Source organism: Bos taurus, chromosome 1 (genome assembly GCF_002263795.3).
Source record: "Bos taurus isolate L1 Dominette 01449 registration number 42190680 breed Hereford chromosome 1, ARS-UCD2.0, whole genome shotgun sequence".
Taxonomy (NCBI): domain Eukaryota; kingdom Metazoa; phylum Chordata; class Mammalia; order Artiodactyla; family Bovidae; genus Bos; species Bos taurus.
In genome coordinates this window covers 97056382-97178277 of record NC_037328.1, presented here as the reverse complement: position 1 = coordinate 97178277, position 121896 = coordinate 97056382, and the positions used below count along the sequence as shown (strand labels likewise).

Sequence of the window (121896 nt, the reverse complement as noted above, 5' to 3'; positions counted from 1 at the left end):
CAGGTCTCCCTCATTGCCAGGCGGATTCTTTACTTACTGAGCCACCAGGGAAGCATTGAGCAACTTCACTTTCACTTTAGGGCTTCCCTGGTGGCTCAGAGGATAAAGCGTCTCCCTGCAATGTGAGAGACTTGGATTTGATGGAGAAGGAAATGGCAACCCATTCCGGTGCTCTTGCCTGGAATATCCCACGGATGGAGAAGCCTGGTAGGCTACAGTCCATTGGGCCGCAAAGTGTCGGACATGACTGAGCAACTTCACTTTTATCAAAATGCTTCCTGAATCAAGCAATTAAAAGAGGAAGTCATGGAATAATCATTAGAAAATCATTTCTGGCAAATAGACCACATCAAGTGCCTCTAAGATATAGACATTGGTTTTACTTAATGAAATTAAAAATCTGTGTCCTTTCCTGAGGTCCCAGAGGTACTATTTTTGTCTCTTCTGAGCCATTCTTCCCTCTGCTTGCATCTTGTCTTCACATTCCTTTTCTCCCTAAAATTTCAGGTGATTTAAGACTAAATCCCAGGGAGGGAGGAGGGTTTGGGATGGGGAACGCATGTATGCCTGTGGCAGATTCATTTCGATATATGGCAAAACCAATACAATATTGTAAAGTTAAAAAATTAAATTAAATTTAAAAAAATAATTAAGTTATGAAAGTGAAAGTAAAAAAAATAATAAAGCATCCAAATAAATAGGTTTTTCTGTAAAAAAAAAAAAAAAGACTAAATCCCAGGACTAAATCCAAAGTACCTTTCTTGGCTTGCAGAATCTTTATTTTCGGACTCTGAAACACCTTCCTCTGCTTCCAACTGCCTTTATATTTAAGCCTCATTAAATTTTCTGACAGTCAGACTCAAGCTAGGCCTTTTCACTGCCCTACCATGACACTCAACATTAATCCACCTAAAAAAGAAATAAGGGGAGGATGAAGAAAGAAAGAGAAGGCTTCACTTGTGTTTTGGGGGATTTTTGGTTTGGTTGGTTGGGGTTTTTTTGTTTTTTGTTTTGTTCTGCCACAATGCGTGGCTTCTGGGATTTTAGCTCCCCAGCCAGGAATTGAACCTGGGTCGTCCACAATAAGAGTGTGGATTCCTAACCACTGGACCACTAGGGAATTCCCTACACTTATTAAATATAGCTGTTGCTCGGTATCCATGGGGGATAGGTTCTAGCACCCTCTTGAATACCAAAACCTGTGGATCCTCATTCTATAAAATGGTGTAATATTTCCATATAACCTATGTGCATCATTCTGTATAGTTTAAATCATGTCTAGATTACTTATAATACCTAATGCAATGTAAATGTTATGTAAATAGTTGTAAAGACAGTGTAAATGCTATGAAATAGCTGCCAGAGCACAGCAAATTCAAGTTTTGGTTTTTGGAACACTCTCTCTCTCTCTCTCTCTCTCTATATATATATATATCGAAGAAGGTAATGGCACCCCACTCCAGTACTCTTGCCTGGAAAATCCCATGGGCAGAGGAGCCTGGTAGGCTGTAGTCCGTGGGGTCGCGAAGAGTCAGACACGACTGAGCGACTTCACTTTCACTTTTCCCTTTCATGCATTGGAGAAGGAAATGGCAACCCACTCCAGTGTTCTTGTCTGGAGAATCCCAGGGATGGGGGAGCCTGGTGGGCTGCCATCTATGGGGTCGCACAGAGTCGGATACAACTGAAGTGACTTAGCTTAGCTTTTATATATATATATATATATATATATAAAAAATATATATAGTTGGTTGAATCTGTGGATTCAGAACCTGAAGATATAGAGGACCAACTTCCCTACTGAGTGCTTACATACAGCAAGCACTGTATATATGGGTTTGCTGTACATACCTAATTTGTACAACAAACCCATGAAGCAGGTATTATACTCCATTTTGCTGATGAGGATACACATTTTAGTGGGATTAAGTACCTGTCTAAGGTCCTACTGCTACTAAGTGGCAGGATTAGCTTTGGAACTGAAGTCCACCTGTGAGATACTTACTCTGGCCTCTTCCGTGCTGACCCTCTCCACCTACTGTAGTCATCAGCATTCTTCTTCAGATTCTGCTCAACCTTTTCTTCCTTTGGGCTTCGAAGCCTCCCCAAGACTCTCACAGTAGTCTATTTATAATCCTCTAACTATACTTGTATGTGCTGTGCTCAGTCGCTTCAGTTGTGTCCAACTCTTTGCAGCACCATGGACTGCAGCCTGCCAAGTTCCTCTGTCCATGGGATTTTCCTGGTAAGAATACTGGAGTGGGTTGCCATGCCTTCCTCCAGGGCATCTTCCTGACCCAGGGATCAAATCCATGTCTCCTGCAATGCAGGTGGATTTTTTATCTGCTGAGCCATTGGGAAAGCCCCTCTAATAATACTTAGCAGGTATTTGCTTTTAATTAAGATATAATTCACATAAAATTCATCTGTTTAAAGCATATAACAAAGTGTATGTTCACAATGTCATGTAATCATCACTAGTCTGTAATTCCAGGACATTTTCATCACCCCAGAAGAAACTCCAAGACCATTAAGCAATCATTGCCCATTTCCCATTTCCTCCAACTTCTAGCAACCATTAATCTCTTCCTGTCTATATAGATTGGTCTGTTTTGGACATTTAACATAAATGGAACCATACAATATGTAGCCTTTTGTGTCTGGCCTCTTTTTGCATAGCTTAGTGTTTTCAAGGTTTATCCACATTGTCAGGTGTCTCAGTACTTCATTCCTTTTTATTGCTGTTGTTTAATTGTAAATTATGTCGGACTCTTTTGCAACTGTTTTAGGGATGTACCACGTTTTGTTTATCCATTCTTCAACTATAATGGACATTTGGTCTGATTTCACAATTTAGCTACTCTGAATAATGCTTATATGAACATTTGTGAACTAGTTTTTGTGTAGACGTATGTTTTTATGGTTATAACCAAGTTCTCTTTGTTATATAACTAGCAAAGGAATTGCCGGATCTTATGGTAACTTTATGTTTAACATCTTGAGAAAATGTCAAACTGTTTTCCAAAGTTGCACTTCTTTGCATTCCCACCAGCAACGTATGAAGGTGCCAATTTCTGCACATTCTCTCCAACACTTGTTATCATCTGTCTTTTGATTACCATCAACCTAGTAAGTATGAAGTGATTGAGCTGCCCTTCCCTAATGACTAATAATAAATATTTTTCATGGTTTTTATGGCCATTTTTATGTCTTCTTTGCAGAAATGTATTTAAATTCTTTGCTCACAAAGAGAAACTGAATTGTATTTTTAGTTATAAGAGTTACTTACATATCTGAATGTGTGTGTGGTCGTATCTGACTCTTTGTAATGGGATGGACCACCAGGTTCCTCTGTTCATGGAATTTTCCAGACAAGAATACTGGAGTGGGTTGTCATTTCCTACTCCAGGAGATCTTCCCCAGCCAGGGGTCAAACCTCTTGAGTCTCCTGCATTAGCAGGCAAATTGTTTACCACTGCACTGCCTTATCAGACATCTGATTTGCAAATATCTCCCATTCTGTGAGAAGACTTTTCACTTTCTGGATGTATCCTTAAGAAATACCAGCATTTTTAATTTTGATGAAGTTCAATTTACCTTTTCTTTTGCTAGTTGTAGTTTTGGTGACAATCTAAGAATCCCTTACCTAATCTAAGGTCACAAAGATTTACTACTGTGTTTCTTTCTAAGAGTTTTATAATTTTAGTTCTTATACTTAAATCTTTGATCTATTTTGAGCTAAGTTTTCTAAATGGTTTAGATACAAGTCCAACTTCATTCTTTCATGTATAGATATTCAATTTTTTCAGCATCATCTGTTAAATTAACTCCAACCCCCTGCCCCTCAAAACTATTATTTTCCCTACTGAGTTGTGGGGAACTCTTTGCTCACAAAGAGAAACTGAATTGTCTTTTTTAGTTATGAGAGTTACTTATACATCTGAATGTGTATGTGGTCATATCCGACTCTTTGCAACGCAATGGACCACCAGGCTCCTCTGTTCATGGAATTTTCCAGGCAAGAATCCTGGAGCAGGTTGTCATGTGTGGAATTTTGTTTGTTTTTTTGGTTTACACTTTCTAAATTTTTATTTTGAAATAAAATAGATTTACAGGAGTGGAAGAGATGACAGAGAATATGTGTTTTTAAGTAAATATTGACACATATTTGTTAAGGTGAGCTCCTTGAGGGCAAGATTTTTTGCATTCCTACCTGCATGTCTCAGAGGGGACCATGACCTAGTAAACCCTAAGCAAACATGTTCAATGAATGAAAAGCTGATTTGAGAATCCTACCGTCAACTTCCAAATACCAAGTCCCATAGACTTTGTTAGGTGCTGGGAAAGTTTTATGTCAATACATGATGTCACAGTCTAGTAAGTTTTTCAGGGGTCCCAGAAGTTTCCAAGGGGTCCCAGAATCTTACAGTCTTAGACTGGAATGGGACTCGGAGATCATGAAGTGAAGTGAAAGTCGCTCAGTCGTGTCGATTCTTTGCGACCCCATGGACTATACAGTCCATGGAATTCTGTACAGAGATCATGAACCCTCTCATTTTCCATTTTCCAGGAAACGCAGAGCTTAAAAGACTAAAAGGCCTGTGGCCTATCTCATGTTAATTTGCCAGAGGATCCCAGATCTCTTTGAAATTACATTATGACTTTACAGCTTAACAAAGGATTTTTTTCAGTTAGTCCTCGATAAAGCATTTTTTCAGTTAGGCCTCGATAAAGTCCTCTCCCAATGAAAGACAACTACCTCTGTTTCATACCAGTCTTATCTTCTCAGATAACTGCTATCAGAGATTTAAAAAAAATTTTTTTCCACCTTAGTTGGGCATAATCACTCCTTTCTCTGAATTCTATAGCTATTATTTGCTCTTCCACAAATTAGCAATTTGTTTTGTACTGCCCTATTGCTTTAGATTTTTATGTAATCTTGAATTGTTATTTGTCACAGGTTTGTGTGTGAACTTCCTAAGGAGAGTACCCTAGCTAGAGCCAGGGGCAAAATTTGCATTTACATTTATTATATGACATTTAGAGCTTTGTACCTAGTGGACATGCAATAGATGTTTCCTGATATTATTTGTGTTTTTATATAATTCATTTTTAAAATAAGAAGCTATTAGGTTTAAAGTTTCATTCTGTTTTCCCCTAGAGGCTCAGGGCGAGAGGCTCAAAGTGATAAGTACCTTCTTTCCTGTGGACAATTGCTAGTGACCCTCTGCTTGTTTTTATAAAGGAATGGAGATACCAGAGAACTAATAATTAGTACACATACATATTTCAGGGCTTCCCTGGTGGCTCAGACAGTAAAGAATCTGCCTGCAACAAGGGAGACCTGGGTTCAATCCCTGGGTCAGGAAGATCCCATGGAGAAAGGAATGGCTACCCACTCCAATGTTCTTGCCTGGAGAACTCTATGGACAGATGAGCCTGGCAGGCTGCAGTCCATGGGATCACAAAGAGTTGGACATGCCTGCGTGACTAGCTTTCACTTTCAAGGTACATATTTAACTATTTCTTAATATTACTATTGAAAGTTTTAAAATCCTGCTAAAAGGATAAAGAAGATTTGTAGAATTCTCCTGAGAACCCAGTAAATTAAGCTATCCCTCAAGGGAACTTTGAGCTGTAGTTTTTAAATCACTGAGTCAGAAAGTAGAGAAAGAGGAACTTCCCTGGAGCTCCAGTGGTTAAGGCTTCCACTGCAGTGGGCACGGGCTTCAATCCTTGGTAGGGGGACGAAGATCCTGTGCCTCATGCGGCATGGCCGAAAATGAAAAGAGGAAGAAAAAAGAAAAAAGAGAGTAGAGAAAGAGATCCTGTTTCTCTTATCGCAAGCTTGCTTTCCAGTTACTAGGTAGAGGAAGAAGATGGAATAATCTAGACTCATGTTGAACAGTGTTGCAGAACATAACCATCTCACCTGGAATTGTTTGACAGAGGTAAAATAGAAAAGGTGGCTGAACAGAATGATAGGATATTCAGAACATGGTCTTGCACCTACTGGGACACAGTGAGCCTGTTAATGGATTATGATAAGAATAGATTATGTGTAGATTATAGTGATTCTCTAATAACAATGAATCCAGACAACATTTTAGCATGTGATTAGATCATGGAAAACAAAGAGAAAAGAAATAAAAACTAAGAATTTTGTGAAGTTAATTTTCTTTTCCTCATCCGCCAGAAACCAGTCCTTGTTTCAAATTCATGTTATGCTTAAGAATGGAAAACATTGGAACAATGATACAAATCATTGCCATTTCCATACTTTGGAGTTCATTTGTAAAACGAGGCTTAGATTTTTTGCTCTTCAAGCTGCTCTCAGGGAGACCAGCAGCATCAGACATTTTAAATCAGAATGTGCATTTTAACAAAACCCCAGGCCTAATTTTTATGTTTATCAGAGTTTGAGAAGCCAAAGTGACTCCCAGCTAGTTAATTCTACCATCCCATGATTCTTGTTGGAAGATTCCATGTTGGTAAAAGGAGACTCACTTTCTTAGGAGTCCTGTTTGACTTGAGTAAACAGATCGCTCAGCAAGTTGAACTAACTTTTCAGGTCATAGCTTTAACAAGGCAAAGCTGAAATAAAGACTTGCTCTGCTTGTTTGGTGTCATCAGCTTCCTTCCTCTGACACTAAGGTTAATCTTGTATCTAAGGGGACATAAACCAACAGAAAATTATTTCAATATAATTTAATGTTTGTGGAATACCAACAATTTTCTCAGTGCCAAAAAGAACTTGGAAGATAAGATTCCTGCTCTTGAGGCACCTAGGCAAGATGGTCACTTTGCTTCAAAAGTCTGTGATCTTATTTTCTTGGGCTCAAAAATCACTGTGGATGGTGATTGCAGCCATGAAATTAAAAGATGCTTGCTCCTTGGAAGAAAAGCTATGACAAACCTAGACAGCATATTAAAAAGTAGAGACATCACTTTGCCAACAAAGGTCTATCTAGTCAAAGCTATGGTTTTTCCAGTAGTCATGTACAGATGTGAGAGTTGGACCATAAAAAAGGCTGAGTGCTGAAGAACTGATGCTTTCGAACTGTGGTGCTGGAGAAGACTCTAGAGAATCCCTTGGACAGCAAGGAGAGAAAACCAGTCAATCCTAAAGGAAATCAACTCTGAATATTCACTGAAAGGACTGATGCTGAAGCTGAAGCTCCGATACTTTGTCCACCTATTGTGAAGAGCCAGCTCATTGGAAAAGACCTTGATGCTGGGAAAGGTTGAGAGCAGGAGGAGACGAGGCTGACAGAGGATGCAATGGTTTGATGGCATCACTGACTCAGTGGACATGAATCTGAGCAAACTGCAGGAGATAGTGAAGGACAGAGAAGCCTGGAGTGCTGCAGTCCATGGGGTCACAAAGAGTCAGACACGACTGAATGACTGAAGAATAACATGGATTGATTCATAATTTGTTATTATCCAGGATGGGGAGCCATACCAATTCAGTAAAATACCTCATGCCTAAGTCTTAGGGTGATAAGCACAGTGTGAAGGTAAGCTAACAGATAGCTTTATCTCTGAAGTGCTGTTCCCTTTGACATTGTACATGTGATTAAGCAGCCCAAAATCATTACAGGCTATGAGCCCTGCTTTTTCCCTTGATTTCTCTGTGGCCCAAAATAGGATGTGGTTTAATTCAAGGTCAGCAGAAATTCGATATGAAAAGATTTGAGTCCAGTGAGAAATAGGTGGAGGTGGTAGAGAAAATGAGCTAGTCCTCCGTGAGAGGGGAGAGGGGTTGGCAACCTTGTAGGGGAGAGGAATTTACTCCAGAGACTGAGACAGAACTCAGTTATTGAAGGAAGCCAGTGCTGGGGTTCTGAGCTGCTGGAGTGGGAAGAATTTATTAGATAAACTTACATTTTCAATTGGAAATGCCATCCTCAAAAACAGGTTTGCCTTTTCAAATTGGAGGGTAGCTTACATTTAATGGTTGATTATTGTTAGGGACAGCATACTTGGTATGCCAACATCATTAAACTGATACTTCTAAAAGAAGGCTGTATATTTTTGTTGTTCTTAAAGTTTTTTTTTCAGTATTTATTTATTTGACTGTGCCAAGTCTTAGTCGAAGCATGTGGGATCTAGTTCCCTGACCAGGGATTGCACCTGGATCCCCTGCATTGGAAACACAGAGTTCTAGCCACTGGACCACGAGGGAAGTCCCAAAAGTTTTTGTTTTTTTTTTTTTTGATGCAGGCTTTTTCAACCTGTCATTTACTAGTCAACTTTGTGCTGTTCAGTCAAGCCAGACAGAAGTGGATTCTTCTGGTTCCTGAAGAAGACGAGGTAGCACTCAAGAGCTGTTATAATCATTCTTTGTCATTTACTGGTGCAGAGTTTCCCATCTGCCTTGTTCTTCTCTTCATTGGTATATGTCCTGATATCCTATCTGGATTGTAACTTTCTTAAAAGAAGGAGAGAGCATAGTGACTGCACCAATAAACCCTATAGGAGTTAATTATGTTGAGATTTCTCAGACCTCTTTGGCTATTCAGTAACTTTCATTAAGTACATGTTTGGGTTTACCTCATTTATTCATTTATTTTGCTGACTCCTCTGCTTCATGGGACTCTCCATTGATAGTTCATTAAAACAAAGCCGTTTTATTTCAGGCAAAACAAATTAAGGCTCAAACTGTTATATGTCATTATCTGTAGTGTGGGAGTGAGACTGGGGAAGGGCAGTGGAAATAAATGTATGTGGCTGGAGTGAAGGGAGTATCCAGATAAAGCGGGTGATGTCAATAGGGCCGTGAAAGGGTATAAGAGAAAGAAGGGCGAAGGGGAGTCATGGGGGTATTGTTTGCTATCTATGCTAACTCAGTAAAGTTAATTAACAGAATACAAACTAAACTCTCTCACTAACTTCAGCTGTCAGGACTCCTATCAGGAGTTTGGGTCATGACTGCTGCTCTTCAAGGTTAAGTAAAACAATTAATGTGATACTGCTGCTGCTGCTAAGTTGCTTCAGTCGTGTCCGACTCTGTGCGACCCCATAGATGGCAGCCCACCAGGCTCCCCTGTCCCTGGGATTCTCCAGGCAAGAACTCTGGAGCGGGTTGCCATTTCCTTCTCCAGTGCAGGAAAGTGAAAAGTGAAAGTGAAGTCGCCCAGTCATGTCCGACTCTTAGACTACCAGGCTCCTCCATCCATGGGATTCTCCAGGCAAGAGTACTGGAGTGGGGTGCCATTGCCTCCTCCGAATGTGATACTATTAGGACACAATTACATAGGACCTGTGTCTGTCATTTATTCCTTCAGCAGGTTATTTCTGGACATATGGACAAGCATTCTGATAATGACAAAATGAGAGAATGTTGGACAAAAATATTTTAAATCCCTTAAGCTGATGGATTTGAGCATTAATTACTTTTTTTTCAATTAAAATAATTGTAGTAAGCCAAAAGTAGGTATCATTCAGGTCATTCAGCCCAATATTTATCTCCACAGGTCATAAAGTCTGTCCAAATGGTCAGGACTTGCAGTTTAAACACTTTTCTCCCCTTTTAGTGACATTATCACATACTTAGTAAAACCACTAAAGAATGGTAAGTTAAGGAAGGCAGGTTTTCAAAACTGCAGGTGTTAATAAGCACCATTTTAAGTATTGGGGTGGCCAAAAAGTTCGTTCCAAACAAACTTTTTGGCCAACTCAATACAACAGAAAGAAAAAGGACTGTCAGAGGCTTTTTCAGAATGTCTACCATTGACTTTCCATTTTTGGATCATATGATTCTCAGTTGAGAAACAGAAATCAAAGATCCAGCAGCAGGATTTATCACCTGACATAAAGAACATGGCACACAAATTTTCATATTTGATTTTGGCTTCAGAGCACACTGGCGGGGCTCGTTAAGATTGAACAGGAGTCTGCTCTCTGTGTCTGCATCTCCACTGCTGCCTTGCAAATAGGTTCATCGGTACCATCTTTCTAGATTCCACACGCATGCGTTAATACACAATATTTGTCTTTCTCCTTATGACTTTCTTCAATCTGTATAGAATAATAGAATACAGTAGAGAATAATGTAATATGGAAACATATACATTACCATGTTTAAAATAGATATCAAGTGGGAATTTGCTGTGTGACACAGGGAGCTCAACCCAGTGCTCTGTGACAACCTAGAGGGGTGGGATGGGGTAGAGGTGGGAGGGGGTTTAGGAGGGAGGGGACATATGTATACCTGTGTTTGATTCATGGCTATATGGCAGAGGCCAACACAATATTGTAAAACAATTATCCTCTAATTAAAAAAAAAATTGAATATAAAGGTCTACCTATTCTGATTAGACGTTTTCTTGCTAGCTCAGTCTGTAGAAAGGAAGCCAAATTTCCCTAAAGATATGATTAATGTGATGCTAGGTTCCTTTTAAACCCTTTTACAGAGTCCCGTTTTCTTTAAACTGAGATAGTGTCTCATGTTCTGTTACTAAAAATGACATAATCTCTACACCCTGATCATCCTATATGTTTAACTGTGTGTGCTTTATCTAATTTTAATTACATCAAATTGACTTTAAAAGTTAATGTCATAGCACTTCCAGAATGGACACATGAGTAGCTCCCTTATATTCTCCCCAATGCAACAACCCTAACTGGTAGAAATTATAAATAAAAAAACAACCACTGGATCAGACTGTGAAACAATTTTATGCCCCAGTTCAGTTCAGTTCAGTCGCTCAGTCGTGTCCGACTCTTTTCGACCCCATGAATCGCAGCACACCAGGCCTCCCTGTCCATCACCAACTCCCAGAGTTCACCCAAATCCACGTCCATCAAGTCAGTGATGCCATCCAGCCATCTCATCCTCTGTTGTCCCCTTCTCCTCCTGCCCCCAATCCCTCCCAGCATCAGAGTCTTTTCCAATGAGTCAACTCTTCGAATGAGGTGGCCAAGGCATTATCAAAAACACTGGAGCAATCAGTTGCCAGTTAGTGGAGGCTAACATCTGGGAGCTAAACCCCAGCCAAAAGCTTGATAGGGAGTTGAGGAGAAGAGACAAAGAGAATCAGACTAAAATCACTGTCATCCCCCAGGGGAGGGACCAGGAGTCGGGGTGACAGTGTGCATGCGAAAGCTACACCCTCTGAGGAGAGATACTAGAGGCTGCACACTGTGGAGGAAACAGACTCTAGTGACCTAGTCTGGTCAACTCAAAAACAAACAAGCAAACAACCACAGCCACCAAGGAGCTGATTTGGACCAGTCTTCAGAGTTGCTGCAGTGTAAAGGTATGGTTTGCAACAACAACAAAAACAACATGAGACACACAAAGAAACAGGCAATGTGACCCATACACACCGAAACTGTCTTTGAAAGGACATGTATGGGAGAAGGCAATGGCACCCCACTCCAGTACTCTTGCCTGGACAATCCCATGGGCGGAGGAGCCTGGTGGGCTGCAGTCCATGGTGTCGCTAAGAGTCAGACATGACTGAGCGACTTCACTTTCACTCTTCACTTTCCTGCATTGGAGAAGGAAATGGCAACCCACTCCAGTGTTCTTGCCTGGAGAATCCCAGGGAAGGGGGAGCCTGGTGGGCTGCTGTCTATGGGGTCACACAGAGTCGGACACGACTGAAGTGACTTAGCAGCAGCAGCAGTATATAAGACATAGCAGACAGAGACTTCAAAGCAGCAGTTATAAATACATTTTAAAAACTAAAAGGGGTCTTCCCTTGTGGCTCAGTAGTAAAGAATCCACCTGCCAAGGCAGGGGACACAGGTTTGATCCCTGGTCTGGGAAGATCCCACATGTCTCAGGACAACTAAGCCCAGGCACCACAGCTAGTGAGCCAGTGCTCTAGAGCCCACGAGCCTACTTGACTACTGAGCTCAGGCACAGCAACTACTGAAGACCATGCACTTAGAGCCTGTGCTTCACAGCAAGAGAAGCCACTGCAGTGTGAAGCCCGTTTGCTGCAACTAGAGAAAGCCTGCATATATTAATAAATACCCAACACAGCCAGAAAAAAATTTAAAAAAAACTGAAGGAAACCAGTTTCTATTCTGCTTATGAGTAGATTCAAAATTCTTCAACAAAATATTAGCAAACTGAATCTAGCAACATACAATACAAAAAGGATATGTCATAACCAAGAGGGATTTTTCCCAGGAATGCAAGATTGACTTACATCCAAAAATTAGTGTAACGTATCACATCAATCGGAGAAGGCAATGGCACCCCACTCCAGTACTTTTGCCTGGACAATCCCATGGGCGGAGGAGCCTGGTGGGCTGCAGTCCATGGTGTCGCTAAGAGTCGGACATGACTGAGCGACTTCACTTTCACTCTTCACTTTCCTGCATTGGAGACGGAAATGGCAACCCACTCCAGTGTTCTTGCCTGGAGAATCCCAGGGAAGGGGGAGCCTGGCGGGCTGCCGTCTATGGGGTCGCACAGAGTCAGACACGACTGAAGTGACTTAGCATAGCATAGCATAGCATCACATCAATAGGATAAAGCACAAAACTACATGATAATCTCAATAGACACAGAATACTACTACTACTACTAAGTCACTTCAGTCGTGTCCGACTCTGTGCGACCCCATAGACGGCAGCCCACCAGGCTCCCCCGTCCCTGGGATTCTCCAGGCAAGAACACTGGAGTGGGTTGCCATTTCCTTCTCCAATGCATGAAGGTGAAAAGTGAAAGTGAAGTTGCTCAGTCGTGTCCGACTCTTAGCAACCCTATGGACTGCAGCCTACCAGGCTCCTCCGTCCATGGGATTTTCCAGGCAAGAGTACTGGAGTGGGGTGCCATTGCCTACTCCGAGACACAGAATAAGCACTAAACAAAACCCAACACTCTTCATAATAAAAATAGGCAAAAAATTAGGAATAGAATGGAACTTCCTTAACCTGATACAAGACATCTACAAAAAAAAATCCAGAGCAATAATCACATCTAATGGTGAAAGACTAAAACTATCCACAGAAGACTGAGAATAAGACAAGAATGTTCACATACTTCTCTATTCAACATAATACAATAGCTTCTAGCTAATGCAATCAGACAAGAAAAATAAAAGATATACAGATTGGAAAGGGAGATGTTAGTCTATTTGTATTCTTAAATGGCATAATCTTGTACAAAGGAAATTCTAATGAATTTATCAAAATACTATTAGAACTAATGAATGAATGCAGTAATCCAACCCAGGATTCAGATATATACCAAATTGATTGTATTTCTATACACTAGCAATGAATAATAAAAAATAGTATTAGGATGGGAATGTAAGTTGGCAAAGCCACTATGAACACCAGTCGATGTTAACAATGTTTTAATGATGTTAAAAAATGCTGATGTAGGCTTCCCTGGTGCTTGGTCTAGTGATTAAGAATCTGCCTACCAATGCAGAGCACACGGTTCAATCCCTGGTCCAGGAAGAGCCCACATACAGAGGGAGCAACTAAGAGCCAGAGCCACTGCTCTGCAGCAAGAGAAGCCACAGCAGTGAAAAGCCATCACACCTCAACGAGGAGTAGCCCCTGCTTGTTGCAACTACAGAAAGTCCCCAAGCAGCAACAAAGACCCAGTGCAGCCATAAATAAATAAATGATGATGCATGGCTAGTTGGATGGCTTGACTGATTGGCTAAATATTCATTGTGCACCTGTTCCATGCAAGGGCAATATACAAGGGCCAAGATATGGGGAAAGCAGAAGGAAGAAAAGTCAAGTCTTCCATCATACCTTCTAACTGAGTTTCTTCATTACATTTATTATTACATTTGTTACATATATTGTACTACATTCTTTCCATAAAAGACGCTATGCTGCTGCTGCTGCTGCTAAGTTGCTTCAGTTGTGTCCGACTCTGTAAGACCCCATAGACGGCAGCCCACCAGACTCCTCCGTCCCTGGGATTCTCCAGGCAAGAACACTGGAGTAGGTTGCCATTTCCCTCTCCAATGCGTGAAAGTGAAAAGTGAAAGTGAAGTCGCTCAGTCGTGTCCGACTCTTCGCGACCCCACGGACTGCAGCCTACCAGGCTCCTCCATCCATGAAATTTTCCAGGCAAGAGTACTGGAGTGGGTTGCCATTGCCTTCTCCGAAAAGACGCTATCAGTTCAGTTCTGTTCAGTCGCTCAGTCGTGTCCGACTCTGCGACCCCATGAATCGCAGCATGCCAGGCCTCCCTGTCCATCACCAACTCCCGGAGTTCACTCAGACTCACGTCCATCGAGTCAGTGATGCCATCCAGCCATCTCATCCTCTGTCGTCCCCTTCTCCTCCTGCTCCCAATCCCTCCCAACATAAGAGTCTTCCAATGAGTCAACTCTTCGCATGCTGAGCCCTTAATCAAATTCTTTCCCAAAAAGGTACTGTATAATTGAGATGATTTATGCAATTGGAAGGGGAATTCAGCAGAGAAGAAAGTCTAGACTGTGACGAATCCCAATCATTTCCAATGTCCTCGGATACCCAAGGTGGATTCAGGATTTGCACGCCAAAGTCTCCTGGGGCACGAGCCGGAGACAGACAGAAGGCGGGGCTCTCTACTCGTAAGGAACCTCAAGTCCCAGAATTCCACCGGGACTCCAAATCCCAGAAACCCGCACTCCAAATCTTCTCCGAGTCCCCAGTCGGCTGACCGCGGACGCGACCAAGTTAGGAAACTGGGGTGAGATGCCGCAGCACTTGTCTCCAACCATATTTGTAGGGAGGGCTTTTTACAGAAGTATAGTATTTGAATCTTCACGTTCTCTCAGTTACAGCTCCCACAAAAGGCCCCCTGCCGGGGAATCTGATATGATGTTCAGCACCACCCCCATCCTCCCTCCCCTTTGCCTTACTCCCGTAAGAATGGTTCAGCCGGACATTGAGGCTCCTTGATTTGGATCAATGGTTGCACCCGCCCTCCCCCGGAATGTGGGCCTTTGGAGCGAGCGAGGTGGGAGGGACGGAGGCGGGAGGCGTGCAGGGCCCGGGCGGTCGTAGAGGCAGAGTCGGCCGCCGGCGGTGGGAGGAGCCGTGCGGTTCCGGCTGCCCAGGCGAGGCGACACTTGGGTCCGCGCCGCGGGCGGGGACGACAGGTAGGCGAAAGGGCAGCCGCGGCTCCGCGGGAGGCTCGAGGTGCGGAGTCCCCTGCGGCGCCCGGCGCGCCCCCCGTACCCTCGGCCTCCGGCGAGGCGGGGGAATAAGGAGATGCCGACCCAGAGAGACAGCAGCACCATGTCTCACCCGATCGCAGGCGGCGGCATTGGGGACCACTCTCACCAGGTCCGGGTGAAAGCCTACTACCGCGGGTGAGTGTCCTGCGGTGGGGGTGGCAGGGGTGGAGAAAGACCAGCTCGGCTTGGCCTGGAGGAGGGGCGAATGTGGGGCTGGAGATGTGGGAGGAATGGTTTGGGCGGGCTAGTCGGGGGGACTCGGGATGGATGACCGAGTGAGTGGTTGGGGGAGGAACACCGGGCACTGGATGGGGACACCACCACCCAGTGGTGGTGCAGGACGCCCTGGAACCGCACGGCTGAGAATCCTGAGTAGGGTCCAGGGGAGGAGCCTTGGAGTAAGTAGGTCCCCCTGGTGGGTTTGAGAGACTCGCCTACTAAGATTTACAAAGAGCTTTACGTCTTTTAAGTCTGGATGTATTGGGAGTTGAGAGTTGATTCTGAGTGATGCCTTAGTTAACTAAGTTTACTATTAGGTTTTAAAGACGGAATTGCTTCCGTTTGCTGACCCTTTTGATTACCAGCAGGCCTATAGCCTCTGGTTTTCTAAGTCAGATTTGTCTTGTTCCCGACATGTATCAGGAATATGATCAGGCTGCCAGTATATTAGACGTAGGGGTTATATTTGAGTAAAGTTGATGTGTTTTCAGGGATATGCATTAGGTACTAGGTCTCGCCTAGGTTAGGTTGTGTATGTGTAAATTAAAATTCGTGAACTCTTCTTTGTCAGTGTTGCTTTAAGTCTTTTCTTTTTTTTAAGTCTTGTCCGATAGGGTGAGATACTGGAAGAAGAGAAGAGGGTGAGAATAAGCAGTTTTAAAATCTGTGATCTTTACTCATATTATCACCTAAGTTACAACTACTGTGGTTACCAAAAATAACCCAGTCCTAAAATCACAGTATTAAATCATATTCCATAATCAGTAATCTGAAGTGTCCCCCTTCCTTTGAGTTCCGTTGAGGTGTGAAATTTTTTTTGAGATAATTACATTTAGGAACATTAGAAAGCTGAACTGTTAGTGTGAACTTAAAGATTTGAAACTGAGGGCTAACAGAAAACCCAACTTCTGTGGCCTGTCGTAACTGCTTGTCCAAGCAGAAGTAAATTGCTTAAAAAAAAAAACAAAAAAACTCAAGCACTAGGAGGTTTGAAACTGCAGTGCATACTTTTACATTCCTGAGAGGATCAGTGAAGATAGCAAACTTTCAAAATGCCTCCCTTGTTTTGATTTCAAAGAAAATATAAGCTCCTATGTGTCTTACTGATTTGATAAAAGGATTTATTATTTTGTTTGCTGCAGTGAAGCCTCGGACTCTGTTTATTAGCTTGACTGTATTCAGGAGTAGTTAAAGGAGTTATTTTGGACAGTAACCGTGGTTTTGCTTAAATTGATCAAGGAAGTCTTGATTTGAAAACAGTAGCTCTGTACTTTGCACTGGAAAAAAATTGCTTTGTTTCCTTTACCTTATCTTTGACAGATGAGATATTTCACTTTAGAATCTGCTCTCTTTTATAAAGTTGACAGCCTGTGAGTTGTTAGGTACAGAGAATGAAATATAGTACATTTTCTTTTTTTATAGTGTCTGATTATTGACAATTTTAAAAAGCTAGATTTACACACACACACACACACACACACACACACACACACAGTAGGAACGGGCAAATTGTTCAAAAATATAAAATGAAAAGTGTTCCCCATCCAGTCTTCCCAACCTCAAGAGTTAACTATTATTGATAGTTCATTTCTTGTTCTTCTGGAGATTGCCTTTATTTCTTATTTTAAAGTTTTATACTTCCGTTGTGTGATTTATCAGCTTTAGATGGTATCTAGCGATTCCTTCCTCTGAAAGATGATAAACTGGGTACACCCTACCCTCTGCTTCCTTGCTCCCCTGTGCCTCTCATATTTATTGTTAAACTATTGTTTTTAGTTCACCGGTTTACTTTTCTGACTCTTGATGTTAAATTTAGGTAGTTTTCAATGATTCCAACTATGAAACATGAAAATAGTGCTTCTTCCTTTTTTCTCCTGTTTTTATTAGTTTGACAACTGCAAATAGGCCTCGTGCTTAATTGCTCAGTTGTATTGGACTCTTTGGATAGTCCAAAGAGCCCATGGATAGTAGCCTACCAGACTCCTCTGTCCATGGAATTTTCCAGGCAAGACTACTGTTTGCCATTTCCCTCTCCAGGGGATCTTTCCTACCCAGGGATCGAACCAGTGACTTCTGCCTTGACAGGCTGATGTTTTACCACTGATACCATACAGGCCCAAACAGGCCTCTGCTGCTGCTGCTGCTAAGTCACTTCAGTCGTGTCCGACTCTGTGTGACCCCATAGACGGCAGCCCACCAGGCTCCCCTGTCCCTGGGATTCTCCAGGCAAGAACACTGGAGTGGGTTGCCATCTCCTTCTCCAGCGCATGAAAGTGAAAAGTGAAAGCAAAGTCACTCAGTTGTGTCCGACTCTTCGCCACCCTGTGGACTGCAGCCTACCAGGCCCCTCCGTCCATGGGATTTTCCAGGCAAGAGTTCTGGAGTGGGGTGCCATTGCCTTCTCCTTGCAAAGAAATCTAAGTCTGCTCTACTTTAGAATGTAGGTACTGCTCTATTTTTTTTTTAAAAAGGAGGATAAGGACTTATAACCCTATTAATGCTTGACTAAAATGTCTCCAAGACACTCAGTGTAAAATTTTTTTTTGCTTATTTTTAAAAACCTATGAATTTTGATTAGTAGTTAATCAACCTCTTGCCGTTTAGTGCCTTTATTCAATGAAAGCTTTCTAATAGTGCCTTCATTTCAAGCCTCATTTGAAGACAACATCAGCACTCCAAATTGTTCCAATTTCTGACCTCTGAAATTAGATCTGTTAAGATTATATGTTTATTAACAATAGCCCAAACTGATGGTTCTTATATTGTGTAGTCAGCTGCTCATTACTACAGATGAAACTAAAATGAGTCACCAATGAGGATAGTTAAATAAACAGGTTGGCTGTCTAGAACACCTGCCTGGTTTTTAAATAGAAAATTCTTCCCTTACCATCAAGAAGTGTGAGGACAATCTGCATATGAAAAAGTTTCTTTTCTTTCACATCATGAGAACAGCTGTTATGGGAGAGTTTTCCCCTTATCCCCTTCTAATAATATTTCTTTCCAGTGAATATTGAAATCTTGGAATAACCAGAATTTTTTAGTGAATGAATTGCTGCCCCTTTCAATGATGTTTAGTGTTCTCATGTTAAATTTGTTCTTAGTGGAACTGTGCTGTCTCCCTAGATATAAAAGATATTTAATTAGCCCTTTTCGAGTTTTTAAGCAGAAGATTAATAGCCCTGAGAATGTGAGTTTATTGGATACCACCTAAGAGTGCCTGTCTCCTGGCCTGTACTCCTCTTCCCATGAGCTTGTCACTGAGTAGCCTGCCTTTCTTCAATCATTACCTACTGTTAGTTTGGAGGAGGAGAAACAGGTTTTGTGGGTTAGTGGTAGATTGCCATTGTGTGTGCTATCCTTATATAAAGTTACTGGATATTACGGGGTAGAATTTAACAAGAAAATATCTGGACTACTCATTTCCTTGCATAATAAACATAAGAGAAATTTTGCGAAAAGCTTTGTAAACCTCCGCTGTTGAGCAGTTACGAATCCAGAGGATTCTTTCAGTGCACAACTATAAACAAAATGGGATGAGCTCCTTACATATTTGGAAAGTATAGCTGGTTCAGTGACGAAGTATGCAGGATTTTCTCACTGTGGACAAGTCTTGGCAAGACGTGTTTTTAAAAGTATTACAAAACAATTTTAGAGATATACTTCCAGTATGGGTTCTAAGGAAATAAGAATGATATATTGAGTTGAAAGTTAGGGGAAGGTCAGTTATTGGTCCTAGACTGTCTGGCCCGGCACCTGAGCAGAGGCAGCAGATCCATAGCTTCACCAGAGAGAGAGAAAGGGCATGGTGGCCTGCTGCCAAACCCAAAACAACCCTCTCAGAAATTTGGATTAGATAATGTGGAGATAAACTGCTTGTCAGCAGCGAGGACTGAAGCTGAAGAGTTACCAGAGAGGCTGGTGAGGCCAGGCTTGCCATATGCAAACTGAAGGGCTGAGGAAACGAGAAGAAAAAGTGATGTTTCTTGATAGCTTTCTAATACAGCTCCTGGACCCTCTTTCCAAGATTACTTGAGTGTTTGTTTCTTTCATGGTTCAAATGAGCCTAATCAAAACACAGATTTTAGAAAACCCAATCTTGTTTAGGATTTCACATTTTACCAAAGTGTGTTTCAACTCAGTTTAATAAATACTGTTGAACAATTACTCTGAGCCAGGTACATGGTACCAGAGTGGTCACAGAGGATGTCGAGGTGGGTATAAGGCTCTGCCCTTGAGGAACCGAGAGACTTATAGGAGGAAAGACTTTAAAAAGTTCATAAAGCGGTGTGTGTGTGTATGCGTATGTGTGTGTTTATATGTATGGATGGCTCTTGAGGAGGAGTTTGGGTTGAGGGAAGCCCTCCTAGAGGATGCGGTGTTTGAGGCTATTAAAGGATAAGTTTGTTTGTCTGGTGGACTACGATGTTGGGTGGGAGGTCATTCCAGGCATTGCACAGCTGCATGATATGCTTGGGGAGTTAAGATGGATTTAGTTGTTAGTCCCATAGTCATTTCTCATTAGGACATAACGTGTGTAGTGGGCACTGATAAGTGAGCTAGTAAGAAGGTTACAGGCACTGGATGAGGAAGACTCGAATATCATACTTTGGACTTCAGACTATTTCTCATTGGTGAAGATTTTAAGTAAGGGATGTAGGATTTAGATTTTTATTTTAGAAAGATCACTCTTAGAACCAGTGTAGTAGATTAATGAGCAATGGATGAAACTTTATCTGGAGGCTTTGGAAGGAGTCCAGGTGAGAGATTCTGAGATGGAAAAGAGGATGTGGATTTGGGGTGATTTCAGGGGGTGGAATCATTATGAATTAGAGAGTGATTGCTTGTGGAAAAGAGAGAGGGTCTGAGTCTGACTTGGATTTTCTCATTTGGAGAGACTAGGAAATAGAGAAAGAAGAGATTTATTAGAGAAGGTAATTAATTCCCTGGAACAAGTAATCAAAATTTGCTTTGGGGGCATCCAGGTGGAAATGTCCAGAAGCAATTGAACAGCTGTTTCTTGTGTGCCTGCTCTGTGTCCCCAGCATTGTACGTGACAGACAGCTAACCTATGTAGGAACATGGCTGAGAAGAATGATAGGAACAAAAATGCCACCAGCAGCCGACTACAGATCATAAAGACGAGGCACCAGAGTTAATTTTTAAAATACAGAAATATATAAAGTAGAAAGTTCCCTCATAACCTCTCACTCTCACTTCCTGGGGGGGGCATTGTTAACAGTTGGGGATATTCTACATCATATCAATGTATTATATGTATACATATACACACACGTTTATTTTTCCTATAAATGTGTTCACATGTTTATATGTGTTTCTGTACCTTGAGTTTTTTCATTCATGATCACTTTTCCATGTCGGGATAGACAGATAAGCAGGCAGATACACATAGAGCAATCTGCCTCTTTCTGTATAATTGGCACATAGTCTTGCATACTATTGTTACACCATAATTTATATAATCTTTTTTTCTGGTTGATGAATTTTCATTAAATTGCTCTATTAAGTCATGTTGAAGGAATATCCTTATATTTAATATATATTCTTGCATGGTTGAAGATATGCCTATTTTAAAACTTGATATTGTCCTCCAAAAATCTCAATTGACGTTCCCAATAACAGTGTACAAATGAAGTATTTTTCCTTATGATTCCATTACATCTTATCGGTCTTTTAAATTCTTGCAAATACAATTGGCAAAAAACGCTAATTTTTTTTAAACAATATTGAGAAGTAGATATCATTTCTATTTTATGGATGATAATACTGAGGCTTAGTAAACCACAATACAAAGTTGAGTCTTACTCTTCAGAGAAGTTTCCCTTTGCCCTGTTAATATATTGATGGGCCTTTTTGAGATTACTTTTTCTTTATATTCAAATTCATATTTCATAGTTCTTTTCTATCTCCTTGACTATTAAAATATAGATGTTGCATTTTGGCTTTCTTATAATTAACAATTAATTTGAGGGATGATACTTTGAGATGGTACAAATATTTCCTCACCACCTTTTACCCAGTGGTATTACATCCATGGATAATCGTGCCTAAATCTATTATATTGGTGAACACAAGTAAAAATTTTTTTCTGATTCTGCTATATTTAATTTAGGAAAAAAGCTTATGTTGAAATAGCGAAAGGACTGAATATGGTTTGTTTTTTTTTTTTCAGGTTTTTTTTTTAAAGCAGTTAGTCCTAAGGAAAAGCTTTAGATTCTTTATTTTAGAACATAGGAACATAATGAATGCTTAAAACTGTTTGACTGGTGAAGCACAGTTAAAAATGCTTTTATTCTTTTCTTTTTTAAATTCAGCTAAAACTATATCTAAATTTACCATTTTGGGCATCTTTGTGGTAAAGCAGACTGTATTGTTGAAGACCAGTGGTAAGCTAATTTATGCCAACACTGAAGTTAAAACCAGGAAAAAAAAATCTTCCATGGATAATTTGTTTTGTACCTTAGAAGTAATATCTTTATTTTGCAGTTTATTTTTAGTTTTGGTACTATAATAAGAATCTGGTGATTGTGGGATAAATGAACATGGTGCTTACCCAATTGCTTAGAGGGGTATTTATAAAAAAAAAGTCCCTTAAAGGTTTTAGTTCCTGGAACTTAAGGAGTGGCAGTTGATGAAGCCTGACTGCTTCACTGAGTCTCTTTAGGATGTATGTACTTATGATTTCTAAAGGATTTTTAAAGCATGTTTTAAAAGTATTTGCACAGTCTGGTAAATATTTTACAGGTCTTGAAAAATAAAGTTTCTGAAAAATCTGTATTATTTACAAATATGCTTCCATAGTGTTAATTGTAACTATGAGTGAACTTTAATAAGAAACTCATATTTTGATGACACCTGATCATACTAATTTCTTCTCTTTGCATTCAAAGAGATAATGTCACACTTGTTCTTTGCCAGGGAAGTTCAGCGAAAGCCTTTTCTTCTCTTCTGATTTAGTTCTAAAATGTATTCTCCCAATCCTCACCCCCTCATAATAGTAACCTGGGGGATAATTTGAAAGAAAGATTGCTTTAAGGTAAACAAGTTGCCTTTTAATGTCACTAGAGGAAGAAACTATTTTCTGCTTTAATTTTCTTTTTGAAATACACACTTTAAAAATAATTAGAACAATAATTTTATTTATGTATAACAGTAATTTAAAATTTGTTTTATATTTTATTTATATTTATTTTATTACAGAGTAACATGTGTCATAAAATCATACCTTTACATGGTAGAAAAATTAATAATAATCTATGCCATTCAGAAGGGTTTCAATATTTACAAAGTACCTCTTCTTTCTATCTCTTGTCTCCTCCTAATCCCCATTTCCACCACCGAGATTTAACTACTATTAAAATTTTGCTTTCTTTTTATTATATCTGTTGATCAGTATGAAAGATAAGAAATTTAGCACTTTTTCATTGCCTCCTCTCCTCACAATTTTTAGTTTTTCTTGTGGTTACATTTAAAGCTTAAATAATATACCTCCTCCTGCTTTTTCTTTTATTTATAATTATAGTAAAATGTTTTAAATTGACTATCTTAACCATTTTTAAGTGTACAGTTGAGTAGTGTTAACTATATTCACATTGTTATGTGACCAATCCCCAGAACTTTTTCATTTTGCAAAACTGAAGTTACATATTAACAACTCTTCCATCTTCCTCCAACCCCCAGCCCCTGGCAACTACTATTCTGTTTTCTGTTTCTATGAATTTGACTCCTTGTAGCTCAGAGGTTAAAGCGTCTGCCTGCAATGTGGGAGACCTGGGTTCGATCCCTGGGTTGGGAAGATCCCCTGGAGAAGGAAATGGCAACCCACCCAGTACTCTTGCCTGGAGAATCCCATGGACGGAGGAGCCTGGTGGGCTACAGTCCATGGGGTTGTAAAGACTTGGACACGACTGAGCGAATCCTTAGTCCTTAGTCCTTAGATACTTCATACACATGGAGTCATATAGTATTTGTCTTTTGGGGACTGGCTTATTTCACCTTCAAGATTCATTCATATTGTAGCATGTATGAGAATTTACTTTTTTTTTTAAGGCTGAATAATACTTCTTTGTGTTTGTATATCCCATTGAGTTTATGTATTCATCTGTCAGTGAACACTTGGGTTGCCTCACCTTTTGGCCATGGTGAATAATGCTGCTGTGAATGTGGGTGTACAAATATCTGTTGGATTCCCTGCTTTCAGTTCTTTTGGATATATGGAGCCAGAAGTGGAACTGCTGGATCATATGGAAATACTTTTTTAAATTTGTTGAGGAACATCCATACTGGTTTCTATAGCTGCTGTGCCTTTTTACATTCCCACCAATAGTACACAGGGCACCAGTTTCTCCACATCTTTGATTACACTTGTTATTCTAGGTTTTTGATAGTAGCCATCCTGATGGATACGAGGTGACATTTTATTGTGATTTTTTCTGTTGGTGTGCAGTTGATTTACAATATAGTTTGTTGTGTTAATTTCTGCCCTATCATTATAGTTTTGGTTTGCATTTTTCTGATAATTAGTGATGATAAACATTTTTTTCTTAAGCTTGTTGGCCATTTCTATATACTCTTTGGAGAAGTGTCTGTTCAAGTCCTTTGACTATTTTTAAATTCAGGTTATTATTTTTTTTCTTGTTTTCTGCTTTTATATTTAGTTATTAGTTTTAGATAAGAGTATTGACTCTCCATTAGGAAAGACATGTTTTTGAATTTATACTTCCTTTTGCTTTCTCACGTCTCGATTTTTCCTGTTAATTTTTACATTGTAAAGGTATATAACATTATTCTGTTCTTTAACTCATATTTTTTAAAGCAGTTTTTTAAAAGCACTTATAATGAATGCTTATGTAAGTGTGATACACTTGAAAAACAAAGAAGTGTGATTAGATGTTTAGAGAAGGAAAAGTAATTTTGTGTCAGTAAAACTTTTCTCTTTAAAGGGTTCCAGTTAACTTTAATTTTGGGGGCTGGTATGTTTTCTCCATCAATTTTATCTCATCTGTTTTCAGTCATCCAGGATTTTTTCATACTTTCTGGTCTGCTGTTGATGCCTTTTTTTGTTTTCTAAGACTTTGATAAACTTGTCATTTCAGTGGGCCCTTAGAATGAAAGGGGCTTCCCTGGTGGCTCAGACAGTAAATAATCTGCCTACAGTGCAGAAGACCTGGGTTCAATCCCTGGGTTGGGAAGATCCCCTGGAGGAGGGGATGGCAAACCACTCCTATATTCTTGCCTGGAGAATTCCATGAAGAGAGAATCCTGGTGGGCCACAGGCCATGGGGTCACAAAGAGTTGGACACGACTGAGAAACTAATACTTTCACTCAGAAAGGATATAGATGTTTGTTCCCTCCACCATATTGAACAATCTGTGTGTTGTCTTTAGAAAGCTGGATTATTTTCATCTAATAAGGTTCCACTTTTATTTAAAGTATTATATGAATACATAAAGTTTTAAAAGTTCTTGAACACATTAAGGGTATGTTGAACACATTAAGCTATATGCTAGGTTGGTCTTCCCTGGTGCGTCAGTGGTAAAGAATCCACCTGCCAGAGCAGGAGACTCAGATTCAGTCTCTGGGTTGGGAGAATCCCTTGGAGAAGGAAATGGCAACCAGTCCAGTATTTTTCCCTGGGAAATCCCAGGACTTGCAGGCTGCAGTCCATGGGATCGCAAAAGAGCCAGACACAGCTTAGCGACTAAAAGACAAACAATATGCTAGGTATTATTCTAAGTATTACAAGTGTGAATTCACTTGACACATTAAATCCTTAAAATACCATAGGAGATAATATTATTCTCATTTTATAGGTGAGGAAATTGAGCCAACAGAGAAGGCAAATAATTCACTTAAGACCATACAGCTGGTAAGTGATAGAGCCTGGATTCAAACCCAAACATACTGGCTTTAGCGCTCATGTCTTAACCATTATACTATGGCTACCTCAAATATGTCATTCCTCCTTTGTGGAATGCTTTTTATCTTACATTTCCTCGTGCTATTTTTAGAGTCCAACATACGACACCTCCATTTACTCAACATATATTAATTGAGCATCCGTTCTGGCCTGATGTTGTGTTAGATATTGGTGATACAGCGATGAGCAAAACAAAATGCTTACTCTCAGAATTTTACATTTAGTTGGGGGAATGTGTATAATTTGTTTGTGCTGGCCATGTATTTTCACTGAAAAATAAAAAAACAAAAATCAGTTTCATATACTAAATTGTACAGGCTCCTCTGTCCATGGGGATTTTCCCGGCAAGAATACTGGAGTGGATTGGCATTCCCTCCTCGAGGGGATTTTCCCAACCAGGGCTCAAACCCAGGGATCGCGCATTGCAGGTGGCTTCTTTACTATCTGAGCCACCTGGGAAGCCCATGTACTAAATTAGACTCATTAAATCTCTGAAACAAGGATTATAGTTTTTATTAGCCAGTCTCTTAAAAGTGAGATTGACTTATTGTACCCATTATGCTTTTGTCACAAAATAACATCTGATGGTAGCTATGCTTTGGGTGGATGCTGTTGTGGGAGGTAGTGCTGCAGATGAGCATTCAGGTGGTTTTTCAGGAGTACTTTTGGGGTTGATAGCTATGGAAGATAAGGGGAGGGAAGGAAGCAAGCTTAGGTAGGAAAATATCAAGATGCTGTGAAGTCTCAACAGAAACTTTAGCTCACCCTCTGGGGAGTTCTAAAGATGAATTGGCACTTCATAGCTTTTGCAAGTCACATGTAGGACCTTTATACTGAATTGCTCATTAGTTGTGGGCTGACCAGGAACGGGCTTTGACTGTAGATGAGGAGTCAAATCTCTGAAAGAGGCTGAAGATTGGGGATGTCTGGTGGTAGCATTCCCGGCAGCTGGTGTGACAGGTGCTCTGTTGCTAATGGGGAATTCTGCAGGCGGAGTGGAGAGAGGAATGGTCAGATCACAGCATCCACAAGTGTCATTAGGAGATGTGGATTTGAATTAATTTTCTATTTCCTGTGAAACTCTGGCAAATATTCCTTTGTGCTTTTGCTTTTTAAATCTGTAAAACAGGATTAGTTTGACAGTTATTATGAAAATCATATAACCTGTTTGTTCAAACACCTGAAACACACTAAAGAATCTGTATATGTTTATAGGCTAAGGAAACATAAACAGTGGTATTTCCTTGTCAGTTCAGTTCAGTTCAGTTGCTCGGTCATGTCCGACTCTGTGACCCCATGGATTGCAGCACGCCAGGCCTCCCTGTCCATCACCAACTCCCAGAGTTTACTTAGACTCATGTCCATTGAGTCGGTGATGCCATCCAACCATCTTATCCTCTGTCGTCCCCTTCTCCTCGTGCCCCCAATCCCTCCAGCATCAGGGTCTTTTCAAATGAGTCAGTTCTTTGCATCAGGTGGCCAAAGTATTGGAGTTTTCAGCTTCAGCATCAGTCCTTCCAATGAATATTCAGGACTCATCTCCTTTAGGATGGACTGGCTGGATCTCCTTGCAGTCCAAGGGACTCTCAAGAGTCTTCTCCAACACCACAGTTCAAAAGCATCAATTCTTCAGCACTCAGCTTTTTTTATAGTCCAACTCTCACATCCACACCTGACCACTGGAAAAACCATAGCCTTGACTAGGAGGATCTGTGTTGCCAAAATAATGTCTCTGCTTTTTAATATGCTGTCTAGGTTGGTCATAACTTTCCTTCCAAGGAGTAAGCGTCTTTTAATTTCATGGCTGCAGTCACCATCTGTAGTGATTTTGGAGCACAAAAGCATAAAGTCAGCCACCGTTTCCACTGTTTCCCCATCTATTTGCCATGAAGTGATGGGATCGGATGCCATGATCTTCGTTTTCTGAATGTTGAGCTTTAAGCCAACTTTTTCACTCTCCTCTTTCACTTTCATCAAGAGGCTCTTTAGTTCCTCTTCACTTTCTGCCATAAGGGTGGTGTCATCTGCATATCTGAGGTTATTGATATTTCTCCTGGCAATCTTCTACATTCAGTTAAGGAATATTTGAGTCCCTATTGTGTACATAAAATAGTTACATGAATGTAGTAAAGAGTCAAGAATTTTTTATCTTCCAGTTTATAATTTAGCTAAGGATGTGTGTATATAATTAATTTAATAACAAAAAATGGGGCATAAGATACAGGTTGGGCAGGTTTAGAAGTGTAGACCATTGGGGCTATGAGGTTAAAAAAGTTTTAATGGAAGTTGATGTTGAAGAAAAAAAGATGATGTTGAAGAAAAATTTCCACCTCCCTCCTTAAACTGAGGAAGTGACAGGATTAAAACTTAGATCATCAAAGTCTTATGTATGGGGATTGTGAGTACAGATGTCTATAATAGAATGTTTGTGCTGGAAATGGTGGGATCACGTTAAGAATAGAAAGTGGAACCAGCTTATCTGGAGTATTAAATACTACAAAGAGAGCTGAAATTACAGATTTAGGAGATACTTACATAGAGTTAATAGATAAAACACTAAAAGTGAATTAGGTTTCAGAAAGAGAAAGACAGAGAAGGAATATGAGAGAAGGAGTGAAGAATGTCTTATGATTGAAGACAGAAGGAGACTTAATAAGTGTTCAGAATGGTAGAAAGGGAGACAGGGAAGCAGACTGTTACGAAAGCCAAGGCGAGAGAGTTCTAAGAGACAGGGGCATGAAACCATGATATGCTTAGGAAGAGACTCGTTTTCAAGAAAAGGCCATTCACTTTCCATGTGTGGCTCTCTGCTAAGCTTCTGTAGAGTCTCTGAAGACTGGAATTTTAACTTTTTTTTGCAGATGACTAACAATTTTAACACCTTACTTCTTACTCCACATTCTGTATTCCAACTACCCATGTCAGTTCACACAGTCCCTAACGCATTTCCTTCCTTTCTTCAACAACTACTTATTGAATACCTGTTCTGTGCTAGACATTGTGTTGGCCACTAGGGATATAATGAACAAAATTCCTGCTTTCATCAAGCTTACATTTGTAGCTGGGGTAGATGGTGGACTCTAAACACTGGTTTATCTGTCCAGTGGTAGAAGAGGTAGGTCAGAGGGGCAGCAAGGGCCAGTTCCTACAGGGCCTTGTAGACCCTGCTGGGGACTTTGGTTTCCCTTTACTTTTGGGAAAGGCATTTGGAGAGTTTAAAGCAAAGGAAAGATGTGAACAACGTTAATTTTGTAAAACCCTTATGACAGAGCCTGGCACATGGAGATCGCTATGTATTTGTTTAATTAGTCATTGGGTCTATTTGACTTTCCCTGAAAAGGATGACTGTGGCTGGCTACTCTGTGGGGATCAGATCACAGGGAGTCTTCTCATGGTTCCTTGGAGGAACACCCAGGCTTTTGTTCTAAAACATTTTGTTGTGTTTTTGAGTCTTGTAGTAAATAGCTGCTCAGTGGATTTATTTAAGTGTTATGATTTATCTAACAGTAATGTGAAAATAAATGCATATTTATGTCTATTCCTTTGTTTTTGGGGTGTCTACCTTATAATATGAATTATATTTTAAAGTCGATTTTGGGAATTGGATTGCTAATCTGGGTGGTTAGTCTGTGGAAGTTAAGGCTGAAGAAGAGGACGTGACAGATCCTTATTAAATTTTTGAAGGGCCATCTCTTTGATGAAGATAGACTTCTAGGGAAGGGGAGATTAGCGATTAGCGATTGTAAGATATTTCAGTTAAGTATAATCCAGAAGCCGACCAATAATAGAGCTACTTGTCTTTGGAGTATAGTACTCACAAAAGAGTGAGCTTCTGATAACTAGCATTAAAACAAAAGTGGACCTCCTATTTGTTAAAGCAGGTAGGGTGGGCTTCTTGAATGAGGAGGGGAGATTAAGATTTCTCACAAAACCACTGTTTTTATTTTTAAGCATTATTAAGTATTGGTGTTTTATTTTTTACAGAGATAGTTTACTGGAAGTGACACGTGTTGATGTCCACACAGAATCTCTGAAGTCCATCAAAACATCAGGCATTATTAGTCACTCTCTAACTTAAAACTCCTTTTTCTTTTTCAGGGATATCATGATAACACATTTTGAACCTTCAATATCCTTCGAGGGTCTTTGTAATGAGGTTCGAGACATGTGTTCTTTTGACAACGAACAACTTTTCACCATGAAATGGATAGATGAGGAAGGTGAGTGGCAAAGAGAGGGCTGCCTGTGTGAGCATTCGATTTCATATGCCATTCTGTTGTCTGTTTTTAAAGTGTAGTAAAAATTCTAATTAATATAAGGAGGGAAAGGTATGTTAGAAATTTGATGCCATTCTTATTTTCCCTCAAGCGTTTAAAAGAGTACCAGAGAGGCGCTTCCCTGGTGGCTCAGTGATAAAGAATCCGAGTGCCAGTGGAGGAGACACAGGTTCTATTCCCAGTCCTGGAAGATCCCCCATGCCACAGAGCAACTAAGCCTGTTCACCCCAACTATTTGAGCCTGTGCTTTAGTGCCCATGAGCTGTAATTGCTGAAGCCCACATACCCTAGAGCCTGTGCTCAGCAACAGGAGAAGCCACTGCAATGAGAAGCCATCACACTACAACCAGAGAGTGTAGCCCCTACTTGCTGCAACTAAAGAAAAGCTAGCACAGTAACATAGACTCAGCACAGCCAAAATTAATTAATTAATTGAAAAAGTGATTGTGACAACCATTATTTCAAAGGTGGTGGCAGAAATTTATTTTTTTAATGTTATTTGGGTGTGCAGAGTCTTAGTTGGGGCACGTGGCATCTTTAGTTGCTGCTTGCGATCTCTTGGGTGCAGCATGTGGGGTGTAGCTCCCTGAGCAGGGATCAAACTTGGGCCCCCTGCACTGGGAGCTGAGTCTTAACCACGGGACCACCAGGAAAGTCCTAGAAACTTAATTCTTTAATAACTTGTACACAGAAAGCATTTATTTTGTATCTGTGTGCTGAGAAGGGATATTTTTTATCCTCAAACTCCACAGGGAGATGGACTTAACAAAAAACAAGTGTGACAGTCAACCCTGAATGCATAGGAGTCTCAGAATAAGAAAGAAACAGCATTCACATATGCCTGAAATATCTGCAAAGTTTGAACTAAACCTCTAACAGAGTAAAAGCTTTTGAAGGGGAGTAGGTGAGGGGAGAACCAGAAAGAAATAGAGAAAAAAGAAAGTATAAGATATAAAAAGGCATGAAGGTATGAAGAACATGGTATGTGGGGAAGGGCAATAATTCACTAAGTTGAAAGAATGGGGAGGCCTCCTCCTCTTGGTCCCATTATTGAACCTGAGTTGGAAGAGGCAAGTCTGATCTCAAACTGAAAGTGAAAACGTTAGTCACACTTAGTCATGTCTGACTCTGCGACCTCATGGACTGTAGCCTGCCAGGATCCTCTGTGCATGGGATTCTCCAGGCAAGAATAGTGGAGTGAGTTGCCATTCCCTTCTCCGAGGGATCTTCCCGATCTGGGGATCGAAGCTGGGTCTCCTGCATTGCAGGTGGATTCTTTACCATTTGAGCCACCAGGGAACAGAGGTAAAACCACTACCAGATCACCCCCAGCTGGCCACCACCAGAAGGAGGGGGGCCATGATCCAGAGGAACCAGCACAGTTGAGAACTCTGCTCTGAAACTACAGACGACATTTTAAGAGAACATTCTGAGAAATGGGGCACACTGACAGATCGAGCAGTGATGAGAGACGCCCAGACAAAACATTCTAGGACTTTTAGTCTTATGACTTACTCAAGTGTTGAAGAGGTGGACGTGGCAATGAGTGCAGAACCACACGAAGTTGCTGGGTGTTTGGTGAAACCAGGGAGCTGTTTCTGGAGGATTCTGTAAAGCCTAATGCTCTTTTGAAAGCAAAGAAAATTTTTGTTGATGGTATTAAAGAAGATACAGAAGAATATGAGCAACTGCTTTGAAAAGTATGGCAAGATTGAAACTATAGAAGTTAAGGAAGACAGGTAGAGTGGAGAAAAGAGAGGATTTGCTTTTGTAACTTTTTAAAAATATTTATTTACTTACTTATTTGACTGCGTCGAGCCTGAGTTGCTGCATGGGGGATCTTTCATTGCGGTGCACAGACTCTGGTTGAGGCGTGTGAGCTTGGTAGTTGCAGGGTGTGGGCTTAGTTGCTTCTCGGCATGTGGGATCTTAGTTCCCTGACCAGGGATCAAACCTGCATCTCCTGTGTTGCAAGGTGGATTCTTAACCACTGGACCACCAGGGAAGTCCCTGCTTTTGTAACTTTTGATGATCATGACACAGTTGATAAAACTGGTGTTCAGAAATACCACTCTATTAATGGATGAGCTGTGACATGAAAAAGGCCCTTCCTAGACAAGAAACGCAATCTGTGGATCACAGAGAGGTTGTGAAGGTGGATGTGGCAACTTTGTGGGTTGTGGTAGAAACTTTGGAGGTGGTAGAGTGTTTTTATATTTAATGTGTTAACCAGAAGCCATGGAGGCCTAATTACACTAATGCTCCTTTTTAAAATATAGCTCCCCCTGCCAGCAAATAATTAAAATACTACTCAATTGCTATTCAGATCAGATGCTGATTATTCATAAGGGCTATTATTGCTGCCCCAAAAGGGCTTTTTAAAAATTGAGATTTTATGTTAATTTACTTAAAAAAAATGACTGCTGAGGGAGAGATGCTTAAGATAAAGCTAGTTTCTAAATAATTTTTTAAATCAGTTAATTTTCAAAATTAAGGATGGGGAGTGCTAAGGAACTTGGGCTAGATCCTTGCTACTTGAAGTACAGTCTGTGGTACTTAGTAGAAAAGGGGGCTCTCCAGCCCCATCACTGAATCAGAATCTACATTTTAACAGGATCTACAGGTGAGCTGCATGAATATTACAGTTTGAGAAGCATAGGACTAGATCCCAGAAGGCTTTGCAAACCACATTAGCCTTTATTTTACATGATGGAATGTCACTGAAGTATAGTTGAAAGATGCCTGAATATGCTAGTTTTGTGTAATGGTTCTCAATTAATTGTAATACCCATGGAATTTGATCTTAAGGAATGGCATTTTAATTCAATATTTGGGGCTGGCTATTTCTGTATTCACTAATATGAAGAGCCCTGAAAAGATATTTTTCTAGCTTCAAGCTATGGATAAACTGAAGCCCATTCTCACTTTTTAAGACATTTTTTAAACTTTCTCTAAAGTAATCCATGTTTACTGTTTGGGGGGGAAAAGTAGTAGAGATGATTATGAAATTTAAAAAATCTTCTGTTTACCCTTTATCCTCTCTCTTCCCTCACCAGTCCTGGTCCTAAGGGAAGAAACCACAGCTTAGTGTATATCATTCTAGATATATCCTATGCATATATAAATATTCTTATTTCTATATATCACTAATAAACAGCTTATTTCACATAAAAAGAAATATATGCAAGCCAGTGAACTTTGATAATGAGTATTGGACATTGTTTCATTTCAGTATGCATCCCTTTATATCATTATCTTTTTTATAACCCTGTGAAATATTCCATATTGTAGATATTTCATGATTTATTTAATCTTTGATTGATGGACATTGGACTGTTTCGAGATTTTGGCTACTATATAATAAACATTTTTATATGTAAATTTCTTCTGTTGTATGGGACTCTCTCAGTAGTAAATGCACACAGTATGCACATTGTAGATTTTGGTAGCTAGTGACAGTTTGCTGTCTAAGAAAGTTAAACCAGTTTAAGGCACAACTACATTGAATGAGAACATCCCTTCACTCTTGCCTTCACCAGCCTCAGGTATTATGTCTTTAACATTTGGGCTCCAAAATCACGGCAGATGGTGACTGCAGCCATGAAATAAAAAGACGCTTGCTCCTTGGAAAGTTATGACCAACCTAGATAGCATATTCAAAAGCAGAGACATTACTTTGCCAACAAAGGTCCATCTAGTCAAGGCTATGGTTTTTCCAGTGGTCATGTATGGATGTGAGAGTTGGAGTATAAAGAAAGCTGAGGGCCAAAGAATGAATGCTTTTGAACTGTGGTGTTGGGGAAGAGTCTTGAGAGTCCCTTGGACTGCAAGGAGATCCAACCAGTCCATCCTAAAGGAAATCAGTCCTGAATATTCATTGGAAGGACTGATGCTGAAGCTGAAAATCCAATACTTTGGGCCACCTGATGTGAAGAACTGACTCATTTGAAAAGACCCTGATGCTGGGAAAGATTGAAGGAGGGAGGAGAAGGGGATGACAGAAGATGAGATGGTTGGATGGCATCATCAACTCAATAGACATGAATTTGAGCAAGCTCCGGGAGTTGGTGATAGACAGGGAAGCCTGGTGTGCTGCAGTCCGTGGAGTCACAAAGAGTCGGACATAACCACGCGACTGAACTGAACGTTTTTTAAATCTAATAAGTGAAATGCTAGCTTTGTATTTTATATTTTGTACTATTTAAGAGTAAGACTGAGTTTTCTCATCTATTCAACTACTTTTTGACCTTCTCTATCTAAAGGTTTGTTTAAATATTGTTAATTATAAATGATGTGGATATTTCATAATATGTCTTCAGCCTGAAAATGAAACTATATAATTTAGCACAGTGCATAGAATATAGCTAGCATAGAGAATTCCCTGGGGGTCCAGTGGTTAGGACTTGGCGCTTTCATTGCATGGCCTGGATTCAATTCCTGGTCAGGGAACTGTGATCACCTCAGCCATACAGCATGGCCAAGAAAAGAGGAAAAGCAAAAGAAAAATATAGTTAGTATCAATATACTGTTTCTTACCCAAGTCAGTGTTATTTTAGTCCTGTTTTGATCATTTCTTTTTATTTATTCGCCATGTAGTGCTTTTGCATTCAGTGATTTTCAAACTGTAGTGCATATAGAAGTCACTATATAATGTGGGCTTTTTGTTTTTTTAAAAGACGTATATTTATTTTATCTGTTTATTTTGGCCATGCTGCACAGCTTGTGGGATCTTAATTCCCCAACCAGGGATTGAACTAGGGCCCTCAGCAATGAACGCAGGGAGTCCTAACCACCGGACCACTGAGGAATTCCCTAGATAATGCGTTTTCTTTAAAAGAAATTGGTTTTAGGACTTCCCTGGCAGTCCAGTGCTTAAGAATCCAAGCTTCCACTGCAGGGGACACAGGTTCAATCCCTGGTCAGAGAACTAGGATCCAGCATGCCAGGTGATGTGCCCCCAAAAATAAATAAAAATACAAATAAATGAATGAAATTGGTTTAGAGCCATCCATTTTAAATTGTCTTGGTACCTTTATACTTTGTTTCATCTTTGCCTGGAGAGTTCTCTTCCAAGATTGTCACATGGTTGTCTCTTTCTTGTCATTCAGGTCTTAATTCAGATGTCATGTTCTTCAAGAACCCCTGTTTTTCTTCTGAACCCTTATTCACTTTGTATCTTGTTTGTGTAGACTATAAGCTCCATGAAAGCAGAGATCCTGGCTTTTCTGTGGAGTTCCAGTGTCTAGAGCAGTACTCAGTAATCAGTTCAGTTTAGTTCAGTCACTCAGTCATGTCCGACTCTTTGCAACCCCATGGACTGCAGCACACCAGGCCTCCCTGTCCATCACCAACTCCCGGAGTTTACTCAAACTCATGTCCATTGAGTCAGTGATGCCATCCAACCATCTTATCCTCTGTCGTCCCCTTCTCCTCCCCCCCTTCAATTTTTCCCAGCATCAGGATCTTTTCAGATGAGTCAGTTCTGCACATCAGGTAGCCAAAGTATTGGAAAGTATTTTCCAAAGTATTTTCAGCTTCAGCATCAGTCCTTCCAATGAATATTCAGGACTGATTTCCTTTAGGATGGACTGGTTGGATCTCCTTGCAGTCCAAGGGATTCTCAAGAGTTTTCTCCAACACCACAGTTCAAAAGCATCAATTCTTCGGTGCTCAGTTTTCTTTATAGTCCAACTCTCACATCCATACGTGACTACTGGAGAAACCATACCCTTGACTAGACGGACCTTTGTTGGCAAAGTAATGTCTCTGCTTTTGAATATGCTATCTAGGTTGGTCATAACTTTCCTTCCAAGGAGCAAGCGTCTTTTAATTTCATGGCTGCAGTTACCATCTGCAGTGACTTTGGAGACCCCCAAAATAAAGTCTCTCACTATTTATAGCATGCTGAAAGAATATTTGTAAATTGTACAAAGGGTGGTAGCAAGCCTTTCCAGGGTTAGTTTTATATCACTTATTAGAGATTTAAGCATTGGGAGTTGCAGTGTATTCTGCTTTTTCTTAACCTAATAGTGTATTTTAATTAAAGGAGTCACATAGTAAATTTAATTAGTTCTTTGATGAAACAGCCTTATTCTTTTATAGTATAACTCATAGTTCTTTCTCCCTAAATAGTTATTAAGTGCCCTAATTTTCCAGTGAAATCTATAAAACCTTATAAAGCCTTTGCCTCATTCAAATAAAAGGTTAAACTTTTCATTAAGGTCTGTTGATTCCCCTATGATCCTTCTTACCCTGGTTAATTCTGATACCTGTCTTTTCTTAATTTAGGCCTACAGAGCCAGTGGTAATTATTCTTAAGTTCCTTGCAATTATTTTTCAGTTGTAATTTTTCCCCTTTATGTTTAATCATGTAGGTATTAGGGCATTCTTACATGGAGAAAAAATTTTCTCTAGGATCAGTGGAAGACAAGACTATAATTTGATTTCTCTGGTTTATGAGAGACATTGTTCTAGAAACTAAACGTTTGATTGTGGGATTTTATATCAGAGCAAATAAGGATCACACGCTTACTTCATTTCTTTAAACAGACTTGTGACAGCTGCTTTTTTTCTTTGTGTTCAAAGCCAGTTTTACTGATTTGTTTTGATGTGCATGTAGAAAAGCTGGTTTGCTTAATCTAACTAAATATTTTAGAACGAATAGTAGTTTGTAATAGTCATATCCTGGTTCTCATATGCAGTGAGAGTGTGGGACAGGAAGTAATAAATGTGGCTTTTAGTTCCTTATGTGTGTGACTGTTTTTCCTTAAGGATGTACTTTATTGCCTTTTTTTGTTTTTTTGGTGGCACGGCCCAGCTTGCGGATCTCAGTTCTCTGACCAGAAACTGAACCCGGATCCATGGCAGTGAAACCCCCAGGTCTTTACCACTGGACTGCCAGGGAATTCCCAAGGATGTACTTTAAAAATATTACAACCTAATATTAAGTATTCTCTAAGTTTCTAGTTCTATAAATTCTAATTTATTCAGGGTCTGATTACCTGATTTAAATTTAACAATGTCACTTCTCTTTTACTGGAAACTAGTTAACTCCTGTCACTAGCTTTTGGGTATTCTGTTTCTTATTAAAGTTTTTATTGAGAGTAATGCATGATTTTTTAACAAAAATATTGACTTATTTGAAGAAAAAAGTATCTCTGGGGATTTTCAGATCTCCAAAAATAGCCGCTATGAACAAATCAATGTCTCTTTTTCTGAGAATATACAACTCGAATGGATAGGGTAACAATTTTTTTCTATCTTACAAATAGACTAATATTATACAAACTGTTATTTCTTTTTAAAAAAATATGTACTTATTTGGCTGTGCCAAGTCTTACTTGTAGCTCTCAGGATCTTTGATCTTCATTGTAGCATGTGGGATTTTTAGTTGCAGCGTGTGAACTCTTAATTATGGTATATGGGATCTAGTTCCCTGACCAGGGATCAATCCCAGGCCCCTTACATTGCAAGTACAGACTCTTAGCCACTGGACCACCAGGGAAGTTCCCTATAAGCTGTTATTTAACCTGCTTTTCACTTAGCATCTTATAAGTGTACCATCTCTTTTCATATAAGTGTAAATAATATATCTTATTCCTCTTAAAGCCTGTATATATAGTATTATATAATAATCCTATTTTGATGAATATTTGGATTGTTTGCAGTTTAATTGTCAAAAATTTTGGTGCAGTAAATACCTTTGTGCCTGTATTTTTGGAACACTTATACTATATTATCTGTAAAGTCCCTAAAATGAAATGTGTCCTTGATGATAAATTGACCTCCAAAGGGGTAAATATTGTACCCCTTGTTATAGTGTCACCAGTAGCATTTGTGAACTTCTTTTCCTCACACCCTGTAATAGACTATGTGAGGGAAAAAGCTGAAATGTAATTGATTTGCAAAGAGTGGGAGAAGGTGTTTTTTGGATATAGTTCTTCAATTCACATCCTGTTGGCTTCAATAGGTGAGATTCACGGAAACTTAAAATGAGAATAATTGTTCTTTGACAAAAGAGTATGGAGTATTTCTGAATTCTGGATTAAACATCTTGCATTATAAAATCTGATGTATTCACAGAGAGAAAATAGAGTGCCAGAGTTTAACAGAACCACACTGAGTATGGGAAGAAACATATTTCTCTTATGTGATATTTTCCAAACATCTCTAGTCTGGTGTAATTTTAGCTGATATGTTAAGAACTAAAATAGTAAATCATTCTTCATACTTTTTCTTTATCAGAAAAAAACAGTGAGTGAAAACTTTTTGACTGAATGTATATTCAGTGTAACTTCAGTTATTTAGATAGCAGTATTGTGATTCCAAACCTGAAAATTAAAAAATGAAAATCAATAAAAATAAGTAAAAATATCCAAGTACCTCTGAGCAGACCTTGTTTTGTAACTGGTATTTTTCCTTCTGCTTGGAGGACTTCCTGTACTGGAGAACATTTCTGTATTGGAGGTTTACTGGTAATGAATTCTTTTAGCTTTTCCATACCTTTGTTTCTTCTTTAAAAATTTCTTCATTGAGGTATAATTAAAATACAATAAACTTTACATATTCTAAGCATACTGTTTGATGAATTTTGTCACCACGGAAACCATCATGGGAAGCAAGGTAGAGAACATGTCTGTTATCTCCAAATGTTCCTTGTGCTCTGCAATTCCTCACTCCTACTCCTCCATTCCAGGCAACTAATGATACTAATGATCTGCTTTCTGTTCCTATAGATTAGTTTCCATTTTCTAGGGTTTTATAGGGACAGAATCATACAACATGGGCCTCTTTTTTTGAGAGCAGGTGTCTGGCTTCTTTCACTCAGCATGATTATTGATTCATGTGTTGTATGTGTCAGTAACTCATTTCTTTTTATTGCCGAGTGGTATTCCAACATGTGGATGTACCACAATTTGTTTTTCTATTCATCTATTGATGGACATTGAGGTTGTCTCTAGTTTGGGGCTATTATAAATAATAGTTTATAATAAGCTATTTATAAATAAAAGTGTTGTGGCAGTCACATACAAGTCTTTGAATGGATATATGTTTCCTTTTCTCTTGGGTAAATACTTAAAAGTGGAATGGCTGGATCATATGGTAGTTTTATATGCTTTTGTAAAAATAAAATAGGAAAAGAAAAACTTGAAAATTTAGTGAGGTAAGGTGCTACATTCCAGGCATGTTCTCAGGCAGATGGTTTCTGGAAAGGGGTTTATATGGGAGTTGAGGAAAAGGATGCCTTTAATAAACTGTCTAGCATGGTAGTCCCTGGAAAGCCTTCCTGTGCTCACAGGGGTAGAGGATCCCATGAGAAGACAGCTAACTTTAAGAAATCCCGAGCAGTTCTCTCAGCTCTAGCGTCTGCCCCAGCTCCATGCTCCAGACATTGTGCCTGGTAAATTCTGGCTGCTTCTGTTTATATACCAGGCTGTGGTGCTGCCTGAGAGGCAAAAGGATCAGGCTGGGACCCACCTCAGAGAAACCCCATGGAGTAGTGGAGTGGAGAGGTGTTGAGAGTTGAACAAGGAAGGACATAGGAGCCCAGTAGGGCACCAGGGTCCCAGACATGCTGTGCTCTCTGAGAGCATGTGTCCTTCTTGTTGGCATCCCCATCTCCAATTGCATTGTCTTCCTTCCCTCTGTAAGAGGCAGCTACTATCATAGGACAAGTTTATAGTCTAAGCTGTTTTCTTACTCCTATCCCGCCATCCCCAAGCAACCACTAATCTTTCATTATTTCTCTCTCTCTCTCTCTCTCTCTATATATATATATATGACAAAGTATAGTGCTTTTATGTACTTTCGTTTTTTAATTTAATTTAATTTTATTTTTCTTGACCAGGCTGCACACTTTGAATGATCTTGGTTTCTTGACCAAGCATTGAACCTGGCCCCCACCCTCCTAACCCTCCACCCCTGGCAGTGAAAGTGCTGAGCCTTAACTACTGGACTGCCAGGGAATTCCCTTTATAGGCTTTTAAATTCGTATCAGTGGTGTTATTCAGCATGTATTTTGAAACTCTCCTCCCCCTCTTTTTTTCCTAGGCCTTATGGCTTGAGGTCTATTCTAGTATATTCCTTTTTTTTTTTAATTGTGCCAAACTGTATATAATATAAAATTTTGCCATTTGACCTTTTTAAAGTGTACAGTTCAGTGACATTTAAGCACATTCAGAATGTCATGCAACCATTCTCACTACTCACTTCCAGAACTTTTTAATCATCACAAACAAAATCTCTATACCCATCAAGCAATTACTCTCCTCCTCCAGTTCCTGGTAATAGCCTCTCTTACACTTCCTCTCTCTATGAATTTGCCTTTTCCAATGAGTCAACTCTTCGCATGAGGTGGCCAAAGTACTGGAGTTTCAGCTTTAGCATCATTCCTTCCAAAGAAATCCCAGGGCTGATCTCCTTCAGAATGGACTGGTTGGATCTCCTTGCAGTCCAAGGGACTCTCAAGAGTCTTCTCCAACACCACACTTCAAAAGCATCAATTCTTTGGTGCTCAGCCTTCTTCACAGTCCAACTCTCACATCCATACATGACCACAGGAAAAATCATAGCCTTGACTAGACAAACCTTTGTTGGCAAAGTAATGTCTCTGCTTTTCAATATGCTGTCTAGGTTGGTCATAACTTTCCTTCCAAGGAGTAAGCGTCTTTTAATTTCATGGCTGCAGTCACCATCTGTAGTGATTTTGGAGCCCCCCAAAAATAAAGTCTGACACTGTTTCCACTGTTTCCCCATCTATTTCCCATGAAGTGGTGGGACCGGATGCCATGATCTTCATTTTCTGAATGTTGAGCTTTAAGCCAACTTTTTCACTCTCCACTTTCACTTTCATCAAGAGGCTTTTGAGTTCCTCTTCACTTTCTGCCATAAGGGTGGTGTCATCTGCATATCTGAGGTTATTGATATTTCTCCCGGCAATCTTGATTCCAGTTTGTGTTTCTTCCAGTCCAGCGTTTTTCATGATGTACTCTGCATATAAGTTAAATAAACAGGGTGACAATATACAGCCTTGACGAAATCCTTTTCCTATTTGGAACCAGTCTGTTGTTTCATGTCCAGTTCTAACTGTTGCTTCCTGACCTGCATACAAATTTCTCAAGAGGCAGATCAGGTGGTCTGGTATTCCCATCGCTTTCAGAATTTTCCACAGTTTATTGTGATCCACACAGTCAAAGGCTTTGGCATAGTCAATAAAGCAGAAATAGATGCTTTTCTGGAACTCTCTTGCTTTTTCCATGATCCAGTGGATGTTGGCAATTTGATCTCTGGTTCCTCTGCCTTTTCTAAAACCAGCTTGAACATCAGGAAGTTCACGGTTCACATATTGCTGAAGCCTGGCTTGGAGAATTTTGAGCCTTACTTTACTAGCGTGTGAGATGAGTGCAATTGTGTGGTAGTTTGGGCATTCTTTGGCATTGCCTTTCTTTGGGATGGGAATGAAAACTGACCTTTTCCAGTTCTGTGGCCACTGCTGAGTTTTCCAAATTTGCTGGCATATTGAGCGCAGCACTTTCACAGCATCATCTTTCAGGATTTGGAATAGTTCAACTGGAATTCCATCAGCTCCACTAGCTTTGTTCGTAGTGATGCTTTCTAAGGCCCACTTGACTTCACATTCCAGGATGTCTGGCTCTAGGTCAGTGATCACACCATTGTGAATATCTGGGTCATGAAGATCTTTTTTGTACAGTTCTTCTGTGTATTCTTGCCATCTCTTCTTAATATCTTCTGCTTCTGTTAGGTCCATACCATTTCTGTCCTTTATCGAGCTCATCTTTGCATGAAATGTTCCTATCTCTGATTTTCCTGAAGAGATCCCTAGTCTTTCCCATTCCGTTGTTTTCCTCTATTTCTTTGCATTGATCACTGAAGAAGGCTTTATTATCTCTTCTTGCTATTCTTTGGAACTCTGCATTCAGATGCTTATATCTTTCCTTTTCTCCTTTGCTTTTCGCTTCTCTTCTTTTCACAGCTATTTGTAAGGCCTCCCCAGACAGCCATTTTGCTTTTTTGCATTTCTTTTCCAGGGGAATGGTCTTGATCCCTGTCTCCTGTACAATGTCACGAACCTCATTCCATAGTTCATCAGGCACTCTATCAGATCTAGGCCCTTAAATCTATTTCTCACTCCCACTGTATAATCATAAGGGGTTTGATTTAGGTCATACTGCTGGGAGGGATTGGGAGCAGGAGGAGAAGGGGACGACAGAGGATGAGATGGCTGGATGGCATCGCTGACTCGATGGACGTGAGTCTGAGTGAACTCCGGGAGTTGGTGATGGACAGGGAGGCCTGGCGTGCTGCGATTCATGGGGTCGCAGAGAGTCAGACACGACTGAGCGACTGATCTGATATGATCTGATGTGATGAATTTGCCTTTCTGTCTCAATAAATTTCTCTATGAATTTGCCTCTAGATCACCTTTGTTTTAAAAATAATTTTGCTGGGTAAATTGTAGGTTGATAATCTTTTTCTACTCAGTACACTGTTTCGTACGCTTGCATTGTTTCTGATGCAGAATGTGCTGTTATCTTTACCTGTGTTTCTCTGTATGTAATGTATCTCTTTGACTGCTTTTAAGATTTTTCTTTTTATTGCTGGATGAAGGAATTTGATAGTTATAGGCCTTAGTTTAGTTTTCTTTATGTTTCTTGTCTCGTACACATTTTGTATAGTTGATCTACTTGGATCCATGGATTTATAGTTTTCATCAAATTTGGAAAAATTTTGGCCAGATTCCTCTTTCAGGGACTCCAGTTACATGTATAGTAGGCTTCTTCAACTTGTCATAAAGCTCACTGATGCTCCGTTCTTTTTTTTTTCCTTTTTCTATCTTTTTTTCTGCATTTCATTTTGTATAGTTCTGTTGCTGTGTTTTCAAGTTCACCAGTCTTTTCTCCTGTGATATCTAATCTGCCACTTATTCCCTCTAAAGCATATTTCATATCAGACATTGTAGCATTATTTCTAGACATTAAATTTGGGTGTTTTAAAAATATCTTCCGTGTGTACTTATCATGCTTTGCTTCTGAACCTTTCAGATATAATAACTTTTAATGTCCTTGTCTTCAAGTTCTTTTATTGGTGTCAGTTTGGGGTCACTTTCAATTGACCTTTCTCCTGTTATGGGTCATATTTTCCTGCTTCTTCACATGTGTGGTTTTAGTTTATCAGATTCTGGACATTGTGACTTTTGCCTTATTGGATGTTGAATATGTTTGTGTTTATATGAAAGTTTCTGGTTTTTGTTCTGAGATGCATTTAAGTTACTTGGAAATAGCTGATCCTTCATTGCTTGATTTCCAATATCTTGAACCACTTTTTTGTCATTAACTTTTTTTTTTCAACACGTGGAGTGGATGGAGCAATCTCCTATTCCAACTCCCTGCTCCAAAAATCCATTTAATATATTGTCCTTGGATAGAGGACATATCAGATATTAAACTGATAAGAACAGATACTACACTTGATCTTAGCCAAAAGCCCGAGAAGCGATTTTGTCATTAATTTTGTCTAATTTTTCTTTTGTTTTAGGTGGAGGGTTAAATCCAGTTCTTTTTAGTTTATCTTCTCCAGAAGTGGAAGTTGAGGGTGTGTAGCCTGATAGGAGAGTACATACTTCTGGAACCACTGATTTCCACCTCCCAGAAAAAGGAAGCAAGAAACCAGAAATCTATTTATATCTGTGACTGGGCCTAATAGTGAAAGGATGACCACCTAAATACCATAGTATTCTTGGAAAATTTTTGCAAGTCTTCATTTTAAGCAGTGTAGCCATTTAGAGTAGGGAGTGCCCTGACTTTCATAAGTGGCATACAGTGTCTTGAACCCAGTATTCAGAAGCGAGGGGTGAGGGGGAGAGTGGTAACATCTTGGTGGGAACACCGAGTGAATCTGTAAATCTATGTCAGGCTCCAAGATCAAGAACAGTGTGGTGGTGCTATCTCAGGCAATATTAAAGGTTGCCAGCTTTGGTTTTAGGCTATGTTGGTTCTTTCCGATGTGTGGCACTGAATTCAGCCATATGCTAAAATATCTAATATAGCTAGTGTTATATTCCTGTGTCATGTTCTATACCTCTTGAAGTTATCTCATAAATAATTGAATCTTGCATATTTACCAAACACTTTGAGTTTCCCTGATCTAATTTCTTTGTTTTTATAGGTGAAAAGGAAATGTAGATGCACTGAAAAAAGAGCAGGCCTGCTGACTAATATATAGATTTTATTACACTGAAATTCATTAAATCAAGCTGATCTCACTCTAGGTATTTGCCTGTTTTAGGATATGAATTTGACTTTAGTAACTGAGTGGGCCTTGGAAAATAGCTTTCTGTCTCATCTTTGTTTCATGATGACTATGCATGGAATGTTTTACTTCTGAGTTACATGTCCTGCTTTATCAGGCATTAAGCAACTGGCCTGAAAAGGTAATGCCTGAACCAAAAACATTCAATCCAATAAAAACAAAGTAGATTTGAGTATACACAGTGTCAGTGACTAACACTTACTTTCACATTTCCTTGTGGTTATTCAAAAGCATCCATCACTAGGTACATACTGAAAGCAGGTACTTGACCTGACTTAGATTTCAACCAACAGCAAGCAGATACTGGCATAGCAAGAAAACTGTCTAGCAGAAGGGAAAGACTGACTTTTAAAAATATGGTTATTTTACCTTTAAAAATGATTAATTCAACTCATGACTTTTAATCAAGGTGCATTAATAAAAGCCACACCTATAATGAACTAAGCATTCTGAGTCACTTTTAATGTAAGATCTTTAGTTTTCCTATTGTCCTTGCAATACAGGTAATAGCCCTTGTTTTAACATAGGAGAAAATGAAAGCTTAAAGAAGTAATTTTGCTGAAATCATGCAAGAATGACGGGATTTGGAGTCTGGGAGAGAATCTGTGTGTGAAGCACTGTAGGACATGTCTTTGGGGGATTTTTGATGCTTTTTAAAGACCTTTCATAAGGACTCAGGCATTTCCTAGGAACATAATTTATTGTATATGATTTATCTCAGTTCCCTCACCTGGAAAATTAGAAATGAAGCATTAATTATGTTTCAGATTCATTCTGTTTCTAGAATTCTTTGACTATTTCATTATTTGGAATTAATTTAGTCAACTGGTTTTTCATTTTTTTAAAACTGGCTTATTTGTCTAACTGGAAGAATAATTTGCATACTTACTGAAATGTGAAGTTTTCTTACTCTCTTTTACGTTGCTTTTCTATTTTTTAAACTTTGACCTGCACTTAAATATACTTCTGTAGAAGCAAGTTATTTCTTTAAACCTATATTTAAAATGGAATATAATTATATGACTTTCAGTTTCATGTGTATGGCAAATTAGGAGAAATTTAAATAACTGAGAAAGTGAGTCTGTATAAAAGAATTACTTTAGTTCTTTGAGACAAGTGAAAACAAACTTTGCTTTTGGACTGGAATATTAAATTGTTATTGGATTCACTTTTATAAAAATGCTACACTAAATTTTTTTAACAGCTTTATTTAGAAATAATTTATCATTTAAAATGTACAATTCAGTGTTTTTTACTGTATTTGTGCAGAAAGTTGTGCAGCCATCACCACAATCAATTTTATAACATTTTAATCACTCAAATAAGAAACTCCATGCTCATGAGCAGTTACTCTTTCCCAAGCTGCTTCCCCTAGAGTTCCCAGACCTAGATAACCACGAATCTACTTCTTGTTTCTACAGATTTGCCTAATCTAGACATGATATATAAAGTATCAATACTTTATCCTTTTTTAATGACTGATTAATAGTTCATTGTATGGATACCACATTTTATTTATCCATTCATCAATTGGTCGACATTTGGGTTATTTCCATTCTTTGGCTATTATGAGTAATGCTGCTATTAATATTTGGTTACAACTTTCTGTGTGGACATATGTTTTCATATCTCTTGGATATACATCTAGGAGTGGAATTGCTGTGTCATATGGTAACTGTGTTCAAGTTTTTGAGGAACTATCAACTGTTTTCCAAAGCAGCAGTACTAGTTTACATTCCTACTGGCAGTGGATAAGGATTCCAGTTTCTCTGCATCCTCACCAACACAGATGAACCTTGAAAACATTCCAAGCAAAAATATCTAGATATAAAAGACCACATATTTTGTGATTCCACTGATACGAAGTGTCCAGAGAAGGCAAAACTATAGAGACTGAAAGTAATCAATCACTGGTTGCCTAGGTCTGACAGCTGGAGGAGAGTTGGGGGGAAATGGGTAGTGATTACTATTTAATTGGAAGTGGGTTTTTTTGAGGTGGAGTTAGGGTTAGTGTTATGATTGTTTGGATATTTTATAGTGAGTTTTTGTCAGTTTTTATGGGTTTATAGTGATATTATGAATATATTAAGAAAATTTTATCTAGAATTATAGGGATTTGCTCAGAATGATATGGTGAAGGGGAATAAGTGAGTGAGTATTGCTGGTGGAACAGGATTTTGTAAAACGTTTGAAAATTTCCAAACTAAAAAGTTAAAAGAAAAGTTGGTAAGCCAGGAGAATGGTGTTTTAGAAACCCAGACACAGAGTTTCTATAATGATCAGTGGGTAACTTTGTTAGATGGTATAGAGAGGTCAACGAGAGTAAAGACAAAACGTGCCATTGATTTCCGCAGCTGCTTTAATGACCTTAGATACGGCCATTTTAGTAGTGTTTGGACTAAAACCTGACAGCAAAATTGGGAGAAATGCTTGGAAGATAGGAACATAGAGAAAGCAAGGTGGGTCACTCTTGATGGTAAGAAATGTTATTACTAGTAAATCTAAAAGATTATAAACCTTTAATTTAAAAAATATAAAAGTATGAAGTCAAAATTCAAAGACCCTGCCCCCCTTCTGTTGCTTTTCACTTACTGCTTCCAGCTCAGTTTGCAGTTTTCTCTTGAGACTACATTGTGGCTGCAGAATGAATGGCAGCCTGGGCGGGAGAGAAATTTTTGAGAAGGAGACTCAAACCTGCCTTTGCCTGAGAAGAGCTAGTGGAAGGAAAGAAAAAATAACAGTGAGACTGGGGAGGACTAGTGGAATAACTCCTAGAAAAGATAAAAGGAAGGAGGGATTCAGTGGCCAAGTTGGAGAAAAGAACAGGGGCACTCGTTTCTTTGAGTCAGAAGGGAAGGAGATCACGTCATTTTTCTCTCTCAAGTAGTAGACCGGTCCCTGCTGTGAGTGACTGAGGTTTGGACTGGGTTGATGGCATCTCTTGGTGTAACCACAGGAATGAGCAAAAGAATGGCAGCATGCAGGACCCAGGTCAGGCCCCACCTATATTCAAAATGACTTTTTCATTGAGGAATGCCATGATGCAGGGGGATGATTCAGTTCATTGGCGGTTGACTAAGGGAGCTGTTTCTTTCTTCCCCTCTCTGTGTGTAAGTTTACTAAACTGTGCATTTATATTTAAAAGCCAGCTTTTTCACTCTCCTCTTTCACTTTCATTAAGAGGCTCTTTAGTTCCTCTTCCCTTTCTGCCATAAGGGTGGTGTCATTTGCATATCTGAGGTTATTGATATTACTCCCAGCAATCTTGATTCCAGTCTTGTAATTCATTATGCATGATGATACAGCATTATGCATGATGTACTCTGCATATAAGTTAAATAAGCAGAGTGACCATATACAGCCTTGACGTACTCCTTTCCCAGTCTGGAACCAGTCCGTTGTTCCATGTCCGGTTCTAACTGTTGCTTCTTGACCTGCATACAGATTCCTCAGGAGGCAGGTAAGGTGGTCTTGTTTTCCCATCTCTTTAAGAATTTTCCACAGTTTGCTGTGACCCACACAGTCAAAGGCTTTGGCGTAGTCAATAAAGCAGAAGTAGATGTTTTTCTGGAACTCTCTTGTTTTTTTGATGATTCAACAGATGTTGGCAGTCTGATCTCTGGTTCCTCTGCCTTTTCTAAATCCAGCTGGAACATCTGGAAGTTCATGGTTCATGTACTGTTGAAGCCTCGCTTGCAGAATTTTCAGCATTATTCTGGTAGCATGTGAGATGAGTGCAATTGTGTGGTAGTTTGAACATTCAATGGCATTGCCTTTCTTTGGGATTGAAATGAAAACTGATTTTTTTCCAGTCCTGTGGCCACTGCTGTTTTCCAAATTTGCTGGCATATTGAGTGCAGCACTTTTAACAGCATTATCTTTTAGGATTTGAAATAGCTCAGCTGGAATTCCATCACCTCCACTAGCTTTGTTTGTGGTGATGCTCCCTAAGGCCCACCTGACTTCACATTCTGGGATGTCTGGCTCTAGGTGATTGATAACACCAGTGAAAAAACTTGCTTAAAACTCAACATTCAAAAAACAAAGATCATGGCATCCAGTCCCATCACTTCATGGCAAATAGATGGGGAAACAATGGAAACAGTGACAGACTTTTTTCTGGTCTCCAAAATTACTGCAGATGCTGACTGCAGCCATGAAATTAAAAGACGCTTGCTCCTTTGAAGAAGAGTTATGACAAACCTAGACAGTATATTAAAAAGCAGAGACATTACTTTGCTGACAAAGGTCCGTCTAGTCAAACCTGTGGTTTTTCCAGTAGTCATGTATGGATGTGAGAGTTGGACTATAAAGAAAGCTGAGCGCCAAAGAATTGATGCTTTTGAACTGTGATGTTGGAGAGGACTCTTGAGAGTCCCTTGGACCTCAAGGAGATGAAACCAGTCAATTCTGAAGGATATCAGTCCTGAATATTCACTGGAAGGACTAATGCTGAAGCTGAAACTCCAATACTTTGGCCACCTTATGTGAAGAACTGACTCATTGGAAAAAACCAATGCTGGAGAAGATTGAAGGCAGGAGGAGAAGGGGATGACAGAGGATGAGATGGTTGGATGGCATCATCAACTCAATGGACATGAGTTTGAGCAAGCTCCAGGAGTTGGTGAAGGACAGGGAAGCCTGGCGTGCTGCAGTCCATAGGATCACAAAGAGTCGGACACAACTGAGCAACTGAACTGAACTGACGTTTAAAAGCAATCAAGCAGGAACGCTCTTCAGTCCGGAGTACTTTAATAGTTGTTCTTCCTTTCTGTGAGCCTCTTGAGAATGCTCTCAAGTAAAAGATAGATTTGACAAAATGACTAGAGACCTCATGTGTCAATAGAATCATTTTCACTTCCTCTTTTAAAGAAACAAGTAAATTATCCCTGGCCATTAATCATATTGCAGTGACAATCTAAAATGTGATTAGGGTAGATTCGATTTGCTATGTTTTGAATATAAATATTGTTAAGAATTAAATGGTTATATATATATAAAGTTTGTATCTATGAGCCTCATTTAATATTTTGTAGAAATTGGAGTGGAAGTTACATTACCTGCTTCAGAGAATAGAATTATCTAAATATCTAAACAGTTGTCCTTGTTAAATATTTCTCTGTGTGTATGTAATTGTTTCTCCTCAAGATTTTATATAGTAGAAATTATTTACTAATCACATTTAGAGGATTTAAAATATGAGCTTTACTTTTCCTTTTTATATTTTTTAGGAGACCCGTGTACAGTATCATCTCAGTTGGAGTTAGAAGAAGCCTTTAGGCTTTATGAGCTAAACAAGGATTCTGAACTGTTGATTCATGGTAAGGAGTAGTCATTTCTTACTCTTCCTATAATCTTGGGAAATTTCTTATTTGCGTATGCCTTCCTGGATATTAAACTGTGATCATATCAGTGTTGCACAGCAAAATTTTAGCATACAATTTAAGAATCGAGTGCCCAGCAGAACCTAAGTCATCTTCTTGCAGTTTTGTAATGTATTCAAATAATAATTTCCAGAAGTAAGATGTCTTAAATGTTCTTTCTTTTGTTTAAGGGTTAACCGTGAAACTGTTTACGTAGTTACCATACACTTTAATGTGTTAAAGGTCAACAAGCCTCAGAGGTGGGCAGGGGTATAGAAGGAGAGGCTGAAACTCAGCCGTCACGTAACTGGTACACTGTAGACCTGGGTTGTATCTCCAGATATTTTCATCCCAAACCTGTTCTTTTCATTCTGCCATCCTGCCCCTCAAATTTTTTATGTCATGTAGAATCCACTTAATATGATTAATATAATTGTAATACATTAGCAGTATTTCATATAACATTTTTGGGAGCCTTAGGAGACCAAACCTAAGGAACTCTTTAAAACTTGAAACAAACACACATCTCCCTTCAGTGTAATGACTCATTTCATTACCTTGTTGTCATTCCTTTGTACTTTCCTTTACAGTGTGTTTTCTTAAAAAACAAGTTTGATTTTTGTCTTCCTTAGGAATTTGACATAGTAACTCCCAAAGTTTTTACACTCTAATTTATTGAGATCCTGGAAGAACTTTAGAAGTCATTCTTTGATCGTCTCTTTCTAGAATAAAACTACAGTGGATGTTTAAAGAAATTATGGATCCATAGTCTTGAGCAGTTTAAGTGTTGTTGCTTTTTATGCTGTATCACAGATCTGTTTTCAGAAGTTAGCTTACATTTCAACTTTTAAAAATATTTCAGAAACTGTGCTTCCCATATTCTGTGTTCTAAACCACGTCCTTTTTGTACATCACAAAGAGTTGACTAAATGTTCATAAATGTGCTGTTTCATTATATTCTCTTTAAGAATGTTTTGAATTAGCATGTTTATGGATGTGTCGTTCCTTAGACAAAGCTTATGTTTTTGTATTTGGGTATGGTTTTCAATGAAGTTTAGTATATACATCTTTTAAAAACTATCGTGGCTTACGTTTATATTTGAATACATCTTGCAATTTTAATTCTTCATCCTAGAAGATTTGTTACTACAATAAAGATTTAAGGAAATAGTTAATGACTTCTCTATGACAAAAAAGTCAGTTGGTGATGTAATAGGGACAGGAATGAGTAATTTGAGCTTCTAATACATTATTTATGGATGGTGCTTTAATAAGAACTTCTTTCATTATAGCCTTGGTAAAATGGATCCCTTCCAAAAATCATGCTGACCATATACTAAAATACCTTATGTCACGAGAGGCTCTTGACATTTTGATCAACTTATATGATTTTTTAATTTAAAATTCTGTATAATTTGTATGTTTTTAAACATGCTGTATTAATTTTAATTTGTTGTCTTTCAGTATTCCCTTGTGTACCAGAACGTCCTGGAATGCCCTGTCCAGGGGAAGATAGTAAGTGTTTATCTACATCATACCTTTGAGTAGAGTTATTTATGATAAAATGGCACAAGTGAAATGAAATCAGAACTAGAACTTTTAATTAATTTCTTTTCTTTTCCATTCTTAAGTCTAATTGAGAATAGATTAGCACACTGCCTAAATTCTCTACTTTTGCTAGATCAAAATCAGGCAGTTAAAAAAAAAAAAGCAGGTAGTTTTTGATTACAACTTACTGATAATCGTCTATTGTGCATTTGAAAGGAAAATTAAGTTCATTATAAGTCATTTCTTGTTTTTTAATTTTGGAAATTTTCAAACCTTAGGAGAAGTTTAAAAAACATAGAAACATTGAAAACAAAGATACCCATATATCCTTTACCTAGATTCACCAGTTATTAACATTTTCTATGTTTGCTTTATCTCTGTATCTGTGCACACATATACATACATGTATATACACAACAAACACTTATTTTTATTTTTTTGCTGTATCATTTTAGAGTAAGTAGTTGACATGACACTTTACCTCTAAATGCTTTATCATGAATCCTTAGGGACTGCTATGGGACTTTCTTTTGAATATCTAATCCACTGCTTAACATTAATGAGATGAGCTGAAAGAGTCAGACAACTCTTCAGTCTGATGGAATTTGAAAATGCAAGCTTACGTATCAGTTCAGTTCAGTCGCTCAGTTGTGTCCAACTCTTTGGGACCCCATGAACCGCAGCACGCCAGGCTTCCCTGTTCATCACCAACTCCCGGAGTTTACCTAAACTCATGTCCATTGAGTCAGTGATGCCATCCAACCATCTCATCCTCTGTCGTCCCCTTCTCCTCCTGCCTTCAATCTTTCCCAACATCAGGGTCTTTTCAAATGAGTCAGGTCTTTGCATCAGATGGCCAAAATATTGGAGTTTCAGCTTCAACATCAGTCCTTCCAATGAACGCCCAGGACCGATTTCCCTTAGGATAGACTGGTCGGATCTCCTTGCAGTCCAAGGGACTCTCAAGAGTATTCTCCAACACCACAGTTCAAAAGCATCAATTCTTCGATGCTCAGCTTTCTTTATAGTCCAACTCTCACATCCATACATGACCACTGGAAAAACCATAACCTTGACTAGACGGACCTTTGTTGACAAAGTAATGTCTCTGCTTTTAAATATGCTATCTAGGTTGGTCATAACTTTCCTTCCAAGGAGTAAGCGTCTTTTAATTTCATGGCTGCAATCACCATCTGCAGTGATTTTTATCACGTTATTACTTTTGATATATGGTATAATTTATAGGTTATAGATATTAAAGAACCCATTTTTATTTGTGGTTTCTGCACATATCCATGACTTTAGAAGGAATAGTGGTAAATGTTTTGTTTTCTATTAAGTGAAATAGCTCTAAACTTTTAATTCTGTAACTCTTTATGCAACTTGGTAAAAAGGAAAAATTAAAGAACTAGGTGTTTCTATATAGAGTTGTGGCTATGTACTTTATAGACTGGAGAAGGAAATGGCAACCCACTCCAGTATTCTTGCCTGGAAAACCCCATGGACAGAGGAGCCTGGTGGGCTACAGTCCATGGGGTTGCAAAGAGTCGCACACGACTTAGTGACTGAACAACAATAACAACTTAATAGGAAGGTGGGGAAATATAAGGAGTAGGTAGGGCTCTGAAGGAATAGTGAAACATTTAGGTTTGGGTTCAGCTAGGAGTATTTTACTGGATTTCCGGTGGCAGATGGGTTACAGCTAGCATGGGCTGCCTTCACAGAGGTGTTGGAAAAGCAGCTGTCCTCTCTTTGTCCAGGTGAGAGTTTTGAAAGTCTTGTCATTGTAGCAAGTCTTGCTTGCACAACCCCATGGGTCCAAATCTATTACGAGTCTGTAGTACACTTCCCAGATAAAATGTCATTTCCTAACTTTTCATTATATTTCATGCTCACATTGCCACTTTAAAATTTGCTGGTGGAGATTTTGATATACTCCTCCTTGGTATAATTAATATTACTAAACTAGAGCATGAAGGAAAATTGATAACCGTTAAGGTGATCTCCTTTTTTAGGTGGCTCTTTTAATTCCTAGACAACATTAACATGTTTAAATCTGAGATATATCAAGTTGTATAGTTCATGAAAGTTTCTTAAATAAGATACTCTTAGTTTAATATAGTAACAAACTTTCTTCTTTGGTTATTCCTAACAAAATAAATAATTAAAAATAAAAGCATACATATTTGAGGTTCTGTATTAGGGTTTCCCTGGTGGCTCAAATGTTAAAGAATCTGCTTGGAATGGTGGGAGGCCCAGGTTTGATCCCTGGGTTGGGAATATCTACTGGAGAAGGAAATGGAAACCCACTCCAGTATTCTTGCCTGGAGAATTCCACGGACAAAGGAGCCTGGCAGGTCCCAGTCCTTGGGGTCCCAGAGAGTCGGACGTGACTAAGCCTGACTAACACACACGCATGTTAGTGGCTCAGAGGTGAAGAATTCGCCTGCCAGTACAGGAGACACAGGAGGTGGGGGTTCAGTCCCTGGGTGGGGAAGATCCCCTGGAGGAGGAGATGGCAACCCATCCAGTATTCTTGCCTGGAATAAGAATACCCAATCCAGTATTCTTGCCTGGAAAGTCCCATAGACCGAAGAGCCTGGTGGACAGCACACACATTATGCTTCTCAGGATTTCTATTTCAGAGCATTTTACCTGTTTTATTCTTTATTAATTTTAAATAATAGACCCAGTGCTATATTTGCTTTAAATGAGTTTAGAAAGCTAATGGACTCTCCACAGTATTTCTATTACTGTGGAATGACTAAATAGGAAATATATGTAATAGTGATTGATTTAACCAAAATTACACTGGTAGAGTTGATTTAATCTCATGGAACCTCTTAGTTTGTTTAGGGAAAGTATTTAGAGTATTTAAAAATATAAAAGCCATTGAATGAAAGATTGTTGTGGAAGAAAATATTCTTGTGGTTACAAAATGTTCGTTATACAGTACTATACTTATAAAACGAAGAAAACTAGCCATCACTGTCTTTAATAGAGTGATTGAATACCTTGTAGGAGTCAACAATCTCACATTTGTATATTCCTTGATGTGATGCAGTAAGAAATACACATCGCCTATGTGTTATTTTTGCCAAAAGTATTTAATATGTGGGAAGTGTTACAGATCTGTATTAGATTTGAGTCTAGTTAGGAAACAGACAAATCCAGAGTGTAGGACTTAAGATAAAACAGCTGCCTAAACTTTTTCAACATGATAAAAAACAAACAACAGTAAATGAGACAGAGTGATTGGTTTAGCATATATTAAAGAGACAGAAAAGGTATAGTAACGAAATGCAATGCCTAAATCTTGACTGGATCCCGGAGACAAAAAGAAAACTGAAAGATACTTTTCAGGCAAATGGGAAATTTGCATATGAACTGTATATTAGATGTTACTGAATTAATGTTAACTTTCTAAGACACCGTAATGGTATTGTGGTCAAATAGAATTAGGGGGAGTGTCTTTAATCTCAGGCCGTGGATACTTGGATATTTAAAGGTGAACTGTTACGATGTCTGCAATTTATTTTTAAATGATTCATTAAAAAAGTGTATGTGTAAATAGAGAAGAAAGCAAATGTGGCAAAGTGATTGTAACTGATAAATGTGGTTGAAAGATGAAGGCATTTATTGTTCTATTCTTTCAACTTCTCTGTGGGCTTACAATTTTTTCAAAATTAAAAGGGAAAAAATAACAGAAAAGCAGTAATAGTTTTTCAAATATTTATACTCCATGGGCTTTATTTTCATCTGATCTCTTGATGAATCTATTTTATTTTTTCACTTTCAGGTTTTTAATCAATATATTTTTTTTGTAGTGAATATCATAAAAAGTCATAGACTTTATTATAAAATGACTTATAATCACACTTGCTCTTTTTTAAAAACTTTTAATCTCTGTTTAGAATCCATTTACAGACGAGGTGCACGCCGCTGGAGAAAGCTTTATTGTGCAAATGGACACACTTTTCAAGCCAAGCGTTTCAACAGGGTAAACCTTAGTTTGCTGAATGTTGATAATTGGAGAAATCTGTTTTTTTCCTCTCTACTGTTACTCCCTTCTAAAGGAGTAAGTAAAGAGTTAGTTGCTCAGTCACGTCCGATTCTTTGCAACTCCATGGACTGTAGCCCGCCAGCCTCCTCTGTCCATGGAATTCTCCAGGCAAGAATACTGGAGTGGGTTGCCATTCCCTTCTCCAGGGGATCTTCCCGACCCAGGAATCTGAGGCTCCTGCACTGCAGGCAGATTCTTTACTGCCTGAGTCACCAGTAGGGTGACCTATAATTCCCAGTTTGCCCAGTGTAGTGCATTTGCTATCTTGAAGTACTTTTTAATAGCATCTCTTGACTCTTAAAAATGTTCCAGATTGAATGATTAGTTATATGATTACCATAGCTGTAAGAAAACTGGATATTTTGAATATAATTCAAGACAGCTAAAAAATAAGCAAGGTTTAGTTTGCAGACCATTTACTATTGGGTTTTTTTCTTTAGTTTTCTCTGTTTTAGAAAATGATCTTTGCAGACACTTACCTAGTTTTTACTATGTACCATGCACTCTTCTGAATGCTTGACATGTACTGCTCCACTCAGCTTAAGGGATCTTAAGTTCTGCAACTAGGGATCAAACCCGTGCCCCCTGCAGTGGAAGCACAGAGTCTTAACCACTGGACCACCAGGGGAGTCCCTATTTTCCATTTTAGAGATGAAGAAACTGAGGTGCAAAATAGTCAAATAACTTGCCCAAGATAACCCAGCTAGTAAGTGACAGAGCCAAGGTTTGAAAGCAGTCTTTCTCCAGAAGTCCATGTTTTTACCTACTCTTGACAACTACAAATATATGGATTCCATTTCCATTCTAACTGTGCTGAGTTCTCAGTTCATTAATGTAATAGAAGCCACCACCTGAGGTTCCCAAATTCCTATTCCCAGTTGCAGAGATATTTTAAAAGTTTTGAAGTGAAAAGTCACTTTAGATGTTGCTGCATAAGACATGTTTGACCTCTGAACAGTCTAGAAGGTTTATGTTTGCTTGAGAGTCCTTGCACAGGTTTTCTGCCATGTTTTTCAAGTTTAATTCACTTTTCCTATTTTCATTACTCTGAACCTAATTAGAAAAAGACTGAAAATCCATGGACTTAGGAAACGTCATGGTTACAAATTTCACTGTCTCTTTAAAACAAGCTCTATTTTCTGTTTATTTCCCATGACCATCATAGCTTTAAGTTGTGTATGATGAAGGAATTTGAGTTAGAGAAGAAAACTACTTATTTCACTGTTCTATGAGCAAACTGTTGGGAAAGTTTATGATGTGTTTTTTGTTAATTAAAAAAAAATACTGTTGAATTAATCTCTCCAGCGTGCGCACTGTGCCATCTGCACTGACCGAATTTGGGGACTTGGACGTCAAGGATATAAGTGTATCAACTGCAAGCTCCTGGTTCATAAGAAGTGCCACAAACTTGTCACAATTGAATGTGGGCGGCATTCGTTGCCACCGGTAAGACACCATTGTCTAATTTTTCTTTGATAGAGGATTTTTTATAACTCTGCTAGAACATAAGACTAAAACAGGGGAACGTTAAGGAATCAAAGCTCAACAGTGTTGTTACAGAATGTGACTAGGAACACTTTAGGAGTACAGTTAACATATTGTGAATTTGGAATTAGATTACTACAAATTTGTTTATAGGATATGGTTAACTTCTTTGTTTGACCTGCTGTAAAATCCTTTGGTCTAAATTAGAAAAATGTAAGGAGAATCATTTAAAAGCTATGTTTTTCTTCTTTTAGCTACTCTTCAGTCTAAGCTCCCATTATTGTAGCATCTGTACTAAGCATAAAGCAGGTGAGAAGAGTCAGAGGCTTCCTGTTTGCTATGTGAAGTGTGAGATAATGGGGAAGTTTTTGCACTTAAAATTTTTGTTTTTCACTTTCTATTTTAAATATGAAATTAAAACGTGTTCATCATAGAAAAAAGATGAATAAAAAACTTAAATAAATATCCTCCATTAAATCTACTATGTAAAGGTAATGGTCATTTGGTGCATATTCTTCCAGAGCTATGCAAATTTATATGCATAAAGATTTAAAATCCTTCTATATTAAAAAATTTGTAAACATATATAAGACCTGATGGAGCAGTATAATGAACTTTCATATACCAGTTATCCAGCTCCAATAGTTACCACCTCACGACCAATCTCTGCCCATACCCAGTTAGCCTGAACTCATTGTATAGTATTTTGGTGTGTTTTTTTTTTTTTTCATCCTATAGTATTTTGAAACAAATTCCTCTTTTTGCTCTGCATCTGCACTTACTGGACTACTGGATTCTTCAGCCTGGATCCACCAGGGGGTTGTGAGGGGGCGGTGAAGTTGTCAAATATCCATTGAGACAATGTTCAAAATTTTGGTTGTCACATAAATGTTGTAATTTTGTTTTCATAATTTTCATTAGGAATCAGGATCTAAATTAAATTCATATTTACAATTAATTGATACATCTAAGATATTTTTAAATTTACTGATTCTTCCCTCTCTCTCTCTTTCCCTTACAATTTAATTGTAGAAGAAATAGTGTTATCATTTAAAGTGTTTCAGAATCTTTCTCTTGCTTCTTCATGGTTATGTTTAAAATGGTCTCCTGTCCTCTTTATTTTCTGTGTGTTAACAGTTGAATGTGAAGAGGTTTGATTAGATTATGATTTTTGGTTTTTTTGTGAGTTGTTTTGAGATTACTTCATAGAAGGTGGTGTGTTTATCCATCAAAAAGCATATAATGTTTTTATGTCTTGTTCTTTTACACACTTTTTAACAAAAATAAGACTTTGTGTTTACTGTTTTCTAACCCATTTTTCTTGCTGAACAATATATTTTGTTCATCTTTCTGTACCTATATATTCTTCATTTTTTTGCACATTTTTTTTGTGTCTTTACCATAATTTATTTAACCAGTTCCCTATTTGAGTTGTTTTCTACATTTTCCTATAAGGAAAATCATAGTAAACTTCCTGATAGATTAATCTTATTATTTCCTTAAGGCTGCAGAAGTAGAATTACTGGATTAAAAGATGAGCATTTTTTAAAAGATCTGCATTTGTCTTTTTTTTTTTTTTTTTTCCTTTTTACTTGCAATGCTAGTGATAGAACCAAAGGCAGATATCTATATCAAACAGGAGAAACGTAAAGGAAACTAAACAATTTTATGTAATCACGTGGCCGTGATCCTATACAGTAAAATGGAAATTCAAAGGACATGATTTTTCTGAATGCAGGAGACCCCGGTTTCATTCCTGGGTCGGGAAGATTCCCTGGAGAAGGGACAGGCTACCCACTCCAGTATTCTAGCCTAGAGAATGCCATGGACTGTATAGTCCATGGGGTCACAAAGAGTCAGGCACAACTGAGCCACATTCACTTTCACATGCGGATATTATTAAAAAAAAAAAATGTGGTAACAGATCTAGAACCTTTGGCAAGCTAACGAATGAGTAATATAAATATCAATAATCAACTTTGTCCTTCATGGTGATTACCGTCCGATATTTGCTTTGAGAGCACTTGAACTCCTCATTGTTAAAGAGAAATAATCCTTTCCTCTCTGAAACATTTGTGAACCATTCAGTTGGGTGTGGTGAATAAAATACTTAAGGATCTAATACATAAAAATGCAATAGGCAAAGCACATTATTTTTTCGCTCCCTTTCTCAAAGGATGGAATATTTTGTATTTGCCCTGATTTTATGTCTTGACTTCATGTACCATTGTATAGTGACATTTTTAGTTGAAATACAGTAGGACTAAAAATATTGATATAATACTAATAAATCATGTTGGTATGTGTGGTTGTCACATAGGATTCACAGGAGATTTAAATTCACAGTTGTCAATGTAAAGGATTCATGCTATTTAGCTTCTTCATGAATCTATACCATGAAGGAAGAGCTTTTCGCAACACATTTCACTGAGGGAACTACAGGGATGATAGGCATAATACTATGTGTCAGTTCATGGATTTCTAAGCATTGCTCACAATACAGATCTGATTTTCAACATCAGGGTTTTTTCATTGTCCTTGAACAGCATTTGTTTTTCTGTTCAGTTCAGTTCAATTCAGTCGCTCGGTCGTGTCCGACTCTTTGCGACCCCCATTGAACCGCAGCACGCCAGGCCTCCCTGTCCATCACCAACTCCCAGAGTTTACCCAAACTCGTGTCCATTGAGTTGCTGATGCCATCTAACCATCTCATCCGCTGTCATCCCCTTCTCCTCCTGTCTTCAGTCTTTCCCAACATCAGGGTCTTTTCAAATGAGTCAGCTCTCCAAAAACTGGAGTTTCAGCTTCAACATCAGTCCTTCCGATGAACACCCAAAACTGATTTCCTTTAGGATGGACTGGTTGGATTTCCTTGCAGTCCAAGGGACTCTCAAGAGTCTTCTCCAACACCACAGTTGAAAAGCATCCATTCTTCTGCGCTCAGCTTTCTTTATAGTTCACCTATATATTCCAGACGAAGTTCAAGGGAAGCTGTGATGCTCCACTGCCCTTGAAGGAGTCCACATGGAATGAAGAAGTACTGTGGGAAGTCTGTTAGTAACCATCATGCCTTGGGTCTGTGGTCCGCACCCCTCCGCTCCGCTCACTGGATGCCGATCCATGGGGACCCAGGAGCGCACGAAATGCTGCATTTGTCTTTCTAAGTTGTCTTTTAAACAGGGGTCCCCAGGCTCCTAATGCCTGATCTAATACCTGATGATCTGAGGTGGAGCTGATGTAATATTAATAGAAATAAAGTGCACAGTAAATGTAATGAGTGTGAATCATCCCGAAACCCTCACATGCTGGGTCTGTGAAAAAATTGTATTCCATAAAATCAGTCCCTGGTGCCAAAAAGGTTGGGGACCACTGTTTTAGATTGATTATAACATATTTATTCTTAGTACCTGCTCTGGACATTGTGAAAGTAGGTTTTAACTGGTAGCTCATTGATAGTAACATTATTTAGCTAGTTCAAAAAAGTTTACAAATGGATTTATGGTTAGAGAGGTTGAAAGCCAATCTTAACAACAGCAGAAAGCCAGAAATTGTGAAAATAATTTATCCAGATTACTGATATATTCTTGAGTATTCTTAGTCAGTGGAATGACTTGTGTGAGTTCATAAATGCAGAAGGATTTAAAAGGGACTGAAATTAATTTTGGTTTTTCTGCGATCTGTAAAATGTGGCTAACATTACCTCATTCATAGGAATGTTGTATTGTTTCATGTAATACAATTAAAAATAAATTGTATATAGTAGTATAATCCTTACTAAGTTACATTTCAAATTTAAATTTTAATATGCTGTGTCTCATCAAAATGATATTGTTTCTGGATTTATGGAAGTATTGATATTTGATAAGAGTCCACTAAGTTACTGTGTCTTTGGAAATGATTGTAGGAACCAATGATGCCCATGGACCAGTCATCCATGCACTCAGACCACGCACAGACAGGTAAGAATGACGGTGGCACAAGCTACTGCTCATTAAGAAAGCGTCACCTAAAGACTTCTGTATGTGAATCTTTCGCCTAAATGTAAAGACATTTATATTCTTCCCAAATAAAAGCTAAGTAACCATGCTGCTAAGCTGCTAAGTCACTTCAGTCGTGTCCGACTCTCTGCGACCCCATAGATGGCAGCCCACCAGGCTCCGCCGTCCCTGGGATTCTCCAGGCAAGAACATTGGAGTGGGTTGCCATTTCCTTCTCCATGTAACCATATTTTGGGGATTTAACATCAATCACAGTATTTAACATATATGTTTGGCATTTTTAAAAGACAACTATGTAAACTACAGCAAATGACTGTTTCCTTTAATTCCAATAAATTTCTTTGAGACCTCTTTATATACCAAATCTATTTTTTTTCAATAATGAAGACGTATTGATTTTGTGGACTGTTGACTCTATTCAAGTGACATTTTAAAATAAAACTCTATTATGAGATGAAGAAATGATGTAAAAGATACAGAGATGCTGTATCAAAAATTCAAGAAAGATCATGTGAGTTCACATGTCTAGTAGATACAAAACCTTTAGTATGTCTCTGAGAAATTTGGAGAGCAATTACATGGGACATGGCAGCCTGATCTGGGATGAATCAAGAAAAAGGGACTTTTTCTAGAAGGACAGAATGTGGCATCTTCTTCATGGAAGAAGCTAGTTATATGAAATGTAGGTTTTTTTGGCCCCAGCTGCTTTAAGGAATAGAAACCTGGAATCCAATCTAGTCTAAACTAGAGACCCTCCATCTCTTATGTCTCAGTCATACTAATATAATTAAATAGGGTTTAGAGGGTTACCCTTTTAGAAGGAATTTGTAAAGAAGAAAAATATATTTTAAAATAGCAAAAGTGTTTGTTAAAATCAGTAGTCGCTATTGATTGGTTCGTTCTCTTTACCCTCATTAGAGATTAGAATTTAACTGATATTTATGTATAATTTGTTATTAATAGGACAGATATTCAGTTTTAAATGATGAACAATTATTGAAAAATAAAAAGTAAGAAAAATGAGAAAATTTTGTGTAACTTAGTTAATGTGTACTGTGTTTTTCTTCTTCTTTTTTTTTAAATGTTTGGGATTGGGTTTTTAGTAATTCCATATAATCCTTCAAGTCATGAGAGTTTGGACCAAGTTGGTGAAGAAAAGGAGGTAAGATAATTAGTCTTATGGTACATTATGTCATCAGCTTTTTAATAACACGTGACAGTTTAAAACCATGACAGATTGACTTGCTTAAATTTTAGGTCATACTGGAAAAATATAGGGATGATTTTTAATGATTCTAGAGTTTTATTCTGATTTAATTTGTTAATTAAATTACTAAAATCATTTAAATCAAACAGTCTGGTGTGGTGGGATAACTTATTTTCATTTTAAGGTAGCATAATCTAAAAATTATAATGTACTTAAGAATGGTGTTTCAAAATACTTGGTAGTATTGTTTAAAAATCTCGATCCTTCCATTTTACAGACTAATGGTTTATTTAAAGTATAAATAATTAAACATCTTAACTGCCCATCTTTTTTTCTGACTGTTAAACAGTTTATCAGTTTTTTAAACAGTTTAATTTAAAATGTTGAATTAAAATGATAACCAATTTTTTAAAAAAAGCTTATGGTAAGATTTAGCATGCTTCACACGTTTCACTCCCACTTTGACTTCTGAGAAACAACCTTTTTTAATCTTTTCTAGTTGTGTCCACAATGTGTTTATCCCTTTCTTTTTCAGGTTTTTCAACTTTATATACTTCTGGCCACGAAAGGTTTAAACTAGTATACTGTGTTGTGCTGTGCTAAGTCGAATCAGTTGTGTCTGGCTCTTTGCGACCCTATGAACTGTAGCCCACCTGGCTCCTCTGTCCTTGAGAGTCTCCAGGCAAGAATACTGGAGTGGGGTGCCATGCCCCTCCTCCAGGGGATCTTCCCCACCTAGGGATCGAACCCATGTCTTACATCTCCTGCATTGGCAGGCAGGTTCTTTACCACTAGCACCCAAACTAGTATACTGCCTCCTCCTTTTCTCTTTCCATTGTTTGATAAGTGTATTATGTTTTACTCTGGGTTACCTTTTTATTATGGAAAATGTCAAGTATCAATAAAAGTAAACAGAATACTATAACAACCCTCTGTGTCCATTACCCAGTTAAAACAATTGTCTGTACATGTTTTGTCTACCAGCTTCTTTCACTCCCTTTGGCTTAGATGGTAAAGAATCTGCCTGAAAATGCAGGATACCCAGGTTCAATCCTGGGTCAGGAAGATCCCCTGAAGAAGGGAATGGCAACCCGTTCCAGTATTCTTGGGCTTCTCTGGTAGCTCAGACAGTAAAGAATCTGCCTGCAATTTGGGAAACCTGGGTTTGATCCCTGGGTTGGGAAGATCCCCTGGAGAAGGAAATGGCTACCCACTGCAGCATTCTGGCCTGGAGAATTTCATGGACAGAAGCGCCTGGCAGGCTGTAGTCCATGGGGTTGCAAAGAGTCGGACATGACTGAGCGACTTTCACTTCTCTCACTCCTGTACTGTTTTGAAGCACATCTGTTGGTTACCTGTTTAGTCTCCTATCCCAGTTTCTTGTATCTCTTTTAGTTTGTTTGACATTCTTTTGCTGTTTTATTACTAGTTGTTCTAGGGATTGCATCTTACACCCTTAACTTACTTAAATTCAATACAGATTATTAATAATATGTTTACCATTTTCCAGGATATCAAGGACCTTAGGGCACTTTAAATTCACTCATGCTCACTTCTTGCCTTTAGTGCTTTTTCTGTCCTATTTTAAAATTCTGCATGTGTGTGTTAGTGTTTCTGAACAGTCAGTCCTTACTTTGGTTTATCCATATCTTATTCTTTTGTTCTGTGTCCTTCCTGTGTGTCTGCTTCCATATGAGATCATCTTTCTTCCTGAAAAACTCAGTGTTTCCTTTAGTGAGAATAACTAGTGATGGATTTCCTTAGTTTTTGTTTGTCTGAAAATGTGTTTCTTTCACTTTCATTTTGAAGGCTATTTTTCAGGCTTTAGGATTGTAGAACATCGGGGGTGAGGGGGGTTTGGGCCCTTTAAAAGGTGACTTTCCACTGTTTTCTGGCTTCTGTCATTTCATTCAGACTTATTATTGTTTATGTGAAGAAACTGTTACCTTCACTCCATTTGATTCTCTTTTATGGTTTCCTATTAACCATACTTAGTCTATACATTGCTTTATCTTTTTTACCATTTTCTGCATTCTTAATCTGCCCTAATCTGGTTTCTTTCACTCCTGTTCATTTATCCTTGTTTCCCAAGTCACATTATTATTTCTGCATTTTCTTTTGAATCATCATTCTCCTTCAGTTTTCATAATACTTCCCTCCCACCCAATTGGTGCTTACTAGTTTATCTTTCTGAAAAGTTGCTCCTTGCTTTTGTTTATACTCTTCACTTCAGAGAATTCACACTTAATTCTCATGCGTACATCTGTTGGTTGTATGCTGAGAATTTTGCAGGCATCTAATAAAAGATTATCTTTAGTCTTCTTTGTGAAGAATCAGAAGCCTAAGTTTCTGGTTCTGAATGATTTACAGGGCTGACTGTCATTCCAAAGAAGGCTTGATATTGTGTAAATAAGAATGTTTTACATTAGCTGAGCTGCCTCATGCTTGCTTTCTGCCTGTAGTTTTAACTCAGCTTTCATACATTAAGCTCCTAGCAGACTCATCTTGATGAGTAACTTCTCACTGTAACTTCTAACTTCAGTGTGAAAAACTGAGCTCATTATCTCATCAACTCTGCCAGTCTTATCCTGTGCTCACACTTTCTTTTTCTATCAGTGATACCTCCAATCTCCTGGTCACCAAAGTTAGTGTCATTTTTTTTTTTTAATGCTTATATCTTCATTGCCTCCGTTCCCCAAAATTATCAGATTCTTTTAAAGACATCTTTTAAAGTTTCCCAGGTTTCAGCTTCTTCTCCATTCCAAACACCACCCCTCTGACCTCAACTCATGAATTTATCCTATCTCTTAAGTAGTGCGATTCTATCATTTGGGTTGATGTAAGAAAATAATTAAGAATTTAAATCAGAAAATATTTAAACATCTTACAGGTATATCTAGGTGTTAGAAGTATATTTTGTTATGCAAAATACTTCAGGTATAGCTCTTTGATATAAATGTCCTCAACAGGCAATGAACACCAGGGAAAGTGGCAAAGCTTCTTCCAGTTTAGGTCTTCAGGACTTTGATTTGCTCCGAGTAATAGGAAGAGGAAGTTATGCTAAAGTACTGTTGGTACGATTAAAAAAAACAGATCGTATTTATGCAATGAAAGTTGTGAAAAAAGAGCTTGTCAATGATGATGAGGTAAGCACAATGATGTTTTATTACCTCTAAACTATTACATTGGCTTAAGCGTATGATATCAGAAAAGATGTCAATGTTTGTGCCTTATTGTTTTAGTCTGCTTTTCTAAATACATGCTTCAGACTGCTTAAAATATATATTTAAAGTTGTCTGATGATTATTAGATTAAAAAAAAATAAACATCAAACCATATTATTATCAAGGGAAAGTACTTGAGCTTTGTAAAAGTTTGGTAGACTCTTTAATAATATTGAAAGGTTTGCTGGGTAGTAGTTTCTCTTTGTATATAAATTATTATTTCATGATTATCAATGCTTTTGATGTTTAGCCTAGTTAGTAATTGCATTTATGGTAATAGAATTACTAAGAACAAATTTGTCATAGTTTTGATACTGTCATTCTAGTTTGACATAAATTTCTTTCATATTTTAAAATAGGATATTGACTGGGTACAGACAGAGAAACATGTTTTTGAACAGGCATCCAATCATCCTTTTCTTGTTGGGCTGCATTCTTGCTTTCAGACAGAAAGCAGGTAAGATTGAAAGATAATGGAATGATTCCTGGGTTTGACACAATAAGAACATTTTGGTATATTATACAGTAAGAACCCTTTTTACAGTAATTCCTGAAGTGGAAATCACATGGAAACACAACAGTACTGTGTTCATAATTGCCTGCAACTCCTGTTGGATCAGCATTAGGAAATTACCTGCTGCTGCTGCTAAGTTGCTTCAGTCGTGTCCGACTCTGTGCGACCCCATAGATGGCAGCCCACCAGGCTCCGCCGTCCCTGGGATTCTCCAGGCAAGAACACTGGAGTGGGTTGCCATCTCCTTCTCCAATGCATGAAAGTGAAAATCGAAAGTGAAGTCGCTCAATCGTGACCGACTCTTCGTGACCCCATGGACTGCAGCCTTCCAGGCTCCTCTGTCCATGGGATTTTCTAAGCAAGAGTACTGGAGTGGGGTGCCATCGCCTTCTCCGAGGAAATTACTTGCTTTACACCAAAAAAAAGTCAGAATTATGGCAGGAGAAAGTAGATATCCAACCTTTTAAATATCACCAAAATTCTAGTTTTAGGACTTAAAATTTCCTAGAGTTTAATTAGGTGGTAAATCCTAACTTCTTTCACTTTAAATGACGATTGGAAATGACTTACATTGCACCTTCTAAAATTGGGGTGGGAGTGACAGTTCTGGATCGCAAGTGGTACTACTTGAGAATGAAAGTAGCAAGTTACAGAATTATTATCTTTGGTTTGCTTTCTTGTATCTTCTGTGGTTTCTCCTCCAGTCACCCTTTGTTTCCACCAAATTCCTGGAATGTTTGTTACGGGTTTATCTTGTAGAAGGCTCTCTGTACTGTGACTGGTGTCTAGTGTTTAAACTGCAGAAGTGACACAGCCTTATTTTGGGTCTTGGTTTCATGTGTTCTCTCCTGTGTTTTAGATTGTTCTTTGTTATAGAGTATGTTAATGGAGGAGATTTAATGTTTCATATGCAACGACAAAGAAAACTTCCTGAAGAGCATGCCAGGTAAGTTTTGTGTTTATTGTTTCTGTGTGTTGGATTTTGGTAGGAGTAGTTCTGGGACTTTTTATATGTCGGTGGTTCAAAACAGTAGATAAATCATTTATTTTGATTCCAACTAATTCTCTGTAAGTCATGTAGAGGCTGAGCTAAAAGTTAATTTATATTGTAATATTACATATATAGCATTATGTATTACATATTTAATAATATAAGCAGTTGAGAGGTATAAACAGTATTCAAGGGGAAACCTTTAGTCTACTAAGCTCAATTATTTTCAAATATTTTGTCTATTCAGTATCAGCCACTGAAATAACTAATGAATTTATAAGCACATATTAATCTTATTATGTATGCAGTGATCTCTGACAGTTTTTTGTTAGAAGATGATTGTTGGGACTTCCCTGGTGGTCCAGTGGTTAAGACTCTGTGCCCTCAATGCTGGGGACATGGGTTCAGTCCCTGTCAGGGAACTAAGATCTCTCTGGCATGCCTCACAGCACAGCCAATAAAATGAAATAAAATAGAATAAAGGTTATTGTTCATATTTACTTGAGCGTAATGAAACAATTCCTCTTAACTATGATGTAATTCTGACTGTTCTTCCATGGTTATAGTTTCTGAATTATTCTGCCTTTGGCATTCCCCCCTCTGATTCCATATATGTTGATTAATAAGAGAAAAGAGTATTAAATATCATTTGTTTAGTGCCCTTAATTTGATGTTATTATACAAGATAGTAAATAGTTTCTCTAGGACTTTGGTGGGGAAGGATCATGGCCTTGGATAAGAAGTTTAATCCGTCAGTGCCGTATTTTGTTTTGTTTTTTACTCATAATTAGAAATAATTCTACCCTTCAGCACTTCACGAGAGTAATGCCAAAAGGAAGCAAGTGAGTTTGTATGTGTATTTAACAAAGGTTGGAGACTCATTTTAAAAAAATAACTTATTTAGTGGAAATCTTGCTATTCATTGATATTTCTTATCAAAAAGAGTTAATAACCTTCAATTTTATAGGAAGGTGTAAAGTGTATTAATCTATCTTGTTTAATTTACTGTATGTTCATTATTTATTTCAGCTTTGACAAATGGTCACCCTTCATAGCAAAGCCACAGATGATGTTTTGAATTGTGGATATAGCCAGTATTTGTTCCTTGTTTGTTCCGTTGGACTAAGGGAATGTAGCCTAGTTTTTATTTTATTAAAGTGCCCGTTCTGGTTTTATACCATCTTTGCTTTTGTAGGAACCAGATACAGGATAAGGGCTCAAGTTCCTTGTTTTTAGAATTACGTAGCTAGAAGGTGTGTATTACACATCTCCAAACATGATCACGATAATACTCACCAAAGCAGCTTTATTCAGGTCAAAAATTTTCCTATCACCAATGAGTTGGTGGCAATTCTGAAAATGTCTTCCTGTTATAGAATAATGTAACTCATTTTTTAGAATTTTGGTGTGGGTTTTATTATTTGAGTGGTCAGCTTTCAGTATTCTTTCCATTTTTGACCAATCAGTGGTTCTTAGCCTTTTGGAAGGTCTTTTGTCCCTTAGAGAAGTGATGAAAACTGTGGAAACTATAAAAGATATCCATACAACTTTGTATCCAGTTGTAGGAGTGTGGACATTCTGAAGTCCATCCAAGGACCCAGATTAGGAATCCCTGTTTGAGACTTTCAAATTAAACTTTATGAAAGGTATGGGTTTAATTTAGACTGGAACTTTTATAATTGTGTTTGGGGCTCAGCTATTTTAAAGTGGTGCCTCAATTTGTGTTTTGGTATTATTCCTAAAAACATTGGGAGGAAAAAAATCTTTTGACATGATTTTGATGTTCTGGTTTGCAGATGGAAGTAGGATTTAAATACCTTCCTCTAGAAACTTACCACGATTTAAAAACTTGAATCAAATGAGTTAATTTTTCATTTTATTTTAGATTTTACTCTGCAGAAATCAGTCTAGCATTAAATTATCTTCATGAACGAGGGATAATTTATAGAGATTTGAAATTGGACAACGTGTTGCTGGACTCTGAAGGACACATTAAACTCACTGACTATGGCATGTGTAAGGTGAGGGAAGTTTCTAGTTATTGAGAAGATCTCAACAGCTCAGGAAATTGTTTTGGTCAAATAATTTTACATTCAAAACTGGGGAAATAGTTGCTACTTTGTGCTAAAATGGCAAAAAGTATCCTAAACAGAGACAGTTGTACTGATCTCCTATCCATTTATGAAATTCCACATTTTCTATGAAGTTACATGTGCTGTAAAAGTTCATTTCTTTTTATTGTCTGTATTTTTTTATCTTGAAAGTCGTGCTACTATTAAATAAAATCTGTAGGTAAAGACTATCTGCAATCCCAGACTTTAGCACAACAGCTTGCATATCATCTTCCAAGTTTTTGCCTTTTGATTGTGACTCTTTATAATGCGCTCAAGATTTTCCCAGGGAATCTAACATTTTTTCATATTTAAATATCTGACATAAAGTACAACAGAGCAAACTTAAGAATTTTAGTTATTCTCAGGACATGTTCTTTATGTCTGAGTGTTTTATTCATTTTGTAACAGTGTTTCATTTAAAGGTCCAGTCTTTTTTCAGAAAATGTGTAGGGGACTACTCTCCTTGTCAAAATAACCTAGACAGAATTTTCTTCACACAGTAAATGTGGTAGCAAGCCTGTGAATGTGAATGTGTTAACTGCTTGTCCCCATTCACCTAAGGGAAGTGCCTCTAGGGCCTGCCTCTTTTTTTTTTTTAATAAAATTTTTAAAATCTATTTTTGGCTGCACTGGGTCTTTGTTGCTGCACACAGGCTTTCTGTAGTTTCGGTGAGTGGGAGCTACTCTCTAGTTGCAGTGCTCGGGCTTCTCGTTGCAGTGGCTTCTCTTCTTCTGGAGCACAGGCTCTAGGCGCCTGGACTCGCTAATTGTTGCAGGGGCTCAGTTGCCCAGTGGCATGTAGAATCCTCCCAGACCAGGGATTGAACCTGTGTGCCCTACATTGGCAGGTGGATTTTTAACCACTGGACTACCCAGGGAAATCCCAGCCTGACTCTTTTATTCAAAGAAACTTGAGCATCCTGTTTTGCCTAGAAGATATTAAAGAAAACTTATTACTTGATCTTTTCTTACACTTAATGAAAAATAATACGGGTTTGTTACATACTCTCATTCTTTTCAGAGATCCTCAATCAATTTAATCAAGATCTTTGATAAATCTTCTAGAGGTTTTTTTTCAGTAATTCTTTAAATTGGTTGTTCCACTTACCTCCTTTTCTGCCTCCTTCTCCAGGAGTTGTTTAATGTTATTAGTAGGAAATGATCCCAGAATTTGAACTTGTGTTCAGAGACCTTACCAACAGTACTTTGTCTCTTTTCCAACCTAATATATTTACACTCAATGTTTAAGCTTGTGGGAAATAAGTCCCCTGGAAATTGTAATGTTCCTATCTTATGACTTAAGAGTCAGTATTTAAACTTGCCTAAAGTCTGACCTTAAGCAAATATTAGATGAATTTCTCTTCTTTATAATTATTCTTTGAGAAATCTAAAACACTAAGATTTTTTCCATAGTTTTTCTAGAAATGCTTTCTTTAGGTTTATTTAATTTAATTTCTTCAGTTTCTCACTAGATGCTTTTATATAAGGAATGCCAAGAATAGTGATGACTGGAGGCATATGAAAACTGCAATTAACATCTTCAGAGTTTGAAATATTTTATGAATATTGATTTTTTTATTGACTGAAAACTTTAGCTATTTTATAAATTGATGTGCCTCCAACTATTTTTTATCAGCAGGGGGATTTCATAATAATATCTATTTTATGCTGTAAGTAATTTGGCTGATAGACGTACATTCAGATATCCAGTCCAAAGCTGAATGATTTAGTACAGCTCTTTTACAGGTTAACAGACTGCATCCCTTGCCTCTGACTCTTACCCTGCAAGTGCATGTCATAAACCATCACTGTATGTCAAGCCATTGCCATTAATACAAAACAACTAAAATCCCATCCATATTTCTTTGTACAGGCATGCCTTGTTTTACTGTGCTGCACAGATACTGTGTTTTTTTACAGATTGAAGGTTGTGGCAACCCTGTGTTAACATTTTTTAGCAATAAAGTTTTTAAAAAATTTTTATTGAAATATATTTGATTTACAATATTGTGTTTAAAGTATCTTTTAGTTAAGGTATGCATTTTGTTTTTAGACATGATGCTGTTGCACATTTAATGGATTACAGTGTAGTGTACACATAATTTTTACATGCACTGGAAAATCAAAAATATTCATGTGACTCAATTTATTGTGATATCTACTTTATTGTTGGAATCTGAAACCAAACTGCAGTATCTCCATGGTATGCCTATATATAAAAATAACATATATACCCCTGTTAGGGATCTTAAAAACCCTTGAAGTCACAATATATATAACTAAGTATTTCTTCTAGATGTTTATATTCATATTATATATAATAGTATAAAATCTGAAGAAAAATACATACCCCATACCAGGAATATCTCTGCAGGAATTCATAAGAACCTCATATAACAGTGGTTGTCTCTAAGAAGCTGAAACTGGATATGTCAGACAAGAATGGGAAGAAGACCTGATTTTTAGTCTGTATTTTCCCCCTCCTTTTGTTTGGAATTTTGTACCATGTAATTTAACAATAGGGAAATGGTTAAATTCTAGGTACATATGTTGAGTTGAATTTTGTATTCATTAATAATAGGAAATCTGTAATTACATGGGAAATTACATAACTTACAAAGTAAAAAAAAAGCAGATGTTTAATTGTATATTTAGTATTATTCAGTTTGTATTTAGACTTTTGTTTTTCATTTTAATTGAGATGTGGTTGATTTACAGTATTATATATTTCAACTGTACATCGTGATTCACAGTTTTTACAGATTGTACTCCATTTATAGTTATAAAATGTGGACTGTATTCCCTGTGCTGTACAATGTATCCTTGTAGTTTATTTATTTTATACATGGTAGTTTGTACCCCTTAATCCCCTACCTGTACTTTGCTACTTCACTCACACCACTGGTAGCCACTCGCTTGCTCTCTGTATCTGTGAGTCTGTTTTGTTGTCTTATTATATTCATTAGTTTTATTTTTAAAATTCCACATATAAGTGATAGCATACAGTATTTGTTTCTCTGTCTGACTTATTTCACTAAACATAGAAGCTTCCAAGTCCATACATGTTGTTGTTTATGGCAAAATCTCATTCATTTTTGTGGCTGAGTAGGAGAATCCCAGGGACGGGGGAGCCTGGTGGGCTGCCGTCTATGGGGTAGCACAGAGTCAGACACGACTGAAGTGACTTAGCAGCAGCAGCAGCAGCAGTATTCTAGTAGTAGTTTATAAATGGTTTCCTTTCTGTGCAAAAACTTTAAGTTTGATTAGGTCCCATTTGTTTATTTTTGCTTTTGTTTTCTTTGGCTTAGGAGACAGATTAAAAAAATATACATATTGGTACAGTATATAGCAAAGCATGTTCTGCCTGTGTTTTCTTTTAGGAGTTTTGTGGTTTCTAGTCTTAACATTTAGGTCTTTAATCTGTTTTTATTTTATTTTTGTGTATGGTAGGAGAAAATGTTCTAGTTTTATTCTTTTACGTACAGCTGTCCAGTTTTCCCAAAACCACTAATTGAAGAAACTGTCTTTTCTCCATTGCATATTCTTGCCTCCTTTGTCATAGAATAATTAACCATAAATGCTTGGTTTATTTCTGGACTTTCTATTTCTGTTCCATTGATTTATATGCCTGTTTTTGAGCCAGTACCCACTGTTCATTACGTTAGCTTTGTAGTATAATCTGAAATCAGGTAACGTGATTCCCCCAGCTTTGTTCTTCTTTCTCAAAATTGTTTTGGCTGTTTGGGTAGATTGTCTTTCTATTGTTGATTTCTTATTTAATTTCCTTTTAAGAGAATAGTCTGAATGATAATGGTGCTTTGAAATATGTTGAAATTTCCTTTATGCCTTGTATTTGGTCAGTATCCCAAATGTACTTTAAAAAGCATATGTAATTGGCACCCCACTCCAGTACTCTTGCCTGGAAAATCCCATGGACGGAGGAGCCTGGTAGGCTGCAGTCCATGGGGTCGATAAGAGTCGGACATGACTGAGCGACTTCACTTTCACTTTTCACTTTTCACTTTCATGCATTGGAGACGGAAATGGCAACCCACTCCAGTGTTCTTGCCTGGAGAATCCCAGGGACGGGGGAGCCTGGTGGGCTGCTGTCTACGGGATCGCACAGAGTCAGACACGACTGAAGTGACTTAGCAGCTTAGCAATCTCTATTTTGCATGCAAGAAGTCTCTGTCTTCCTCCTTTTCCCACACACACGCACACACACATATATATATTCTATATGTGTATATACTATACATATTTTAAACTTTAGCTTTTATTCAAATCTCCCTCTGCTTACTAATTTTTTGTCTATATGATCTTTCTTCCTTTTTTTTTTAATATATAGATGTTTTAAAAATCACCTGTCATGATTGGGGATTGTACTATCAGTCTGGGCTGCTATAACAGGGTACCATAGGTTAGGTGGCTTAAACAACAAACATTTATTTCTTATGGTTCTGGAGACAGAAGTCCACGATCAAGGTTCTGGAAGATTTGGTGTCTGAAGGTACCCTTCTTGGTTTGCAGATGACTGTCTTCCCATTGTATCCTCACATGGTGAGGAGACAGACAGAGAGCTAGCTCTCTTTCTCTTGTAAGAACGTGAATCCCATCATGGGGCTCCAACCTCATGACCGAATCACCTCCCCAGAGGCCCCACCTCCCAGTGCTGTCACATAGGTTGGCAGCATGTGAGTGTCGGGGGCACGTAAACATTCAGACGATAGCAGAGACTCTGAAATCCTCTTAATTATTTTGCCCGTTTTTACTAGTTGTATTTTGAGGCTTGTTGTTAGCTGCATACTAGTCTCTTTTAGCTTCTTGGTGATTGTTCCATTCGTTGTTGTGTAATTGCTCTATTTGTACACATTAGTGTGTTCTACCTTAATTTCCTCTACCCTGTAGCTATTAAAATGCAAAACCAATAAATGTGTGACTTAGGAGAAATGACCAGAAGGGAAACAACATAATGCGTCGTGGTTGTGTTAGGAAGTGGGATTTAAAAGCTTTTCTTCATAAAATATGCTTCCTTTGACTCATGTAATTTACATTTTTATATTATAATTTTACTTGAATATAAATTATTTTAAATGCCGTTTTCATCTTAATTGAATTCTACCATATCTAATGAGGTCAAGTTTTCTTTAAGGTATTTAGTAGCAACCTGTGGTTTTAATAATAAAAGCAGCTGTGCTAGTGATATTTTATTTAAGCTCAATATGCTACGTATAGATGCTAACCTTATATGAAAATGAAATAAAAGAGGTTAATTTAAAACAAATATTGCATCTTATTATTTTCTTCCTTTTTTTTTTTTAAATAAAAGGAAGGATTACGGCCAGGAGATACAACTAGCACTTTCTGTGGTACTCCTAATTACATCGCTCCTGAAATCTTAAGAGGAGAAGATTATGGTAATAATTTGGTGGTATTTTGGCCATGTGATGGAAGGGTGGTTAGATGTGATACCAATTGCATTATAGTATACTGTAGTATTTCAGTACTGAGCTTATTAACAGAAACTTTCTTGATCATCCTAAAACCTACTAAAAACTCCAAATTCTAAAATCAGAAACAGTGGGACTTTGATAGTATTTGGGGATGCCAATTTGAATATGGCAAGCACTTAAGAGTACTGGCACTGTGCTAAGCAGTTTGCATATATTAACTAAGTTAATCTAATCCTTTTAGTAATCCTATGAGATAAGCACAATTAATTGACATTTTACAAACAAGGAAACTGGTAGACAAAAAAGTTAAATAACTTGCCCAAGGTCATGTAGCAGGAAAGTGGCAGAGTTGGGATTTAATCAACCATGTAATTTCAGAATCATAAACTTCTGTAAGGTTGTTCAGATTTCCTGGGGTATTTCCCCCAGGAATCTGAAAGATGGAGGAAAGATTCCCTGCTTGTCAGAAACCAGAGGTTGTGTTTATCCTAAGAGAACATTTGGCCCTTTGGGTTCTGGCCCTTCCTAAGAAAACATTTGGCCCTTTGGGTTCTGGCCCTTTGATTTCAGCAGTTGTAAAGAAGGATGGCTATTTCTGATAGCTGCTTATAATCTGGTTCCAAAGTCCTTTCAGGATCTTTAATCAGGTAGCAGAAGATCAAATTTCACACCACGCAAGGTTATTTCAAATACAATTTAATTATGTCCTCAAAACAAAGTATTAGAGGCAGGCTCTTGAGTCTGTAATTACAAACATATTTGATGGGACAAAGTGTACAGGATAATTGTATAACTTGGCATAGACATATTGGTCTCTGCAGCTTAGTGTAACCAACAAACATATTTGGGAAGAGAAACTCGTGTTTCATTTTCTATATTTTATTTTTTAAAGTTATCATTTAGTTACCTCCCTTCTTTGATAAGTGAAATGTTCTTGTAATCCTCAATGCCTGCCATGATCATGATAATGCATTTCAAGTTTACTTTTTCATTATGTTTATTTTTTTAATTATGTAATAAAATTAATCTCAAATTACTGACATTTTAGAATGTGGAATGGATAATTTATTGCTTTAAAATTTCATTTTGAAGGTTTCAGTGTCGACTGGTGGGCTCTTGGAGTACTCATGTTTGAGATGATGGCAGGAAGGTCTCCATTTGATATTGTTGGGAGCTCGGATAACCCTGATCAAAACACAGAGGATTATCTTTTTCAAGGTAATTTGCAGTATTTTACAGAGTCTCTGTGAATAACCCATCCTAAGGCATGAATGAAGACAGCTATAGTTATTACTTTCTAGTAAGAAAGAGGAAGAATAATCTGGAAAATATACCCCTAAACACATGAGTTTGTTTTTGTTGTTTTGATCTATCGTTCCTACTGCTTAGTTTTTGGTCCCAGTTGCCAGTTACCTTCTCATACTCAGAAACAACAAGGAGGTGACTTCAGATTGTACATCACAGAGGTTGGAGGAAGGAATTGTGTGGCCGGAGAGGGCAGTCTTTTCACCTGGACCACAGTCCTGAATGCATAAATCCAAGAGCAATAATGGGAAAAAGCAGAGTACTAAGGAGATAAAAAGGATCAAAAGGTGAAGGAAAAAGCTCTGCAGTTGGAAATACAAAGAACTGAACAGAACAGAAACAAGCAGACAAGCACAAGGACCCCGAACACACCGTCCAAAGAAGTGCAAAAACTGCCATAAAATTCTACATTTAATGACTAAGGTCATTACAGAAAATGAATAGATATTTCATGTAATAGGAAATCTAGCTTGCTGTGAAAAACCTGGAAACACTTTTAACCTCCTTAGTCAGGGGTGTGCACATTAAAAATTAATGGGCTTCCATCTCATACCTACACATTTGGCAAAAATTTTAAAGTCTGACAACACCAGTGCGAGTAAGGGTTAATAACACTGCTGGTGAGGATATGAAGCAACTGGAACTCTGGTGGATGGAGTGAAAACTGACATGACAACTTTGGAAAATAATTTGGCAAAGTCTAATGTAATCAAATATAGTAATACATGCCACACATTTTACAGACACTAACCTGTTTAAACCTTATAACTCTCCTATGAGGGCTTCGTTGGTGGCTCAGTGGTAAAGAATCTGCCTGCCAATGCAGGAGATGCAGGTTCCATACCTGGGTCAGGAAGACCCCCCTGGAGGAGGGCATGGCAACCCACTCCAGTATTCTTGCCTGAATAATCCCATGGACAGAGGAGCCTGGCTGCAGTCTATGGGATTTCAAAAAAGTTGGACATGACTTAGCAACTAAATAGAAAACAACAGCAACACCCCTCTGAATCAGATATTCTTTTTATTCCAATTTTACAGATAAGGCAACAGACACAGTAAGGTAGTCAGAGAATAAAACCTACACATGTAGTGATCAAAATTGTTCAGAGTAGAGGCTCTGAGTAGGAAGGAAAGGACAGGACTGGGAAGGTACACAAGATGCTTAGACAGTGTTTGTAATGTCTGTTGTTTTCTGCTGGAATGCCTTAAATATCTTATAGTAGAAATATAAAGATGAAAACCCTGTAAAAGTTAATTATAATAATGCTGTAAATTTTATCTTTCTAGTTATTTTGGAAAAACAAATTCGCATACCGCGTTCTTTATCTGTAAAAGCTGCAAGTGTCCTGAAGAGCTTCCTCAACAAGGTATAAGTTGTATATAAAATCGTTAGTGATTTATCTCTATACAAATGGCACTGGTAAGGAGAGTTTCAGGCGACATAAAATTCCAAAACATCAAAGTGTATAATTTTTCCATTAGATCTGGAACTTGTCTCTTCACCAAAGGGTGCCTTGACAGAATGAGATCCTTGACAGAATGAGATCCTGAGATGCGTCGTCCTTTCCGTTCTGCCAGTATAGTTTAACCCTAGCTTTGTATCACGTATGGTGTTTGTTTTGTTTTGCTTTTTGGCTGCGCTGGGTCTTCACTGTGGTGCATGGACTCTTGTCTGATTGTGGCACTCAGAGCTGCTCTTCTTATGGAGCATAGGCTCCAGAGTGTGTGGGCTCATATGTGTGGTGTTTTTAATGTAAACAAAAAATACCACGTGCTCAATTAGAGAAAAACTGCATCTTTGGGGATAGCCTCAGTTGTACCTCCATCTCTATTTTTTCAGTTTCCTTTAGATGATTATTATAGAATGTTTTAACTTATTGAGTACTTGGTACAGTAGTGTTCTCTGCAAATTCTCTTATCACAACCCTATAATTAGAAATTATTCAGAAAAAATAAAATGCTGAAATGTTGTCTCTTTAAAAAGTCTGAACACCATTCTGTCATTGTTTGTTGCAGTTGATAGGCTAGAAGATTTTTTTTTATATATATCTTTATTTTATTTGCTTGCACTGGGTCTTAGTTACAGTATATAGGCTCTTAGTTCCCTGACCAGGGATTGAACCCAGGACCCCTCCATTGGGAGCACAGTCTTAGCCACTGGACCAGCGGGGAAGTCCCTAGAAAAGTTTTAGGATCTAAAATTATGACTCTGAATTATGTTTATTCATAACACTCTAACACCAAATGTGTAGGTTTCTTTCCACACCACCAACCAGTTTTCCATCCTCTTACTTTAAAAATCTTGTTTAAAAATAAATGGTAGGTTAGAAAGTAGGTTGACGTGTGTTTATTTTCTGAGATAAATAAGATAATGAGTTTTAATAAAATAAATTCAAGCTTGTTTTAAATGAGTATTTTATGTGAGGAAAGATTTAAACTGGAAACCTTAGTTTTAACACAGTGAAAAATGAACGTGAGAAGTGTCAGTATGCAAAGCAGAATGCCTTTTGCCACAGAGGAAAATGGAAACATGTTCTCATTCACGACAGTTGTATAATTTGCAGGCTGCTTCTCAGTCCAGTGATTCAGATAATGGTTGTATCGTTGTTGTACACAAACTATGGTTGTTGCTATAATTGGACACAGGGCTTTTAAATTGAGCTAAAAACAAACTGGTGAAGTTCGAGGGTTTGTGTGTTTTGAGTATCACTCCAGCCCGTGTCAAAGAAAGAGTTGGGTGCTGCCCAAATAATTCTGCTGCTCTCTCTGTCTTCTTCCCGTTTTTCTTTAGCAAGGTGTGGTGACATCTCTCCACTTGAGTTACAAGGATAGCTGGAGAAGAGCTGTGAGGAAATCTTGCTTGCCACAAGCATCAGATACTCCTTTGATTATCTAGTGTTATATTTTCTAGAAATGAAAGGTAGACCATTCTGATTTCAGATAAAAAGGTATCATATAACAGACACAAAACACAGGTCACAAGGGTGATTTATTCTGAAGCAGAGTATTCACCCAGCTCTTGAAACATTTCCACCATAGGACCCAAAGGAACGATTGGGTTGTCATCCACAAACAGGATTTGCTGATATTCAGGGACACCCATTCTTCCGAAATGTTGATTGGGATATGGTATGTACATTTTGATTATTTTATATATTGTTGTTGTTCAGTTGCTAAGTCCTGTCCGACTCTTTGTGACCCCATGGAATGCAACACGCCAGTCTTCCCTGTCCTTCACTGTCTCCCAGAGTTTGCTCAAACTCATGTCCATTGAGTTGGTGATGCCACCCAATCATTTCATCCTCTGTTGTCCCCTTCTCTTGCCCTCAATCTTTCCCAGCATCAGAGTCTTTTGCAATGAGTCAGCTCTTGACATCAGGTGGCCTAAGTATTGGAGCTTCAGCATCAGTCCTTCCAATATTAGTTTTCATTATTTTCTTGGGCCAAAATTTATTAATGTAAAAGAATATTGAAAAACCAGTGTATCACAGCTTACATAACTTAAAACCACTCTCTAAAGTGCCTTTTTAAAAATTTATTTTTTAATTGAAGGATAATGGCTTTACAGAATTTTGTTGTTTTAAAATCACTTTAAATGACAAAAAACAACAAAATTCTAAGTGCTTTTTAAAAAGCATTTAAAACTGTGAAAGCTTAGAATATTAATTTAATGGAGCAGGTTGTAGTAGTATTGGGGCCTGCATCAGTGTTCAGATTTGTCATTATTTCCATCATATGAATATTGTAGAACCAGGCCCAGGGACTCACTTTAATAAGACTGGGAAATACCTAAGGACAGAGGAGAAGCACAGAGGTGGAATTTTTCTAAGAATGTGGGCTTGAGCTGTCATCCATTATGTCTCTTCTAGATGGAGCAAAAGCAGGTGGTACCTCCGTTTAAACCAAATATTTCTGGGGAATTTGGTTTGGACAACTTTGATTCTCAGTTTACTAATGAACCTGTCCAGCTCACTCCTGATGATGAGTAAGTATTTCTGTAGACTGAAATATTTTTTAAAGTGCTTTGATAGTCCCATTTTTTAATAACTACACAGTGTTCCATGATCAGATTATCTGATTTTATCTAATCATCCAGTTACAGGACATTTGAATTATACAGTTATAAAAACAGTACTTGTCATTTTCTCCTTTGCTGACACATATTGCCTCTAATTCTCAACAGCAGTCTTACAAACCTCATTTTACAGGCGAGGAAACCGAGGCTCAGAGAGGTTAAGCAAGGTTATGCAGCTGTGAGTTGACAGAGCCAGGATTCAAACCCAAGTCTGACTAAGGCCTGTGCTCTTTGCACTGCACTGCACTGCTTCCCACTGTGATAGTGACCATCTTGGTCTGAGTTCCTGAGTATTACCTTTAGATAGATTCCTAGAAGGGGAATTAGGTCAAAGGGTTTAAAGTTTTTAAAGCTCTTGATATATATTGCCAAATTACTTTTTAAAAAGATTACATCAGTGTGTCAGATCCAGGCAGCAGTGATCTGACTTACTTTTTGTGTTTATATCTTTGAAAGATATGGCTTAGAATAACTTGGGGATATTTGATCCTTCAGCTGTCGTTAACTGATTCATTCTGTCATGTCATGGAAGCCTTTTCTGCTTGGCAGTCATTTTACTTTAACATCTGGTTAGTTCTTATCACATTCCTCACCGCAGCTGTTACAAACTCTCTCTACATTTTAGAAGCCTTCAGTGCTCCCCCTGCCTCCATCAGTCTAAGTGGATTAACCTTGCCTTGAGTGGCCTGCCAGGGTTGAGACCTCCCTACTGTGAGCTTGCTCCATTTCCAGCCATCACCAGACCGCCTTGTGTCTCAGAAGTGCTCTCTAACTCGTCCCAAACTTTTGCTGCTTCCTGCTTCTTGGAAGGCTCTCCCTCTTATGCATGGGGTAGCCTCCCACTTTCTCAATCTGTTTCCTTCATTTCCTCCAGGATTCATTGTGTCAGTTATCCCCATTCCTTCACCTTCCTTAATTTCTCTTTTCCAACTTCTTCTCTATGCTTATAAATATGCTCAAATTCAGTAATTTTCCCCACTTCTTTGAGCCACCACATTTTTCTCTCATCTTCTTTTCATCTTCAATCTTTTTCAGAAATACTTAATAGATGCTTATGGTAAAAGAAAAATAAATAAGCACTGTCTCTATTAAATTCCTTCAAAGTAATTAACATTGACTGTCTTACACTTTCTTGCTGCCAGCACTTTAACCTCTTTACAATTGAACCTGCTCTTTAAGCTTTTAAAGGTTGAATTGGCTTCTTAATTTCTAGATTTTAAAGCATTTTTTGATCTGCCCCGTCTCCTCTGATGTCTGTAAAGCATCTGACACTGATGGCCTGCTTTAGTTGGTGCTGTCCATCCTGGTTCTGCATTATCTCTTTAACCACTTGTCATCTTATTTACCCTGTCCCCTTGAGACTAGCATGCTCCATGATTCTATTCATGACTGCCTTGTCTTTGCTACATGCAGTTTATACCTTGGAGGTTTCAGCCAGCCCCGTAGCATGGAAACCAGCTATTAAATGCCTCCCAGCTAAATAGGCAGGTAACTGTTGAACTAAAGACACTAGTAGACAGTAAGCCTTGATTATTTTTGAATGTGTAGTGCTTAGCATAGTGCCTTTTGTCATTATTTGTCACAGCAGTGTGTATTAGAAGGAGCACTGGATTTAATCAAAAGATGGAAATTTGAATCCCCTCACCACCTCTTAGCAACAGGGTACCCTGGGTCTGAGTTACATAACTTCTCTGAGCCTGTGTCTACTCATATCGCCTACTTCCCAAGGTTGCTGTAAAGAATAAATGAACAATGGTTTTTAAAGCTCCGAGCCACCGCCCTCTTATCTTCCCTGAGCTTCATTTCCCCTTAATAGTTCAAACATGTCTCCTGGTTTGTCAGACAAGCACCTCAAACATCTGAAGTGTAAATTGTTCACAATCGGGTCCTTGTTTTTAATTTACCCTTTTCTGCTCATTGTACCACCATGCATTCCTTTATTCAGATTCGATCATCTGAGTCAGTGGTTGTTGACTCCAACTCTTCCTTACCAAACTGTATAATACCTTCAGCTGCCAAGTTCTGGTCTCTTTTTCCTTTACTTCATCACTTATGTCATTTCTAATTGGCTCCTTCTTTACTTTACAACTCGTTCAGTACATACAGAGTACCAACTCCTTTAATCAGTTTCCTTCAGTAAACTCCTACCTTGCCTAGCAGGTAAAATCTGTCCCCTTGGTGAGTAATTAGTCTCCCATCATCTGCTCGAACATGACTTTCTAGCCATATCTCTCACCGTAACATAAGCGCCATGTTTTCATCAGGCTCAATTACCCACCATTCCCTGATAGCATGCTGTTAACATTTCCTCTCTATTCCTCCTTCCTTTTCACCTGTTGAAATCTTCCCCATCTTTCAGAGCTCCCTCAGATGTAATCAGACCTTTGATAGATCAAGATGGACCTCTTTAGTGTTAACATCACTGGCTTCTTTGAGCTAGCCATTACCTTCCTTCCAGCATCCTCTGCCTTCTATTCCTGTGCTCCAACTCTAATAAATTACTGACATTTCCCCAGACTTACCGTAGTCTTTCATAATTCCATTCAGTTAGTGTTTGTGGAATGATGCTGCCTTTCTTGGTTTTGCCAAGTAGAAGTCACCTTTTCCTTTAGAACTGTGGTTAGAGCCTGGAGAAGGCAATGGCAACCCACTCCAGTGTTCTTGCCTGGAGAATCCCAGGGACAGGGGAGCCTGGTGGGCTGCCGTCAATGGGATCACACAGAGTCGGACACAACTGAAGTGACTTAGCAGCAGCAGTGGTTAGAGCTGGAGAAGGTGATGGCACCCCACTCCAGTACTCTTGCCTGGAAAATCCCATGGACAGAGGAGCCTGGTAGGCTACAGTCCATGGGGTCGCACAGAGTTGGACACGACTGAAGCGCCTTAGCAGCAGCAGCAGCAGCAGTGGTTAGAGCAGGGCTTAGCTTGTCATGTAGGAGACTTAGCAGGTACTGTTTTGTTATATGAAGTACCTTCCCTCTTGAAGGAAGGGGCCATATCCTGTGTAACTTTGTTCTCTGCAGTATGATAGGTACATTTAAGTACTAAAATATTTGATGGTAATGGTCTTGTATACTTAACTAGAAGCCCAGTGTAGCAGAATGCCAGCCTCTCTGCTCCCTGTGACCCACTGCCTCCCTGTGGTGGCCCTCTGGATCTTTCAGACTACTTCCTCTGGTTTTTTCGTTTTGGTTGACTTCTGGGCTTTCTCTTCACCATGTTCCATCTGGTTGTTGAAGTGAAAGTCGCTCGATCGTGTCTGACCCTTTGCGACCCCATGGCCTATACAGTCCACTAAATTGCATGCTGATTCAGCCCTGGGTGTTCACCTATAATTATGATGTTGTTTGCTGCTGCTAAGTCGCTTCAGTTGTGTCCAACTCTGTGCGACCCCATAGACGGCAGCCCACCAGGCTCCTCTGTCCCTGGGATTCTCCAGGCAAGAATATGAAGTGGGTTGCCATTTCCTTCTCCAATGAATGAAAGTGAAAAGTGGAAGTGAAGTCGTTCAGTTGTGCCCGACTCTTAGCGACCCCATGGACTGCAGCCTACCAGGCTCCTCCATCCATGGGATTTTCAAGGCAAGAATGTTGTTTAGGTCAGAAATTAAGATTACCTAAAATTGTGACTATTTGTGCCTTTTTTATTCCCAGTCTTCAGTTTTGGACTACCTTTTGGTTCCAAACTTGCTCATGGGATTATAAGTCTTTTCTGATTTTCAGTACTGCTGATTCTTCTAGAAAATGTTTGGGGGTTAATCTAAAAACTTGTAGATTTTCCCCCCATAATTTATAAATTAGCCTTATTTTTAATTTTTAATCTTATTTTACCATTTAAGAAAAAAAAAATCAAAGAAATCTTAATGGTGAACATTATTTTTCTTTCAACAGTGACATTGTGAGGAAGATCGATCAGTCTGAATTTGAAGGTTTTGAGTACATTAATCCTCTCTTGATGTCTGCAGAAGAATGTGTCTGATCGTCCCTGCTCAACTGTGCATTTTGCTTGTGTTGCCATTTAATGCATGGATAAATTTCTTACCAGTCCGGATGCAATGAACCATTTTATATTTTTCACCTACAGAAAAAACACTCAGTACCTTCTGCTGTTGGCTGTAAAAGTCAATGGTTACATCTCAGTTTAACTACGAAAAAGATGAAACTACTTTCCAGACAATCGTGTCAAAATTTAGTTACACTGGTAATCCAGCAACCTACTGATGAATAATAAAGTTGTCTTTTTTGTGCAAAGGAAATACTCACTAAAAAGAGTTTCTGTTGCATTAAGGGACGTGGTGGGGTATCATAAACCTCCTATGATTTTTGTCATATTCATGAGGTCACTTAAGTATTTAATTTTGGAATAAAAGAGTAATTCAAAATACAACTTGTTATATTACCTGTTACTTTCTGAGTTATTCATGTTTAAAAATTCAGCTGCAAATTCTGTCATTGCCTTAGAAGACTAATTTATTGATTTTTAAGGCAACAATTATTAATACAAGATGTTGGTTGCTTAGAATTGAGGAATACAGAGTCTTCTGAGGAAGAGAATGGACACATTTTATTAAGAACCAAATTCCAAATTATTAGCTGGCTGGCTTTGAAAAACTGATTCAAGTGATTTCTTTTATAGTGAGGGGTTAGCTTCTGAGTTTGTCCCTGCAGTGGGAACTGTAACTGGAATGTTAATAAATGTAGTTCAGAGAACCCAGACTTCTGTTAAGTGGAACACTTCTCAGTATATTAAAAAAAAAAATTAAAAACACTTAAAAAAAAAAAGTGCAATGGTAATATTTATTTTTTATTGGAAAGTAAATCCCACAGTCTCCTTTTGTGATTTGATCCAAATAATAAGGAAGCACTAGCTTGTTACCAAAAACTTGTAAGAACACTCCATTATCCAGTGGACACAGAATGTATACTATTTTTTCCTTGTAATTCAGTATAAAGGAAAATAATTTATCTTCCAAATAGTGTCTTAACCATGCTTGTTTTTTCCCCAAACCATACTTTCATATCCTGTTTTGGAGCCTTCAATGAAATTCAGGAAAAAAAGAATAAACATGAATAAATGTCCAGGATATGCACACACATTCACACTCATCACAGTTCCAACTGCTTAAGTGAGTTTTAGTGAAGTAGATAATACATGTAATCAGAGTAGAATACATATCAGGGGCAGAGTTCTTCAGATTATTTTTAATATTAGTGCTTAACAATTATTATTTAAAGTGATGCCAATGATATTGTCCTGTTGTTTATTTTTAAATATTTTTTTATGAAAAGGGACTTAAAAAATAAGCATGGTCATTTAAATTACTTATAAATGTCCAATCTTAGTAAAATGTAACTTTTAGGAAAGATATCTAGTCTTAAATTTAAAATGACTTAGTATATGTAGGCATTTAATAAACTGTCTCTTTTTTGACGGGATTGCTACATTTCATTTGAAATGTAATTTTTCCAAAGTTTCTGTCCATGTATACTCTCTTTTCTTTGAATAAGTCTGAAAGCAGTGAAACCTCAAAGGAAATGTTTATATAGTTCACATGTTTATTTAAGAAGTATATATGTTTCTCTTAAGACCTGAAACTTGTTTTAGGAGAAAAAACAGTATTTACTTCAAATCATAAATTTATAAAAATTTTTGACATATCAGAAAATACTTTATGATCTTGCTTTTAAATGGTACTATTTTCCTTAGGATGTTTGTTCTCAAATTTTAGAATGTGGAATAATCACCTAGTAAGTTTGTTGTAAAAAGCACATTGTTGGATCCACCTTAGAATTCTGTTGGGTCTTGGGACCTCAGTTTGAGAAGCAGGTTTGTTTTTTTAGTTACTTTTATTTTGTCTTTAGTTACATATTAGAAAGAGTATTCATGATAAAACATTTTGAGAAGGGTTAGATAGTTACTATCTTATCTACAATTTCAAATAAATTTTCAATAATTGACTTCAAGCTAGATATCTCCTAAAAAAATGTATCAGTTTTCTATCAATGTTACAAATGATGAGACATTTTTCTGTGATGAGGTTTTAACCGTTATTCAGGGTGGCCTTTTTTTTTTTTTTTTTTTTAATTTTTTTTAAACTAAGATTTACTGTGTATATTTTATACTGAATTGCATTACAAATATGTTTTTAACTGTATTTTGTTTTTTTGTAGTCCTTATGTGCCATGACAGTTCTTTTTATATTACATAGAAGTTGTCTCAAATACTCACCAGGGGACTAAGACAGTTGACAGAATGGTTGGAATTTTGGTGTTCTAAGAAACAATTTATTTTACATAAGCATGTATGTGGTCGAATCATTTTCTGTGTATGCAGCCTGAGCCTGAAAAGGATTTCAGGTATTATGCTTGTTTAGTACCTGTACATTTACTTAAAATAATTTTTTTTGTTTTGATTTTTGTCATGTAGAATACTGCCTTGGTCTAATGTAATCTGTATTTGTGTACCTTTTTTTAAATTTTACTTTAAAATCTTTAAATAAAATGTTTAATACTCATCAGGATTGGAGCATGTTTACTATGTAGTGTATCAGAGCTTTGTGTAAGAACAAAGGTGTATTCAAAATTGGTTCAAGAAGAAAAATGAAAATTTTAGGGTTTGGAATTTTGCTGTACTTAGAGCAGCATTCTGGTAGTTTTCATGCCATATTGTAGACATTTACTCATAAAATATTGTTCAGTGTATTTTTAAACTCACCCGTCTATGCATCTCTTATGTTGGAAAACAAATTAGTAAAAAATCAGCTGAAGAGAGAGCATTTTAACTAGTTTTAAAACTGATTTTAAAACTAAATTTAAACAGAACAGTATGTTCTACAGTGATCTATTCTAGAGTTCCAGAACTTCTCCTTTCTCAGCTGTAGCTAGTGTTCTTCTATAAACAAGCATGAGCCTGGCGTCTCACACTTCCAAACCTCTTCAACATTACTTAACCTTTCTTTTCTTTTACAAGGAGAATGAAATTCAAAGTGCTTTTCTTTTTTATTGACTTATGAAATAGCTAGAGCTGGTATATTAAAACCACCAAAGACTGATCTCCTGTGTCTTATCCCCTATGCATGCATGCGTGTTCAGTTGCTCAGTCGTGTCTGACTTTTTGTGACCCCGTGGACTAGCCCACCAGGCTCTTCTGTCCATGGGATTCTCCATGCAAGAATACTGGAGCGGGTTGCCATGCCTTCTTCCAGGGGATCTTTCTGACCAAGGAATTGAACCCTCCTCTCTGGCACTGCAGGCAGATTCCTTACAGTCTGAGCCACCTGGAAAGCCCCAAATATCCCCTATACCAAACCATAAATTCGGTTGTTTTCTTTGTGTTAGTAAAATACCAAAACAGAGTCCAAAGAGGAGTTTGAAGCTTTCGGGAAATTTTGCATTTGAGCAAATAATTGATAGGGCAACCGGTTTCTCTGTGAAAGGTAAAATCAGTCTCCAGTCTTCAACAGGTTGGTTTCTGGACAGCACCCAACGGGGAGTCATTGGTATAATTGGTGGTCTCCCTTCATAGATTTACCTTCCTCTCCTCTAGAGCTTAAGGAATCAGTTAAGACGCATATAGTCTGAGTAGTTTATATCCAAAGTTCATTGTTCCAGAATGTTCTGGAATTTGCTATGTAAAAAAAGTGTTAGTTGCTCAGTCATGTCTGACTCTGGACTGTAACCCACTAGGCTCCTCTGTCCAAGGAATTCTCCAGACATTACTGGAGTGGGTTGCCATTCCCTATCAGATCAGATCAGATCAGTCGCTCAGTCGTATCCAACTCTTTGCGACCCCATGAATTGCAGCACGCCAGGCCTCCCTGTCCATCACCAACTCCCGGAGTTCACTCAGACTCACGTCCATTGAGTCAGTGATGCCATCCAGCCGTCTCATCCTCTGTTGTCCCCTTCTCCTCCTGCCCCCAATCCCTCCCAGCATCAGTCTTTTCCAATGAGTCAACTCTTCGCATGAGGTGGCCAGAGTACTGGAGTTTCAGCTTTAGCATCATTCCTTCCAAAGAAATCCCAGGGCTGATCTCCTTCAGAATGGACTGGTTGGATCTCCTTGAAGTCCAAGGGACTCTCAAGAGTCTTCTCCAACACCACAGTTCAAAAGCATCAATTCTTTGGTGCTCAGCCTTCTTCACAGTCCAACTCTCACATCCATACATGACCACAGGAAAAACCATAGCCTTGGTGCTAAATAAGGCTAATAAACAGAATTTCTGCCCTTGACATTTGAGATAGAGACCAGACATACTGAGAAAGACGGTTGTCATCACAAAAAATGTACAGTGATAAAAGCCAAATAAACGCAGTAAAATATTATGTGGCCATGATAGGTTATCAGCTTTACCAGTAAAACTTGTATGAATTTTTACTTGACATTTATTTTAGGTTTATGGTAGATTCCAAAAAGCTTTATGAATTCAAATATACATAACTTAGATATTTATCTCTAATATGTATATATATGCACACAATATATACATAAATACTATATATATATAGAGAGAGTATTCATATATAAGATGATTTTTGGGTTTTGTGCTCAGAAATATGAGTTGCAAGTTACGTGAAAATGGGAGAGAAAATTGTCAGATGCTTCTGCTTAGATTTTTTAACAGTTCATCTCTGAAATTTATAATTAAGATGAATCCAGCTCAGAATTTGAGATGATTTTTTGCTTGAAATGTGACAGTGCAGTTCACCTTTACATAGCAATCTGTGCCTTACTGGCATTAACATATATTTGTACTCCAATTACTATTTTTACTGAAGAAAATGGAATTACAGGTTTTCTAAGAATAAAGCGGCTGTTTCATATGATCTTTTACGGGCTATAAAAGTTAAACCCCATGCTAGACGTATTCACTAGACTTGAGAGAGATTTAGCTCAAGTTTCCATTGACAGTTTAGCAAGTCCGAAGCAAATTCTAATTTTGTAAGAAAGAACCCTGTGGGGGAGGGGAAAAAAGAGCCCATTGAAAGGCTCTAGCAAAATCCTTAATTCGATGCTTTGATTTTTCCTGAAAAAGTGAAGCGTTGCTGGGTTTCTAGAGGTAGTGCCATGTAACCAGGTTTAAACCTTCCATCATGTAAACTATCTGCAACGTGGGTGGTTTTACTTGATGACTTTTTATGTTATTTATGATATATTTAGGAGGAAAAATCATGGTAAAGACAGTTAAGTACAGAAACCTAATTCTAACTCACATTTTATGATCTTTTTTACAGAAAAAATACTTTCTTGGCTCTTGATTTTTACTTAACAATCAGATATTTAAATTTAAGAAAATGTTTGCACTTGTGAATCATTTGAAAGTTTACTCAATTTGAAACAATATTTTAAAGAAGAAATCTGAATCTGTGTTAAAGAGGATATTTTACTACATTATTCTTACCGTCTTTAGGTTTAAAATTTTATTTCATTTCATATTTCAAATTTTATTTGAAGGCTATGTAATGTGTCTAGCACTATGCTGATTCTACAGGATTTGGAGAAGTTTTTTTAATTTTTATTTTTGATTAGAGAGTAATTACAATATTGTAATGGAAAAGTTTTATTGTAAGGAATAAATGAATTCATTCATTCCAGAAAAATTGGCTTAGGTTTAAAACGAAAAAAATGTTGATGTGTATGCCACCCTTTTAGGTAGGGGATATTTCCTATGATTAAAATAAAAATTAACATTCTCTCCCAAGTAGTGAGGTCTGACGTGGAAAGGGGAAGTAGCAGCGTTCTGTCGCAGACGGGTGATTCCATCTGCTTCACCACCACCAGAGGCCAGTCTCTTGCTGTAATGAAGGTCAAAGTTACCAGCACTTTCACCCTCTGAAGGAGGCAGTGTGTTTACTACAAGCCAATTACCAAGAGGTTCCAGGTGCTCATCATGTGTGTGTGGATTTTACAGAACTATTCAAATTCAACATTTGAATTGCTCTTTTGAAGGAAATCTCACATAGTTATCTGGGAGTCTGGCAAGCTGTCATAGAACTGCTTTGCCTTCTTTAGAAACTCTTTAGGGTGTTAGATCTTCCATATTTAGTCAACACAAATTAGGACCCACTATGTGCTGGGGACTGGGGATATAACCAGCAAGAGGCCAGTCATGTCATATTTCATGCTGTCTAGGCAGTTTTCCACCTGTGCATGATACCTTTAGCTGAAAATAAAACCAGGGCTGATTTTTAGTCATTTAAATACGGATTCAATTAAAACAAAGTGAAAGAAATTCTCTAGTCTTTAGTTGTGGAAATTTCTATATCAACAATTGCGTGTCATCCCAGATTTAACCCATGAATGTTTGAATTCATTGAAGACATGATTTCAAGAAACTTTTTTTTAACTATGTTGCTATTTCACAAATACTAAACACTTTTGTACTGCAAGTAAATAGTTGAAAGAATCCGTTTGCCAAGGAAAGACATTTTCCTGCTAATTCCATTGAAAATTAATCTTGGAGAATGCTTCAGTTCCAGGCAGTTATTTACTTCACTGCTGAAAATAACTCTACAGTGTTGCCATGAGTTGCGCTAAACAACCTCACACCTTCTCCTTCACAGGTTTTTCATCAACAACTTTTTTTAGATTTGTTGTGATGTTGACACCACTTGATAATCTTCACATTGTAACTTGATAGTAAGAGCAACTAGGAAGTATGAAATCTGTCCACTTACAAAGTATTCTTAAAAGTATAAGAATTCCTTTTTGTGAGTCTGCTTTTTTTCTCTTTTTTGTTATATTCAGTAGTTTATTGTACTTCTTAGATTCTAAATATAAGTGGTATCATGCAGTGTATCTAGAACAAGCTAGTGACTACCAGTGGGGGAGGGAAAGGGGAAGGGGTAATAATAGGGTAGGAGACTCAGAGGTACAAACTATTAGGTACAAAATAAGCTACAAGGATATAGTGTGCAACATAGGAATATAGCCAATACTTTATATTAACTATAAGTTAATATAACCTTTAAACTATAACTATAACCTTTAAAATTGTAAATCACTAGACTTTACCTCTACAGCTTATATTGTACCACAACTATACTTTGATAAAGGTTTAAAGGCATATATTTTACCCCAAAAATGGGGAATAGATAAATATATTTTTACAAATTTCTGTAGTGATAGAAATAAAGAAAAGAGAAAAAAAAAAGAATTCCTTTATGTGTTTCAAAATATAAAAGGAAAGCTTGTACTTATGATGAGGACTGGTGATTTTTACTTCTGTTTAATTTTCAGTGATGCCAAAGGAAGTTAAGTTTTCCAAAGAAAGTTGCTCCTTGCTGTTGAGTCCACCCAAATAGAAATACTATTTATGGATTTTAATAGCTGACATGGGCCAGGCATGCGCTAAACATTTCACGCACGTCTCATTTAATCCTAACAATCCGGCGATTGTTTCTTATTCCAGAACTACTGAACTGAAGCCTGTGTAGGTGGGAACTGAGGCCAGCACCTCAGGTGGTCTCAAGTTCAATTCAGAGACCCGCTAGCCTGTATTATGTCCTATTTTCACCAACTGATGGGGGTGAAAATGAAGTTTTAGGGAGCTTAAGTAACTTGCTCAAGGTCCATATGATTCCAGTGCCTATGGCCTCTCAAGACAGTTATGTAACATTTGCTCCAAATTCTGTCTCCTGAGAAATTACAGCTAATCAATTCACTATTCTTCTAACTCTGTCTAGCCAACTCCTTGAGGGTCAGCTCTGTAAGTCTGGTCTTGGCCTCTTCTCTGCAACCATCCATGTTGGCTCAAACCTGCCAGCCTTTTCCTGAGATAGTGTGCTCCATCTTTCCATGCTCTGTGACTCCCACTTCATAAATATATGAAATATACTTTTTAAAATTGGGGTATAGTTGCTTTTGGAGAAGGAAGTGGCAACCCACTCCAGTATTCTTGCCTGAAGAAGTCCATGGACAGAGGATCCAGGTGGGCTGCAGTCTATGGGGTCACAAAGAGTCGGACACAACTGAGTGACTAACACAACAATGTGGTTGCTTTACAAGGTTGTGTTAGTTTCTGCTACATAACAAAGTGAATCAACTGAATGTATACATATATCCTTTCCCTCTTGGATCTCCCTCCCTCCCTACCCACTGCTCCATCCCATCCATCTAGGTCACCACAGAACACTGAACTGAGTTCCCTGCACTATACTGTAGCTTCCCACTAGCTACCTGTTTTACCCTTTCTTGAGCAGCCCAGGATGCTTTTCTTTCAAGCACTAAGAACTGTGTGATAGCCCATCAGAAACTGTTGCTTCTGTCCAAGATTTGGTGTGAACCTGACTGTCAGGAAGCATTTAACAGGAGGCTTCCTGTGTGCTGTTCTGGATCTGTCAGGAATTCTCTGTTCCTTATTAATTCCTGAATATTCAGGAATTAAGAGGAGAGGCAAGCTTCTCCTGGGGGCTGGGAAATCCAGGCATTTCCTTCATTAGTTTTTCTATACAATGATAAGTACCCTCTTCCTTCTTGTGAACCATACGTAAAAGTGATTGTTTACAACTCTCTCTCTCTTTAATATGGATCGCCTATGTTTTGTAAGTCTGGAATTTTAATCTTTATCTTTGCTGAGAATAACTACCTTGTAAGACAGTATATATGCCCCCACCATGTTGATTAAAACACCTTTGCTCCATCAGAGCTCTGGTCCCCATGTCTTTCTCTTTCTTTCTCTCTCTCTCCCCCTCTCTCTCTTTTTCAGGCTGATCCCCTAGAGAGCAGAGGCTCTCTGAGTTCACTTTCCTGCCCAGGCTTCTAAGACCCTCTGGAGAAGGCACTCTGCGCCTTCACCCCATTGAGAGGGTGCCTGAGGCCTTCGTGAACAGAGCAAGCCCCTGCAGGGGCTTTATTGGCTTTCTGCGTAAACCAAGAAATAATCAGCCTCTTTCTCTCTCCTTTACTTTCTTATCAGTCGACTCCGGACCACCAGGTTCCCATCCATTAAAGGACCTCAACACCTAACCAATGAAATAATCCTGTGGCTGGCCTCACCCAACCACGATTTCCTCTGATCTAGAAGTTCAGGATTAGAGAAGGAAATGGCAAACCACTCCAGTATTCTTGCCTGGGGAATCCCATGAAAAGAGGGGCCTGGCAGGCTACAGTCCATGGGGTTGCAAAGAGTTGGACACAAGTGAGCAATTGAACAACAATCAAAATGTGGGTAGGAGACCTAAACAGACATTTCTCCAAAGAAGACATGCAAATGGCTAATAAGCACATGAAAAGATGCTCAACATCGCTCATAATTAGAGAAATGCAAATCAAAACTACAATGAGATAGCACCTCACACCAGTCAGAATGGTCCTCAGCAAAAAGTCTACAAACAATAAATCCTGGAGAGGGTGTGGAGAAAAGGGAACCCTCTTGCATTGCTAGTGGGAATGTAAATTGATACAGCCACTATGGAAGATGGTATAGAGATTCCTTAAAAAACTAGGAAAAAAACCACCATACGACCCAGCGTTCCCACTCCTAGGCATATACCCTGAGGAAACCAAAATTGAAAAAGACACATGTATCCCAATGCTCATTGCAGCACTATTTGCAATAGACAGAGCATGGAAGCAACCTAGATGTCCATTGACAGATGAATGGATAAAGAAGCTGTGGTACACATATACAATGGAATTAACTACTCAGCCATAAAAAGGAATACATTTGAGTCAGTTCTAATAAGGTGGATGAACCTAGAGCCTATTATATAGAGTGAGGTAATTAAAAAAAAAAAAAACTAATATTGTATATTAATGCATATATATGGAATCTAGAAAGATGGTACTGATGAACGTATTTGCGGAGAAGCAATGGAGAGGCAGACATAGAGAAAAGACTTGTGGACACAGGTTGGGGAAGAAGAGTGTGGGACAAATGGAGAGAGCAGTATGGAAGCATATACACTGTCATATGTAACTTAGCCAGTGGGAATTTGCTGTATGCCTTAGGGAACTCAAACTGGGACTCTGTGACAACTTAGGGGGCTGGCATGGGGTGGGAGGTGGGAGGAAGGTTCAAGAGGGAGGGGACATATGTGTACCTTTGGCTGATTCATGTTGACGTATGACAGAAACCAGCATAATATTGTGAAGCAATTATCCTTCAATTAGAAATAAATACATTAAAAAAAAAAAAAAGAAGACGATGACATTCAGGTTGCTCTGGGAAGCCAGGGTGCCCCCCAAAACACACACACCTCCAATCCACTAGGCGACTGTGGAGGTTTGTTCCTTTAGACATCTGGGAGTTAGTTATACCTGTATGCTTATTATTTGTGGCGACACTCCAATATGTGACTCCAGCAAGGTAGCCTGCCCTCTCCCCTCATCTCCATTCTCTGTTCTTGCCCTTCCCAAATTCAATCTTCTTTCTTCCTTTCCTTTCTAACAGTTCTCTGAGCCCACTGGGACCCTCCTTTCTGGATAAACCAACATTGAGCTCCTCAGCCCATTCGTTGCACTCTCCTTCCCTTTGCCCATTCCTGCATCTCTCTCAAGTGGAGGCTGCTCATTCTGATGGCTCCCAGATTGAGCATTCTCCTGCTCCCTGAACACTATTGCGCACTATTACTCCTCCGCCTTCGTGTAAAAACCCCTCTCCTTCGGGGCCTGTGCTATGTGGCTCTGCCCTTATGTCACACAGCACCCTCCTGCTCATTCCATTTCCTCTGAGGAAGATGTGGTTCCTGGCTCAACCAGCCAAGATGCATTGAGCTGCAACCAGCATCTCAATGGACCGGGAATCAAACACCCAATCAAACACCAAAATCCCATCCTTTCTTTCAGCCTTTCTTTCTTTGCAAAGAAAACAAAATGCAGCGATAGGGACAGTCGTGTGAGCATGCTAAGTAAGTCGCCTCAGTCACATCCGATTCTTTGCAACTCAGTCTTTTCCTTTTTAAAACATATTTATTTATTTGGCTGCACCAGGTCTCAGTTGCGGCACACAGGATTTTCTATCTGCATTGCGGCATGCAGGATTTTTGCTTGTGGCATGTGAACTCTGAGCTGCAGCATGTGGGATCTAGCTCCCTGACCAGGGATTGAACCTGGGTCCCCTACATTGGGAGTGCAGAATCTTAGGCACTGGACCACCAGGGAAGTCCCTCTAATCAATCTTTTTCCTACCACACTTGTTTCTACCTAAGGGTCTTAACACGTGCTGTCCCAATGCCTCCTCTCCTCTTCCCTTTGCTCAGGTGGGCACCTTATATCCTTCAGGCATGTGTGTCTTTCCCCCAGGGAGGACAACCTAGGGCCCCCTTATCTAGCCCTCTCCACTGTCCTCTGGGCTTTCCAGGTGGTGTTAGTGGTAAAGAACCTGTCTGTCAATGCAGGAGACGTAAGAGACATGAATTTGATCCTTGGGTCGAGAAGATTCCCTGGAAAAGGACATTGCAACCCACTCCAGTATTCTTGCCTGGAAAATCCCATGAACAGAGGAGCCTGGCGGGCCATATGGTCGCAAAGAGTCCAACATGACTGAAGCGACTTAGCATGCTCACATGCACTGTCCTCTGTCACTACATTTTGATTTTTTCCCAGCATCTCTCTCACAACCTATAATGGTGTATTGCCAATTTATTTTACCATCATCTGTCAACTCCACCCATCTGTATGTTCCATGAGGACACGGGCCATGTCCATTTCATTTACTATTGCAGTCCCAGCACCTAGAACAATGCTTGGCACAAAGACCTTCCAGAAACATTTATTAAATGAATAAATAAATGAGTGAGTGAGCAAACGTTAGCCCTGTACTTTGGAAAAAGCCCTGCACTCCCACTGGCTTGTGGTTTCACTGTGAGTAGAGGTTGGCAGGGAAACTTTCACTGCTCCAGCAGAGCTGGGACTAGGGAACCAGAATTTTTTATAGACCACGCAGATCCTTTTTATGCTTTAATAAAGTTTGGAAAACAGAACCAGGGAAGGGCCTTCACCCACGCACTAAATGCTGACCTAGGCTAGAGAACTTGGTGCTGTAGTCGGGAAGGTGAATCATTCTGGGGTTTTGTGGATTCCCCAGCACTGATGTAAACAGAAGCATTTAGAGAAAGCCCTAAGTTACTCAGGCAATAAATGGAAATCAAGGGGAAAGGGATCCCTGAAACTTTGTAGAGACTGAAAAGTGTAGACTAATTTTAGCTTGTTATTAGTTTTCTGTTTTGCATGAGGAATTTTGGAGAGAATTTCGGTGTATATATTTCCCCTGTCTCCTTAATCAGGTGAATAAGTCACTGTAACCACTGAAAATCCTCTGTGGCAGCACATTTCATGCCCTGAAGAGAGATTTGGTTCTCAGAAGTACTCAAAAGCCACTTCAGCGTAGGTGGCAAAACTGGAAAATATTGTTCTGGAAATCTGAACCTTAATCCTTCCTCACTTCACCCCCTTGCCAAAGAGTCTCTGATGGGATGATGCCTTGAGATGATTTCTAGAGGTAAACAGGACATATTGCCGCTGTGCTTTGGCCACAGAGGAACTTCAGTTCTTCTCAGGGGCAAAGAAATGATGACCCAGAGAAATTTTTTCCAACATGATTCCCCGAAGCCATGCCCTTTGTCTCTACATTGAGCCCCCTCAAGGTATCTTGGGTGCTTGCTCTGGGCCAGGGGAGCAGAGGATCTAGTTCAGAAGCTCTTCCATCAAAATCAGTGTTCACAGACCCAGAAGAGTATTTAATTAGATCTGTACTCCAGGCTCCTTGTGATGGGATTTCGTTGGGGCTGGAGGGGGGATGAGGTTGAAAACAGAGATTTTGTACCTCTCAGTTAGAATCCTATCCCTAGAAGCTCACAAAACTTCAGGGTCTCACCCACAGGCCATGGGAGTCCTCATGTGGGAGCCCTCTAAAGAGAGTGATGAATGTCCCACCCAGAATTCCCCTTCCTCTCCCACCCTCTCCCACCCACCTCCTTTACCACAAGAGTAACTGCTCTTCTTACTCCACGGCCATCTCTGCTGCTAAAATGAGTTGGGGAAACACAGGGGTTGGAGGAGGGGAGGAAAGAACTGCAATTGCCTTACTTTTGTTTTCGGTTTGTTTGTTTTTAATTTGGTCACTTTAAATTTCTTTCAAAAAACTCAGACATCTTGCATTGTGAAGATGAATACCCTATGGTTACATCTCCAGGTCTACATTTAAGATTCATACTCTCCTTGCTAGCATGGTTCTTGGGCCCTTGGGATTTAAAAGAGTGTTTGTCTCCTTTTAAAACCTGGAGTAACCTTACAAAGTCCCTTTCTATTAATGTTGACTTGACACAAAGCATGTCTGATTTCCCCTTTTCAGTTTTCTATTCCCTTTACCCTCTGCTTTCAGGCAAAGAGATGTGATAAATGACAGTGGACTGTACTCAGCTACTGCTTTTGGTATTATAGGTTCAACAAGGGTAGGGGTGAGGATCTTCATGCCATTTTCTAACACCATCTATATGGGGAAAGATCTTCTATGTTCCAAACAAAGAACAGACAAGCAAACTAGAGGACCTAGTGTTACCATGGAAACAGTCCCTCAGTGTATGCATGGGCGGCCATGCCCATAACACGCATAACGGCGGCGCCCTGGAGCAGTCTCTCACAGCAATTCTTTTGGGACCTTGGGCAACCCCTGGCCTCACTGAGTATTACTCAGAGTAAGCTACGGGGCTTCCCAGGTGGCTCAGTGGTAAAGAAGCTGCCTGCCAATGCAGGAAATGCAAGAGACTTGGGTTAGATCACTGGGTTGGGAAGATCCCCTGGAGAAGGAAATGGCAACCCACTCCAGTATTCTTGCCTGGGAAATCCCATGGACAGAGGAGCCTGGTGGACGACAGTCCATGGGCTCACATAGAGTCCAACACAACTGAGTGAAAGATTATGCGCACATGCAAGCTACACTGCTCTAACAAAAAGACCCATATGGTGATGGAAGTTCATTTCTTTCTCTCCTAATAGCCCAGGACAGATGCTCTGGCTCTGGAGCTGGGAGGATGAAGTTGTTTCCCGTTGACATTCAGGGCACCAGGTCTTACGTGACTTAGGAAAGGAAAAAGCTAAGAGGCATATTCATGGGAAGTGCTAAGGCCCTGGCTTGGAAGTGACTTGTCTCACGTAGGCTTACATGGCTTTGGCTAGAGCTCAGTCCTCTGGCTTTTCCTAAAGCAGGAGAGGCTGAGGAATGTCAGGGAGCTGTGAGTCCAGGAAGACGAGGTGGGTGGATATAGATGGCCTGCTAGCTGCCTCCACCATGCTGAGGCAGAGTTTCTTTCAGGTTGAATTGCATCAGATGAGAGACCCTGAATTGACCCTTGGAGGGGCATCAGCATAGGTTTGAGACTAAGAAGGAAGGGGTGGGAAGTCCTGAAATGATGTTCACAGGGTCAACAGCACAGCCCCTCTTGTTTCTGGCAGCTGCAACTGCTGTGTCCTGCTTCCACTTCCCTCTCCAGTCCCTGGCTCAGCTAAACTTCCAGCTCCTAAACTGCTCTCCTCCTGGGTCTGCTCTCAGGAGGCCTCATCAGGCTCACAGTCTTTCCTAGCTCCTGGGACCCAATAATTGAGTTTCCTGGTCTCTTATTCAGCTGTCCACTGGAATCCCTGGCTTTCAGGCTTGCACATCCTGTAAGTCCCTTTCTGTTCCTCCTAATGAGGACAACAGCACCGGGGCTCTGAACCTTGTCCTGATGCCCCACCCCAGGCCACTGTCTATGGCCTCCACCTTGGCTTTGGTATGGTGGTCTCCTCTTTCCTTTCCCTCCCCTCCTCTAGGCCCCCCATCCTGGCTGACTGCTGGTTTGGCCTTCCTGAAGCTGTCCCTTTCACACTGGAAGACACTCAGCTCTTTGCACCGCCCCCCACCCCAAACTTCAGACAGCATCTGTATTAGGGGCTTTCTCCTGCCTGCGAGATGCTCCCTCGCCGGAAATCATCTGTGATCCAGGCAATTCAGAAGATGTAGAGCCATAAAATACAGTCAGTAAGAATCCTTCACTTGTCACTTTGCAGATGTCAACAGCTTTGCAGTGGTGGCGTTTTAAATGCAGGCAATCTGCCATCTTCTTCCCATCTAAGTTAAAAACCCATGGTTTATATTTAATTAATTTCTCTTTATGTCCTAAGTATCGTGACACATATATACTTCTTTGTTTACTCCACAGCGCCTAGCCCACACTAAGCGCTCACTAAATACTACTAGCATCAGCGTCTCCCTCATCCACTTACTATTTAAAGGGAAATTATTTTTATAGTGAAGATTTAGAGGACTTTAAATGCCACTGCTTAGCTCTCAAAGTAAGTGTTACAAATGAAGCAATCATAGAAGAGGCTGAACATGTACCTATACTGAGGAAAATTATATTAAAAAACCAAAAGGCCATTTACGGACTACATACAAGAAAGAAGTAAAGCTAGATATGTACTGTATCGTTCTGAAGTTTGCTTTGTCATTGTACTTATAGTGTGGTCTGGCTGTGTTTTTAACAGTCTTATAACTACATTTTGAAATGAGGATCTGTCTTGATAAAAATACAGAAGCTATAAAGAGAAATATGTTTGCAGCCTGTAAGTTCGCTTGACCAAATAATTCATTAGAATTTCATTTATATCTTTTTGCACAGTGGACCTTGAGAAGGAGTTGAAGTTATGGAATGATAGTTCAGGTTTGAAAAGGGAAGTCTGTTAGGTCAGAGACAAATTCTTCTTTCTAGAATCCAACTCATCTGAAATGAGGCCGAAAACTGATAGATGGTTTAAAAGGAAATGTTTGACTGAAGACTGCCTGCTGTACCCATAGCTACCTGCCCACCATGGCTCCCTGGTGACAGCTGTACTAATTATAGAAAAACAAGTTGAGTGGAAGAAGATGAATTATGTAAATTTACATTGACTGAGGATCCTGTTGGAGCCTTTAGGAATTTTGATTAATAAAAATAAACCTGGGATTTTCTTATATTAAAAAGCTATTAATAGATGAAATATAATTTGCTGTAGTCTTAGAATAAAATCTAAATCAGCCAAAACAACATTTATTAGCTTTTTAAAAAATTTCGTACTGATTATGCATTATATTACATATGATTACATGTCATCATATGTGTATCATTTATTACTGTGAATCACTTGCTGGTAACAGCCATTTTGTGGATTGGAAAGGAAGCATAAAGTGTGCTTTAGGCTATATGTTTATGTTTTTATTTATGAAAAATAGTGAAAGATGCCCCCAAAGTCATGTTTTTCATAAACCCATGCTGTTAAAAGAGAAGCCTGCAAATTTTTCTCTGCTCCATTTCAACAATTTTCTTATTTTAAAATATTTGTTATTTTAAAGTATTTTAAAATATAAACCTAGCTTAAAAGCTGAGGATTAGAAAATATTTTATTTAAAATATTTATTTAAATATTTTAAAATATTTCTTATTTTAAAATATTTTAAAATATAAACCTAGTTTAAAAGCTGAGGATTAGAAGACAATCAAGAATGGTATCAACCTGCTAAAAGAAAACATTTTTGTTTGTGTTCATAGATGAGCCATTGAAACAATACCTTAATACATTTGCTTAACTCGGTTCTTTACACATTTAGAAATTTGATAAACTCAGACTTAGTGAATATGTTAACAAAAGTAAATGAAACTGGTATTTAAACATTTTTTTAGTGAAATATCACTCAACACAATTTAACACGCTGTAATTTGAAATGAATCTTTTTTCCAACTCAGAGACATTGGAAATGCTGTTAATTGTTTCAGTCGCCCACTCACTGAACCAAAAAAAAAAAAATGACTTATTACTTGCTACATATCAGGAAGGTGAAAGGTCTGCCACTGAAGTCGCCCAATTCACAGGGAAGCTCTGTTCTCACTCTCCATCATCACAGCACTTTGACTAAGTGGGGAAAAGCACAGTGTGAACGCAAAACACTCGACGTTTCCTGCCGCTCTTCGTTGCCAAGTATGTATATTTTAATAGAGTAGTTCAGGGGAGAATACCCAAGCCTTTTCCAAAGGCAGATAGATCTCTCACGATTTGTGTTACACTGAAAACCTCTGTACAGACAAAGAACAGCTCAAGGATACCTGAGAGTTCATATTTAGCACTGACACAGCAATTTGATCTGTAACGTGCTTTACAAACATTAGCTAATTAAGAGGAACAACACCCCTGCAAGGTATTTAACAGGATGCGAAAATGAAAAGCTACAAGAAAGCCAGAATGAATAAATCATGCATTGTTAAATCAACATGACCTGAAAACCAGCAAGACCCCTTTCCCCATTTCTTGCCCTGACAGTATTTTGGGAAAGGCAAAGTCAGATTTTATGCCAGGTGTTGGGGACAGTGGGATGATGTCTGGATAGGAGGATGGTGATAAAGTTCCATGTATCACGTTTGCAGAGGGGAATGTTCTACTAGCTCAGAGAGGGGGTTTCAAGAATATAACCTTTTTAGAAGTACCCGGGAGAATAGGAAATCAATACAGTATTCAATTAATCTACTGCAGATTGACTTCACATAAAGGAGCCCCAACCAGGAAAGTACCCTGCTAGGAAATCCGACAGTGCACAGTTGGAGAGTCTAAGAGGGCAGGAACATGGCCTGCATATAATCTGCATTTTTCATTCTTTCAGGAGATGGGAGCAGGCATTGTGACGGCTCTGGGGTCTGACTGCAGGCTTCCCTCACCCATCCTGTGACATGAAAGCAGTCTCAATAGGTAACAGTGTTACATAGTGGTTAAGTAGAATCAGTTCCAGTATCTTTTGGAAGACAGAATGGACTGTCATTCAGAGGAATCTGAAGTTAAGGGCTTTGGATGAAGAAGACTGAGATTCTAAATAACCAGAGCCTCTGTTTCTCCTCTTTTTCCCCTTTGCCACACCACCCAACATGAGGGATCATAGTTCCCCCACCAGGACCAAACCCACGTATCCTGCCGTGGAAGCACGGAGTCTTAACTATTGGGAATTCCTCTTCATCTATTTATGGTTTAATAATCTCTCTTTCTCTCAAAGAGGTGCTGGAAAATGAAAGGAAATGGATGTGAGAATTTAAAAGCAGAGTAGATGCTCAATGAACTGTAGTTCTGTTTACTGCCTTGGGTGAGCTTGGCTATGAGGCAGGTACATAGATAGGGGCTTTCAAGAATATAATTTTTTTTATAAGTACCCAAGAGAATAGGAGATCAATACAGTATTTAAGTAATCTACTGCAGATTGACTTCACATAAAGGAGCCCCAACCTGTCTTAGACTTAGGAGGTATGTCATTGGGTGGAAGCAGTTTTAGAGTCAGGACACACCCCTCTAGTATCCCCAAGAGGCCATGTCTAGCAGGAGCCCCAAGAGTTGCTGAGCACTTTCAATGTGGCTCATCCAAGAGATGAGCTGTCACTGTAGTCCATGCCAGATTCCAAAACTTAGTAAAAGAAAAGGAATGTAAAATATTTTGTTCATAATTTTTTTTAATATTTATTACATGTTTAAATGGGAATATTTTGGACATATTGGGTTAAAGAAAATATATGAAAATTAATTCGACCTCTTTTCAGTTTTAAAAATTGTGGCTGGGGAAAACAAAGTTGCATATGGAGCTCACATTTGTGGTTCACATTATGTTTCTATCAGGCAATGTTGCCTTGGAACATAACTCTCGAATAGCTTAGTTCATACACTTCATCAGTGAAAAAGGATTTGAGAATGCATCCCTAAATATAAAATTTTTAATTTATAAGTATACTTTATAAATGGAATTTCCAGATAGTTCAGTGGTAAAGAATCCACCTGCCAATGAGGGAGACTCAGGTGACATGGATTCAATCCCTGGGTCAGGAAGATGCCCTGGAGAAAGAAATGGCAACCCACTCCAGTATTCTTGCCTGGGAAATTCCACAGACAGAGGAGTCTGGTGGGCTACAGTTCATGGGGTTGCAAAAAGTCAGACACAACTGAGCACACACACACATATTTTATAAACACCGGAGACATACAACAGCAGAAACAAACAAATGGATAGAAGTCTGGGTATCTTCTTCTCACCCTGGATGATCATACATATCCCATAAAGTGCACCGGCCCTTTGGAAATGGCTGCCTTAGATGAGGCAAAGGACTCCCAGGCTCCTCTGGGGAGTAGGGGCAGTGGGTGATTATAATTGGAAGGAAACAAAATTACAATAAAAATTGTAACAAGACACAGATTGCACAAATACAACTAAAGTAAAATATTAACAATGTAATAACATGGGTAAGGGAGAAAAAAACAACAAAACCTGAACAGTAGGCTTCCCTCTGCAGAATTGTTGGTTGGGGTGTGGCCAAGTGAGGAGGGCCAAGTGAGAGGTCATGAGATCTAGCCAAGAAGCTCTGAGTTTCCCTGGTGGCTCAGATGGTAAAGAACCTACGTGCAGTGCAGGAGACCTGGGTTTGATCCCTGGATGGGGAAGATCCCCTGGAAAATGGAATGGCAAACCACTCCAGTATTCTTGCCTGGAGAGTCCCATGGACAGAGGAGCCTGATGGGCTACAGTCCATGAGGTCACGAAGAGTCATGTAGAACTTTACAAGATTATGGAGGAGGGACTAAGGCATATCCTGGGTTTCGTCTGGTAACTTCTCTCACTACTTCCCTACAGCAAAGAGGAGCAGGTCCTGGGTTTCCTCTTTGTTAAGAAGAGAGGAAAGGAATGTTCTGGGGGGAAGAGAGTGTAGAAAGAGCCAATGCCTATGATTTCAGGTCCTCTGAACAGAGGCATTGATCCCACTCCACATAGGGCCCCATGAGGTGGCAAGACCTTTTTGATGAGAAGCGTTGGGAGATGGTAAGATCTGTGAGCAGCAAAGAAAAACTCCTGTGCCCAAGCAGGTCCCAAGAACCAACAAGTTTATGGGCTTGGGTGAGGCATGGGGCTCTATGTGCGCTAGAGACCAGACAACCTGCCCCATATGTTCTACAGTACACTAGACCATCTGGGACTCCTGGAGGACCTTAGTGGTGGGAAGAATCCCAAATCATGACTGAGATTTATTTCCTGGCAGCAGAATTATCTGAACTAAAGATACCTGGAAATGTAACACATTTTAAATGAAAAATACAGTAATTAGTAAATATACAAATTTAAATAGTTTAAACAGAGTGTGTGTGTATATATATATATGCCTGATTCTATAATGAAAAGGACATCTTTTTGGGGTGTTAGTTCTAAAAGGTCTTGTACGTCTTCATAGAACCGTTCAACTTCAGCTTCTTCAGCATTACTGGTTGGGGCATAGACTTGGATTACTGTGATATTGAATGGTTTGCCTTGGAAATGAACAGAGATCATTCTGTCGTTTTTGAGATTGCATCCAAGTACTGCATTTCAGACTCTTTTGTTGACCATGATGGCTACTCCATTTCTTCTAAGGGATTCCTGCCCGCAGTAGTAGATATAATGGTCATCTGAGTTAAATTCATCCATTCCAGTCCATTTTAGTTTGCTGATTCCTAGAATGTCGACGTTCACTCTTGCCATCTTCTGTTTGACCACTTCCAATTTGCCTTGATTCATGGACCTGACATTCCAGGTTCCTATGCAATATTGCTCTTTACAGCATCGGACCTTGCTTCTATCACCAGTCACATCCACAGCTGGGTATTCTTTTTTGCTTTGGTTCCATCCCTTCATTCTTTCTGGAGTTATTTCTCCACTGATCTCCAGTAGCATATTGGGCACCTACTGACTTGGAGAGTTCTTCCTTCAGTATCCTATCACTTTGCCTTTTCATACTGTTCATGGGGTTCTCAAGGCAAGAATACTGAAGTTGTTTGCCATTCCCTTCTCCAGTGGACCACATTCTGTCAGACCTCTCCACCATGACTCGCCCATCTTGGGTGGCCCCACAGGGCATGGCTTAGTTTGAGTTAGACAAGGCTGTGGTCCTAGTGTGATTAGATTGACTAGTTTTCTGTGATTATGGTTTCTGCCCTCTGATGCCCTCTTGCAACACCTACCGTCTTACTTGGGTTTCTCTTACCTTGGGCGTGGGGTATCTCTTCACGGCTGCTCCAGCAAAGTGCATCTGCTGCTCCTTGCCTTGGACGAGGGGTATCTCCTCACCACCGCCCCTCCTGACCTTGAATGTGGAGTAGCTCCTCTAGGTCCTCCTGCCCCCACGCAGCCACTCACCTAGAGCCAGACATCCTGGAATGTGAAGTCAAGTGGGCCTTAGAAAGCATCACTACGAACAAAGCTAGTGGAGGTGATGGAATTCCAGTTGAGCTATTTCAAATCCTGAAAGATGATGCTGTGAAAGTGCTGCACTCAATATGCCAGCAAATTTGGAAAACTCAGCAGTGGCCACAGGACTGGAAAAGGTCAGTTTTCATTCCCATCCCAAAGAAAGGCAATGCCAAAGAATGCCCAAACTACCACACAATTGCACTCATCTCACACGCTAGTAAAGTAATGTTCAAAATTCTCCAAGCCAGGCTTTAGCAATACTTCCAGGTGTTCAAGATGGTTTGGGCTCCAAAATCACTGCAGATGGTGACTGCAGCCATGAAATTAAAAGATGCTTACTCCTTGGAAGAAAAGTTATGACCAACCTAGACAGCATATTGAAAAGCAGAGACATTACTTTGCCAACAAAGGTTCGTCTAGTCAAGGTTATGGTTTTTCCAGTGGTCATGTATGGATGTGAGAGTTGGACTGTGAAGAAAGCTGAGTGCTGAAGAATTGATGCTTTTGAACTGTGGTGTTGGAGAAGACTCTTGAGAGTCCCTTGGACTTCAAGGAGATCCAACCAGTCCATTCTGAAGGAGATCAGCCCTGGGATTTCTTTGGAAGGAATGATGCTAAAGCTGAAACTCCAGTCCTTTGGCCACCTCATGCGAAGAGTTGACTCATTGGAAAAGACTCTGATGCTGGGAGGGATTGGGGGCAGGAGGAAGAGGGGACGACGGAGGATGAGATGGCTGGATGGCATCACTGACTCAATGGACGTGAGTTTGAGTGAACTCCAGGAGATGGTGATGGACAGGGAGGCCTGGCGTGCTGCGATTCACGGGGTCGCAAAGAGTCAGACATGACTGAGCGACTGAACTGAACTGATGCCTGATTCATTTTGCTGTTTGCCTTAATACAACATTGCAAATCAACTATCCTCCATAAAAATTTTTAAAATGTTTTAAAACAAAATGTGGAATAGAAATGAAATTAAAATTCCCTGTCCCACCTCCACAGTCCAGATTCCCACTTCCTAGGAACGACCACTTTCAGCTTTTTTAGCTGTTTCTTCTCAGGCTTACCTCCATAATTCTAAATAAGGTGTTCTTACTATTCCTAAAGTTTTTGAGTTTTATACTGTCTAAGAACTTCTCATATAGAAGATGACAGTTCATACACACATGCACACTCACACACTTTGTCTCCCCTTTCTCCTCTAAATATATTAATAGTTATATTGCAATTTCATCATTTTGGTTATTAATAGAGCATTTACATCGTTATTACTATGCCAATTTTATTCACAGCCGAGCCAAGTAATGTATTGTAATTTCCTTTCTTGAAATACTTTTTTTCTAGAATTCATAAGTGCCTCAAAAAAACTTTGCTTACTTTTTGTATTTATCTATGAACCACTCATTCATTATCAGATTTTCTCACTACACAATAAGGCTCTCTCCGTGCATTCAAACATTAGGAAGTGTGTCATTTTTCTATCATTTCTCACGCTGATGTGTTACACTGGATTGGAACACACTTGTCATTCTGGGGCTTCCTTCCCCCATCAGTCTCACATTTCCCTTTGCCCTCATTTCTTGAATTCTTTTTCTTTTTTTTTTTTCTTTGTTCTTGTGGTTTTATGCTTACTTTATTCGTTTACTTCACTTATTTTTTAGAGGTATCTTTTAAAAATATTTATTTATTTTGGCTGCAATTGGTCTTAGTTGCAACATGCAAGATCTAGTTCCCCCACCAGGGAGAGAACCTGGGACCCCTGCATTGGGAATGCAGAGTCTCAGCCACTGGACCACCAGGGAAGTCCTCCATTGACTTCACTTTTAATGAAGGTTCAGGAAGATGCAGATACTAGTGAAAAATGATACGTTCCAATCTCAGTCTTGTAGAGTAAAGGTCATAGCAGCCTCTCAGAAACAGCATCTGCAAAACAAGACCCTGCATGGGTGCAACACCAATGACACACGTAAAAGAAGCATCCCCTCCAGCTGTTGCTGACTCCAACCATTTGCATGATGGCTGACTCCACAATCAAACGTAGGGTCCTCTTACACTCTAGTAACACATTAATTTGAGGCTGCAAATATCACATTATATAAATCCTAACATCATTCTGTAAGTTTTGGAAAGCAGTTCTTAGTCATATGGGAAAGGAAGTGCTCACATGATTGTGGGTCATTCATCTCTAAGAACAAAAGCAGCCCCAGTGGGTTCTTAGCAGCCCCCAAGTGGGACATTTTGAGCAAAACCACACTGTAATGGATTGAGATACATGAAATGTGCTGAAATCTATGAGTTCATAAGGACACAAGAAATTAAAACCCCCCAAAACTCTTTGGTTATCTTTAGAGGATGCTCATCCTTCTGAAAACCGGTAAATAAAAGGAAAGAATCAAATATCCTGCCTTTTCTGAAAACAATAACATAAAGCTATATTTCGGGTCCAGCAACAGATAGAAACGGAGAGTTCCTTAAAAAAAAAAAAAAAAGTATTTGGCTGCTCTGCTGGGTTCTAGTTGTGGCATGCAGGATCTCAGATCTTTATCGCAGTATGTGGGATCTTTTTTGGTTGCAGTATGTGGGATCTAGTTCTTCGCAGTACGGGCCACCAAGAACTGGGCTTGATCCTTGAGTTGGGAAGATCCCCTGGAGAAGGGAATGGCTACCTACCTACTCCAGTATTCTTGCCTGGAGAATCCAATGGACAGAGGAGCCTGGTGGGCTACAGTCCATGGGCTCGCAAAGAGTTGGACACAACTTGGTGACTTTCACTTCATGTGTGGGATCTAATCCCCTGACCAGGCGTCAAATCTGGGCCCCCTGCATTGGGAACACAGAGTCTTAGCTACTGGAACACCAGGGAAGTCCTGAGAGTTCTTTTTAAAAAACATCCCCACTAATGTATGAGGAAGGAGTAAATAAGTGCAGCCCCTAAGGAAACAATGGATCCAGGCAATGATCATCAGAGGTTACTAAAATCAATTACTGAAAACTGATGGGGATCTTTGTAATGGAGTGGCTGTAATTGCTGAGTATGAGAATGTGTGCCAGGGTCAGTGATAGGGAGTGGTGGGGCCGTGGTAAATTCTATGTGAAATCATTTAAATTCAATGCCAGAGAGAGAAAGAGAGAATGAGAGAGTATGAACCAACACTAGAGACCAAACAGCATAGGCCTAGGCTATATCCTTAGCCTAAGTAGTGATCCCCACTGCAGACCTGAACCTATACTTGAGCCATATCTCAACTTTTTTCCAGAGGTATTAATTCAACTTTTGGCCATTTCCACCTCTTGGACAGTCAGTAGAGAATTCTAGCATCTAGTCAGAATGGATTAAACAATACTATGCTTATTGAACTGACAAAGCAAGAATTGGTAGGAAATGCCCTACCAGGAAAAAGGCAGTCCCTTGGGGAGTCTGTCTGTGTTGATTTAATGATAAAGAATCTGTACACCAAGGGTGTCAGCCAGACCGGAAATTCCTTCTGGTGGAGAGTCAGAAGTGCCCCAGTTGGACTGATAGGCTGTGGCCATATTGATTGGCTCCAAAGGGCATCCTTATACACATACAGGCAAAGGGCATATCTAAACTTTGCAGTCACCGGAGACTTTCCTGGCCTCTGAAAGGGAGTGGAAGGAAGTGGGTGAAGGGCCTAAGATAGTGGCACAAGACCTACCTCTTCTTTCCTCCCTGTGATCAATTGATTTTTATTCAATTTAAAGACAATTCTGAGATTCTTCCTAAATACTAGAGAAATGTCAAAAGTTGGTATAAATTATTTATTTTTTAAAAATGGGATTTTTGCTCTGTTTCAGGATCTTGACAAAAGGATTATTAATGTATTTGGTGGGTTTTAGCAGAAAGACTGATGGTATCAACTTTTGCACAGTCAAGAACAAACACTTCTTGAGAGTATGATATAAAGACCCATACCAACCCCTGTGGTAAGACAGACATAAGTAAGATGCAGTTTCCACTCTGCCAGGTCTTAAAATATAGATGAAAATCTGAGATTGTAAAATAACACTGTAAGACATAATGTGGTAAATGTAAATGACTGTGAAATTAGGAAAGGCAGAGATGGACAGATAAAGCTTCACAAAAGACCCGGGGATTGACTCTAGCTTTGAAGGGTGGTCTGAATTTCAGTAAGCGTTAAAGGGAGAGAACGCTTTATTCCCATCTAATTCTTCCATGGTATACTAGATGTTGTCAGGGCATGACTGTCTTCATTCCCTCTGAAGAAACTGCCTTGCCCAAAGGCTCTTCTAGGCAGTCATGTTTCAATGCCTTCGACCCCCATTCCAGCAGTTTAGGCAAGAGATGGTCTCCTGTCACCCCCAGGGCAGTCTAACTACTACAGCCGGGCTTAGATAGACATTCTGAGCCCATGAAAGTCTTCTTTTTGATAATGTAAATGTAGGAACATAAAAGAGCTCAAGTTAAACAATGCCACGCGTGCTCAGTCGTGTCTGACTCTGTGACCCCATGGACTGTAACCTGCTAGGCTCCTTTGTCCATGGAATTTTCCAGGCAAGAATACTGAAGTGGTTTGCCATTCCTGACCCAGGGATGGAACTTGCTTGTCTCGGGTCTCCTGCGTTGGCAGGCGGATTCTCTACCACTAGCACCACCTAGGAAGCCCAAGAGGATGCCATATGTAAGTCAAAGTTACGAAGGAAAGAGGATGGTGCTCTCTTGGAGCATGAGAGCTTTCTGGTTCCAGTAACAGGTCTTCTTATAATCCTCCACCTCTAAGTGACTTGAAGTAAATGCAATGGATAACTGTTCCTTAACAAAATTATCTGATTAAATTCTATGGACAATACTATTTCAATGGAAATAGTAACAAACTTTTTTTTCTCTCTTAGCTCTGAGACTGTCTTGGTACAAATACCTTGAAAGTCATTTTAGTAATTATAAGGTGGACATTGGCCTTGCCTTTGTATGTGAGAGGATTTGACAAATGGTGTAAGTTAGTCAGAACTTCTGGTTTCTCTCTGTTTTACCTCCAACTTCTTTCCCACCCTCCTTTATTTCTTGTCTCATGGATGAAATAAGAGCAATGAGAGATTAGGTGGGAAATAAAATCAAACCAAGTGTAGAGTGAACACACAACTGTGTCTGGATATAGCCTACAAATTTGCTTCTGAGCATCAAAGTACCTGAAGGGAAACCTGGTTAATAACAACCTTTTTAGTATTTGCGATAGAAGCAAAACAGTTGAAGCTCAACAGAAATTTCTCTCATGAGTCCTTATAAAGGGAATACCATTCGCAACCAGCAGATGACAGGTGGCTCTTACAAAAATCCTGCCAAGGAGGCGATCTCTCCTTGTTTCAAGTATGAAGACTTTGAATGGTTGATTTGATCCAAGGTGGGGGAAAAAATCTAAGGGGGAGAAGACATAACATGCCTAAGAAGAGTGAACGGCTTTCCAGTGCTCAAGGAAATCTTTGTTGAATAGCATTCCTCACAACTGTATTTTGATAAGAATTAAAGGGCAGAGGACTTCCCTGTAGCTCAAACAGTAAAGAATCTGACTGCAATGAAGGAGATCAGGGTTCAGACCTTGGGTCGGGAAGATCCTCTGGAGAAGGGAATGGTAATCTGCTCCAGTATTCTTTTGTGGAGAATCCCATGGACAGAGAAGCCTGGTGGGCTACAGTCCATGGGGTCACAAAGAGTCAGATGTGACTGAGCGACTAACACATATAACATATAAAGATGCAGAGAGGGACTTCCCTGGTGGTGCATGGATAGAATCTGCTCAGCAATGCAGGGGACACGGGTTCAACCCTGGTCCAGGAAGATCCCACATGCCTGGAGCAACTAAGCCTGTGCACCACAACTACTAAGACCCACTCTAGAGCTTGCTAGCAGCAACGACTGAGCCTGCATGCTGCAACTACTGAAGCCTGTGAGCCTAGAACCTGTGCTCTAGAACCTGTGCAACAAGAAAAGCCACCGTAATGAGAAGCCTGTGCACTGTGACGAAGAGTAGTCCCTGCTCGCTGCAAATAGAGAAAACCCCACGCAAAGCAACAAAGACCTGCTGCTGCTGCTAAGTCGCTTCAGTCGTGTCCGACTCTGTGCGACCCCATAGACGGCAGCCCACCAGGCTCCGCCATCCCCCGCCATCCCTGGGATTCTCCAGGCAAGAACAAAGACCTAGCACGGTAAAAAATTTTAAAAAAAAATTAAGAAAAAGGGGAGGTGGCAGAGAGACTGTATCCTTTAGGATAGAAATTGTATACAGCTGACAACAGCAGATGTGTATTTCTGACATTTTGGTGTTCTGGGCAGTCAATGGTGTTAGTGTCATAGTTGGCATCACTTTCTGGAAGCAAGGGACCAAACTTGGGAGAGGGGAAACCAGAGATCTTCCAGTTTAGGTGAAGTTCTCAGTTCAATGTCTGAGCAGATGTGGGGGTGCTGATGATGTCATAGAGGCCTGTTGGAGACTGGACTCACTTCCTTCTGGGCTGACTGTGGACTCTGCGGTGTATACTTGGTGGAAGGCCTTAGGAGCCTGCAGCAGTGTGGGTAATTGTTTACAGCTAAGTAATTTGGTAACATTTCTTGGCAAGTTGTTATCCATTTTCTTACAATTATGCTAATACAATGTTTGTCTATTTTTAAATGTGTAAAACATACTGAATGCCTGGCCCTTGTCCATCCAGGAGAAAGCAACAGAAGCACATGAGGAAAATATTATGCAGAGCTTCTTTTCGACAAACTGATTTATTTAAAAATCAACAAAGTGGCTGATGGAACTTTAGGGTAGTAATTTCACATTTATATTGCCCTTTAATGAGCCCATGTGGTTTCTTTAAAATCTATATTACCTGTGTAAAGAAAACCTATTCATTAGGAGCCCAGTCTCTGATTTCAGTAACAGAGAAAATATTCATATCCCACAGAGACCAATTCTAGTGAGCTTTAAAATTCAAGATATTTAACTTTAAGAATATAAGACTTTATTATCAACACTTATTTCCCATGCTGTCAGCTGAAAGAATATGTTGACCACCTATTGTAACTAGTTTAACTGGTAAATGATTGAGACATTAATGGGTAAAACAACAGAGTTGTTAATATTTTTCCTAGGAAAATAACTTTCATACTTATATTAGGCATATTTGCAAATAACCATCTTACTGTCTGAGGTTTTAGTATAGAACTTTATAATTAATTTATAAATAAAAATGTATATGTCAATTCCAATTGGCTAAGTTTATATTTTTATGTTAAATCATACAAGTAGAAAGTTTAATTGGCCTAATTAATTATCACCAACTTCTCTGACTCGGCTTTTTGGGTCAGGCTAAGACTAAGTTGTTGACAAGTCTATGGTTTGGATCCCACTCCTGATCCACTCAGTAATCATCCTTAATTTTTTTGTTTTTGGTTGCCCCACTAGGCATGTGGGATCCCAGTTTCCTAGTTTCCCAACCAGGGGTCAAACTGGCACCTCCTGCAGTGGATGTGCAGAGTCTAAACCACTGGACCGCCCCCTGCGAAGTCCCGTGATCATCCATCCTTTGTTCAAAGAAAAGTCCGGGATCACAGTAAGGGAGCGTGAGCAGGGTGGTTTCTGTCGTAAGAGGATGGAGGAGTTGCATGCATCATGATCGATGTATTTCACATTAGAACGGTTCAGTCTTTCTGTATTATTAACAACATTGATACACAACCTTATTATACACTTGCCCATGTTTTGCACTTGTCTATTAACTTAGGATGAATTTCCAGAAGAGTAACTGTTGAGTCAATGGGTATAAAATTTTTTAATTTTGCTACCTATCTTGTCTCATTTTTACGATTATATTTCTCTTGTTCCCTTAATATTTCAATTACTGAGCACTGAGAATATAATACTCCCTCTCTTCATGTGGGTAAACATTTAAGAAATAAAAGTTTCACTTCTGTAATTAACTCACAAATATGGTTGAGTCTTACAACCTTGTGCTTTTCCTTTTTTTTTTTTTCCTATGAAACTGTTTTTGAAAGAATTTTAATATTATTTTGGGAAATATTCCTATTTCTAGAATTTTTTTTTTTTTTTTTTTACTTCAGGAAAAGTTAAGACAGCTTGACTGCTGCCAGGGAGATTACAATCCAAGAAAGAAGGAAAGATAAAATTCCAGGTGCTCTTTTTCACTTAATTTGGCAAATTTTGTAAAAGAATAATTTTTAAAAAACCCAAACTGGTCTCAGCATGGTGGAACAGCTGACAAAGTTTGAAAAGTTGAGCCTGGCTCTTTTCTCAGGGAAGACTCTGCCCTGCCTGCCCAAGCGGCTGGTCTGAGGGATCCTGTTTCTGTGGGCATCCCTGGTCACAGTTTAGGGAGGAGAATTCTCCCTGTGCTTGTCTTTATACTGCTCGTGGTGTAGAGCTTCTCAGATTGAGAGAGCAGAGGAGCACCTGGGCATTTATGCAAAGTAGCGATTTCTGTGCTCCAGTCTCTGAGGTAGTCTAACTACGTAGTTCCAGGACCCAGGGAACTATTGGTTTAAAAAGTTCCTCAGATAACTGGCCCAGGTGCTTGATAAACCACACTTTGAGAAATATTGCTTCAGGGACTTAATGGGTACTTTTGGGGTGAGAGGAAATGAAAATTAAAAGTTTTCTATTTAAAAAGAGTATGTTCTATTTTTAAAAATGGTTATGCTACTCTTTGTTTTAGTAAGTCAGTTCTGGGTCTTATCAAACAACTTTCTTAAAGAGTGTATTGAACCCTGTCTCTCCAATACTTTGCAAACAAGAATGGCAATTGTGCTAAGTCAGTTTTGTCTGACTCTTTGTGGCCCTATGGGACCGTAGCCCAGCTGGGTCCTCTGTCCATGGGATTCTCCAGGCTAGAATGCTGGAGTGAATTGCCATGCCCTGCTCCAAGAGATCTCCCCACCCCAGGATCAATCCTGCATTGACAGATGGGTTCTTTACCACTGGCACACCTGGGAAGCCCAAGAATGCAATTGGCCCTTGCTTTTTCCTATTATCCATCCTATTTAATTTACGCCTCTGTCTCATAGTCTTCCATTCCTGAATCCTCTGGTTCTCCCTCTGGACCATGCCAGAATCCACTGAGGAGCTCTACAGTTTCTCCTGCTCCTTCTTTAGGAATTAGTATTTCGAAAGACTAGTCACAGGTCAAGGAGTACGCGGGAAGGTCATTTGGCTGTCTGCCAGGAGAGGACCCGGCTGATGTTATCTGGACTAATTAGAGCCTGGCTCTTTGCCTTGAAGGTTCAGATATTTGATTTTGTCAACAAACAAGAGTGGATTTGGTCTGGGAGCAGGCAGGTTCACTTTAACCAAAGTCACAGCTGGTACACACAACCAGCCTGCCGCATATGTGTTTACAGTTAGAAAGGAACTGGAATATTTGCACTCCAGTGCTTTGGGAAGTCCAATCATAATCAGAATTTGCTTCCTGGGTAAGAAATCAGAATAAAGGAGGTTCAATACATAATTAGCTTTCTGGGTACCTTAAGGCTGGTGCATTCATTGCCACAACTGGGATAGCCTTGCTAATCTTGCTGCCTGGATAGCTTACGGAGGGATATATTTATTTTGTAGATTTGTTCATTCTATCAGTTGTTTTACTCTGACCAGAGAACTATCCTTTTTCTTCAAAATGACTTTACTTGTTTCTGCTTCCCTCCTTCTTTGTTTTGTTCCTTTCTCTCTTTCTGTATGTATTTACAGGTAATTTTTATTATCCTTTTCCCAAGTTATAGCTTAGAGTAGGATGTAAGTGATGCAGTTTACAATTACTGGGTCAGGTGCTTCATAGTTGTATCCTAATGTTTCTGCACTGCTCCCAGTTTCCTCTTGAGTCTCATCTTGACACTGCAAACAGACTTTACTATTTGTATCCTGTTACAGAAAAAAACCCATTTTCTATAATTAGAGCGCTGTGTCGTCTAATATGGTAGCCACTAACCACACATGGTGGCTATTTAGATATATTTTTAAAAATTGGGGAATTCCCTGGTAGTTAAGTGGTTAGGACTCTGAGTTTTCACTGCCAAGGGCACAGGTTCAATCCCTGTTCAGGGAACTAAGATCTTGCAAGCCACATGGCACAGGTTTAAAAAAAAAAAATCAATTTCTTTGTTGCACCAGATACGTTTCAAGTACTCAAGGTTTAGGTAGGGATTCCCTATTGGACAACACAGATATTGAACATACCCATCATGGCAGGAAGTTCTTATTCAACAGTACTGATCCAAAGACTCCTACATTTAAGTGAGAGGATCCTTAAATATCTCATATGCCAAAGACAAAAAAAAAAAAAAAAATGGGGTGTTTTTTTAATTGTTTGTTTGGTTTGGTTTGGTTTGGTTGAGGACTCAGTTGCTAGTGAGATTTGGCAGTTTATAACTAAGTCCAGTGATACATAAAATTGAAGTGTGTGGGTCTTTCCGCCACTACTGTAACCTCCTACTTCTTCAGACTCCCTGGTGCAAAGTAACAGAAACCTACTCTGACTAGCTCAAGTAAAAAGGGGGATTCAGTTCAAAGCTGCAGGATCATCCAAGGACAGGAGAACAGCTCAGCCTGGAACCAAACTAGAACCTAAGACTTAGGTGTTATCAGCACTCCATCTGCTCCTCTCTTTGGACCTGCCTCATTTTGGCTTCTCTCTGTAGACCAGCTTACACTGCTTTTCTCCATGATACAGCAAGTGTGACCACCAATAACTCCTGAGATTATATTTCCTCCACTCAATAGGCCAGCTAGGCTGAGGCTAGACTCTTTCAGCGCTCATTCCAATCATCTTTGGGAAGGTGTTCATTGGCCTAGCTTGGCTCAGGTGTCTATTCCTGGTCCAACTGGCTGTGACAGGGGGCAAGGTCAACTATAGCTACATGAAGACTTGCTTCCATTGCCATGTGGTTTAGAGGGTGAGACAGGAGCCAGGACAAGACACAGAGCTTGGCAGCCAACCCCATGGGGGGCCACTGCAAGTCTCACTCTATTTTTTGGTGGCCTAAGACTCCCCTCTTTAATCATTCACCTGAGCTTCCCTGAGAAAATAAAGAATGGAAACTTCACTGATTGAGGGTCAGATGCATTTTAGTTCTAATCCCTTCTCTGTTACTGATCAGCAAAGTGGTTTGGCACATGACCTAAACTCTGTCTCAATTTCTCTCTATTAAGAAGGGAATTTTTTGTACAGATCTCAAAGGCAAGTAAGCACTGAGAGCTCTATAGTCCAGCACTACCTATAAACTAGACAATACTTCTCAACTTGCAAGTTTGAATTATAGCTTGGGAACATCAGGGGGTTATTTATGACTCCTCATTTTTTTTTGGAAACCCTCTCCCCCTCCCCCCACCAGCACACACACACACACACACACACACACACACACACACACTTGCAGCAAGTCAAACTTTGCTCTAAACACTCATGAAATTTCCATTAAGTATTTTGATGACAAAATACTTAATATATGTTACATTGATTTTTAAGGTTATTGAAACTTAAGCTGAAAATTCAAACATTTGTGGCATCACTTTTCTTTATTTTACCCTTTCCAGCTATTGCTTTTGCTTTCTCCCTCTTACTTCCATTTCAACTGCACAGAGCCCAAGTTAAAACGTGAAGAAAAGAATTGCTATATGACATTCAGGAAGTTACTAGTTTTTAAACATCTGGTTCTCATCTTATTTAAAATGGGAATTGGAATCTTGTAGACCCAATATTGATTTGGCAGTTAAGAGGAGAATGAAGTCCCAAGGAGGAAGTCTAGTCAGTGAGGGGGAAGGAACTTTGCACTGGCAGAAATAGTAGCATTAAACTAATAAGGGGAGTAAACTGCAAGGGAAGAGGATTGGCAGGAAAAAATAAAAGTGCTCTGAGAAAGTTAAAGAGCATCATCATCATCATGACAAGTAGAAATCAATGAAAAGCTACAGGAAAAAATGAGATGGGAAAAAAATAGTTGCGATTCTTTTGTGACACTGAAGAAACTTGTAGCATCTGACTCGCTGCTCAAAAATATTTCAAACAAATAATTGTTGATATTAAAAAAAATATTTGTTGTTGTGGATCAAGGAAGCAGGAAGAAGCTTAACTAGTTTCTCTTTCTAATGGAAAAGAACAGAAAGTATAAATGAAAACAGAAGCCTGTTGCTATGCTTGACAAATATTTACTTGACTTTTCTTCCCCATACTTCATAAAAATAAAATGAATTTACATTGAACATTTGCACTTCACCCTTTTTTTGCTTCCATGTTCTTCATAATTAATATTAGTATGACAAGTTTGTGAAAGTCGTTCAGTTGTGTCCCATTCTTTGTGACCCCGTGGACTGTAGCCCATCAGCCTCTTCTGTCCATGGAATTGTCCAGGCAAGAATAATGGAGTGGGTTGCCACTGCCTTCTCAGCAATTGAACCCAGGTCTCTCGCATTGCAGGCAGATTCTTTACCATCTGAGCCACCAGGGAGGCCTATTATTAATAGGCTGTATTAGTAGGTCACTATCAATAGTTCATCGAATGGAGACAAGAAGAAAGCATTTGCCTCAAACCATTTATCAGATCAGAGGGCAGAACTGGTCTTCAAATTTATAACCTTTAAATTCTTGGTTTATATTACTTGAGACATCTGTAACTACTGAATTAGAAATTCTAGACCACCCAGTACCAGTTAGTTTGCATCTAGAATCTGTGCTGCTTAATGGAAGTTGAGAATGTGTTAAGGCCACCATAGCCCTCTCTGTACCCCCATTCTTAATCATTTGGAATTTTAACATGTAGACAGGCACACACTCACACTGTCTTGCTCAGCTCTTACTGACAGCCAACATGGTAGGAGGAGACCATGCAACACCACTGTAATAGCTATTTACTAACCAATACTTAAACTTAGGAGAAGGCAATGGCACCCCACTCCAGTACTCTTGCCTGGAGAATCCCAGGGACGGGGGAGCCTGGTGGGCTGCCCTCTATGGGGTCACACAGAGTCGGACATGACTGAAGTGACTTAGCAGCAGCAGCACTTAAACTTACTTTTCAACAGTGATGAAGACCATCTGTATGTGGGGATTACAATATTCATCACCAGGCTTCCCTGGTGGCTCAGTCGATAAAGAGTCTACCTGCAATGTTTAAGACCTGGGTTCAGTCCCTGGATTGGGAAGGTCCCCTGGAGAAGGAAATGGAAACCCACTCCAGTATTCTTGCCTGGAGAATTCCATAGACAGAGGAGCCTGGCAGCTACAGTCCATGGTGGGGTCACAAAGAGTTGGACAGGACTGAGTGACTAACACTTCATTACCTCACCATGATTATTTTTTCTAGGGCCTATATTCTCTGTGTCCATTCAATCCTGTTTCTGAGATAAAGAACCATTATCATTTGTTTCAGGGCTTTTTATGTTATACAATCAATTTTACTGATAATTTCTGAAAATCCTTAAGTAGCCTGCAAAACCGTACCTTCCCACCTGCATCAGATCTACGCAAAGGTACCCTGCTCAGTTTCACTTGAGTTCTAACCTGTACCTTTGAGGCCAAGGCCTTGGGAATTCAAGGGAAAAGTGAATTTTAATTTGGTACATTTTGTACTTTGATGGAAAAAAAAAAATCCTCAAAGCTTGATGGGTTCTAGGCACATGTGCCTGTCACTATTTCTCAAACCATTGTACACAGAACTACAGGTACAAAAGGTCCTTTACTCAAAAAACAGATTCCTGGGGAAGGCACATCAAAAGAACAGGGGAGAGGATAAAATGTTTTGATTTTTCGAGTCTATTTACTGTCCAGTTGATTCTGCTGCTTAGGCCTTTGATCGTGCTACCAAGTAATTATTTATTTCTATGGTTGATAAAATGAGTACTGTATATTTATTTATCATTAATTGCAGTTTGAAATCACTTTAAAAAAAGATCCGTCATTTTGGCTTTTAAAATTGGTTTCTTCTCGCTAGACATGAGCCAAGTGCCCAGAGCTGACCACATTGCTCACTCTCAAGACTGTCCAGTCTTCCACACTAAGCCGGGCCTTGTGACTATTCTCGAGGTTAGAAAACCTATCCCCCAGTCTCGCAGATGCTGTTCTCCCCCGACTGGCTCTGCACAGAACATCATTATCTTTGCTGAGCTTCTGTCTCTATGGCAATAACAGATGGGAAGTGCTGCGGAATTATTCATGTTCTGGAAAGGAGGCAGTCAAGAAGGAGGGGAAGGTGCGGGGTGCGAGAGGGGGCACGACCTGGGAGCGCGGCGATGGGGGTGGGAGGAATGGAACTTGGATGTGCAGGGAATGAGAGGCTTGTAAGCCTCGGGTAGGCCCGTTGGGAGGAAAAGAGGAAAAAAAAAAAAATCTACGAGCACAGAAGTATTCCCAGTCGGCTGGCTCCAAATGTGGATCCCATGAGTGACCTCGAAGCAGTAAAACCAGAAGAAACTGGACGAAAATGCATCAAAAGGGGCGGGGGCGGGGGGGAGGAGGACAAAGCCAAATCTTCTGAATTCGGTGCACTGAGATCTGGGGTACTATTTCAGTTCCTAATTTTGCGGTGGGGTGGAAAAAAGGGGTTTTTCTTGGTGTTTCGAAATATGACGGAGCAGCTCGGCAGAGTTCAATATGCTAATCGACCACAGAAGAACACCGACCAGGGAGACGACTCTGTTCGGCCCCGAGGGTCACAGCCGAAAGCGCTTCGGTCATCGCTTTCCTCGTCTCACCTCCTGTTCGCCTCCAAAACAAAATCCCAAACTCCTCAGGAAACACTGTAGAAGCATGTAATTTCTAGCTCCCTTTTGGAACCGAGAGTAGCAGTCTGGTGAGGGGGTGGGGGGAGGGAGGCTGAGAAGTAGAGACAAAAATGTTTTCTCTCGGTTTTGCCAGAACTTCTGCCAGCCCTCCAGCCCGGGCCGATGGCGGAGGAGGTCAGCCCAGGGAAGGCGTCTGGGCGGAGGCCGCCCAGGCAAGGCGGGGGCCGCCAGGGTAGGGTGGGGCGGAGCGCAGCGCAGCGCAGCGCAGCGCCGGCAGCTGGCGGGGCGGCCCTCGGGCGGGAGGCCCCGCGGAGGCGGGGGGCAGCCCCCGCGCGCTGGGCCCACACGGGGGCCGCGGCTGGGCGGCCGCCACCCGGCTGCCTCCGGGGCGGGGCGGCCCAGCTGCGGCCCCGCGGGGGGAGGGTCGCCTGTGCCTGACCTCGGGCCGCGGCGCTCGGCCAGGCGGGCCTTGCCTCCGCCCAGCCGGCTGCTGGGGTCGCGCACAGTGCACCGCGCGGTCGCCCTGCCCCCTCTCTCCGTGTCGCGCGGCGGCCGAGCGACCAGGGCGCCCCCGGGTCTGGCCCGTCTCCACGGAGCAGCGGGTGGGGCGGGGGCGGGGCGGTGGCGGCCCCAGACAGCCGGCTAGGCGACTCGAGGAAGGAAGGAGGGAGGGCGGCGGTGGGGGTGGGGCGGGGAGGGAACATCCTGTCTGCGCCGGGTGCACCGCAGACAGCGCCGCGCGCCAGCCGCCCAGACGGCGAGCGGGGCCAGGAGCGCCGGGCGCGCGCCTGGGGGGAGGGGCGCGCGCGCCAGACGACGGGCCGGGGGAGCCCTAGGGAGCCACTATAGGGCAGACGGCGCGCGCGTCCCCGAGGGGCTAGGAGCCGCGAGGCGGCAGCGGCGGGCTTGCGCGCGCGGTGCCGCCGCTGGCTCAGTTCTCCTCTCCTCCCCTCCCCCCACTGCCGCCCTCGCTCTCCCCCGGGCGGCCGGAGACGGCGGCGGCGTCTGCGGGAAGCCGTGTGTCTCCGCAGTGACGTGGGCGGGCCGAGGGCTCGGTGACGTCAGAGGGCTGTGTGTAGCGATGTGTGTGGGGTTCGGAGCGGCGCCGGCACAGCCAAGGGGAGCGGGCGAGCGGCGGCGGCGGCGGCGGCGGCGGCGGCGGCGGGCACAGGTGCGGCCTCGGCTTGCGGGGCGGGGGGGACGCAGAGGTAGGCTAGGGGCGCGCGGCTCCCGGGGCGCCCGAAGGCGGCGCCGGGCGTCAAGGGGAGTTAACAAAGCTCGTCGGGCTTCCTCGGGTGCGGAGGCCGTAGTCGGGGGTCCGGATGCTGGGTCCCGGGTGGGGTCGGGGCCACGGAGGGGGCGCGGGCCGGGTGTCCTACAGCGGATGATGCCTCGCTTATCCCGAGTGATGGGCGCGGGCAGTGGCCGGGTGCTGCACTTGACTGGACCCGTCGGGACCCCGAACCCTGGACGCCCGTCACTGTCCCCTTCCGCCCCCCGCCCGCCGCCCGTCTGCGCTCCGCGGGGATGCCCCGGGCTCGACCCGGTAGGTCGGCGCTCAGCGACTGGGAGGTCCCGGCTCGTCGCCCCTCCCGCCCGCTGACCCCTCTCTCTTCTGCCCTGGGCAGACGAGGGGAGGTGCAGCCTTAGGGGTGCTCGGGTAACACCCGAGAACTTCCCGGGGAGAGGGTGCGCGGGGGATTTCCACAGTCCTGCCTGCGGCCCCCTTAGCGGGGCGGTGTTGAGAGGGCACCGGGGTGTTCCGAGACTGCGGGGGGGGGGCGGGGTTTGGGGACTCCTTTTCCTCCACTTCCCACTACCCGCTTGCAAGCCTGAGGCGTCCCGGGTCCCTTGCCCTCCTCTCGAGCCGCCTCCGCCTTGGGTTTAAGGTGGGTGAGTGGCTTTGCGTGGGCCGAGGATTTCAGGGTTTGAGGGCTCCCCATTCTAAGTCATGCCTCCTGCCCTCTTCCTTGGCCTGCGTAGGCTGAGGTGTTCCTGTGGTGGGCGAAAGTCAGTACGTTGGCTAGTGGCCTTGGTACTTAACCCTTTGGGTCTGTTTTAAGGTAAATTGCTGGGAGTTTGGCTAGCAAAAATTTATGTTTACTAGATTTTTTTTGGATTTTCTCTCAAGAAGGAAGTGGAAGAAGAATCTTTGCTTTTTCCCTCTTCCTCCATTTGCATTCTTTGTGAGGTCTGTCTGCCTTGTGCTTTTTGTCCCGGATTAGTCTTATTCAAGGATGGAGATTCCCAGGAGTGGAGTCTATAGCTTTTGGCTTCCATTAAGCAAATTCACTAACCTTTTAAAGGGAAAGCTAATTTTTGCCTATAGCTATTCCAGAAAAATAACGTACACTGACTAGATTAATTATGCACTTAAGATTGTGACTTGTGTGTAGTAGATGTGTTATAACTGGTGTTTGATTTTTAGATGAAACTGGTGGGTTTTTTTGTTTGTTTTTTAATTAAGAGATGAAGTAATAGGTTATTTTAGTTAAAATAGATTATTTTAATTAAAATTGCATAATTGAGAAAAAACCTCTAGTACTGAGTTTTGGGTGAGATGATCCGTTTAAGGTTTTTCCTTTTCTGGGTTGGAGTAAACCTCTCCCGTTTGAGGGATATTATTGCTCCCTTTACTCATTTGCCAAATTGCTTTCCGATTTAAATGAAGGTACTTCTAATTAACTGGTGTTAGATTGAAAG

At 39.7% G+C, this 121896-nt stretch overlaps 2 protein-coding genes, 1 non-coding gene and 1 pseudogene across 5 annotated transcripts in view; 2 read left to right on the top strand and 2 right to left on the bottom strand.

Annotated features, from left to right (window-relative positions):
* Nucleotides 1–1047: 1047 nt before the first annotated feature.
* On the bottom strand, nt 1048–1120 carry TRNAK-CUU (transfer RNA lysine (anticodon CUU)). Its single transcript has one exon. It is a non-coding gene; the product is annotated as a tRNA-Lys (tRNA).
* A 13935-nt stretch (nt 1121–15055) lies between these two features.
* PRKCI (protein kinase C iota) lies at nt 15056–85771 on the top strand. 2 transcript variants are annotated; one of them, XM_005201686.5, is made up of 19 exons: nt 15211–15290; nt 25206–25261; nt 29411–29532; nt 49149–49238; nt 50745–50795; nt 54743–54828; nt 56197–56337; nt 60281–60335; nt 61478–61536; nt 64551–64727; nt 65165–65262; nt 66179–66265; nt 68196–68331; nt 73754–73841; nt 74970–75095; nt 76470–76549; nt 78222–78311; nt 79052–79167; nt 83148–85771. In XM_005201686.5, exons 3-19 carry the CDS (start codon nt 29418–29420, stop codon nt 83233–83235), a joined length of 1683 nt encoding a protein of 560 aa, XP_005201743.1. In that variant the 5' UTR covers nt 15211–15290; nt 25206–25261; nt 29411–29417; the 3' UTR covers nt 83236–85771. The 2 variants fall into 2 exon arrangements, with proteins under 2 accessions (NP_001192884.1, XP_005201743.1); NM_001205955.1 differs by lacking the exon at nt 25206–25261 and having other exon boundaries at nt 15056–15290; nt 83148–84022.
* On the bottom strand, nt 42926–43105 carry LOC112448340 (uncharacterized; annotated as a pseudogene).
* Nucleotides 85772–120256: 34485 nt separating the features above from the next.
* SKIL (SKI like proto-oncogene) overlaps nt 120257–121896 on the top strand; it is a 25752-nt gene continuing 24112 nt past the window's right edge. Inside the window, exon 1 of one of the 2 annotated variants that reach the window (XM_005201684.5) lies at nt 120257–120364. The gene's annotated coding sequence lies outside the window, so the exon portion shown is untranslated. Of the gene's footprint in view, nt 120365–120925 lie in introns of those variants that run through there. The other variant, XM_010801378.4, reaches the window with a different exon arrangement.

Bases quoted from the DNA above. Each gene is read 5' to 3' on its own strand.
- PRKCI (NM_001205955.1), top strand. From the start codon at position 15,190: ATGCCGACCCAGAGAGACAGCAGCACCATGTCTCACCCGATCGCAGGC. The intron at 61,537-64,550 runs GTAAGATAATTA...TGTCCTCAACAG, and splicing joins AAGTTGGTGAAGAAAAGGAG to GCAATGAACACCAGGGAAAG. The intron at 73,842-74,969 runs GTAATAATTTGG...TTCATTTTGAAG, and splicing joins CTTAAGAGGAGAAGATTATG to GTTTCAGTGTCGACTGGTGG.